Raw genomic sequence first — 144,179 nt, forward strand, 5'->3', positions numbered from 1 at the left:
GCAAACTAAACAGTGTTTTTAATTTCTAATCTCGTCTCACTTTTCTTTCATTCTTGAGGGGATAAAATTTAAGTATAAAGTGGGACCACAAGTTTATATGCATGAATTGTAGGGATAACAATGATTATTTGTTGGTAAGTTGTAAGTGTAATACCTAGTTGGACTCAAAGGAAAATTGAGGTTCGAAAATTTAGTAATTCTTGCCTAAAACTTTGCTTTATATGGAATGGTACTTGTCTTTATTTCCTTTATCTTAGAGATGCTTGCAGTTGATTTAATGACATGTTGTGATAGAAAAGCTGGACGTCTCTCAAATATTCTTAAAATTGTGAGGGTTACTATGTAAATTTTTGTTTTCAATTTGTTTACGTACCGACAATGCTTACAATTTAAAAGCCTAAGTATCAGTTCTATTAATATTATTTATTGTCAGTTACAAGTACTTACTGGAATAAAGCAGAGAAACCAGATAGCAACTGCTGGCGTACTCACTCACCTAACAAAAATTTTGAACTAACTAACTATGCAACCTCTATAAATTCATATTTTTATTGAATTAATCAGGTCTAAAAAAAAGTCAGGACAATTACATTAAAAAAACAAAAGCTTAAGCAAACACTATTTTTCAAATTTATTATACTGAAATAACATAACCCGTTTATATCCTGCAAAGTTAACTATTCATTTGTATATGTGGATTTCACATAACGACAATGTTTTCTAATTATAGATTTGATAAGTTTTAGATATTAAATAGGTCTCAAAAGAACATCCACAGCTTAAGATCATGGCAAACAAGATGAAAGCAAAATTTTGATTGGCAATCCTAGATATCTAGTAGTAGTATTTATCATAATTGTTCTCAATTCTTCAACGTGTATGAAGTTCTCCATTTTTGTTTTTACTTGGCCCGGAATTTGGCTGTTTATTATCCTCAAAGTAAACATATAAAAGTAACAGCAATATTATTAACCACTAAGACAAACAATTAAACATTAATAATAATAAAATACAGATATTTAAACATAATTATATTTGCTCTCTTTAACTGGACCATTCTTTGTTTCCTCTCTTGTCTTCTTCAAATATAATTTAGGCCTTAATTAAGTTAGAACAAAAATTTGTTGATACAAAGAAGTTCAGCTGAATAAAATGCTTGACCATTTTTAGTAGAGGCCAGTCAACAAGTATTAAGAGTGGGGATTGAATATAAAACAATGTATTTGACAAAAATTAAGAAAACAATCTTAATGTAAGTCAAAATTTGTGACTTAAATTTTGCAATGTCTCAAATCCCACAAATCTAGATTATATAAATTTGACTGTACTTGTAAAAAGGCTAGGTTCATTGTATTGCCTATACTTTTGTTATAAGTAAAACCTTATTTTCTACATGTTTCTTTGGTATTAAGTGAAAGTGATAATTTTTGTAAAAACGAGTATTAGTTATACTAGTTATTATTTGTTGTATCTCTCATAAAAGGAGTTGACTTTAGAGAGTGAAAATAAAGTGAATATGAATCATGTAACTTTCTATTTCAATTGGTTTAACACACAAATTCCAGTGTCTTGTGTATTATATAAATATCCACTGGCATGTTAAAAAAAACACCCGAAAACTAATATGGTCACCCTGACAATTAGAAAAATGTTTTTGAGAAAAGCTGCTAAGCTATCCTGACGTTTCATCAAATTAGCTACGAACAGCTATGAGATGAAGGATATAAACACAAACTCTACTCCGTATCTAGTAATGATACAGGCAGGAATTACTCCGATGTTGATCCTCCATTCTACTCCGAGTCCAAGATATAACTCCTCAGCGTAACTCTCCGTCATTCATGAGAAACCACAATTGTGTTAACAATTCATAGTTTATATGTTCTCTCCTCATGAATGAAAGAATGATAAGAACAGTTTTAGGAAAGCATTTATTCAGGTAGAAACAGCAAAAGCCTGGCACTCTTTCATTGTAGTATTATTATTTTCAACTATGATCATGTATATATATATTTTTTATTATAAGCGTAATGTTGACGATGTTGCCCTTATTGTGTCCCACAATCTTCCTTCCTCCAAAAAAGAAAGAAAGAGATGAACCACAAGTAGTTGATCGATAGTCAATTCTTCTAAACTCTAGGATTACTTTTTTAAATAGTAGGGAACTCTTTACAATGATGATTCTAAAAATTTTGTTTATAAAAAACCATCCTAAAAGATATCAGGATCTCCAAATACCCGCAGGGTTACCTTATAAAGTAACTTCTGTATCAAAAAAAACAAAAAAGGCCCAAAATCTGTTGGTAGTAGTTAGCTAATTTTTTTTAATCTATGCAAATTATTATTTAATAATTGTCCACAGCGTTACCAGAACTATTTCAAATTCAACAAATTAACATTCAGAAAACTGATACTGAAGACAAAAAGTAAAAAAAAAATGACAGCAGGCAGCAAAATATTTTGCAAACTTTTGTGCTAATGAGATAACGCAATGCACTATCATTAAAAATTTTAATCTTTGACAAATTTTTGACAACATATTATACAAATTGTTAAAAAATCATTATTATCTTTTTTTTATATTATATTTATTTATTACTACATTTTTGGATCATTTTCTTCAGAAAAAGTTATCCCCTTCTTCTATCTTTATGTCGTAGTTGCACTTAAATAATAAATGTTTAATAGGTCACGATAAAACTAAAAAAACAACATTTATAGCGGTAAGATGGGGAAGAGATCCACAATCTTCGTTAATAAACAACTAGGTATTGCATAATGCTTATTTTGTCTCGCAACCTTTTCTCAGAAAAAAGGGAAAAAAAGGCCGAAATTAGTTGATAGTTAGCCACTTGGTCTCAACTACATAATTTTTGTTTAATAATAGTTGGGAATTGTTCCCATGAAACAATAGTCTAATTTTAGTTCACCAATCAACGTTCCAACCACTGATCAAGGAAAAAAAACTAGAAAATTGAACAGCTGATATAAAAGTATTTTTATGTTCTTGTGAGCTAATAAGCGAATCTTGACAACTAAAATCTTTAATTCAAAATATAAATTAAAATTGATAAATGATAAAGAAAGTTGGAGACGTTCAAGCGAAATATGTTGTTTCATGTATGATAAAAGTGACTAATGTTTTGATAGAACGTTCCTACCTTCATTTTCTATGAAAGATATTATGATTATATTTTTTGATAACTTACTATATGTATATGTACAAAGTGAATATTTATCAGGGAATCTAATCAGACTTTTAATTTTTCTTAAAACTTATTTTTTATATTTTTGCGAGATTACGAAAAATTAAAAATATCTTTTCAGTTTATTCATGAAGTTGACTTTCCCCCAGGTTGATCTATACAACTGAAGGTAAATATACCATTCGGCATAGATTCATGATCCTTTGCAGTACTGCAGCATTAATTGATCAGGCTTTGCTTTAAAAAAAGAAGGCATATGCCTAATGTCATGTATTATTTTTTTCTCTAAAATAATTTTTGTAATGGATGGTGGTGGGGAAGGCATAGAATTTATGTATTTAAAAATAATGTATATTCAGTAACTTACATGAACTAATATTGCTTACTTTTGGTTTGTAATAATTTTATATACTTATGTGGTGAGTTAACACAAAAACAATCTTGAAAAAAATTAAAAACAAGGGAAATGTTCATTTTTTACATAATATATATGAAGGAACTTGATTCGGGAAGGTTGAAAAATAAAATACATTTATTAAGAGTTCTTTAACATCACCAAACTAGAAAATGTTTTGATAGCTCATGCATTAGATCCTACAATACTGCTCTAGGATATAATTGAATGCAATAAAATCACTAAAAATCATATATGAAAATGTAAATGAGTCATCAAAGTATATTATGTCCAAATATTAATATTTCCAAATTTAATAAAGAGTGAGAAAATAATAAAATAAAACTTATAGATTCAGATTCGAACCAAAAAATACATCGTTAGTTGTTCTAAAATTCAGGAGGACTTTCTCAATTCTAAAAGCTATTTTCAAATGATCTACTAAAACTAAGTATGAGCAATGTCCCAAATACAATTTGAAAATCCGACCGTGCTTAGACAAAACTTTGAATTGTTAAAGGTAGGTAGGCTTCATTGGCCGGTTTTTAATAAATACATAAGAAATTTGTATTAGAGTCTTGAATGCAGATTCAACTCTTCTTGAAGACTCAGGGATGGTTAGTGTTGGTTTATGTTTAGTTTTTAAAATAGATGCTTGTCGTTTTGGCTACCTTGAGATGATTCCATCTACAATGAAAACCTTGGAGCCAATCTTAGTACGTGATGCATGGGAGAGAAACACGTTCCCAGGATTACTGGAACTGAAGTTCGAAGACAAAGAAGCACCAAGAGCAAGGTCTCAATGTAAGACTCACCCTCCTTGCGGCAATAAATGTGATAAGAGTTTCGGTGGAAACGTTAGATGATTCCATTCATTTTCTGATAGTACAAAATTGTGAATAAATGGTTAGATCAAAGGATTTTTTCTAAGCATCTGCTCATATACAAGCAGTATTTAAATTTGTGGTATGAGTTAAGATACTCAAAAGTGTTTACTAATTTTTAGAATCTTCATTTGTGTATGAGACTTAGTTTGGCCAACATATCTCTTTAAAATCAAATCTAGACTTAAAGAATTATTTCATTTTCAAGGTGAATTCAAGAGGAAATATCAAACTTTCCAAACAATTAATTTGTTAATAAAAATTAAAATTAATCTTTTGATGAATAGAAACGAAATGGATTTCGTTTGTACTCATTGTTGATCAAACTCATTCTAGCTTGTATTCGTGTTGAAACCCCACATATATGTACACTAACATACAAAAGTAACAAACGTCATATAATAATTTAAAGCTAGTTATTTGTCAAATAACATATGTTGTGTATATGAATGGTACCTTGATTTGATTCTTTTAACATTTTAATGCATACAACCTTTTTTTTAAAAGTAGATAATAGTTTATATACGAGTTTAATTTTGACGGAGCTCGTAAGTCAAAGGAATTGCTTCCAAACGAGATAAATAAAATTATTAAGATTGAAGTAGCTCTTGCGTTCCATTGTCAAATCATGACCATCTCGTATATAAATATAAATTTGTATGTTATGACACTCATATCTCAAGGTATTACTATATCTTTCTTTCTTACCTTTGCCAATGCTGATGTGCATTGCTACAGACTGAAGATTTTATTCTACAGCCATATAAACTAGTCAAACTACCAATCGAAATGCTTTGTTGTATATATTTATTTATTTCTCTATGGATTGACTTCACATAAATAAGTTCATGTTTTTTAGTCTTTAAAGTTCATTTTAGTACTACCCTTACCTAAAAAAAAAAATCAATGAGAACAATTCGTGATTTTGTATCTTGAATAATTGTATGGGAAATGTTTATCCACAAAATTGAAATTAATTTAAATTATTTGTATATACTTTTTTTTTTTTTTTGAATACCAATTTTATTATAATAAGATTGATCAATCAGTTTCAATTCTCACTAAAAATTCACTAGCGTAAAGTATGACGTCATTGGGATCCAAATACAGGAATATAACTATACAGAATAATTGAAAAGCTTAAATATAGCGTGAATAAATAAGGAATCAATTGAAAAACAAAGGGTTCATTGTAAAAGTATGCTAGAATGTCAAACTTTCTCGTTTTATCTTAAAAATGGAAACAGCTACATTGGATTACTTTTCAAGTATTACATTTATCCAAACATATACACCCATTGACGTCACTATCAAGAGAAAAAGAGTTACTTTATAAATCTGCTATATTTGCTCAAAGATTTTTTGTTTCCTAACCTTGTACCAATAACGTTGGATAATACGTCCGACAATGACTCCATCCACTTCTCTCAGAGAGTTTTTGAATATAATTAAAAGAGTAAACAAGGAACTTCATGTTTTAATCATATTTTATCCATGTTTATCTAAGAATAAACCAGTTTATGAAAAGTTAGGTACATTATTAGATATGTTGGGCTTCTTAATGGGTGTATTTTGTACAATTTATGTACGTATAACTAATATTAGATACTTTTTTAAAAGGAGAGACGGAAGTATATCATGTATTAAAAATACTTCACTAAACGAGACTTGCAATCAGCCAAAAACAACAATAACAACATTCTTATAAAAATTGATCTACATACCAAATTAAAAGAATTATCTTAAATGAATTTATTCTATTCCTAAATGAAGGAAATTAAAGATGAAACTATCATTGGAGAATGAACAATTCACATAAATATTATTGATTATTATGACGAAAACAGAGTCATGTTTATTTTATATTGTTTTGCTATTTGATAAACTAAGATACAAAAAATTAGCAAATAAGATTTGTCATTAATTTACTTTTTTAAGTCAAATACATGTATAGTGATAAATATTACATGTATTTTGTGCATGTTAAAAAAAGAAACAACAAAATTAATAATCTAATCCTGACATTTTAAAGAGTGTATAGGAGAAAAAAGGAAAGCAGCTTATACGTCATGACATTTCATTATATCAGCTATCTTAAGGAAGGAAGGTGTAAAGAAAATAAAAATGGACATTGGAAATAATTCCTCGGATGTCAATCTTCAACTATACTCGGAGTGCAACAAGCACCTGCAGTTGAAACTTCGCAACAGATTATCTGTCTTTTACGTACACACACGACTGTTCAATCAGGTTTTGAACATAGTAGAAATGAATCTAACTACTCAGTATTTAAATAATAATGCCAACAGCTTAGGAAAAGAAAAATCATTCTTTTGAGGACTAATTCAAAAAAATAATAATAGTAATACGTGCGAGCCGAAAAATACATCAGATTATAGATGTACTTACTTTTAATTAAAAGGTTATTTTTCTTTTTCTATTTGTAGAAAATATATTAAATGAAAGGTATACTTTAGTTAAAACAATTGTGTAGTGAATACCTTGAGGAATTATAAGAAATTTTTTTATTAATTATTATTCTGATTACATCAAATAAATAAACGATTATCTTATTCCTTCCTTCATTTTATAACTATTCTTCTCAAAGTCGATTTAGTTGGTCAAAATAAAAGGTAAGGAGAATTAGGTATAAAGTATTCTTTGAATTAGCTAAATAATTAATTATGTGTGTTTTATAATTTTTAATAATTGATCCACAGAAAGACTGCACCATATGAAACCTTGAACGGGGAATTTAACATAACGTGTTTGCAGAACAGAAAAAACCAAATTAAACAACTATTTATAGAGCGTCACAACATTTAACATTTTATTTTTAAACAATACTTCAGGTCTACCAATGGGTTCGTGCATTTCTAAAAGCTTAACATATAAATAGTCAAAACAGTCCCACAACCTTAAGTATAATACCAATGGAAAATCCGTACAGTACAGGAAAAAATTGAAAAAAAAAATTTTTTTTTTTTAATAAACAAACAAAACATTTTTAACATTTGTGTAGTTGACAACTGCTACAAATTTAAACATTGATTCGTCAGTTTAAATTTTCAAACAAATAAAAAATTATGTGGAGCAGAAAGCTTTAGTATTTAAACTCTTTTTCCGGGAAAAATAGCCCGAATGTAGCAGGAAAGTATTTCCAGTAAATCTTGGTACAACTTCACCAAATGACTTATCAAAAAAGGCTGAACACTTGTATTAAATACTAATGATAATCAGTGATATAAAAATTATATATAAATAATATATCTTTAAAATAACTTTTAAATGTCGATTAAAAAACTTAATTTTGTTTAGGATCGATTAGGGACGGGAAAAGTAGGATAAGTAAGGAAAATAAAGGTGAATGTAGTCTACACCAGGGATTCTCAACCTTTTTTTAGAGTGATCTATTTACCATTTGTATGATATACTACCACAAAATATTTTAAACTTTTGTGATAAAGCGATTGCAGGATATATTTGGAGGAAGTGTTGGGGGAGCGGTTGTTTGGTTTTAGATTTAAAAAAAAAGAAATCCAAAAATTAAAACTTTTCAAAAATTTCAAAAATTAATCTTTTTCAAAAATTTCAAAATATTACAAATTTATTAAAAAATGTAATATTCCTTAGTTATTGTAAAAAATAAAAAAATTTGACAAAAATTCTGAATTATTGTAAAAATAAAAAAATTTGACAAAAATTTCAAAAATTCTTAGTTATTCAAAAAAATAATTTTTTGGGGGAAAAGTTGTTCAGAAAAAATTTCAATTATTGAAAAATATAACAAAACCATACCTATTCACAAAAAATTTAAAAAAAATTATATTAAAAAATTCAAATATTAAATTTGTTAAAAAAACAAACATTCCTTTTCTATTCCCTTGAAACATATTAGATTGAAAAACAATTTTCATAAAAAATATGTAAGCATCGAGTAAGCGAAAGCGAACACGTAATGGTTAAAATCACTTGGTTAAATTCAAAAATATCATACAACCATGTAACATACATATCTCATTCACCATTTAAAAATTTAATAAATTTAAAGAGAGTTCATAAAAATAATAACAATAAAACCAAAAGACATTTATAATATCATTATTTACTTTTCCTGAATGTATCTATTATTTCTTCAGTTTATGACAATATATAACTTACCAAAAATAAAAATATCGAACCAAATCTGAGGTTAAGTCCCAATTCAAGGAATTTCCCTTAGAAATACGCAAGGAAAAAAAACACACCAGACCTTGCTGCAGATGCTATAATTACCTTCTTAATTTTCTTAAATCGTAGTTTCCTAGTCGAATTGCTGTATTTGATTTTTTTTAAATCAATTTGATTGTTTAGAGGTTTGGTACGGCCTGGGAGGAAATTCTTAATTATTAAAATATATGAATGTGTTCACTGTAATTTTTTTGAAATATATGAGTACTTTATTGTCTACTAGGGACCCAGGGCTTAAGTACTCGTAGAAAAACATGATAGCTATACTTAGATGACACAATTTTCAGTAGGTAGTAGCATATCAGTCTATTTAGTATCTTTTGGCTACAATTGCATTATTAATTTTTCTTTTAGCCTTGCATTCACATCAGTGAAATGGGTTTGTCAAAAACCAAAAAAGTGGAGACAGAGTGTAGGATTTTTCCAGAAATCAAGATGAGCTTGACACCCTTGGTGTAGGACCTCAAGGTGGCCGTCATCAACAATGCTGACATGATGTCAGATTAAAAACTCTATAAATCCATATCAATAACTTCCTTACCTTTTTGGAATGAGGTTATTCAAAATACGGACTATACATTAAAAAAAGAAATCCATGGAGCAAACTTATTGCTTCAAATACGCATCATTATTATTATTATTTAAAAATGACCTTAGAAATTAACTGTATTCTGAATATAATTGAAAGATAGTGACTATCGTTGGTAAATGCACACTACATACATCTGTATATCTACCTATATACTTCTTACGTAAGTATGCACCACTGTTTAACAAAGATTACGCAAATGCAAAAATAGGTACTTGGTAATTTATACCCGTTTTTGTATAATGATAATAATCAAGTCGAGTATCAAATCAATTATAATTTGTTTAATACATAACAATATAAAGATTACGTTCATAATGGGAGTGAAAAAAAACTATAGAAGAGGAGCAATTGTCTAAATCAGTGATTAGGAATTTCCTTATGCTTGGAGGCATACTCATAACCAAAGTTATAGCCCAATCAGGGATGACAAAAAAACACATTAATATAATAATCAGATGGATACAGGTTAGTTGGATTATTTTTTTTCGACTTTCAATTACAATTAGTTCGAAAAATTTGGGATTTGATAAGGAAATAGAAGCTCTCTGCAAAATTTCTTTTTCACAACGATATGTTTTTTATGTGGCACATCTAGTTAAAAGTTGAATGGAGACAAAAGGTCATCACTTCGTCAATTAGAATTAAAATACAGCATTAATCCTTAATTTTTTATGAATTAATAGCGATAGAAATTATTATAATCTATGAGAAACATTTTTAAAGTTTAAAAAAAAAAAAGCTATGTTATCGATTAAAAACAGAAAATAACATTAGAAAAAATTGAATTTCCATTGGAAAAATGTAAAGAGTGATGTGTACTTTACGTAGATTATCAAATTTTCCTAACTTTTTTGCTTTTTATTGTTCCATAGGACAGTTTTGAAAAAAAAAAAATCCTGAATATGTTTCTGAGGTTAGAAACTGACCACCAAAACTATTTTATGCAAAATAGCTAAATATGTATTCCTAGTATACATATTCACTAATTAAAGAGTCTTGCCCTTTTTTCCTACTTTGATCAATATGTGCGTCTTAACGATAACTTGCAATTTAATGATGGCCGTAACTTCGACTCACAATTTCAGATATCCACAAGCTCGATAAGCTTTTTACTATATTGCAAAGACTGTGGACGAATATATAGTATTATGAAACAGGATTATGTTGGATACATCCAGTTCTGACAGTTATAAAATATTTTATAGTATTAATTCCGAATATATTGTAAATTTTGAGCCAAAATATTGGGAAGTGTTTGTGGTATTTGGTATTATGTCTAGCAGGAAGCAGAGTTCATATGATGAAAAAAAAAAGAAATATTGTTAATATCATTTTTGGTAAAGCGTTTATTGCTCAACAGAAGATAAGGTGATTGCCAGAAAAAATCTTAGGACTATTTTGGTACCTGCTGCTGCTAGATCAACTCTTTAACCCATAGCATTCCCCAACCAAAATATTTATCCTTAACTTATCCAGCCGAATGAATTAAATATTTTCCATCAACATCTCTCCGGTATGAAAGAACTCTTAAGTTAATTATTCATTCGCATAACAAGTATCAGAAAGAAACTACAGATTGAGTTGCCTTTTTCTTATATTATTGGATTCATTTGAGTAGTTTAAGTATTTTTATTTTTGTTAAATATGTTAAGTTTTAAAAATATAATATAGTATATTAGATTTGTTCTTAGTATAAGTTTGTATAAGATTTGTAACAAGGATACAGAGGTCATAGAGAGATAAGTTAATTTTAAACTAAAATATTCATTTATGTTTCTTTATAAAACAAATTTCCTACATTTTATCTATTTAATGATTTGTAATTTATAAAAATATTAAATAGAATTCAGACCATACTGAAGATATAGGAAAAAATAACCACTAATACACAATAGTATTGGAAGATGGCACTCCTTTCCTTGAGTAGGTAAACAGACGGCTAATAAGTAAACAACGCTCATGCTCCATTTTCAAAGATGTTTTTTTTTGTAAGAGTGCGAGGAAAAGGCGAGAGCAAAGCATATGGTACAATTTAATTAATACCTTTGGTAATATCAGCCACCTATTTTATGATTTTGGAGGGAAAAAATTAATTACTCCTATAAAAAGGAGAACCTTAATCATTTAGTGAGGGGAAATTATCAAAATTCTTGTTTAAATTAGTATACATATATTTATTTGATAATGCATTTTTAAATCAATTTATTCAAAAATGGACAAAAATTCTTCTTAGGGAGGGAGATGTTAACACACCCAAACTTATTTAATTACGAGTAAAAAATAAGGAAGAGCACGCGCATCAACAGCAAATGACATTTGAATATTATCATATTTATTTTACTGATTATATCAACATATATTTTGCACAAGAATGCAGTAGATTTAGTCCAGTAAATATGAAAATAATTATGGCAAAAGTAAACCTAGTTTCTCATATAGTTAAATAGACTTACCTTTACACTACAGCAAAGAGATTCAATGATTGTGCTTTTTGAGTAATAGTGAACAAATAAATCAAAATCTCTTCTATTCTATGGTCAGGACACCAAGATCACTGAAACTCCAATCTGTTGTAGTGCACTATAAGAATTTGATTTCGGTAAACATATTATATGTTGGTTGGCCCTTGCCAACAAACTAAAAATAAATACATGATTACTTAATTTGATAAGCAGAGGATGGATATAGAGGTGCGGCAAACATATATGTATGGGGAACATAGGCCTCCATAATAGTGTTAATTTCGTATTATTTTGTCTCATTTCGATTGATTAAATTTTCATCCGTCAAATTTAATCTTGTATTTGTTTTGTTAAAAAAGAAAAAAATATTGTATTCAGACAAATCATTAAAAAACAAAAAAATGTTTATTTTCGCCTTCCCTTCGTAATTGTCATAAAAAACCCTCGTTGGTAAGTTTATTTTACGAATCATCGTTAAAAAAATTAACACTGCCCATGAAGAACTTCCACGGCTTATAAAAAAAATAGTAATTCATAAGTGTTTGCATAAAATTCCGTTAAAATTTATAAAATTACTCTCTACTCCCCAAAGTAATAATTCTAGAGGCAAACCGGTGTTGAGGAATATCATTATGTCTATGTAAGTTAAGTTTCTACTTTTCTATGTTCAGATTGGTCATAATAATGTTACTTGAAGATGGATCATGATATTTACCTAGGTGGTACACACTGTGTAAAAAAAGAACCATTGTTCTAGATTATTTTAGTGCATATCCTTTTCTATATAGTAATATACTGGGTGGTCCATTGGAATCAAACACTTACTAATTAATTAATGAAAGTTGAAAGATTGAAATTAGTTCATACTTCCAAATATTAAAGCATAAGCAAATAGTTACAAAAAAAAAAAAAAACTTAAGCTATCTAGCTTACGTACAAGTTGAGAGAATGACAATTGAACGTGATCAGTGAGTTTCAATTCACGCACTCTAAGCATTTGGGCATCTCCAAGACCCCATCTACGCCCCATAACGTTAGAGAGCAAGAAGGGCTCTCTCAAAAAGGGAAACTAGACCTGAGGTAAAGAAAACAACAAAGTCAATCCTCTCAAGTCCATGAGAGATCTCAAGGTGTCATATCAGACTGTCCGAGAGCCATTAAAAAATGGGTGAAAAAAACCTTGTGAGGGGGGAAAGGCCACTTTTGGTACCAGCAATGAAAGATACCATTCTTTTCAATGAATCTTTTGAGTTATTTTGAACATTTTTTGGTTCCATACAGCCCTGATGCCAAACCCCTCGACTGCACATTTTGAGTGCATGTCAAGCAAAAAGGTCTGCAGTGTCCATCAACGTACATTATAGCATTGATTTTGTTGAAATTCTATTGTTAATTAATAAATTATATCTTGTTGAAGTTTAAAATTCTTTAGATTTTAATGGACCGATCGGTATAAATAACAATTATTAATTTACATATTATGTATAATGAATGGATAAGTATTTGTGAGAACTTGTGGTCTGCTTTAAAAATCTTTTTTCTTACAATTTAAATAACCGTGGTGATCATCTTTGATAAATGCTTTTAACCATTATTTAATATTTTTTAAACAGACACAAATAATCCTTATATAATTTTTTTTTAACTTCCTAATCTACATATTTTTTTAGTCCACCCTTATATCTAAGTACATTTAAGGCATTAATATCAATTAAATAGATACTTTACTGATTATTATTATCAATATTTTTTAAAGAATGTATAAAAGAAAAAATCATAGCAGTCAATGTACTAAAGTCCAAATACTGCTTATAAAAACTATAAAATTAGCTATAATATATAGAATAATCAATAATTTATTTAAATCTACATATTACGTAGCAGATGGAACTTGTATAAGAAAATTGTACAAGTTTCAACTTGTGCATCTCATACACCTTTTTTAAATACAACATCAGTGGTTTTAATTACTAACTATTACTAGATTCTATCATTTCATTTGGATCTATCAAAGTTACTTGGTAATAATATATATGAGAGTAATATATTTGTCGACATTTGAACTTATTAATATGCCACAAAATACGTATTGCTTCCTTCTTTTTATTAAAAAAGTTAGAAATTACATCTTTAATAAATATTGACTATCCAAAGAATATTTTATTTGTGCACTATCCTCATCAAAAGGGTTGTAAATTCTTCAACTCATTATACGGTTGCAACTTGTATACGACATATAAGTCAATCATAATTAAGTGACAAAATAATAAATTATTATACTTTAGGCTCTGATTGAATGTGCAAAAACTCCATTTTTAGTACAAATATGAAATATGAAACGACATAGCTTAATTGGAAATGGAATAATTATTCCATTGAAGTAAATGTGCGTTGGTTCACACCCCAGTCGTTTTTAGAGAAGGAAATTTATAGTGATGAAAATTGAGTGTATAATAGGCATATTAAAGAAGAAACTTCTCGTGTGGCTAGACGCCCCCAGTCCCTCTAAGAAGAAACGGCAACACAAAAAAAAAAAAAAAAAATGACGTTAGCTCTATTTATCAGGACAGAGTCTCGTTTGTTATTGGAATTAACCAGACAAATCACTCCACCAACTAAGAACGGTCATGCACCACCACCCACCAAATCGAGAAAGAGCTCTTAATCTGTCAATCCTTTCGGTGTCCGGGCTTGGTGAGATTTCCCGTGTTGGCAGAGGATTTGACGAAAGAGTATTTAAACCAATGTATGATATTGTAACTTTAATTTCTTCAAGATTTATTGGCAATCGGTTCATTTGGCGTTTCCTTATTAGTGATCATTCAATTTATGACGTCAGTGAATCAATCCTCTGCTTTCCTTTTGCTGACGTTGAAAATAACTTATTAATACGAAAATAAATGAAATTTTTTTGTAGTTAGCCAATTTTTTCCAACTAAGAAACTATTATCTAATAATAATTTGTAACAACCTGGTTGGTAACCCTGACAATTTCTCCCGTCATTCACAGAAAAGGAAATATATTAGGTTCGAGAATATTTTGCAGCGTTTATATGTTATGTTTGTATTGCAACAATTTTTTTACTCTTTGAAAAAATCTATGATATAAAATCGATAGAGCTCTTTTTCCTCTACACAGCTGTCTAATCTTTTTTTTTTTTTTAATTCGTTCAAATATTAATTACTTTTTAGTCATAGAAAATGGAGTGTCCAGGAGGCAAAAATCAAAACTTTTTACTCCTGCTTTTCTTCACTTTTCATGGAGGCCAAAAAGCTCTTGAAGTAGTACAAAACATTTGTAGCGTATATGGAGAAGGTGTCATAGGAGCCTACAGCACATTTATGGTTCGTAAAATTTCAAAGTTCCGATTTTGACGTCGAGCCTGAACTCCATCTAAAGAAGACCATGATTTGCGTTTGGTGGGACTGGGAGGCTATGGTATACTTACAAATGTTTGAAATCAATGTCACACTCACCAAGGAGCTCTACATAGCCCAGCTACTCTGTGTCAAAAAAGCTCTTTAGCATCCAACATATTCTCCGGACCTGACACCTACTGATTACCATGTTTTCTACTATCTGTCGAACCATATGAGAGGCGTTGCATTTCACAATGAAGAAGCCCTTGAAAAATATCTTAACAACTTCTTCAATTCCAGACCGGACGATTTTTGGCGGAAAAGCATCGAAAAATTTGTCAATAAGTGGAAAAATGTCGGGAACAACAATGGCGAATACGTACTTCATTAATTAATTGTTATAACTATTTTTTTTCTAAATGATTTTTTTGATAAAAACGCTATCATTCCCATCCTAATACGTTCCTAGGTAAGATGCTCTAAATGTAATATTATAGTTTTTATTTATACTTAATAATTGCAACTCCAACTGACCAATTAAAGGAATACTAAAAAAATCCCATTCCAAAAATATGGATAATGTGAAATCAACTAACAAACGTATTATCTAATCGAATTAAATTATTTTTGACATTAAAGCTCCTATTTAGGTAAACTAAATTTGTATACCTTTGCTCTAACAAACTTGTACTAATATTCAAAATGTTTTTATCTATAATTTCAAAGCTTTGAAAAGTTACCCCTAGATTTTTTTTCTCGGCCATTTTAACCCATGGATAAACGGTGGGTTCAAATCGATCCCTTTAACATTATAACGATTGATTACTCAGAAGTCCATGGGGTTTTATAGATAAGATTGGTTTCGTTATTTTTATTTATTTTTACTTGTGTTGAATATCAATGATGTTGGGACCACAAATTATTCTTCAATAATGTCATATTGGGTTCATATCGGCCCCAATTTAGAATGTTTATGTTCATGTGAAAGTATTTTTTGTATGATATAAAAAAGTATGTACTTCTGATTAGTAGAACAGTTCGATTAAATTCATGTATAAAAAATATTTACCATTTATACAGGATGCAGTGACACAACTTCCTTATTTCAAGAAGTAATAAAACAAGTTTTAGAAATGAAAAGAATATAATTTTTATTTCAAAATTAAGGATAAAAAATCATATTATATATTTGACGTTACCCGCTGTCCATACACTGAATAACCCAGACTTTTGTATTTTAATACCTGATGATTGTCTAATTTTTAATTTACTGACGTCCAGATTGAAGACAAGATGAGCTGATCCGTGAACTCAAACGAGCATTTGCAAATTTTTAAAAACACACCAAGTAACACATGTTTTGATCCTGTTCAGGAGTATTGAAAATGAGGGAGGCTATATTGAGTCAACTTTTTTTCAATAAATGTATCTTTAATGTTCATTAAAAAAAAAAAAAATTGGGTAAAAAGTTCAAAAGTTATGTCTGTTCAAAGAATTTGAAATTCAGTGGCAATTTCAAAATCTGGCCACTGTATATTTGCTTAATGAAATAAATTTAGATTCAAGTTAGCCCAACTCATCAAATCTCGATTATATCCGCGTTAAGTGTTTTTAAAAGTCCTTCTAGAAAAAAAAAAAAATTGAAAATCAAAATTACATTAAATAGTACTGAAAACAACAGCTGCAGAACGTATTAAAAAAATATATAAATAATAAAACCATCAAATCAATAAATTGATAAATATATGCATTTGTTTAATTGTATTCCAAAAGATGTGAAAATCATTTGGAATATATTTTGCATCGATCTTCTTGCATCACTTCCACCAGAGATCAACTGATAGAGAATCAAAGTAAGGATCTTGATGTGCAATTGATTAAAGTATTTCAATACCTTGGATGACAAAACTTCCAATCTTTACTGAAAATGAGCTCTCATTCACTCTAGATGCATATATAATCCCCTGGACGATGAACAGAATAGACACTATATGGAGAGCATGATGATGGAATGATGAAGTGGCAATGAGCCAATCCAAATTACATTCCTGTTTTTACTATTGTTTTAAGTACTAAATGACCCATCTGGCAAAATATTATCAAAAAGTGAAACTCACGAAAAATTAAAAAGATTTTTCAACCTACACAGAACTATACCTCCATTACTCATAATTATTTACCCAAAAACTAATTAACTTTTTGACAGTTAATTTTTAACATCCTTAATTTATCATCTAATGTGACCGATAATGCTGTTTTTTTTTTTGTTATTATAATACAAGTTATGAGGAAATCTAGGATTCAAGTTGTAATTGTAGGAAATTAAATTTTTCAAAATCATTTTTAGAGTAACAAGAAAGGTATTTTGTTTATTTTGAGCCATTAGTTGTGTAATTAAGCCTATCTTACAAAATAGAAAGACTTTGAGTGATTAAGACACGGGCGATACCTTTAATTTATGACAATGGTTTTCAAACTGTGGTACATGTTTTTAGTGTTGGAATGTACTAATTAAGTCCATTAAGAATGATCAGTCTCTATCAGTTATTCTATAAATAAGAACAATTTTGTATATAAATTGTTAATTATATTGTTGGTTTTTCCCGTATATTAAAACAATGACGTCATCTAAATAAATATAGTTTTTTAAATGTGTACTACTCGTATAACTGGATAGAAAGAAAATTGGTACATAGAACGACACAGAAAACCAGTTGTTCCATGGATTGTCGCCAAAAAAATAAGTTCACGATGATCCCAAAATATCAGTCCAAATTGGTGTGGAAAAAATCACTTAGGATCGGATCGAAAAATATCGATCTTGGACCAAGTATCAGCACTATAAAATTTTGTATATACAGGGTGAGGACTCAAAAACTAGAATTCTAGTCAAGGTCGTCTAGCTTTGAATTCAAAAAGTCTAATAATTTTGTATTAGAGGCTATTCGAAAGTGTTTTCAAAAGCTACAATTTATATTTCTTTTGTTTTTGTGCGATCAAAAATGTTTGAGCAACAAACAAAATGGCAGAGGGTGTGCAATTTGCTCCGTGTACAAGTCGATATCCGACAAGAAAATCATCTGAGTGGACACTGGTCTGAACCGAAGAAATGATTATTGCTTCTTGACTGAATCAAAATATCAGGTCGAAGGAACCTTCAGGATCAAACATCCAGCTCAGATCTTGGTCCTCATTTTCGTGTTGTCCGACGGCAGCAAGATGTCTCCCTACTTCTTCAAGACCAACGAGTTGGTCAACACAAACCTCTACTACAATCTACTGACGTTAATCCTCTGGACTTCGCTGTTTGGGCAAGTTGAAGGGCAAGGCAAACAAAATTTCTCAGCAGAATTTCGATAAAATAAAGGCCGTGATCTTAGAGGAGTGGAACAACTGGTTCTCGTACTTCATCAAGGTTAGCTGTGCTTCTATTGAACGGCGTATTGAAGCCATCATTCAGAATGGAGTGAAACATATTGAATAAAAGGTGTAGAAAATGTTTGAATTATAAACTCTGCTACCAAAGTTTGCCATGAAAATGGCGCAAAATAAAAATGTGTATAGGTGAAAACGGCTTTTCATATTGTCAAATTTTTGAGTCCTTACACCGTATTCCGTGTCGTCTTTATAGTTGACTTAAAGATGACTAAGACCAATAAGATTTTTTGTATTTGTTAATCGAACAACTGTTTTTTCCATTTTTAAAAGCTGTTATTATTATTATTTACCTATTAAAGAAGAAACATATAGATATAAAGTAATCACTGCTGAGTGTGCCCATGAATAACAAAGAGTAACAATGAAGAGTTATAACTTTAAGTCCTTTTTGGAACTAGAGCGGAATGAAAGATCGACATCGGAGTAAATTTAGCTTATTTAGTCCAATTATATATGGAGTAGGATTTGTGTTTATCTACTTCTTCCTGCAGATAATTGCTGCTGATATAATAAGACGTTATGACTGCTAAGCTGCTCTCATCTACAACATTATTAAAATTGTCAGGATTACCTTGTTTATTTTGTGTTTCTTTTATTTTTAATTAAAGGCAAGTCATATTTTACAATATATATAGGTACATAAATATAAACCCACTGTATTTATAAAGTTTAACAACCAAAAACGTAATAATGCATTGGAATGTATCTAACTACGTAATGACTATTTTGTTAGGTAAGAAAACTTACAGTTATTTATTCTTTATGGTCATTCTTTAAATATACTCTATACTCATAATAAAATCATAATTTTGGAATTAACTTTCCCCTAAATGATATACATATGTAGATAATAAAGATTGAAAAAGAGACAGAGTTAATGAAAGAAGTTTGAATTCCAAGAATGCATTCGTTGATTAATAGTGTTGGATTCAAGAAAAAAAAAATAGTTTGGTAGATCCCGAGTTTTGAGCTTAATCTGACTATAATTTTTGAAAATTTCCAAATATTAAGTAATAAGGTGGCTCCTTTTTAATACAAGAGCTGCCGCAGTTGCGTAGTTCCTCGTAGAGGATATGATTAGTGATGCATATCCTATAAATTTTTTAACTGACCCATTTTTTTGGATTGGTTTTTGGAGCTAATGGCCCTATAGTTGTTTTTTTCTCAATGAAGCGATTTAAAGAATTAATTTTCTTTAATCTAAGCTGTTATCATTATTAATTAACTCCTGAATAGTGAACTTTTTTTTCTAACAAATTTAATTATATTCAAAAGCTGATTAAATATTCGTGTGTGCACATAAAAGATGGAGCATAACCCAGAGGATTGGTTGGAGAGCTATCATTGTAAGTTCTTGCTGAAATCAGAGTAAAATTGGAGATTAACATTAGAGTAATTCTTGCCAATGTTTTTTTTTTTTTTGGTTTGTTTTCCTTCCCCCACTCTTACCTTGTAAAAACTGATTGTAGCTGATCTTCTCCAAAACATTCATCATACGTAAAGGGTATCTATGATGATTTTCGGTTCTTTTCAAAAAAAATGCCCATTATAGCCAGAACTTTTATTACTGGATATGATGCTCATTTTGAAAAATTCATAAAAAAATCAATAAAATAAGTGATATAAAAGAAACAAGGGATGTCATTTTTATCTCTGGCAGTTCTCAACTCTTTGTTGATGGATCATCTGTATTATATTTTTCATGTTCTTTTAGGTTGTGCTTCTAAAATATTTTTAATATCACTCGAATGTTGTTGCCTTGATTATAATTTGAGTACAAGTAAAGTTGCTTTTGAAAAAAATTAATATTTTGTGCTAGAACGAGTAATTTTCAGAACATTGTCAGCTTGAGTAAAGTCGAACTTTTTTCGAGTTCGAGATTGATATACAAAATATCAATACTTGATAAGTAAATGCAGAAACTTCTCTTTACCCACCCATGCTACAATTTTGCATTGTTAAAGACTGCTTGAAAAGATATACATTTGTTTTGCAAAAGAAATTAAACAATTTACTATATATAATAATAATTAAATTGTTTATTCTTTGTAGGCAATTTACTTTCGACAATTTCTCAACCTATTGCAATGTCTGACTGCAATTTTTTTTTTCATAAAAAATATTTATACAGAGGAGTGGTTATTTGTTCCTGCATTGCATTTCTAAGCCAATGCATATTTGTAGGTACACATCTACCCACATAAATTTAAGAATATTCATGTACTAACTGAATTTATAGAATTGTAATCTGTGATTGAAATGAATAGGGTAGTCTTTATTTAAAAAATCACATTGTTAGTAGATATCAGAAGGCATGGGGAGTCAAATCAAATTGAATTGGACTCAAGTTGCTTTTTATGAAATGTTTACTGACTCAAATTTAACAGTTTTTATTGGACTTGACTTGGTCTTTGAAGATAAAGACATTATTTAAATTTAAAAAATCGCGTAGCAAACTATATCCATCAATGCATTTTTAGTGTAATTGTACATAATTAGGATTTCCTCCATTTTGGGGTGAGATAATCTCACTTGCTCAGTAGTTTTAGGAAATTTTAAAGAATTATCTCCTACTTTCTTTTCTTTTTTTGAATCTGTCCTAAAATTGGCTTATAATTTTAATTATGGTACAAAATGATTAGTTTTTTTTAATATTTACTTTTATCCGTTTTTATGATTTGCCAAGAGACGACACTATTATGAACTATTTTTGTAAAAAATATAAGAAAAACGAAAATCAATAAGTTAATCATGACAATTTGAAGAGTGTTTTGGAGGAGAGGCATAATATTTCATTAGATTAGCAGTGTACATCTAGAATTTGAAGGAAATAAACACAAACCCCACTTTGTATCCTTTTTTAATCCTCCATTCTACTTTGAGTCCAAAAAGGACTTGCATTTCAAACTCCAAAGCAAATTCTGAGTGTTAATCTTCGTCTTTGTTCCAGTAGTGAATGTTTATACTAGATGTTTTCTCGGAAAGAATAAAATAATAATAATAATAGTTTTGGAAAGTAAAAAGAGTATAATGCTCGTCCACATTCTTATTTTTAATGATTCTATTGGGAACATATTGTCACTGGTCCAATGATAAATAAATAACATGACTTAACCATTTGATTAATTTGTTAAATAAGTGTGATTGTTTTACTAAATGGCAATGTGACTTACTTTTCCATCATCCTAATAGCTTACTGACAACATGAAAAGTATAAAGTATTCAACTTTATACTATTTAAGAGCTAGAACACATCATATAATGATGGGATAACACATACAAACATTTATGGATAAAGATGTTTCTTTTGAATTCTTTAAAATAAAATTTTCCCTGAATCAATACATATAATAACAATAATTAGATTAAAACCATGACATTTAATGGTAATGCTATGGGAATGAAGTTTGAGGCAAGGTTAAGACGTACAACACTACCCGGTGGACACTTAAGAGTTTTACTGTTTACATATTCAATACTCTTGTAACAAAGAATATTACTTAATATAAAACTTTCTCGAATAATATCAACTATTTTTCTATTCAATTTTGTCACAATCGGTTCTTACTATGGCAGTAATCCTCTTATGGAAAGTTACTTACAGATCGAAAATTAAAGGCCAAATCGTCTTAACTCTAAAATTATAAATATTAGCAATATTACCTTTATATCATCTTAGAAGTCTAATATTTACTGTTATACGAGGGGGTCTGAAGAGTTTCCGAACTCAACGTGAAGATGGAAGGTCTGGTAAGCAAAAGCTAGTCACATCTATCTAGTGTCTTTTAACGGTTACTCACCAAAGTTTCAACCATTATGAACCTGCAGTTGTTAGGTTACAGTAGTTTGAGTGAGCTGATGTGAGTGTTTTTGTGAAAATAGAGAAAATCAAGTATTGCTCTGTCTGCGCAGTTTAGGGGTAATACATCCGTGTTTGGCGCCTATTAATTACTATAGATGAAACTTGGATACACCATTATACTCCCAAAACAAAAATTTAATTCAAAAAAGTGGACTGCAAAGATTTTCGTCGAATAAAGAGGGAATCACCTTAATGAACGCCGTGTACTATTTGGGCGTGTTACAGAGATGGGAGCATCGCTGGGAAAAGTGTGTAGTTTTATAAGAAGCTTATGTTGACAAGTAAAACATAAAATAAAGAAAAAAATGACTTTTTTCTAAGTGAGGTCAACAAATTTTCAGACCACCTTCGTACTTACGAGCAGTGACATTCAGACATTTGAAATAAATTTCTCAGATCATCCACTGTACAGGTTTGATCTAATCTAGTAGTATAGATTTTATTATTTCAATCTGGAATGGTATTGGTACAAAACTACGGTGGTGGAAGAAAAAAGATATTTTCTTTGAATAGGACAATAGAAACGATGTGAAAGAGTAAAGTAGATACCAAATTTTCAGGCAAATTTTTGCTTTTTTCTGATAAAAAAAATCACCATTGATGCCACTGTAAATAAGTAACGCAGTTGATATATCAGAACCAAACATCCAGACAATATCTCGGCTTCAGTGAGAAATGCCTTCAGAACAAAAAAATCAATGGCCAGCACAAGCGAAGTCTGCCCTCCTATTTTTGTGCTGAGGAAATAATGGCTTAAGACAGATGCTTACATCGAACTTTTGGATAAGAATGTGCTACCTTGAGCCAGGGAAAAATTTGGGGACAACTTTGTTTTCACTCAGGCCGCTAAGTCCTTCCTGAGTGCCGACTTTCTGGACTTATGGGACCTAACATGTAGCCTCCTTCCTTTCCAAGTGCTAACTCTTTCGTTTACTCTATTTAGACATGGCTGGAGGAGAGAGTGTGTTCTATTCCTCAAAGGAGTGTCTACTCTCTCGAGGCTTCCATCAGGAAGGAGTGGACCAAGCTCGAGTCTGACAACTTAGTCAAGGTCTACTAGGGAGTTGAGGGTATTGAGGCAATTATTATAGCCGACGGCTCACATATTTTCCGGATTATTTTGTTACATAAATGTCCTAACATAAACTTCTTCTTTAAACTTTACTCCTTAAAAATTGAAAATAATAAAATATGTACCATGTAATTATTTACTAGACTACTCCAATGACAAACAAATCTTGTTTGTAACATCTTATGTGTTGAAGACATTGGATCTAAACGATTGATTCATTCTTGTTCTACATTAAGTCATGTTCGTTGATTAAATCATTCTCTTTTTTGAACATTTTTTCTCTTTCAAATTAATTTATGGGGGGTTCTTATGATTTTTGTTATGACGGCTCTAATAGTAGTTTGAGCCAATTGTTGAAACATCCTCATAAATAAATATATCAATTATTAATAAATCAACACTTAATCATTGCAGTTTGTGCCAAATAATTAAACATTTTCTTTTTTAAAGTTGCTGAAACATGAATGAGAATTATAACTATAGGGTATTGCAGCATGAATAATAATTAAATATATATAAATATATTTGCATGAAAGTGGTCATTTGGCAAAGTGTCCACGCACGGTAAACAATTAGTATATTAGAGATAAGTATGATATTACTTTTAAAAAATCTACATTATTAATGCTTTTTGCGATTTTTTCAGTCATTTATGTATTTTTTATAAGCCATTATTGACGTTATTATTCATTTCCATTCCCAAAATAGTTTCAAAATATACCAATTGCAATAAAAGTTATATGGTTTATTTACTGTTCGTAACAATGTCGTTTATGACAGCTAATGTGTTCGTTTATTTTTAGCAGTTATATCCCTTGTTAGTGTATCCCATGGTAGAAACGGAATCGGTAAAATTAGTCACTTAAAACCTCATAATTTTCATTTTTAAAGTGCATTAATATAAATCACACTGTATATCCATACATACTACATCGATATAACTTTCATTTTAATAAAATATGTAGGTAATGGAAGGAAGTACAAAAATACTTCCACGACATCATTATCAATCCATGATTAAAATTTAATTCATGGGAGGGATTTTTCGTAGACCACCATTAGGATTCCAATAATAAAAATAATTAGTAATATACAATTTTCTGATCCAAACCATTAGCTTTTTTTTTAATACTGTTGTCTCAATATCATGGGGTATACCTACTTACATACGTAATTAAATATAACGGGTGCGTGTTGAAATTTGGACATTTATAAAGGAGAGGATAAAAAAAAACTTGAGAGAAATTAATAACAATTTTCAAAATTAACACAATCAATCGAAAAATGGCCTCAAAAAGGACAAAAGAATCAAGATTGCTGCTCTATTTTGAGTAGAACAAACACCGTCAAAACATTTGAAACTTGACGTAGGCAAGCAAGCATTATATTTACATTGTGAAGAATGCAATTAATGAAGGTATTGTCATTGATACGAGCTTGAACTAGATGGTGGTTCACCCGCACACACAGCAAAAGTTACAGAGTCGTTTTTGGATACCAACATTCCATTCTGGACAAAAAGTTTTTAAAAAATATGGCCAAAATACACGCCAAATCCCAGTTCTATCGACCTTTTCTTCTAGCTGCATCTATAGGCCAGGGTCTGCTGAACAAGGGCACATAATATAAAAGCTTACAAGGCTTCTGTTCATGAGAAATTGAACTCCATGAGCCCCGATTACATTAATACTATCTTTCAAAGGTTGCAGCGGCGCCTCAAGGCCATTATCAAAACTGATGGAGGTTACATTAGATATTTGATACGTGTCCCAATATCAATATACAATTTTTTGTTAGTGTAGATCCTCTAGTTTCCCAAAATTAAACTTGTTAAAAGTTTCATATTCCAAATGAATTAGTTTCAATTACACACCCGGTATTTTATGGTTATGGTTTGATGGAATAACATAATGGTGTATACTTTAAAATCTTTCCCATAATATATTGTCGAGATATTGTCAGAACCCTTATTAGCTATCATCAAGAGAACAATAAATATCATGTCTATCATCCATTCTAATAGATGAATACCAGAAATTTAGATTGAAAGTTGAGATTTCTTCTCTACTCCATGAAGTTATATTCTATTTGCTTATGACAGCCTCAGTTTTAAAGTGAGTCTCCTTCTATGGTTTTGTTGTCCATATTGAAACCTCAATACCTTTCAATATCGAGGTAGAAAGATGAATTATGACGTAGGGGCAAGATTGTATACTGTTTCTATGAATTGTATGTTATGGAAAGGCTATAAATTTATAAAATTGATCGTGATAACTTGTATTTCAATGTCAATAAATAGATTAAACAGGAAATTTATCCTACAAATATAAACTCAATTCTTTAAATATTTTATGTTTTAATGAATTAAACATATGACATCAGTTAATAATTATGGCTAGTTCTATAACGTCTGTTCGCTTGGTGGTATGACTTTATTGACTTTTTTAATAAGAATCTTTGTTTTTTTGTAATAAGAAAAACGTTTTTTTCATTTTTAGGAATGATTAAAATCAGGGGTTGTTTATTTCAAATTACATTTTGAAGTTCTTGGTTAGAAATTGAGATATGTTTTCAAATCAGCTGAATGAGTATTCCTGCAGATCATAATTTTATCGGGTTTTTTTTCGTTTACTGACAAATTCATTATATATTTGTAATGGCATCCATTAAGTTTTTGAGCCAAAAAATTGTCTAATGGTTCAAATTGAGGATGTGAACTCTCATCTATATTAATAAGGCAAAGATTCTATCTATATGTGTATCTTCTCCGTGATGAACTTTTGGAGTGTGTTTCAGGACTGTGTAGATACTTGATCCAAGAAAGTGCAATACAATCGAGCGTGCGTGTCAAATTAAAAAAGAAAATAATGTTTATGTATAGAGATGTATATAAACAGTATATAAATATGAATAAAATCTTGCAGACGTTTTGTGCAACTCATGTTTTATACAACCATATACCATAAAATATATAGTTAAGGAATCATTTTTAACAACAAGTGTGTGTATCTAAAGCTCATTAAAAACGAAGAGGGTAGCGCATTATATTAAAAATAATGAATGTGTCTTTAGATGAAGTTTAGCAAAAAAATTATCTTGCTGATATTAGTATTCTTTTATTATTGAAGAGAGAACATCTAATTATTAAGTTACACCGTATGCTCATGGAAAACGGTCAATATTACTTCCCCTGAAAACTTTCAGAAATCATGGAGAATATGTAAGTCGATACCAAAAGTTAAAAATTGACTTTGTTTTTTAGAAAGTTAAAATTTTAATTTTTTGGCTTTGAACTTAACAACGAGACAATACTTTTGATGATAAGAGACCAGGACATTTAAAAATTGACCGAATCTGATTTCGAGAATTACATCACTAACATGACAATGATAAATATGGCTCCTTAACACAAATGTAAGCTGGAATTTTTTTCTCAAAATCAAATTTAGGTTACATTTGAATATCGACGAACTATTGTTAATTTCAATCAACAATTTAGTTTGAATAATTCTTTGATGGTAATGCAAATTTCACTTAAAGTGGACAAAATTGTTTGTCACAATAAATGAATTACAAAATTTGGCAGATTTTATTTTAAAGACCATTTCGGAGTCAATATAAGTGCCTTAAATCAAATGACTCTTACCTCATCTCACAAATTTGAATACAAACCCTATAATCGATTTAAATATATTTATGAAATATTAAGCTTCATGTATATTTGAAGTAAAAAAAGTAATTGTGATGAAATCTTTTTCTTAGTTTTTGGTCAAAGATTGTTTTTGTATTGACGCCCACACATGTACTCCACCTCAACATTTTAGGTTTTGTATTTTGTCAGTTTTGTACTTCAAGATATGTATAAATCTTGTCAATAAAGGATCCCATAAGTTTGTAAATCATAGATGGAACGACATAACTCAATGGACACCTCACTCCGGAGAACTTAATCTCTTGAACTCAATATGCGTAGGTTTGTGTCTCGGTTGTTCCTAAAGATGTCTATATACATTATTTATAAAGAAACATTTAAAAAAATCATACAAATATGGAATGCCCAATTTTTGAGTTATTACTTTGTAGTAACTTATATTTTGCACTAAATATCTTTGGATGAAAGATCTTTATCTTTCATCAAAGCAGGCATAAATATGTACATGTTCCTTATAACTCCAATTCCAAAATGAATCCTACAAATTAAGAACAAAAACTTCCAATAAAAGTCACGTTCAATGCATGAATAGCCGTAAATTTGGAGCATCGTCCTTTAATTAAAATGCCATTTATTGGGCTCAACAATCAACATACATAGGTACTACATACTAATAAGAATGCAAGACACTTTGTTGAATAAACAAAAACACTCATTTCCGTACTACATTAAGTTTGTAACAAAAACAACAACGTAATTACCCCCAAGAATAATTACATTTCGTGGTTAGAAATATCCTCCTCTATTAAATATATTTAAGCTTAAGACATACTTTAATTTTTCTTAATTATAAATTATACTCGACTTCACTTTTTCTTACCAATTTTTCATGTCTACTTGAGTCATGGGTGGTCAAAATTGTCTGAGTCCTAGTCAATTTCCAATTCGAATATTTTTGATTTTTTATGCAATTTTTTTTAAAATTAATATGTTTATATTTTTAAAAGCCACTCATTCACTACCGATATTTATAATATAAAAGATAGTTCTTACTAAAGTTGTATCAGTCCATAATGTGGGACTCACAATGGGTGTTGTCTATGCTATCTGTTCTTTAAAAAGTTCCACATTTTATAAATGTCTCTATATGAGATTATTTACACTAATATTACAGTAAAATATCTCAGTATAATATTTGAGTTGATTAAATAAAATTTAAGTATATGTAATGCATAAGAACGGTTTGCTATTGTCACTAATATCCCATTCAGACCGAGCGTTAATTTTTTTTTTCCGAATTTGAACATCTCTTTTTATATAAATGATGATTTTTATAGAATAAAAAAGTTATATATAAGTCTACAAAATTGTACACATATTCTCTGACTATTATCTAACAATTAAATATTTACACAAGAAAAAGGTATGCCTAAAAAATTACAAGAATGAATTGCTCAAACAAGAAAAAAATGATTACATCGAAATAATTTAAGAAAAATTGATTTAATTTGATTTATTATATATTTCCTTGTTATTCTTCTAACAGAAGTATGTCTATTACAAAAGAAGTAAAGAAATATTGTTAAACTTAATTAAAAATGTTAAGCACTCCATTTTTGAAAATGTTCTTATGAATAAAGCTACAAATATTATATTAAAAGTACTTAATATCTATATAAAAAATATTATTTAAATGGATATGACCATCTTTGGCAAAAATAAAAGTGTTCAAATAAATTAAATATTGTTGGAAATATTTTATATTTAAACTGGTTTAAACATAAATTTATATGAAGGATATCTGGTACGATGTCCCCAATAAAGATTGGTACCTGGAGCAGGTAAACTGGTCCTGATCCTTACAGGACACTCCTAGTCTAAATTGTTCGTTTTTTTTGGTTAACATTTTGTTAGACAGTACATAATTCATTTTCCTTAATAACTACCGGTTTAATTAAATTTATGTGCATTAATAGCAGACAATGTTAAATTGGAAGACCTCCCTTCTTAGTGCGTTTAATAAATTAGCATTAAATATACAAAAACCGTGAAGGAAAGCCATTTCTAACTTAGTAAATGTATTTAGTGCCTGGCGGTGTATCTTTCAATCATATCATTTACATATGTATGTACACCTATATACTATAGTTCGTCACTACCACAACTTTTCCTCACGCACAAACAATGCATATCTAAAGAATATCGATAAAAGTTTATTCTTAAAGTCAACTATTTATAACTATAAGGATAGGTAGAAATTTGAATTTAGGAGCATAAATTCATTTGGTCAAGACTTATGAATATGTATGAAGAAACTAATTATTATATTTTTCTACCAAAACAAGACTTTTTTCAAATAACTATGGTATTATATAATAACATGTATGTTGTGATGATGACTACATATGATAAAAAAAAATGATGACAAAGTAACAAGCAAACTGGTTCTATGTACTTTGATGTTTTTCTCTCCCTGGATCCTCGGATTTTATAAGGGTCTTATGAATTTACGATAATATCCTGAATAAATAAAAAATTTATGAGGAAATATTGCATTCATTTATAATATTCATTCAAATAGAGTTTGACTACATATTGAAGATATACTTAATATAAAGTTTTTAATAATTTATGCAACAGTGCAAATAGTGTGTATTGACCCAAAATAATGCCCAACAGATTACCTATGACAAACCTATCAATAAATATTTAATATTTAAAATTTCACTCCATTTCTATCACATTCTGGAATTTCCTGGGATCCCAAAAGCTCAGAAATTCCCTTTGTCAGAATATTATAGTAGAACAATTTCTCAGAAAATGAGAAACTTTAATTTTCATACATATTTTTCAGTTATACATCCTTATAAATATCCATTTTATTTAAAACCTTTAAATTATAAAGTTGCAACACAAAACAGAAACTTAATTATGAATTTATACAAGTTATTTTCAACTATGCGGTGTTATTATGTTACCAAAATACAGCAGAAAAAAAAAGGAACAAGAGTTGTTTTTTTCCTATTTTTCTATTTGTAAAAATGTCGGAACAAAAAAAAAGAAAGAGGCAAAGCATGTACGATCTCCTCTGCGCTAATGTGAGTGACGGTAAGGCTGTTGAAGCTATTGGTATCTACTACATTCGGACTGCCTATAACATCAAAATGTCAATTACAATCCAATAGAGCAGAGAAACACCAAAATTTCTACTGCAGCAATATTGCTTACTTCTGCCCTACCTCCATGTGACCTTCCTCCAGCTCTAACCTCCATACTTTCAACTTTGCAATTTTGGTTGTCTTAGAGAAGAATGTCTTCTGCACCTCTCATCAAAGGTTGGATTCACTCAGAGGTCTTTATTTAAAGCTTGGTACGCCCTTCTATCGTCAAAAGATGGCAATCTGTTCGCCGGCGCGTCAAGGATGTCATTGTTTGTGAACGACGACATCTCGAATAAAAGATATAGCTACAGATAGTATTTGAACATATCATAAATTTGATTTGAGTTGTCTTGTCTTGATTCCGTAAAAATTACGTTTTTGGTTATTTAGTCATGCTCTGTAATTTTTGGGTCCCCATTCTGTAAATATTTTGTAAGAACTACAAAAATGTTTTCTATTTGTTACTATAAGAAATCATGAATATAAACAATAGTTAAATAAATGAATCGTTATTATATTAATTAATTAGTAAAGTAATTAACAAACAAAATATGTTACTTTTGTCAATATAATGTTTATGTCATTCAAAAAAATCAATAAATTTTTAGAAATTAATGTTTGGTGATCGACCACAAAGTGTGATGGATCTATTTTTTAAAAAGTCAAAAAAAATTTTTGTATATATTTTTTTCTCTACTTCTAAATACCTACATATCATAATATATTCGAGATTGAAGGTTTTTTCAAGGTTTAATAATTATAAGGAATATGGAGTAATCAAATTATTAAAATTAATCTTAATCACCTATGATTTATGAATAGCCTATTATCTTAATGGCTATTTAACAAAAAAAGAAACATATATATTTAAACAATATCTTTTAATTTAGACTGTTTTGTTCTCAATGACAACACACTAAAAAAAGTACACAAATCAAAATTACCAGTCTTTCAATAAAAAAGTATACTTAAGAGATGTTGTTACCCTCCTCAGAAATATTGGGGCATGGATTTATGAGCAAAAGTATTGCAGTGTCGGCCCTATTCCAGACTGCAAATGAAGTCAAGTATGGTTCAAATACAATTTTGAGTACTTTTGGCCTCCCACCACACCTAGTGCTAATCTTCTTGTCCTTGAAATACGGGATATGGTTGTGAGGAGTTAATGCAGTTTTCAGAATCATCGACGACTCCCGGTAGCTGCAGGGGCAAAAATTATAAAATAATATTGTGATTATTGACAAAGGGTCTAAGCCAAGTTGTTATAACAAGGCAAGAGAAATGAATTATTTAATGATCAATTGGGGAATGATATTAAGCCTATAAGAAAGTACTAATACATAAACCAATACATCCCAAAATTTATAACTAATTTAACTTTTTTGCACGGACTCCAGTTATGGACTATCTACTGTATCTACTATTTGAAGTTTTAACAACTTTAAATAATTCATTATTTTTATCAAGCTCAATTTTCTAACAATCAATAAAGGTCACCCAGCTGACATATTAAAATACTCGTGCAAATTAATATATATATATGTATATGTATGTATGTATTTAGTAAATTACCTCTATATGGGACTATTTGGCAATGAATATACACAAAAATATGCAATGCATATTGGGCTAGGTCTTGTTTTAATTATTTAGGACTCAGTATCCATGATAATTCATGCAACTTTTAGGTTTGTTACTTTAATATACCCTCTCAGAAACAAAGAAAAATATATAAATATACGTTTTTTTTTCAAAAGCTGATGATTCATAGCTTAAAAATATACTTTAGACAGTGAGATATAATTGGGCAGCTGCGTTCAAATGGGCTCATTAGAAGCTATAATTAGTTGATTTTAGTAGGTGGTGGAAGTTTGTTTTATAAGCCTGCACCTGCTTTAAACTGGGGAGGTCAAATGGGAAACTATGTAATGATGTGGGCATTTCATTAGTAGAGTTGTTTATTTCATGATATTAACACGTGTGATATTGTTTTCTAGTAGGTAATCACTAGAGGTTTTTTTTCAATGCTGCTATTTATATTCTTTAATTCTTTAAAAGAGAACATCCAAATGAATAAAAGGTAATCACCAGTGTATGTGTCCATGAATGACGGAACGTAACATTGATTATTTGCAAAGGAGTGATGAGCCCTTGTTGGATCCAGAGTAGAATTGAAAATATTTGAAAGGATCCAATAGAGGATTTACTTTTGTGGTAAATTTGATATAATGCTACTTTTGTTTGCAATTTGATTAGAACTGTTCATTATTCATAAATAGTATAAAATTTGACGGCTTTTGTTTTCCTATGTTTCAAAAATATATGTTATTGTAATATTTATTTGTATTTGCTCCATTGATGTACTAAAAGTTGACTATATTGTATACATCAATTATTTTCTTATATAAACCTGACCTTATTGAAGTATACGTTCACTTTTAGTTTATTAGCTACATAGTTAATATTTCGTTAAAAAGGCAATATAGTTTTTAATGAGAAAAATATACTTTTGTAAATTCAATTTTAACTTTAAAATGTATATAAAGAACAATATAGGTATGGTTATACCGAAATTGCACTCAAAAGTACATCGAAGGATAATTACTTTCAAAAATTATTACAAACATAACAAAGGAACAAAATCTATTTTTGGTTGTAAAATTCAGCACCAAAGCCTTAATTGCTTTTTCAAGTATACAAAACAAACGATACCAAAAATAGATGTATGCACAATTTGTGCTTATTCAATATCAAACAATTATTTTTTTTAATAGGTCAAAAAGGCTATAATTGTAATCGTACAAGTATTTTTAATAATATTTCATGCTTGATGAAGAGGTAGTTTAAGTTACTTTAGAAATTCATTTTTCTCATTTTTTTCTCCAGCGTGGTTGTTGCACATGATTGTTCGATAATAAACCCTGAGATTTAATTAATATATATTGGAATTCATCTGTCACACATTTATGATTTAACATATAAATGTATTTTGTATTTTTATATTAGGTAGAAATTTGTCAAAAAATGATAAATAATATTTTGTATTAGATAGTCCCAAAAAGTAGATTAGTTGATGCCACTTTTTTGCACAGAAAAAAATGAATGAATAAAATATTTATACTTAATATTATAATTTACTTTGTTTTTTGCTAAAAAAATGGAATCCCACAATAATTAATTAAGTATGAAAATAAAGTGAAACTTTTTTTTTTTTGCAAAGGAATGTGTACTCGTATTTGAGCCGACTAGTCAGAATTTACTGCATGATTTTATGAGATACATAGATGTAAAAGGGAACTATGTCATCTATTTTTTACCTTGTTTGTGCTTAGATGTAAATGAAAGTGATGAATTGAATTTGAAAATACTAGTGACATAATTTTTTTTAGAAATTTTGGTGAAAATGATGGATATCACAACTACTTTATATATATGATGTAATAACAAACAGTCAAATTTATCAGTCAAAGGGAATCCCGACACTTCTAAAAGAAAAATATTTCCTATGGTTTGATATGATGCAATCCCTTAGATAGCATGATAAGTGCCGAAAGAGGGAGATACTTTTTTTTGAAAACAATAACAATAGAGCTGCCTAACAATTCCAATTAAAGAAATGAAACTCCAACTTTATTTGACCCTGATCGGGTACTAAAAAGTTAACCAGTCAAGTGTTTATCTCTAGCTGATGTTGAAAATATTATACTGCAGAAACACTAGTTTAATTCGTTTCTTGACAGAGCTCGTTAGTCAAAGTAATTGATCCCAGATAAAATAACTACGAAAAGTAAAACTTTATCTGGATGTAGTGCGCTCTGTCGCCAAGTCTTGACCAGATCATATCTTAATAAAAATTTGTATGCTGTGGCACTCAAGGTATTACTACATTTTTGGTTCTATCCTTTGTCAAAATTGATGTTCATTGTAGTAGACTGAATATTTTTATCTACGAAAGGCTTACTATGTCTAACAATCAATCGAATTCCCTTTGTTGTCTCTATGTATTTCTTCTGTAATCAAAACAATTGAATCTACGTACTATGAGCTCTAAAAAGGTACAACATATAATTTTTATTTATATAAATCATGGACTTCAATTCAATGTACATTTTATGTATTATCCAAAGAAATAAATACTTGTTCTCCCTATGATTAAATATTAAAATAATAAATCCACCTATGATAATCAACAGTTTGACCATTAGAAAAATGGAGGAGTCTGGCTACTATATCCTTTTCTTTATTTTTTTCCCCCATGTATCAATCGACTTTGATAGTAGATAAAAATGCATGGCTGGCATCCTCACTTTATGATTGGGTTCAGGAGACCCTGAACTATAAACAAATGAATCCTTTGATCCTAGAGATTTTGTATGATTTTGATCACTGTTTATTGGGTGAAAATATAATTATCTGTACTCAATGTGAACCCTAAACTTGCAGTAGTATTTAATTTATATTATATCCCTCTTATTTTTAATAGGAATATTTCATTAATTATACAAAAAGAAAAACCCAATTTTTTTTTTCTCATGTCTCTATGTTCAAAAATGTCGGATGTATAACAAAAAAGGCAACATGTGTGATTTGCTCCTTGGGGTGTCAAGGCAAATACTACTAAGACCTTTGGCATCTCCATTAGGACTGCTTAAAGCATTCAGGAGTCCTTTAAGGATGGGATATCAATTGCAGAATGGCCAATACAACCATCAAGAACCAAAAATTATGCAGCAACAATATAGCTAAATTCTTGTCTGCCTAGATGTGCCCCTCCTCCAGCCCTGACTTCAACCCACATGACTTTGCAGTTGAAGCCTCTTAGATAAGAATGCCTGCTGAAAAATCTTATCCAAATTTGAATTCGCCACGAGCTGTCATCATGACAGCGGGGTACGCCATGGGTAAGGCCTTCATCGTTAAGAGCTGCTATTCTGTTTGCTACTGTGTCAAGGGGGTTATTGCTTGTGAATGAGGACTTATTGGATAAAAAATATAGTATTTAACATATTATAAATTGGTTTTGAGCTGTCTTTCTTGATTCCATAAAAACACATTTTTTTAATGACCCACTCTTTATAAATATTATTTGCCTTATCGATGGGGAAAAACGTCTAAAAATATTTCCGATATTAAAATTGTTGTTAGTATTAAATTATAATAATCTATATTATAAAAATTGTTCCAAAATTGGCATATTGTTTTGAGCTTTGCAAAATAAACTCAACTCACTTCTACAAGTTGAGTAATCTACCAAGATGTGAAAATTTCTTCGACTAGACGCACTCTCCCATTACATCAACCAACAAATGCCCCACACTGGAAACTAGATGAGTCTCATATGATGAATAAAACAATTGTTAAACCGTATAGATGTGTCAAGTTTTATCTGTTTTTTAACGGATATTCCCATTAATAAAAGATAAAATATATTTTAATTTTGGATTATAATTATAGATTCAACATTGAACGTTCTATTCAAACATGAACGGTACTAAAAGTATGACTTCAATAAAAAGAAGAAATGATCATTTAATTATGTTTAAAAATTACTTTCAACCCCTTGATAATGATTAATGAAGTCTGTTTTTTGAATATGACTAATGATTATATGTGAAGGTTGGTTTCATTACTGAAAGAATGCTCCAGCTTTAAAAACATGGTTTTGATTTTGTAAGGACAATCTTATCCATTGTAGTAACCATAGAGAATACTGACAGTAATTCAGCAAAGTAAAAGAGGGAGTAAAAAATCTATATTGTACCAGCTGTGGATGCCATAATACTCTATTAGAGACAATTCATAAAATATTTGGTTCTTTTTGCACATAATTCTACTCCTCCGCCCATGTGGAATAACGTAGTTCTTTTATTCAATCATTCCCAAGGACCACCTTTTGTTATTTTTATTTTTTTTGTTACCCAGCTCTAAAAATGTTTTTAAGTGTTTTTTTTTACTAAAATTTTCCAATATTTGATTTAATGTTGTTTTACTATTTATTTTTAAAGGACTTTTTTTTTTATAAGACCAAGCCTTAACATATACCCTTTTAAAAGTTGTTCCATCGTTTTCTATATTTTCTGTTACGTCATTTACGCCATTGCCTTCTTATTAAACCTACAGAGTTTTAAGTTGATCCCTTTTGTCTCCAACGAGGATAGATGTAGTTATAGGCCGGATCATTATCTCCCTCTCAGTGGTTACGTAATTTGTGAATTCCTTCTTATTATTATTTATAGACTAGGAAATTGAGAGATTAGGGGACAAAGTTAAGACCTTTAATGTGAATACTCCAATAAATTTCATTTAAACTACATCATATGTTAACGAAATTTTCAAAATAACTTTTCTATTATACTTTTCATAATACCAATTGTTTTTTATGTAATATGTATACCTCGAGTAGAGTTAATAAGTTGACTATGGTCCACTTTTTATAATCCATTTAAATTGAGCTCATGAATCAGTCAAAATAAAATATACAAGTATCTTGAAGTAACTTTATGTTTGTATGCCTTCAAAAATGGGTTTATATCCTTTGTGTACGTAAATGCTGTCACAGTTTTATTAGAGGTGAAGGTTAGGAATGAGGTTGCTTATATTTTTGAGATAAAGTTTATTTAATTGTCATAAATTATATCTTACATGATTTGGAACAAAAAAAAACACAATATTTTTCTTTTTACAATATATACAATGTATATTTGAATTTACAGATTGTACACCATATTGAATAAATAATAAGGGTTGAGTAGGTATTCTAAAAAAGAAGTACAATTCATCATTCCAAATATATTTGTACAAAAAAAACAAAAACATTACGTATTTTTTAGGAGTACATTTTGGGTTTCTAATGCTACAAAATAGTATTTTACTATTTAAAAAATAAATTTACACAATGAAAATATTTAATATTCTTTAGTGACTTATGTATTTCTTTTAATATATGCTATAAAATAATATATGATACAAAACTATCTTTAATATTGTCAACTATTTCTCCATTTTAGTCAGTCACGATTGGATGTAACTATGTCAGTAATTCTCTTACGCCAAATTGATGCAACATTTATAAATGTATAGCTGGGATTTGAGGATTTGCATTTGATCTTTAGACATCTTTGACACCTCCCAGGAAATGATTGTATAATTTTGGCCGTATGTACAGGAACTCCGTCCTGCTGGAAGACTACATTACATCAGGGGTTTCACTAACTTTCATCATTTGGTGGAGCTTAGCTTCAAAAGTTACCGTAAGATAATTACTTATATAATTTGTTTATTTTATATGTACAGTCTAATCCAGTAATAAGAAATCTGGCTATTATAACATTGGTTTATATTCAACATTTTCTCCAATTTACAATTTTTTGTATAGAAAAAACATTAAGTAAAATCTTGATATAGTCCAAAGTTTTTTTTTTTTGTATTAACTTCATAGAAATTTATGAGAATGAAGAATTCCCATGACGATTTTTCCTATTTGACTGCTACAAATCGTAAGCTGGTGCCATCATTTTTTAATTATTAAAAAAATAATTATCAGTGTTTAATTATTTTTGTAGAGCAATAAATATACAATAGACGAAACCTGCTAATGCTGCTAGGTATATGCCATAATAATTACTCGACAAGAAAATGAATTGGTGTATGTACATATGTATGTGTTTAAGTCATTATTGTTCACATGATGATGAAGCAGAACAATTCCAATGTTCGATCCTTTACGCAAACTATTTATAATTTATCAAATGCATTTTTTAAAGTTAGTGTTGGTAGTGCATACATGGTCTGAAAGGAATCCCTCAAGCATTGCGTTATAATATATATACATATTATATATTATATAAATATCCTGTCCTTATAATGTACATAAAAAGACGTAATTAATTGCATAGTTAATGTTCTTTATTTCATTCTATGAAGGACTTAATTCATTCTATGTACAACGTTCTTCACTTTACGGACAGTAAATAATTTTGTTGATGTTTGAAAACATGAAACGAAGGTCAGGTATACGTAATTGTTAGTTTGTTTATTCTAATTAGCAAAATAATTTTATGAAACTTTTGTATAATATGTATATGTGATAACGTATCCATTCATTTAAACAGTTTTATTTTGAAAGATTATCATCTTTGCAAAATTCATATGATCAATTTTTTGTTAAAGATAACTTTTTTCAGTGTCGTGCGTTTCAGCTACATTTTCGTACATTAAACAATACAAGATGAATGGCATCATCAATGGCGTAGATAGTCCCTTTTTTTGGTGGTGGGAGGGGGTAAATTTTTCTAAGCTCCCTTAAAATTTTTATCATATCTTATATATATTTATAAGTCTATTTTTGAATCTACCACATATGAAATCCAAAATAGTTGAGCAAATCAGTCTGAAATTGACCAAGTAGATGAATAAATTAGCTCAGCATGATCCTATAATTTTCATTAAGTCCCTGTTTGAATGAAATAAAACCTATCCTTCATTTTCTCTTTCTATATCTCCCTCATTCACTCCCCTCTCCTCTTCTCTCTCTGTCTCTTTCAACATCCCTCTTTCCGTCTCTTTTTCTTCTACCGTCATTCTTTGTTTCTATTTCACTCTATTCAGCACAGCAACACAGGTACCCCCTGCAAGTAGGTATATATATAATCTTATTTATATAAGTAATTATATAACAATGTTGGTTGATGTAAGCTAGAAACGCCCCTGGACGACATTATTAACGTCATCACTCACCAGAGCGGTGTTTAAGATTAAATTGCAGAAACAACTGAAGCTCTTATCCGATTTCGTCTTATCTTTGCAAGATTCTGTGGAGGGATATATATATATATATATACTTTTTGAGTGGGATGGGATTCAAACACTTAAATTGAAAGGTACTTGTAGAGTAGAATCGTTAAAAAAGATGTGTATTCTCCGATCATTTTTGTTGTCAAATGTTATGATAGTAAACCTTTGATTAATGTACCATTTTTGACTTTGTTCAAAACTATATGTATTTTTTCCTTGGGACGGATACTTTTGTGCGCTCCTTTATCACTCTGTTTGCATCATTGAATGAAGAAATATCCTAAACGACCAAATAAATTATATTCTTTATAGTCTATAACTACTCTTGGTTTCAATATGAAAATGTCGCTGAAATGAACGATGCTGAAAAGAAGCTCGACCAAACAAATACTTGCTTGCATAAATGTTACTAATATGACACTCACTGATATCAATGTTGCTCAAATGAATCCACATCATGTGATAGATATACTCATTCTCTTTCTTAACCCCTCCTGTCAAGAATCAAAAATAAATAAGACCCAAAATCATATTATTAATTACGTCATCCTTACTAACTCTTTTTGTATTATCTATTCATATATTAGTAGTGTTGGTCATACACTAACAAGAAATAGTATATGTTCAACGAATCAACATTTAAATACTTATTTTTAATGTTAAAGTAGCACCAGCCTTTGATAAAATTATTGACTCGTCTTTAGTGCCAGCCAATTTAATTACAAGGGACCAGAACCCAGCCATTTAATGCCTCAAACAGATATAATTTCTTCCGTAGAACAATTTGAGATATTCAAACCTTTTTCCAGATGTCAGACGCAAATTGGGAGAATTGCAGTCTTTGATTTATTAATTTTTAATCCTCACTTTTTTTCAAAAATTGTAAAATAAGATAAGACAAATTCTATTCTTCCATTTAATTGAGCTACCTAGTTCTCTTCTATCATCACGGTCAAATCATCGGCATAATGATCTTTGAGATGTGTAATTTTTCCAAAACTGACACCAAATTCTAGATATTTTTTTTGTCATGGCAGTTCTTAGCTCTTCTATTGCAGCTACAAAAACCAAGGGAGCCGAAGGATAACCCTGCAGACATCTTTTACTCAGGTCAATCGGTCTGATCTTTTATTTCTAACCGTTACTGCCGATGATCCCGGAGCTAACAATGCCCTGAGAGGGTTAAAAAACAGTTTGAAATGTGAAAATGAGAAAGGGAATCGAATTGTTTTGAAAATCTATCGAAATAATAGGTCAAAAACGCTTGTTCCTATTCATTGTCTGAATATTCTGGGAAATGTCAGATATTTTGCTTCGTTTTTAGACAGCATACTTTGTTTTTTCCTTGCAGGCAGACCGATAATGCCTGGACATGAAACAATTTCCATATTAAAACGTCTGTTTGAGGAATTCTAAATGTTCAATCTCCACCCTTAAAGGATTCAAAGAAGGGAGGTTCCTTGGATTTCCATTTACAAATATTTTTAAATCCGAACTTTTAGAATTATAATCTTAAATCATTAACAATTTAGAATTTTTACAAATATAGTTCTTCTGTAGTGTATGAATTTCTAATGCAAAAAGAGTTGACCTTACAAAATTTTTATTTGAAGATAATTTTGTGTCAGAATTCCTCGTTATCCTAAAAGTAACTCATAACTTTTCTCCAAAAAGAAACAAAGAAGGCCCAAAAACATTTGAAGTTAAGCCAATTCTTCCCAACAAAGATATCATTATTCAACAATTATTGACAGCTATTCAGGGCTGAACAAAGGCCAATTTTATTAGAACCAATCAATGCTAAGAAAACTGATACGAAAATAAGAAGCATAGAAAACCAAATCTTACCACAAAATACAATGTTAATTTTTCTGTTAGTGAGGTAAGATCGTGACAGAAAAAAATAGAGTCTTAATCCCTAAATATTTATATCATACCAGTTCTCATTTCTACTCAATAGCGATAAATATTGTTTTTTCTTTTTTTGTATAAAATAGCTCTCGATTCATAGTCGAGTCCGGAGTCTTACCTATTGAGTTCAAGTTAAGTATTGAGTCTTTTATTGTAAGATCAAATCGAGATCCTAGTCTCTATTCCTTACTCTAAAAAGACGTATAGAGAAATTTAAATCGTAAAGGATAGCCATCAGAAAATTAAAACGTAACTTAAATATTTACTAACTAATAGGATATAAATTAGGTTGGGTGTTTGTGCCTTTTTTTAGCCTCTTTAATGTTTTTTTAGTTCAATCATGTCCTATTATATTAGGGTATGAGTGAGTAGAGTCTTTGAATAAATTTATATGGTTGTTTGTTTACTAAGACTTCAAATCTCTACAACATTTAATGACTATCAACGCTTTCTTAGTTTCTTTATATCCATTGAACTTCAATTATTAAATATACAAAACTACAATAGTTATTCAATGTATCCTTTAATAACGTAGTTGTTAATATCCATAATTATGTTGGACATAGAATGCTCTTGAAAATCAAGGGTATTGCTACTTTTTCTTCGATTTTTCATATTAAATGGCTTATTTTTTCATATTTTACAATGTCAAAATATTTTAAATTTCTTACATGATACAATATATATTCAGATTGCATGTCATATTTCTTTGTAATGCATAATATATTTATTTTCTATAAAATTAGCCTTATGACATTTTCTCATGTTTTTTTAGTAATAAAGGATGAATAATTTTTTTTACAACTATAATAAATTTTTCTAAAAATATTCGTTTAGGTAGTTCAATATCTTTTATGACGTAGTTACTACTATTTTTTTACCTTTTATTGTGCCTTAGTAACGTAGGTCAAAGTGCTCAAATGTTTCAAAATGTATAAATGTGGCCTAATCATGCTAAAATCATAACAAATTATATCTTCACCAGTATTGACAAATAATCAATTTTTGTAAGGTTCTTGCGAATCAATATTTTCAATAATACAATTTTTTTTATTTCAGAGGCTTCTCAAGAAAAAATATATATTGGTAAATTTCAGTTTTTAACTTTAAATTTCTTACCAGCATGATCAACGCATGAACACTTTAGTCTTCTAATTAATGGCAAGCTTAGTAAAAAAAAATCGTGATTTGAAAAAATTTCCTCTTACCTTTTTCAGATATGAATATTTAATACATATCGAATGGCATTATACGTATAACTGTTGATTTAATTAATCAAAACAACACGAAAATGTGTTTAGATATTAAGGAGTCTTTATAAGCAATCAAAATTTACGATTCCATTATACTTTTTATAGCTACACTCATTTCTTATTGGAGCACGTTTACGACTTGTTCCTTGTTCCATTATTACAAGCCCATTATACTCCAAACTTGATCCATAAGTAGTTGAATGTTATATCATATAAACAGTCTGTCCCAAAAACATAGATGGGGGTGTCTTAAATTCAATGTATTTATGTAACTATATCAAATTGGTGCATTTTGTCTCTAAGTCCATATTTTTTGCAGATTTACTTGAAAGTTAGCTTGAATTGTAAATATGAATGTTGAAAAAAAGCTCAATTTATGTATCTGCATCAATTCACGACCAGGCCAAGAAGGAAGATCAGGTGTTGACAAGGTAGTTTCTTGTCATTATGATCATTGTCTCCTTGATGAAGTCAATAAGAGTCCTTGACGACATGTGATGCTTGATTTGTTTTAAATTCAACATAGCCACAGACAAAAAAATCTATCTTATTAAGATCCAGACTGGTTGAGGGCCACATTTCCTTCCTAATTAAGTCATAGTAGTGCTCACTTAGCAACTTGAGCGACCTATATCACACATGAAAGGTACTGAGTCTTGTCTCTAGACCCAAGGAGGATCTCCAGGGATTCGCTGGATGCAAGGCAATTTGAAATATCCATGTTGATAGTGACAAAAATTATAGTAACAGCGCAACGTCCTCCTCCTCTGTATATTCAATCTTCTTTATATCTGGAGCAGCTGTCGTCATGATGTCCAAAACTTCAATAAAGTTTGTCTATACAATAACGTTTAAAATATTTCAAATAACTTTTTTTTCATTTTTTTGGATACATTTGTTACGTAAATATATATTGCACCTTTTAGTCTTTCCTTCTTTAAAAACCAAAAAGGACTCGAAACTAGCCATTAACGTTCGGATGACCAACTAAATTATTTATGTACATTAAGTTAATATTCGTATAATATGAAAATACATATTGTCACCCCAATTTACGTCACTATTTTAAACCATAACACAATTATATATTTTAATAGAAGTGATATTCATAGTTAAGAAAAAACAAACATTTGAACTCAGTGGCCCTAATAAGAGATAATATGTAAAATTCTAACAACTAAGAAAATTAATCATTTTTTTTTTTTTTTTTTTTTTGGGGGATTAATCTAATTGTTGCCTTAGCATTGGAAAATAACAAAATGTGATACAAAAACACAACTTTTAAATGTTATGAAGGTATTTGATATGATATTTGATTCTACATAAATAATGACGTCGTCGTAATATCTTAATTTCCCATATAATTACATTTGAGTAAATGAATTCGAATAACATTTTTTAGTCTTGATTGAAAATAATAACACAAGTTGAACATTTTTGCCCCAGGATTGAGTTCATGTGTTTTTGACTCTTTTTTACCAGAAAAAATGTATTAACAGTTTTATTCATTACCTGTATAACTTGAAATTTTTAATTTGTGGTATAAAATGCACAACGTTTTATATAATTCTATCAAACTCCATAACTTTTTTTTTCTAAGTCACAAATCTTAGATAGCTTTTAAATATTAATTTTTTAAAGCTCTTCTTTTTGTAATAATGAAAAATTAAGCCTGTAAATTGCAACATAATAATTGATTAAAAATTATACATTTATTAGACTTCTGATTTGTCATTTTTTTTGGTACTTTCAAGACATTTTCTACAATTCAGAATTATATACATAATTATTTTTTTTCTTAAATTTAATTTCTAATTAGTGGATACAAAAAAATAATTTTCAAAAAAACACCTTGTAGGCTACAAAAGCATCATGGTATATAATGGTCATATTCAGGTCTTTTTTAGGGGAAACCAAAAATTGGCACACCATTTCAAACCAAAGACAATAATAAAATTTGAGATTTTGTGATTATATTTATTATAGTTAAATGCACATTTAAATAATAGTTTACTCATTTTGATATTTACAGAGCCATTAACTCTCAGTAAAATTAAAACGGAAACTTTAAATAATTCTCAAAAAGTTAGCTATAATAAAAAATAATCATATAATTGGGTGGAAAAACTATTTAAAAAATATAGTAGAACATCGAATTTATAGCTCACACTATGAAAAGGATATTTATGGCTTTTAAAATTCCTATTCAATAGAGTACTTTCGATTTATGATTTATATTTAAATATTATGTACATCTATATATGGAAAGAAAAATCTTATTTAATTTACACCATGTAATTTTCCTGTTGAATTAATAATGTAAAAAAATAATAAACAAAAAATTATCCTCGAAACCTTGACAATATGAAGAACGTTTTCGGGGAGAGTAGTTTAGTTGTCCTGAAAGTTTAGCTGAAAGCAGGTATGAGAGAATGGAAATAAAAATGGACCTAGGAGAAATTACTTAGTTGTCGATCTTCAATTCTACTCCGATTCATTTACGCACTAACATTTATAACTAGGGATATGAATACATTTTACATCCTTGTAAGTGTAAATCAAAAGTAAACATATATGTTGTTAAGTTTTACATACAAAATATCTACTCACAGCGATGACCATAGAAACTATAGTGTTCCTTGCACAATAATACGTTTGAATTTTTAAAATAGGGAGATATAATTAGAAAGAACATTAATATTTTACAGATATACTGACGTTGATTTCGACATTTTTCACATCCCTATTTTTAGCTCCCCAATACACCTTTTACCAATACTTCCTGTTATTTATAGCCACCCTCACACGTGGTTACACTTTATACTTAAATATTCCGCCTGAATAATGAATGAAAATTGATAACAGTTTTTGAAAGTATGGGTTCTCAACAACTAAACTATTTTTTTACTAAATAATGATTAGGATTGTTAAAGAATAAAAGGATAAGCCAATAGGGATTCTTATGGTACCAATAAACTAAAATCCGTGTTTATTGAGATCATGTAGAAACTATGAACAGAAACTCTTACAATTTTTTAAATTAGTAATTTGATTAATGTTTCATTTGATTTCAATAGGTATTATCATTAGTTATAATTCTTGAACAGACATGTTAAAGACATAAAATGAGACTGAGAATCGGTTGGAGAAGTTATAAGGATAACTCAAAGTTGGAATTGGAGTAAAATTGAGATCAACATTGGAGCAATTCTTACCTTTATCATGTCTATATAGAGGAGGATATTTGAATTTATTTCTTTCTTCACATAACTTACTTGTAGATAATCTAATACAGCATCGTGATAGCGGAGCTGTTTTTCACTTGAACAAGATTATTCCAATTTTTTTTTATTTTATTTTTTTCAATACCGTCAAGAATTATTTTTACAGCTCTACTAGTTATAATCAGCTACTGTTTCAGGATTATAAAGACAGAAAAGTAATATATAAAATAAACATATATTGAAAAAAAAATCCATTAAAAGTAATGTATTTTTTTACTACATCTATTAAAGTTCAGGAATTATTAATTTATTGAAACTGCATATCAAAATTGTAACGATCTTATATTTAATATATTTATATTGGACAAGTGTTCCTCAAAATGATTTACAAAGATGTTTGAATAGAGGGAGGGGGTCAGTTTAAAAACGATGTCTTTTATAAATTTTTAGTAAATACATATTGAAGTATAATCAAGAAAAGGCTTATTTTTGGTTCATTATGCTTAAATTTGGAACTTTTAATTTTTTTTGCTACTTTTCATACAGAGTTATTCACTAAAAAATTTAAATATAAAGTAAAATTACGGAAGTTGTATGGATAATTTTTGTAAAGTATTTCTATTTTTTACATATTTGGGAACGGATGCTCAATTTGCATATTGAATTCCAACCAATTCCTCAATAAAATCAGATAATTGTTACTACAAAAACATGTCCAGAAAAATTCAGCTATCAGTACGTTATTCTAGTATATATAAATACTTATGTGATTCAATTATTTCATAAAATGCCGATTATCCAGTTTAATTTTTTTTTATGATTCAATTTTGAATCTAATAATCGGTCAAACCCGTAATTAAAGTATTTGGCTAATTTGAAATACGACTACATGAAAAGTAATACCAGTCAATGTTCCTATTTTAAGCATAATGAGCCAGTGGATGATTTCCTATCATGATTATTTTACTTAAACTATTTGTGATTCAATTTAATGTACATATTTTGGTCAAATAAGGATTTGCTAATTAAATTTCTATGATGGTTTTGATACTCAAGAACGTTGAATATGGTTTGAAGACTTTATTTGATGTATGTGACTTTATGTGGCCCTGATGTGGCCTTATAAATATCATATAAAATATTTGTTGAATTTATGGTTGAAATTTATTTGGGGACCTTGAAGTGTGAATTGTGAGATATTTGATGGATAAATTTGAATAATATTGTAACAAACGTGATAGATAATAATTAAGTAAAAAATACAAACGTAATCCAGGAGAAAAATATTATATGAATACTTTCCGGATTGAGCGAGGACCATATCTATAATCCTTTACCATATTTTGTTTATGAAATAACACCTTTTGATATAAAAATATTTAAAAGTAATATTAAATTCAGAGATACGTCAGAATAATTAGCACTCTCACATGTTAAAATGAGACTATGAGATTCCTTATTATTAAAGAACACAAAATATGTATGTGGATGAAATTAGAGAGACCACGTAGAGTCTCTTTAAATAAAAGTAGGTTTTAAAATGTGTTTCCTAATCCTTGATCTTCAAGCTACTCGTTATCTATTTTTATGTCAATGTAAATATTTGGGTTAAGTATATACACAGGGTGAGTCATTGAAATGCTTCACTTTCCATTTTGTAAGAAAAGTCAAACTAACTTGGTTTTAATAAAGAAGATGAAGAACTTTTACATAAAACCTAGTAATATCCATCTAGCATCTATTGACAGATACTCACCAATGCTTCAGCCATTTTTGACGCTGTTATGTCACACTCGTTTGAGTGAGTTGATGTGAGAGCTTTTATGAAAATGGAGTAATCGAATATTACTCTGTTAGCTCAGTTTAGCACAATAAATCCGAGCTTTACCGCTGATTAATTACTGTAGATGAAACTTGGTTAAACCATTATACGTCCGAAATAAAAATTCAGTCTAAACAGTATACTGCAATTATTTTTGTCAAAGGAAGAAGTAATCACCTTTGTGGCAATTATTTTGCAGAGAAAACGCCGAGTACTATTTGGGCGGGATTTCAGAGATGGGAACATTGCAGGGAGAAGTGTTTAGGGATATAAAATGCATTAATCTTTGTTATGACGGAAACTTTTTAGACCCCCCTCGTATGTATTTATCAATGAAGACAAATAATTATGGGTGACCAACTGTCCTCTTTTGCCTGGACTGGACATGTCCTCTTTCAAAAACCTTCCCATGGACTTTTTTACAAACTCATAAAATTTCGGATTTTATGGTATATATATATTAAAAAGAAAAAAAAAACCAATTATCAGGAACCATCCTCTCTGTATGTCAAACTACAAAGTTGTGACCAAGGAAGTTTAATTTTTATGGAAGAAGTAGTCATTTTTATGGTTATATTTAAGTCTTTTGTTATGAATTTTTATTGGTTATGGTTTTTTTTTGTCAAGTTGCCATTTTGTTTTTAAGGTTCCTTTTCAAAATAATATCAAGTAATGCCATTTTTAATTATTGTTTGCACGGGGAAAATTTTATAGGGTAGCAAAAATTGTATCCAAGTCAATTATAAAAATAGTTCACATATATACAAAATATTTGTTCCTGACCCTTTTTTGTGCAGGATTTAGTACGCTTAAGAACGCTATTCCCTAATAAAATTGTTATCAAGGGTGTATTTGATATTTTTATATGTATTGAAGTACAGAAGTGGGTACTTAAACTCTCGAGACTTGAGACTCGACTTGCACCTGGACTATTAATACTTTTTCCCATTGCTGTTTTACAACTTGTTTTTATAAACGCTTGTAAATATTAGATCGTCTGAAAAGTTTGTAGTCTGACAAATGATGGTTAGCTAATTTGAAACAAGTTAAAATGAGCGTTGAGGACAATGCACTCAGGGGATGTCCTTAAGAGGCAGTTACCAATAAAAACATCAAAAAAGTACATAACATAATTTTAAATGAATGTAAAGGGAAATTGATCGACATAGCTAAGACTACAGATATCAAAGGAATGTGTTGGACATATTGTGCATGAGTTTGTAAAACTTTGTGCAAGGTGGGTGCCACATGAGCTCCCAATTCGTTGAAAAAAAACGTATTCATGATTTGAAACATTTTTTGCAATGCATGGAAAGACAAAACAGTCGACTGTCAAGGTCATGCCATGAGTATGGTATAAGTTTAATTGATTTCCTAGAAAAGAGTTATATCATCAACAACGATTATTACATGGCCTCTGTTGGTGCTTTTGAAGGATAAAATCACAAAAAATAGCCCCATCTGAAGAAAAAAAAGTTTTTTTCATCAAGACAATGCACAATGTCACAATTCACTGAAAACGATGGCAAAATTGCATGGATTAGGCTATAAATTACTTCCCTTTCCATCGTATTCTCGAGTTCTTGATCAGTGATTTTTGCACGCTAGCAGAACTCAAACGATTAGTACTGGAAAAGATTAAAAGGTAATCGCCGATAGCCCTATTTTAAGACAAAAGAGAAATTGTACATAATAATAGCATGAAAAAATTATTTGACAACTGTAATTGTTTTATTGCCCTTGAGGATAACTACATTGAATAAATATATTAAATTCTACAAAATAAATGTGTTTTAATCAGTATGACTACAAACTTTTTATCAAAATCTGTTATGTATTAATTATAACTGAATATAAATATGTCAACTAAATCGAAGTATTATGTAAGTTTGTGTGTCATTGACAAATGATGCTTGTTTCATTCATATTTATCTCTATACATATATTTTTTATCCTATTAAGTTTATAAAATAACATTAAAACTTTTACAAAAATTATTTAATAGTTAATACAAATAAATAGATTTATTCCCGAGTGACATTATTTAGTAAGTTCTATTATAATTTTCAATGTAATATATAAAACAAGATATTGCACAACTTATTGATATGTTTCTAACATTACTTTAAATCCTTAAATGTCTATGATATCTTTGAAATAAATTAAACATTATTGTGTTTGTTTGAGAGGAATATACTTAGTATTCTTGTAGAGTGTACACATTAAGTCTTGTTATTTTGACTAGCAAGTCATTTGCTCATTTAGTCAAAAGCTAAACACGGATTTTAATATGAAAAATTGAGGTCCATAAGGTAGAGTCACTATGTCAAATCATGTCAACCATAGACTTACTGATTTCCTCCTAATTCATAGTAATAGTCAATTCAACCAAATCTTGGTGAATTGACTACCCAGTCCTTAGAGGCATGTTCAACAGTTGAATCATTTCAATTTTTGATGTCATTTTACTACTCAATTAATGTCAAAACATGAAAAAATTTGTATAGTTTTTGTAGCTTGATTAGCCAAACTAATCAAGAATGGGACACTTTAAACAGAGTTTGTCTTTTTACAGGCTATATATAATAGATAGGGTTCTGTAAACCATAATGTATTTAGCCAAACCCTGTCTTGTCTTTTATTAACAATGTCAATAATGAAGAAATATCAGACGTTTATAAATAATATTGGATATATCTTGAAAATATAATCTTATTTTCATTATAATGCCAAATAAAACGGACATCTTTTATGATTACTTAAATATATTACATATAAGTGAATAATGAATTAGAAAAACACCATCAATAATGCCACAAGGGTTCGTTTTTACTTTTTCTTTCAGACCAAAAAGTGAAAGTGAACGGTGATACTCCATGTTAAATATGGACTGACATTTAATATTTTGCTTGTATTATAGGCAATATTTATAGGTTATTTTTGAGGAAATTAAAAAAAATATATTTGAGAACAATTTAGTTTGTATCGAACGCTCAATTACAAAACTATATTATAAAGCAGTTCAAAATGTTATCAATTTTGCTGCTAATTTTCGATGAATGTAGTGGGCAAAAATAGCATAATCGTATTATTTCAAAATGTTGTTAATTAAAAAAGTTACTATTCCCAATAAAATAAGGTTTTTTTTTATTAAATGTTGATTAGCCTACGCTTTGCATATTTGTCAGTGTTCTGAATAATCATTCATTGAAATCGTATTTCATTTTGTTATAGCTGTAGACTTATTTCTATTATAAAATAAGTAGTACTTAATGAGATGAGGAGAACTAATTATTTGGCTAACCACGAGTTATTTTTGGCCCCCTTATTTTTTTAAATATAAAAGAAAGGTTGGTAGATGAACATGGCTATGCGCTAGCTTGTTAATTTCCAAAGGGCTCTGTGGAATACAAAAAATTCAATTCCCTCTTCACTTTATAAAAACTTATACATATTAATAATTAATTAAACTTCTCCAAACAGATTTTTAAGGTGTATCTGTTTTTTTTTCTTCTTTTTCAATAAGTTACCATCTCATTAAAACATTTGCTCTAAAGAGTATCAATTAAAAATTTATACTTACAATGGGATATATATTTTTAAATACTTGTTTTTTAGATTGTAAATTACAAGTTGGCTTTAAAAGATACAGACATACATCTGTACATATTTTAATCTTCATAAGAAATATTTTTTATGATGTTCGTTATTTGAATAATAAAGAGAATAAAGTACAGCTAATTTTTTATTTTGTGTTTGTGAAACATGAGGATGCCAATAGAATATAAGGAGGGATAAACTTAATTATTTAATTACTTTTTTGGAAGGATAGAGAACCTCCCTAAAAATGTGCTTTGTTACGAAGGTAAAACACTATTGTGAAGAACTTGGTTTGTAGAGGCTTGGGACACTCATTACTCATTTTGCAGTGTATATATATATATTTCTTCCTTGTTTATTGAGGATGTCTGAATGGGAAACTTTATTACTTTTCCACTAATTTTGAAGTACAATAACAAAAAAAATTAGTTTGATTTTTGTGTCATCAGAATATAACATAATTTTCATATAACTTCCTACAACTTTCACAGTCAACTAGACTATATTTAAAGGACTACTTTTACAAATTACTCCTTTTTCAATTGAAAATAATGAATTTTATCTGCTAATTACTCAAATAGACCATATACCAATGATGTCAGAATTGAAATCTGAAGAATTTTTTTGTACTCTTCACTCCACTTCCCTTATGGAAAAATAACCAAACAAAGTTGTGTTATTACTATGTTAAATAATTGATTTCATACGAGGACCGTTGATTACATTGAGACTATTATTCACTTTGTCCGTGAAATGTGATATATTTATTATTCAGAAGCAATCTAAGAATTATCTTTGATGTACAATATTAGTGGGTCTCATTTTTGATCCAAAATAGCCGATATGCCCCAATCCAGACCCAAAAAATAGTATAAACAACATTAAAAAAAACGTATCTAGTCTTGATTCATGAGTAAGTTTAAAGTTTTCACTCATAAAAGAAAATCTCAAGTAGACTCCTAGTCATTTGTTAATGATTGACATGTTTCAATTTAAAAAGAGAACTTAATAATAAAAATGAGGTATTATTTTTCCCAGTTCTACTACCTGGAACTGAAAAATTTACAATTTTAGGTTCTGGCACAGAGTACCCAAAAATTATGCAAGTGACGCATAATTTTTGAAGCACAATTACATGGATCTAAAATTGAAACCCTAAATTCATTGCAAGCACTACTCTAACATGAACCTAGGAATGTTTTTCAACATCTATTAATAATTCATAAAAGTGTCCTTCTGTACTATGCATATAAAATTAACAACTATAACTTTTAAATCTCAAAGCAAGATTAAATGTTATACGCAGTACTAAATAAATTTAGCCAATGTTTCTTTTTCCTCTGTTTTTTAACCTCCTTTTATTTCATTATATACCTACTTGTCAAATTATAAGACTATAATTTCACTTCGAAAGATGTTTTATAATTTGGTAACAAAGCTCATAATATTTTTACAGATGCATTGATCACATAAAATTTGATATATTTCCCCCATTAAATAGAAACGTACTGATTCAATAATAGAGAATGTTTAATTAAGAATATAATATGTCTTTGTTCGGTCGATAATACCTAGTATGATAAAATGGATCATAAAATATATTTAATATATTCTAACAATCCAAATCGTCGATCAGTCCAATCATACATTCTAAAGCATTTCACTTAAGTAATTATTTGTATCAATAAAGACACAATATACAGATATAATCACTTCTTTAGAAAATGTATTCAACTTTTGAATGATCCTCTTGCCAAATAATGAGATTCTAAAGCTGTAATTTTTAATTTTATATACTGTAGGAAACATTTGTACTCCTTTTTAAAAACAAGCTAAAAAAGGCCTACCCATGAAACAGTTTTTAATGAACAAAAACGTAAAACATATTTTTTAAATTAATTATACGCATTTAAATATCAATTAAACCCCCAACATATTTGATAATTTTGAAATGGCAAGGTTTTGATCTTCTAATTTATTTTATTATATTATGGCTTAACACTTTGAGACACTTAATAAACTAATAGTATATAAAAAAATACGAAGACATCTGAAAAAGTAATAACATTAATAGATTGGCAATCTGTTTGTTTCTGGTATAATAAAAAAATATTAATATAATATATAAATATTATAAACTGTTATAAATATATTAAATATGTTACAGGTAACTTAATAAATCCTATTTTCTAGGGATGTATCGATGATAAAATCTTGCACAAATCGGAATTATCATGAAACAATTTTTGAAAATGATATATAGCAGTTACGTCATCATAAATCAATCTTCTACAAATTGGGATAAAAAAACTTGCTGTAGCATGATTAAATTACGATAAAATTGATTATTATCGAATCAAGAAAAGACAAAACAAATTTGTGATATGTTAAAATGCTATATTCAGCTATATTTTTTCTTCATTATATTCTACTTCACAAGCAAAAATAGCCTTTACACGCCAGCGAACAGATTAACAGCTCTAGAAGATGAAGGGAAAGTCCATGGCGTGTCACACTGTCATGATAGAAACTCGGATCGTATCAAAATTTGAATAAGAGGTGCGGCAGGAATTATTATCCAATAGGCTTCAAACCAAAAAGTACAGTGGGATGAGGTGAAGGCCTGGAGGAGGACTACATGTACGAAAGCATCTGGTTCATCTGGTCTGTATCAACCATTCAACACCATATTCCCATCCATAATAGATTTATTCATGTTGTAAGCAACCCAATGGTTTCTCCAGCCTTTTTGTCCTGACATCCCAACGGAAGAGATCACACACGTGTTGCATTTTTAGAAGTAGTTCCCACATTTTGACACATAGAAACATGAGATAAAAACAAGACTTGAATTTTGGTTTGCTTTAAATCCTCATAATTAAAAATATGGGGAATTTTGGGGTCAGAGATAGGGGCAAACACAAGGAGCCAGGGCAGAAGTCAGCTATACTGTTACTGTAGAAGTTTTGGTACTTATAGACTATATGGACCAATAATGGACTTCTCGAAATTGTAGGCAGTCTGTATGGAGAAAGCCAACTGTCTTTTTAAATAATTCCAATATTTCTTTGCAGTGTTTAATATTATCCAAGAAGGATGTTGCTTCTTTGCCAACCCTCACTGTTTATATTTCATATAATTGTTTACTTAAATTTATGAAAACCATATAATGAGGATTAACACATACATACTATATCATATTTATAATTCTTGTCATCATGGACGAAGTAAGCATCGTTTGTCGGGTCCGTATCCAGTTTTATTTTCTATGTATTATGTCGTTACTATGAGGAAAATAGTTATTATTTTTAGTAGATGTTGCACAACTTTTCTTGTTCTCTCGGATATAGTTTTTGCTCATAATCCAAAACCACACTATACGCAATAAATTAAAAGATCAATGAAAATAATGGATATTAAAATTGGTTATTGCAATGGTTTAGTATATCCTTCGTAATAAGTATAGAAATAGATTCTTAAACGCACATGTCCATAAAATTAGTTATTAAATTATCAAATTTAATAGAAGATTACAATTTTTCGAACGAATGCGCTTAGAAAACATAATTCATATCATTCCAAGATATCATTTCTTGATATAACACAATTATTTTTTATCCTGGTGTCACTTACGTATTTGCATGTATACTTCAATTACATTGAATGTTTTTGAAATGGGTTTTTAGTTCATATCAACTGTAGTTAAAATCAATTTGGTCATACATATTTTGTTCGATTTGTATTTGATTGTGATTCAATTTATTTTCTGATTATTATAACGAAACATAAAAAAGATAAAAACATATTAAAATATTTTAATAATCCAAGAAAATGTGGTTCTTTTAATCCTATAAAAGCCACCAGATTAATGCGTGGTTATAGTTTCTTGATTTTTTTGCAATTAAAATCCTTGTCGTGAACTAAAATGTTTTTGTTTATTTAAATTGATGGCTTTTGAGTTTCTGATTAGAAATTGAAAAATGTTTACTAATAGCTACCATACAGAATGCCGTAAGTTATTCGTGCCGCAAAAATAATTTTTTTAAGATGCTTTTTTCTCTCCAACTAGTTATCAGATTAGATAAAAAAAATATTTTGAAGGCTTAATAGATTCTAATTCTATATTCATAAAATGTCATCCAGCCTCAATTACAGTCTCTATACGAGGCTGAAAGCGCGAGCAAGCCTTCGCTACTTGGTCCATTATAAATCTTAGAATTCCTTCAGTTCCGACTAACAAGTTCATTTTTAGTATTGGAATTGCTTTGGTGGATTTGTCTTTGGATCGTGCACTACTCAAAAATATATATCAGATTCAGATCCAGCAAGCTCGGAGGCCAAAAGTTTGATAACATGAAGTCGTCAAATTGTTTTTGAGGCTTTTGAGCTGGAAGTGATTTTCCTTGGCCTTCTTGGGACAAGATCTAGCCCTTTTTCATCTTCTATGAGTAGTAACGAAGGTTTTTGCGAATGCAAAGTCGGAACATCGACCCTTACTGGCCAACTTCTCAGGCAATTGTCCTCATAGACTTTCATTGGTCCTCATTTTGATTTTTGGATTCTGGCCATGATTTCCAACTTCCTGAAACAAGCACTTCGACCTTTGATCTCACCTACCTTAAAACTACTCAAAATCACCTTTGAGGCTTCAAATTCCAACCTAATCTTGTTTTGTTGTCCTTCCCTACGTATATTCCAAGGAAGCCCCATTCCAATTGTTTGGGACAATAAATCCTTTAATGATTACATTTTTTTATAACTTGTGCAAGTTTGAACAAACTATCTACAAAACAAAGTTATCTACCTAAGCACGTGTGTTTATCCAAAAGAGCGTGCCAAAGTGGCGGAATGATAGATTGTACACCCTATAGGTGCCCCGAAGCCTGCCAGGGATTCAAAAATACTTTTTTTTTTAAATCATATTACTTCCTCTTTGCAAAAATTTATCCGTTATATCATCCCTTCCTTTTCAATTTAAATTAATAAATCGAATAATCAAGATTGGAGTACAAAGTGTTCATTCTTTAGCAAAAAACTAAAAACGTCAGTAAAGATTCTCTACGAATGTAATAAGATTTATCCTTTGGTACGAATGTGTGAACAAAAAATAAAACACAATCTATAAGTACAATTTTTGGGAAAATATAAAAACAGGACAAATCTAATTTTTAAAGTCTGAACTGCTTAAAAAAACAATCTGGCAAGCCAGTTAGAGTCTCAGAAAATAGGAGATGACGTCCAATATTTTTCAATGTTTGTAGGTATTATGGGCGTTGTACACGTTTTAATGTAATTGCGACAATTTTGTTAAAAAATGCTACTTGAAGTGAAAATAAGTTGTGGCTGCGATGCAGGCCGCGATCCACTGGTTGGACATAGCGATAATTTTTTTTTTTTTGAGAGTGATATGTGAACACCACGAAGATAGCATTACAACACTGTCTTTACTTCTATAATCTGTACACTGATTTTTAGATAGAAATACACTAGATTATCATTGTGTCATAATCTACTCCTTAATGGTCACATTGCTTTTAATGAATTGTTTAATAATGAAATGCCCCACAATCGTTTTACCTGATATTGTAAATTAACCTAAATTGACAACTCTATTAGATATTTCATAGATTGCCAGGGAATTTTGCCCACTCTTACAAGCATTTTACACAATGCCCGTAACATATATATATATATATATACAGGGAGCGGGGATCACATTGTCTCCTACTTTAAACCTTAATAACTTGAAGACGACATTATCAAATAAAAAACCGGTTACCAAATAGGAAAGCTATTCTCGTCAGCTGACAATACGTAGTTCAGTTAGCATCATGCCGTCATCATATGAGGAGATAAAGAGCTATAAGTGGAACGAGGAGCTTTCGAGGTCCGCCGTAGTCATGGCATTGGTTAATAATGGAGGTGAAATCTCCAATTCAACGATTGCTTCAACTTTAGGAGTGAATTTACGGACTGTTCAGCGTATCCGTAACACCTGGGATGTTGATGTTACCATAAAGAGGGCACCCAAGGAGAAGGGCGCCGACAGGAAGGTCAGGACACCGACTTTGTCGACAAGGTGAAGAAGACGGTTGAGGATGACCCTATTAGGTCCATGAAGGCCATGGCGAGGGATCTGGGCTGCCATAAGAAAACAATAAGGGACTGTGTATCTGAGGATTTAAGGTGCAGGAGCTACAAGATGCAGGTGGGCCAGATCTTGACCCAGAAGGCAAAGGACAACAGGGTGATGAAGTCAACAAAATTGCTGAATTTATGTCAAGATCAGAAGGTCAACAAGCAGAACAACAGGTGGATAGCCACCTGCACCAGCCATGTGAGGAAGGTAATGAAGACCAAGTTCCCTGCAATGGTCATGGTGTTCGGGGTGGTCAGCAGTGAAGGTCATGTTATGCCTCCCAGATGTTTGAAACGGGTCTAAAGGTCAATGCAGAGGTCTACCTGGATGTTATGGAGAAGATGGTTCTGCCCTGGATCTAAGGGGTGGCCGGAGACAGGCCCTGGGTGTGGCAACAGGACTCAGCACCCTGCCATGTGCCCCAAATCTCCATGCAGTGGTTAGCCGAGAACTGTTATGACGTCGTAACCAAGGATTTGTGGCCTCCTAACTCTCCCGACCTTAATCCTTTGGACTATTTTGTCTGGGGCTATGTCAAGAGACATACCAACAGACATCCCCATAGCACCAAGGCCAGCCTGATGGACTCCATTGAGGAGGTATTCGGCAACATGGACAATAAGATGGTCAGAAGAGCCTGCGGCCGGTTCTGAGGCCGTATTGAGGCCGTTATTGATGCCAACGGTTATTATATCGAATGAATGGCTACTCTATACCTATATGCTCGTCATAGTTTTGATTTTCAATAAAAAATTTATATTTTGTGTTGTTTTTTGTAGAAAAATATTTTGGCGACAATTTGATCCCTGCTCCCTGTATATATATATAAATGATACTTTTAGGAGAGCAACTCTTGTGTAGATATCATTTATATATATATATAAGTATAAATACGGTTATACGTGTACTTAAACACGATAGATGCGGTAACTTGCCTTAAGTTATAAAATGTATTCTATTATATAACGGAATAAAAAAAGGAAAAACATTTTTTAAAATGACATCAGAAGAGATCAATTTTACCTTCTTTAACAACCTACAAGTGGGACTGAATGGGACCGGATTGGACTAAACCACGGTCCTCGTTCTTTAATAAGGACTGACACAACACTAATTCTCTGTGATAGCTGCTGTAATTTTTAAAAAACAAATAATTGTACCATTTAAGTTTGCTACACATTGGAAGGTCATAAGTAAGCAATTTGCATTTTGTACAATTTAATGATCCACTGATTTTATAATTGCAATTGTATCTTTAAAGTTTTTGATGTAAAAATAATGTCAAACTGGTCAAATCGAAGATTCTAAAACAAATTTATCAAATATAATTATAAGGCATTGTAGAGTTAATTATAAGCATGTATGAAGGTTTTTTGAATTGATTATGTTCTAAGTCAAATCTCTTTCTCTATAATGAAGAATAGGACAAAATAATACCGTTTTGAAATTACTTTCTAAGCAAAACAGCACAAATACTTTGAAAAGCTTCACCCTCCCAGCTGTTAATAAATGCTAAGCATTGAATAATTTTATTTTATATATGACTTACTATAATCATTTATCTACCCACATATTTATTAATTAGTCCACAAAACAATTTATGGATGAGAGAATAAATATAATTAGATGATATCTATTGGGTTATTGTTATAAACTTAAGTCATTTTTTTATAAATATATAAATAACTAGATGGTTATAATTGAATTGTAAAAGGATCATGATATATTTTTTGTGAAAGGTTTTTAATCTATTATGTAATTAATATTAACTACTTTGTAACGAATAATACATAAAACATATTGGCAACCCTTCGTTAGCAATTTTTTTTTTACATTACTTGATAAACAGTTGGCAACTAACTTTTTCATCTCCTTTCAACCTCGACTGACAAAAGTTACAGGAAAAAATTGGGGAAAAAATATATGGTATTCACCGTTCTGGATTTTTTTTTGTTAACAACTGTTAATTATTATTGAGAGAATACTTATTAATACATTGAAATATCATTTGATCAAAATAAAGCTGTAAATTGATATAAATTCATATAAAATCCAAATCCTATATATTACATTTTTTAAGTTAATAATAGATGGATTCAGCTGCTTTAAATGATGAAAGAGTCAACTTAAAAAAAAAATTAGTGAAATCAACTGAAAGGAAAAAACACTATATCTTTTTTTTAATGAGCCGTGTCATTCTTCAAATTGAAGAAAAGAAGAATCCAAGAAATCGAAGGGAAAAACAAAGGAACAACTTTGAAGAAAAATATTTAAATAAATTCACTAAAACTCGATCACAAATTATGAATAAATCCTAGACTAGTCATTATCAAGATAAATAAAGAACTTCATATAAAATGATCGAAAGTTTTAGGAGCGTACTCTAAAGTATTACAGATAAAAGGTAAATTCAAAAAATCAACCAATTCATCTAAAAATAAATTAGAAACATTTTGTACCTCTATGTATGAGTTTGCAATACCTACAGTTCGTGTTGGAGTAGCAGTAGTATCCGCTATTTCCAGAGTTACTAGGTGCTGACAAACATACACATTTTCCTTTAATAATATAGAATATCACTCTCAAGCAATAATTGTTGTTGCCATCTGTTTTTGATAAGCAGATTCATACGTTGCTACTCGCCCAATACGTATAAGTTTTCTCCTCATTAATAAAAAAATAACAATATCTGATAGAAAAAAAATAATTAAAAAGATTTTTTGAGCAATTTCTTTAGCTCGTTCTTAATTCTTATCTAAAGTCAAATTCAAAAAAGTACATGTTTTTTTAATATTTTAATAGGAGTTGAACAAAACACCAAGGAGATTTCATTCATTTTATAGAGTGATCCATCTATATAATACTCACTTTTTTTCTTTAAACTGCACCAGGCCAATTGTTATTATTTACTCATCTCTATTATACAAATTTTGAGAGGCTAGAAGTTATTATTTTACAATTTTTCAATGAGCAATGCTGTAGAAGACATAATTAGCTGTTAATTGCTAACAAAACATAGTCCTAGTTGCCATCATGTGTACATAGTACGAGAAGAGGATTGCCCAAGAAGGCCCAGGGAGCAGACTTGGGCCTCAAGGAAGATAATTTAGAATGTCTCCTATGCAGGTAGACATTGTAAATTGTTTTCTTCGATCAGTCTGTTCCCCAATGACCTTCTGGAACAATCCCAAATCTCCTTTTTCACACATCAAATCTTCTTTTAATATTTAGTTTTTTACAGTAGTTTTGAGTAATAATAGATTACTCTAATATTTCAAGCTTTGATTAATCGAACACAATTTAAATGAAATTTGATTTATTTTTACAAAATTGTTGACTAAGTTACTACGAGCTTTTTGGGCTAATACTAGAATCCAATATTACATATATTTATAAATAAATATCTGTCTAAAATTATGATTTAATGACCGTTGAACTATACGCCCTTAACAGAATCAAAAGATAAGGACACAAAGAATATACGGTACTATATATGGAGTCGTGATTTATGAAGCATTATGTCCTGTTATTTTGAAGTCTATCCGGTAAAAATTCCTTTACGTGTCAAGCCTTTCAACATACCAAGAATAACAAAAATAGTAATCTTAGGGATTCTTTGGGTAGTACAAAAAATTTAAATTATTATTCAGGGTGCAGCTTTAAAAACGATTATACTTTGATTTGAAGTTTCTATAAGGTGAAAATAAACTAACAGTATTTTTTTTTGGATACTCGAAATATCTACACATTAAATGCCATAAAACAATTGATGATATCATGTGAAAAAAAATATTTTTCTTTATACAATTTGGAGTGATTGAAAAACTATTACAGCATACCAATATCAAAGCGTGGGACATATGTAAGAACTGACAATTATTGCTCTTAATGTTCATACCTTGAAGATAAAATGTGTATAATATTTATTGACATTATTTATTGTATGTATGATACACTAACACGTGGAGTAACGGAGGAATCACATCATATATTTTGTTGGTTATATATTGTAGGTAACATACATAGGGATTATATTTAGTTTCGACAAAAAAATATGAAGTACATACAAAAATAAAATGTATGGAGCAAATGACATTAGATGTTCCGTTTCAAAATGTCTTACCTGTTGAATAACAATTTTTTAACAAAACATTAAAATAACTTTAAATAAAGATTGAATACTTTTTTATTTTGTATAGAAGAAAAAAGTGTCATTGTTGTAATTTAATGAGTAATGCCCCTTATACAATTATACTTGCATATGCATCAATTTATTAGAATATACGTTTATATATTAGTGTTGAGATCAATTTTTTTGGTTTGGTCTGACGAGGTTGGACTGAAAAGTTTCCGACCTAAGAAAAATTTGACACATTTTTCCAGAATTTTTATTTTTTTAACATAATCTGGTGTAACCTGTACAAATAGTAGTCTGTGTTTTTTCTCCAAAATACTTGCTCACAAGACACTTTCTGTTTTTTGGCTTAATTATTCCGTGTCAGATTTACTTAGACTTGTCAAATTTTAACGTAGCATGTTTTTATATGTCTACTATTTTTTATATTTATTTAAAGGTTGAACTGGGAAAGAATCTATTTAATGACAGATCGATACTAGAGTTTGTCTATCTTTACAGCAACACTCACATCAACGTAACTACTGCACGGTTCAAAATTACATAAACTTTGGTGAGTAACTGTCAATAGATGCCTTTCTGATGTGACTAGCTTTTATTTTCCAGTGCTACCATTTTCAAGTTAAGGTTTGAATTTTTTCAGATACCCCTCGTATGAAGACAATTTGTAGACGAGGGTATTCAATGTGTTGGAGGGCCACCTTTCTATAGGTATTAAAACAGGTCCTCATTATTTTTGAAAAATAATAAAAAGAAAAGTTTGTGATTTACTTACTACTTTTTAGTCAATGTACTATGATAAAGTTATGAATTTGTACCTACTCCGCTTTTCCAATTGCTTACCCCCCTGACTCCCCTTCTTGCCGTCTTTTGATTAATGGTGTTAACATTTACAACTAAAATGGGCCCTTGGTATAGCGCGAACCTCCGCCTATGATCATCTTTCTCTATGTTAAAGTCAAATATGGGTGATGTTAAACATATTAAATATAATGAAATCTAATATCCATTGAATTCATGCTTTGAAATATGTATTATTTGCCACAAAGAGATTTATGTATCTTTCAATTTGTTTTAAAGGAATGATCGATTATGCATTTTTGAAGAATGTTCAAATGAGAGTAACACGGAAAACCATGTTTAAAGGGAGATGTGTTAACTGATCATTGAACGATCATTCACCTCGGCCATATTTTTGAAAAACCATTATTGGAAATGAATTACCCATTCATCATAAATTATAATTTATAACATATTTATTTATTTCTGTACATTTTACAATATTATAATTAAATGTAATAAACATCATATCGGTCCGAGCTAAATTTATCCCTTGGTATATCTTTATTTGTAAAAACAACTAACTACTTTTGGCGGATTAAATTGTTTGATCATTCCCTTGTATTTAGTAGTTGTAAACAAACCATTATTTATACTTTCCATCAAATTCCAAGGCCAATAGTCCGTAGGGTTACCTCTCACCATATCAAAAATTGCAATTTCTGCTTCTATATCATATGCTGTCCTTAAGTCTGTACTTTTCCCACCTGTACAGGCCCATGCATTATGTTTACATATTAAATGTTTAGTTAATATTGATTTCCCTTTATTCCCCTCCTCATCAACTACAAATAATATTTTTCGATTGTCTTGGCCAAATATTTTACTAATCACCAGATTTTGACAATCCCTTAATTCTGTAATTGGGCTTTCAAATATTTTATAGTTAGTATTAATAATTTGTTGCAGTTGAAAATTATATTTTAAAGCAATTTCTGGATTATTCTCGAGACAATGTTTCATCTTCCACCTTCATGAGGAATTCCATTAACAATTTCAGTAAATTTATCAGCCACAATCATTTGTGGTTCTTGTGGACTATCCCAATCTCTATATGTCCCGTCTTTCTCACAGTACTCTTTATTAGCGTAGTCCGATCCTCTCCAATCTTCTATTTGTGTGTCTTTAACCATTGATTCTTTGCATTATGAAGCATCTTTATTCAACCTATGTATATAATGCCACCAATTTCAGCTCTGTATGTTCCAAAGTTATTGATACTATGTATTTTTAAAGTTTTGTACTGCAATATCTTTGACACCTCAAAACTTAATGGCCTCTTAGTGTGACTATATATTATATCCGTACCAAGTTAGATCAAAATTAATCTGTAACTTTTACCATAATCCTAGTGGCCAGTAGACTAACAAAAAAAAAACTTTGTTGGTCGATGTAATTACTTTTCTGAATTCTGACGTTCTTGAATCGATCTACATAGGATTTCTAGACTGAATCGGAACAAAAGTTTGAGTAAATAAAAAAATAAAAGTAAGTCCTGAAATTGTTTTCTTTACATATATAGCGTTTTCAAAACTCTTGATTCTACATACAAAAAGGTGTATTATTTTTAACTGTTTATTTTCCTAAATGTTCTTTGATTTAAATAATATTTTTTCAAAATACTAACCTACGTAAAAGTCAATTTTTAACGGTGAAATGTTCTACAGGTGATTGAATACTTGGAAAACTGATTTTTTAAATATTTGGATGTGATCTATTATATATAGCACATAGCGTTAGAAATTATATGAATATGATAAAGTACTCAAAATAAAGCTATGAGACGGACACTCATATAAATAGTATAGAATTATATATAAATAATGATAGTTTTATATTTGGATATTGTTTTATATTTTATGAGTAATAATTATTTGAAAATATTTTTTTTCCTTGTACAACACAATTTCTAATCAAAACAAAATAAAAAAACACAACACTATTTCTATAGAGTTATACATGCATAAATAACATAAATAAACCCACACACATCCATAGGACACAATATTATTGTCTATGTTTGTTTTTAAAGCATTTTTTTTGTTTTGTTTGATACCTTTTACACTATATTTCATATTTTACAATGATTAATCAAAAGTGAGTTTTAAATGTTTTTAAGCTACTGAATATCATCATTTTTTCATATTTGAAAATATCTTTAAATATTTATATTTTATTTTCATTTTTAAAGACAATCTGTAAACTAAGCATATGTTTGTAAATATATCGAGACATTTATGTTTACAATATTATTTATTTCTGATAAATATAGAAGAACTAATTGATGATTGAATTAATAGAACACGATTGTCCCTCTGGATGTGAAAGGAAGTATTTGTTTTTTTGTTAGTCACTAGAATTAAGTCAAACAAACTCATTGATTTTAATGATTAACACTGTCTCCCATACAGTGAAATATTGTGAATTGTCTTCCTCGATAAGTTTGTTCCCCAATGGCCTTCCGGGACAATCCCAAATCTCCTTTTTAATATATCGACACTTCTTTTAATGTCTTGGTTTTTCCCCTGTATTTTTGAGTAATAATAGATTACTCAAATGTTAAAGCTTAGATTGTTCGAACTCAGATTGTGAGCCAGAGAATATTGACGATTTTATAAATGATTCAGTTACGGAATTTATTGCTGATGAAGATTTTCTCAAAATAACAAAAATACTGATTTGCTTTTAACCCTTGAGCCAAATTTTCACATCATTTTGAAAGATAAAAAAACAAGTTGCATAGACAAACATACTTTGAACTGCAGAAATGAACCTACAACAGTATTGTTCAGATGATTCAACTATACTAGGCGATATCAGTGAAATACAAACTCTTTTGATGTCTTCGAAATATGCATTTACTAGAATGGAAAAATTGATTAGCATAATGATGGAACAAACTAAGATTTATGCCCAACAGAAAAACCGATAATGTGTGTATTATACAAATGAGATAAAAAAAATTGTTTTTGTTAAATGTAAGACTTGTGATTCAGGTTTATGTATATTATAATATCAAAAATTGCTTACAAAAATATCATCTGTAGAATTTTTCAAAAATTTATTATACCAAATGCCTGATTTTTTGTTGTTCAAGCTGTAGTACTACTAAATTTTATGCATTAGTTTATCTATAATATTTTGACAAGAAAATTATAAAAATAAGTAGTACAAGATACGAATAAATGAGTAATTAAATTTAGATTTTTAAGGATAAACAACTCAATGCACATACTCAGGGACAAACACGTCTAATAATTATCTCGGTAAATGGGATGAGTGAGATTTTTTTTAATAAATTGATTAATTTTTGTACGATACTAGATACCTAAAAAATATAGAATATAAAATACTTTTGGAAACTTTATGGGTTTAACAGTGTTAAAGCAAATGTACCTTCAATTAAAGTAAATCCTTGTTTTTAAGAATATTAGAATTAAATATTTTATAATTATTTGAAATGAAATTGATTAATTATGGGTCATCCCACATCAACTGTCACAAAACATTTCACCCCTTCTCTCTCAGATGTTGAGTAATTTTTAATCTGCATACTAAAAATCTTCATAAAAATTGCAATGTTTGCAAAAAACTTGGGATAGCAGCAAAAATCCAGACATTTGTTTTTTTCTATAGCAGGGATTTCACTTTTGCAAAGTGGAACGATATTCCATATATTTTTCAATTTATATATTGATACATATTTTTTTTATATTAATAATTTATTTTTTTAGCTTTAAACATGGTTTTGACTCCAAATGTTGAAAATTGCCATGCTAAAAATAAGGTTTATTTTTAGAACTGTATGCACAAATGTTTTTAGGTTTATGACAATTAGGAGAAAATACAAAACAAAAATATTTCTTTAACATTTTTTCATATTCTTATATTACAATAAAATTATGAGTTAGGAAATAAACCAAATTGGCTAATGATTAATTTTGTTGAATATATGTAGTCGAAAAGGCTTTGGCTCAAAAAAAGGTTTTTTACTTGGGACAATATACTATATTTAAACACTTTCTTAATATATAGTTTTTGTTCAAATATGGTTAGTAACTCACAAAATTGACAAAATATCTTAGGCAATAATTTCCTAGTAGCATTAAAAAAACTTATATCCATACTAAATTTAATCAAAATATGATTTGTAATATGTATCAAAGTAATTTTTTTAGGCGATAAGATTTGGATTTAGTGGTGGCTTTGCTAGATTTTTAAAGGTGCCCATGTGTAAATATTACTGGTCTTAGAAAAAGTTTGAGAATTTGGTAGTAGAAACAATTACCTATCATCTTTTTTTACAGACAAATTTTGATATTCTTTTATTTTTAAATTATTAATTTTACAATTTCTTGAATGATTCCCAACAGAAAAAAAAAACAACATTAGATTTGTAAATTCTGAACAAGTTTGGTCTTTAAAAAGATAATTTGATATGTTAAAACTGACAACTTGAATAATTTTTTTATAAAACAGCTCATCTGTCGTGCCATTTTATTTAAATGGCTACAATCAGCAATTAGAGAAAAGAAAGATATACAAATCCCACTCCATATTTAGTAAGAAAATGGATAAAAATACTCCGTTTTCAATCCTCAATTCTACTTCGAGTCTAACAATGACTTACACTTATAACTCCCTAACAGGTTATCAATATTACTTTTCAACATTCATGAGCACACGTGTATGTGATTACTATATACTTACATTTTATATACTAGAAAAGGCTAGATAAATAAAATACACCTTTCAGTTCGTCAACAATCCAAAATCTTACATGTTAGAAAATGCTGAAAATTTATTACTCTAATCATCATAAACAAAAGCTAATTGAAAAGTAAGATTTTTAATTAATTTTGAGGCTAAAAAGGTGTACATATTTCAAGGGTAATCTTTATGTGCTTTTGTAATAGACCCATGCTAAAAAGCATCATAAAAAAACAAAATTAAATTTTAAATACACAATTCGTCTCAAAAAATAAATTAGAGGATTCGTAACATCAACTTGCAATCGTAAGCAGCCCTCTAAGAAGCACAATAAATCAGTATTTCTCACTGTACACAATTTATCATTTATCAACGTCAGTAATTAAAGCTGTGCTCTTTTAATTATCAAAACAATGCATACACATTCCTTATAATAGATCATATTATTAATCCAGAACGTTATAAATACTACAAAATAATCAATCAATTAGTCATCATGATTGCAAATAGTGTAATCACTATTTATACGCAGACCATTCATAGATATATTTTTTTAAGATCATCATTTATATTTCTTTGAAAATATCATAATCTAACCTTCATAAATTAATTAATTATTTTCAAATTTGTGTATACCCATACAAGTGATGCAACCAGTCACGTTTTGAATTTTTACTTTCATTATAAATTACACCTAATTATTTATTATTAATCATACCTATCGATTCAGATGTATTTAATTATTAATTTAGTAATCTATTTACAAAATTGTCCATTAAACTATTTATTCACATTTTTACTTGTCTTTTTAGCGTGAAATAACGTTTTTAAATATGACTTCTTTCCTCCCTCATTACAATTAATAAAACAATTTGTCACAGAAAAAGAAGAACCGTCCACCCTCAACCCTGACTTTTAAAGTAAGTTTCCAAAAAATTCATCTCATTTCAATTCAAATATATTTTTAATGTTTAAAAAATGTATGTAGAAAAGCGTAGATCTGCGTGAATTTATTGTCATTTGCGTAGTACTTGAGAGCCCTGGAATAGGGACACCTTTGTTTAGCAGAAAACATGTATATAAAAGGGCATAAAAACTCAATTACTATAAACAAACTGTTGTTTGTTTAAAATGTGCGTTGTAAATATAAAGGCCAATCAAACCCACAGATAAACCACGGTATAAAAGTCCTATACACCTTTCCAACCACTTTTGTAATTAATAAAATATTTTCTTCTTCATTGATTACAATATAGATAGTTAATTAAAAATTTATTTGTTAAATACAATTACATTGGGTTCAATCATCTTTGTTAAAAATTTGACATATAAATATTTTGATAAGTACATCGATAATTTTGATAAAACTTAACAAGACCCATGAATTATTTATCGGATACCCTTACTAACTTATAAAGCTTTTTTTAATCTATATCATGGAATGATTCAGTATAATCTCTGGAGAAAAAAATCAATTATTCTTGGTTTAAATATTAATGATCTTATTAATTTTACATCATTAAAGGAAAAACAATTTGCAAAAAACAGCAAGTCATTGATTAAATCTCTAATGAGAAATTGCGTAAGGGAGTGATTTTAAACTTATCACATTGGGTACCACATAAAAAAAAAATACTACGTGCAAACATTATTTAATATTTGTCAATTTTTGATAATATGTTATCGAACAGATTTTGCAAAAAAAAAAAATATAGTTTCATTTATTTTCAAACATAACTACACAAAAAAGCACCATTGAGTCTTCGCAAATTTATTTCAAATTATAATTTGGATCATTATGGTAATAGTTAGATAGGTTATTATCCAAAAAATAAATAAGTTAAAACATTACATTGTTTATGTTGTAGAGCAGTGCTTTAAACAGTTTTACAAAGTGTACCATTCTAGAAAATATCGAGATCTCAATTTGAAATTTTTGTGAAGTTGTTATACGCAAATTTTGGATGACCTCTTTGACATTAAGGGCATATTTTTTGAGTGATTTTTATCATTACTACCCAGTAGTACCTTCAAGTGTGAACCAACAAATATGTTTAGATATTTGTCATAGATAATATTAAGCAAATTTATAATGTGTTATTATTCTTCATGAAGTTTGAACAAAATACAGGCAATTTTCCTTCTACAAGGTAGTTATCAGCGAAAAATGTGGTGTGTCAACATAAAAACAATCTTGATCAAAAATCAAGAACAGGAGTACAATATTTCATAGACATATTTGAGCCAATGAAAGGTCTTGTATTTAAATTTGTGATATGATTTAAGATTCTCAAGCTTTTTAGTTATGCTTATCCTTTATTTATTTTAAGAAACATATATTGCATCTTTTAAACAAAATCTAACAATTTATTATACTCTTATGGATACAGTTAATTTTGGCTACTTTTAATAAAATTTGTGTCGCCTCTAAAGGGTTAATAAGACTAATTTGTTAATAGAAATGGACAATCATTCATGAAAGATTACAATTGTAACTTACACTCAATTTTAAGAAAATTCATTCTAGCTTGTTTTTGTGTAAACGGCCATATGTTTACATTTATTCAATTTATTTGTTCCTTTTTAGAATTAATTGAGCTTAAAGATTTAATTTTCAAACATTGATGGTTTTTTTAGTATATTTCTTAATTTAAAGTATATTCCTTATTTACAAAATTTAAAAATCATTTATATAATGGATTTTACATTATAGTTAATATTTCTAAGTGTAGGAGGTAATGATGTGACTTTTAAGATGACTCTTTGTCTCGAAACTAGGATCTTTATTTCGTGGGAAATAGTCTTGTCGTAAAATCTCTTTTAAACATTTTTTTTTAATTGGGATCTGAGGGTATTTCTGAATAAGATAGTAAATAATTAAAACAGTAAAATTTAAGTAATTTATTAGATATTATAAGAAAAAAAAATCAAATTGTAAAATATTCCAAATTAATCCATATTAACTACATTATAGAATGAACTATAATTATACAATCATTTTTAGTTTTGTTATAGGTATAGGTTTGTTATATCGTGAAAAACTTTATCTTAAATATGTACTCAACTTTTTATTAAATGAATCACATACAGGAAACTTATATCTAGAGTCAAATTCGGATTGAAGAGATTCAGATACAATAAAAAAACGTTTCTTGTCAACGTTTTCTCAAATGCCCATTTTGTAGAATATAAAATGGTTTAGATTGAGAAAATATGAAATTTCTTCCCTTTTTTGATATGAGCTGGATATGGATTCATTAAAATGAAGTGTTGTATGAGGATTTTTCCTTTTTAAAGATATAAAATATCAACTGGCTCCAACATTTTTGATTCGCATATTTCTTTTTACATTCAATTTCATAATATTTTTTTATTCAGTACTAATACATATCGTGAATGTCTCCCAAATAACACTTTCGCTAAAAGATAAGCTAAAAATACTAAATTAACTGTCAAAAACAAAAATCTAATCAAACACTGGTTACTCTTAATAGCTGATATGCATAAGTATCCAATAATTGTGGTTTTTTATATACATCGGATATAAGAAAACCCGGTATTATCAACATATCAACTAAAAATTGCAGCTACCTATATTGCGATTAATTCATTATTAAAATCAAAGTTTGCCCACAAATTTTGTTTTTATGGGTAATTTATCGTAGGGGTTAAACCTTGAGAAATGTCAAGAGACAAGGCCTATTTAATACCAATTGTAGAAGTAACGATGTCTTTGTATCGATCGCTCAAAGTTGTGTTCTTCTCTAGGTGTCGAGAACAACTGACTAACCCACAACTATTGCAGCATGAAAACCTTTTTTCACCTATATGAATATAAAAACAATGGTTTATCTCAGGGAAAACAAAATTTCATGGAATTTTCTTTAAATTTTTTTTTCATACGTATCGATACAATCGATGAGTTTTCATCTATAGCCCAGTTCCATTAATTCCCACGATTATCCGAATCATTTTTGACTTACTAATATTTGATCGGAAATGCTCAGTGAGATACTTTTCCTGCATGTATCTCACCTTCTACAGAATGACTCATCATTTTCAAATCGCAAAAACGTGAACCTTGGCTCATAATAAAGGTATATACAAATTTTATTTTTATATGTAAGTAATGATTTGTTATTTTTTAGAAATTGGATTTAATGGGTTTCAATAATTTTACATATGTAGGAGAAATGATATGCAGATTTTGCAAACATGGTTTTTGTCAGGATCAACTAAAACAATATATGCAATTATCATTCGTCAAAAATTTAATAATTAATTTACTTTATTGAGATAAATTACCTCCCTTTCCATTTTTTGACCTTATTCTGCGATTTCTAGACATTTTAAAGTTTTTTTTAAAAGAGTTCATGTCTCACTTTCCCCTCTTCAGTAGAATTTAGTAATTATAAGTACACTTTATAATCAGACTCCATCCCATATGGGGTGGAGAATCCTCAAACGGCAAATAGTCCAACCCTTTTTTTGTTCATGAAAGGGTTTAAGGGGAGATATTCATTTGCAAGTGGAGGTAAAAGGGAAAAATTGTAGAATGCTGACGTCATAGTCACGCACCCTTACGATGTAATTAATAAATTAGTCTGAAAAAGTCGGAGCCACTGAGTTAAGGTCAATATGGACAACTACTTGGACTTAAAGAAGACTAAGGTTCTCCAATGAATCCAGGAAACCAAGATCGGTTTTAAAATCTATAAAACACTCTTATACAACGACAAAATTGTTTTGTTGTGGTTTGTGTCGAAATTTTGGGGATTTTTGGCCTAAAGATTGTTTGGCTTCCTCCTTTTCCTAATTGCAAGTTGTTGGATTTTGCTATGTAAGATATTGTGGAAACCGATACTTCTGTTTGAGCCTTTAAGGAAAACTTTTATGGGAGTTGCAGAAACTACTTGCAATAATATTCTACCAGAAACTGTGCGTGCCAGCCGCATTAGTTCTTTTAAACGGCTTAAGGCTGTAATCCATACCAAATGAGGTCAATTTACAATAAAACCTAACCCAAAGCTTCATTTATCTCTTATTTCAAACGGTGTATTAACCAAATTTTGCTTACAAAAACAATATAACAATAATTGTTTTTAACAATATTTGAATGCAATGTATTTATAACTATGTATTTGGTCCTTATAAATATCAAAATATCAAGGTCATTGATTAAGGCCTATATGTGAATATAAGTCACTCTCTTTTTGATTTTCTTGAGGCAATTATTTTTTTCGTATACAATCACAAAAATATTTACGCATATCAATATTTTAGACATTTACAAATATTTTCAAAAGATGTCATTCATCTTTGTATTACTCTAATATTATAATTATTTTTAAATAGATCAATGTATATCTTGAAGCTATAATTAGATACATTTAGAAAATGATAGTAATAAATGGATATGAGTTTGCAAATATGTACGTACTTACACGAACCGAAAAGATTTTCCAATATCCCTTTTCAACCATTGATTGTTTAATGTTTATATTGTTATGTTGTTAATGTACATAACTTTTTTTGGTATTTGAATTATTGCTTATTTCGAATATTCACGACACATTATAAATGGGTGATAAGGATACCTAAAAATGATGTTGAAATGTTAAGGCACTCAATCATATGTTTAAAAAAATCACATGTAAATATTTTTTGAAACCATTTTAGGATAAAAATACAATATATCCCCCTCATAATGGAGTTCTTATTTTACCTAATAATTCCAAATAGTCTAAGACATTTAGAAAAAAAAACCAGTCATACCAAGATAGTGTGTGTACTATAGGTACAATGTAATTCAAGGTGTGTACTATTAAAACTAACATTCCTGATAAATACTTAGTTGGAAATGATATTGTGATCGATAACTATGTTTTTTTATGTTAATGGCTTTTATTTTATGTATTTAAAATAATATTAGAATTTAAGCGTTCTTCTGAGAAGAGTTTTAGATAGTTGAAATTCATTTGTCTAAGACATACCGATTAAATGTATTTGATTATGGTTCCTGAAATTTTTCTAAGCGGTATTTTTTGTTTTCATTTATACCAAACATATACATTTATATAAAAAAATCGATTTCTTTAGTAAGACTACCACGAGCATGATCACAGAAGTTCAATCGCTAAACCAAATTTACCATTTAATTAATTTACTAATAATCCTTCCAGCATGAAGTCCACACCAAACAGTATATTTTTGGGATGCAATGATGCCTCATGAAGTACTTGTGGATTGCTTCCTGAACTATAAGGCATATTTTGCATATTAACAAAGCCATTAACCCAAAAATGAGCTTAATCTCTAAAGATGATTTTGCGATGAAAATCAGCATTGAATGGTTATTTTGATAAAAATCAATTTGGAAGATTTGTATACGCCGATCAATTGTATATCCCTCCATGATTAAATTTATACTAATGAAGTTTCTAAATGTCAAAGGAAGAAAATAAATATGGTGTCATTATGATAATTTCATATTTATTCAAGTCTGCTTATGGTATCACATATAAGCTGTAGACTATATAACCTAAAAAGAGTCTAATAAAAATGTCATGAGTTCTGAGGTGCTTGTCAGAGATACCGTCTCACTTTTCGGTTTCTTTTTTTTAACATACTGGCAAGTCATACTTTCTGCAACATTATCCCATGCTACAACAAATAAGGACCAATGAAGTTGTATATTATTAAAATATCCATTTTAATACTTGCGTATCTAAATATTCTTGTGAAGTACTCGCTTTAAAATTGGACTTGAATTAACAGAGGGTTAGTTATGACCAAACCATTGACCAACAAAAGTATTAGAAACACCATTTTTGATGATTATTAATATTACATTTCATAAGCTAAAGTCATAGTAATTTTTAAAAACACTGCGCTTGAAGAAATTGCAAAAATCAAATTCGGAAAATATACATTTTACCGTTGAATATGGATATAATTAAATGCTATCTCCTAGTGTTGTCATGATACCAATATTTTTGTAGAAGTTTTGGGACAGAAATTTGATTACGCTATGTTTTTGTTTTTGCCGTTTTATATAGGACGATTTTCTACAACAAAGATTTGGTTGGTTATGTCAAAAATTTGGACAATTTTTTAATGACATTATGGAATTACAAGAATCGGTTTCGATATCAATGGTGTATAGTACCGTTCTAAATACATCAGTATCCCGGTGGTACTATAGTACCGGAATACTAAACATCATTACAATCTATACTTAGTTATGATTTTGAATTGTAGTGGCTTCTATTACGGTGGTTTATGTTGTTCATGAATCCATAGTCATTCCTTCCATTTTATTAAATCATCCTTCCAATCCTAACATGAATAATATTTGGGGTTTTATCAACATACCATAACAAAATTATCACTATCACCATTTTATGAGGATTGGATTCAGTCTAAGATTCTAATATTGAGCAAATATGAAAATCACATTTTCAATAATTTTGGGTTTTTAAATTTTTTGAGTCTTTTTGATTAAACACATAGATATTTAAAAACAAAGCAAAAGTTTGAAAAAACAAATTAATACTCTGTAAATTAAAAAAATCTTCATAATTTAAAATCAGGTTTTGTGGTCATTTTTTTTTCTTTTTTTGGTTAAAATAATTTATTTATATTCTACAAAACAAACAGTGTAAATAATAAATACAGATAGAGATAAAAAGTAGTTCATATAAATTAAAAGGCAGAGGACAATTACTTTTAAAAAAAACATAAATGAACATTATAGTTCATATTTAATGTCTTGAAGTAAAATAACCTTATATAATATTGAAAAAAAGTCTATGCATCAGCTAAAGTTAATAAAAATGAGGATGTCTTCTTATCACTGACTTGATGAGATTAAAATATTGCACGGACATCGATGGAACAAATTTGTTGATATTTCCGGCCCATGCCCATGACGAAGATTAAGATTTTGATAGAAAGTACTGAATATCGATCAGCTGCGCTTATCATTATAGTTCTTAATTATTCCACATGTAATGGAGGGTTAATAGTTAATTTTTTAGCAATCAATGATTTAATATTTCATAAAGCAAACTGCACGGCTTTGTGACCAGGAGAAGTATTTTTATTTCTCTTATAAGCTCCAAATAATATATTTGCCTATATTAAGTTAGAAGAAATATCTTCTGTCACACGAACGTTGTATTGGATAAAATATTTGACTACTCTCAAAACTCGGAAATCAGTAAAATCCTGCAGGGTAGAGTAGAATATAAAACTGCAGTCTTTGCACGGTTAATAAAATTTGATATTGTCTGTGGAAATTTGAAATTATGCCTTAAATTTTGTCCCGTCTGAAATTTCATAAATTGATCGGTGAATTCTTTGTTCCCATGACGGAAGAAGATCGAGTAGTACCATAAATTCATCTAACACAGACTTCACTTCCAGCGACAAATTTTGGTTAAAACTCATTTTTAAAAACCATGGATCCGAAGGGGTAAAATATTTAAGAGACCTCTCAAGAGGAAGACAAAATCTCCTTCCCTAAAATTTCGGTCTTAAGTCATGAAAACTTAAAATTTTAAAATGAAGAACAGTTTTCTCTAATAAAAACGGATTCCCAAACTTATTCACAAAAGGCATTTTATTACCATTTTTGTGAATTATATCAATTGTTGAATCTGAAATATAATTAGGTCTTCCTTTCCATAAAATTATTTGAATAGACGCTAGAAGTGGTGAACAAAAATCCAAATCCCGATTAGTTAAGGGAGTTCCCATTTGGATCTATTCATAATATTTAGAGGACGTGAAATTCACCCTCCAGTCTCTCAACGAATATACACTTAATTCCTCAAAAACCTTTTTATAAAATTTTTGGATCATACAAGATAAAAGGCAGAGCCCAACGCCTAACTTATTCTTTGGACGCTTTAAAGCAGGAATATAATTTTTATGAAAGATACTCAAAAACCATGCATCTTCTTGCATCATTGCAAATTCTGCTAGAGTAGGAATAGAGGTAGTTCTGTATAATACAAAAGGAACAATTTGCATATTAAATAAATCAATGCGTTTTTGTAGAGATAATTGATGCCATTTTTGGATCTGTTTGTTGACCATCATATTTAATCGGACACAATTAGCTCTTGAGACACCATTGGTTGTCCATTCGATACCTAATATCTTAACATTCTGTACAACTCAACAAGCTTCGATTATTATAAAACTGTCCGGCTTCCAAGATCCAAGAGGAAGGATGGCAGTTTTCAATTTATTAATTTATAATCCTGACTTGACCTTAAATTTGTTAAAAAAAGTCAAAAGAACTTTGATCCTATACCGAAGTTGAATTTCCGAATTGGCTTCAATCATTAACGTTACATCATCAGCATATAGGTCAATTAAATGCAGAGTCCCACAAAAAGAGACTCCAAATCCAAAATACTTTTTCGAAATGGTCTTTGTTAGTTCATTGATTGTAGATATAAACGGCAAGTGGGTGACTGGACATACTTGTCTACTGTTCTTTCATAATTGAATGGATTCCCTCATTATATGGTCATTAGGTTCTTTGTGTACCTCTTTAATTCTTTTTTTATATTTTCTACGTTAATTTTTTATTTCAACATCCACATTCAATAACGATGCAATAATCTCTCTTTTTTCCCACAAAACCTCAATCAAAAAGTGTGAAAAAATCCAATAAATTATGAAGAAAAAGCATGAAAAAACTGGATTTAATATTATAAAGATAAAACAGGGATTGATATTGGGGGAGGAGCAAAGTTAATCCTGTGATTACAAAAATATTTGTAACTTTTGTCATCTTTTCAAAAAACTCACAAAAGTTACAATGGGTTCAATTTAAAACTTTAGTATAATACTTTTTTAATTATTATAATTTTCTTAACTCTTTGGTGAACATCCCTTTTATAAGGCAGTTAGTCAAGTGGGTAAAAAAGAACCCCAAATCATAACCTATTGATTGCATGATAATCAGTTGAATACACCATTTAAATTTTGTATCAATTTTTTAACTATTTCATCCATTTTAAATTTATAAATATCAAATAAAGTACTAAAAATACACATATATGACATCGAAAAAAGGGTAGTTAAATTTTAGTTTTTCAACAATATATAATTTGTTATTCTTATATTGATGATAAAACTTTCTATGAAATATTCATTACTTTATTTGAATTTTAGGAATCAAATTAGATCCCTTCATTTTTGGAGAGATTGCGTGTATCAAATAATAGATACATTTTTGTAGATACCATTGTTAAGCATAGTCCAAACATCAAACACAAAATCATTCAAGACATAAAAAAGAAAAATAAAGTAACTTCATTTTAACAAAACAGTTCATTAAATTAAACAAACCTCGATTGAAAATTGCCTATATGTACGAATTAATCATAAAAAATAATGGTTCAGATAAATACGTATATAAAAATTATTTAATTTGATTTAATGTTTCAGGACCATGCTGAAATTTATTGGCCATGAAATGAAGATTCAAAGCAATTAGAGACATTTTTATCAATCTTCCATTGTATAATATCCCAGTACGAAAAAGGATAAGATTTCATACAAAATATTCTTTGAAACTTTGATCATTAATTCCGAAATGTATTAACAACTCCAAAACTAATAAAATACCATCGCAAAAAAGTGGGATGCAGGAAGTAAAAAAATAACTTATATTGATGTTGGAGCAAAAATAAAATACAAAAGGATATTTCAATTCTTATGGTTGGACATGCACCTAAAAGAATTCACAAAGGTTCAAAAATATCTTTATTTGAAAGAAAATGTAAAACCTTTTAATTCTATCAAAAACAATCCGTCTTCTTTCATCAATAAATATAGGATCCTGTTTGAAAATCATATATATGAATTATGATCATTCATTTCGTTGCTATTGCCAAGCCTGTTGTATAATTTTAAAAGCTTTTTTTTTTTGTGGTCCACCTCTTAAGTGTGCAAATCGATGCAGGACCGAGTCACGTGACTAGGCTTTTATTATTGGTTCTTTTTTTTTAACCAACCGAGTGAGTCGATTTCATTATCTCTTCAGACCGATAATGGAACGACCCCACACTACAAATAGTTAATACACTTACTGAAAAGTTGTAACACAACCTCTTGAATTTTATTGTGAAAATATAATGTACACTCCACTCAACTTCTAACACTCAATTTATATAGAAAAATTATCTGTCATTACTTAATGTAACTCAAACCTAGTCAGAATTGACCTCTTTTACCGCAATCAATGTAGAGGTTAAGGATGATGATTGTATAAAAAGTTACTTGAAGGTATTCATTACTAATTAATCTTTCATTAACTTTTTGACATGTTAATTATCCCTTTGGGAATTCACACAAATTTAAAAAAATCATTATTCTTACTCTATTCATGAAGGTTTTTAATTCTATTTTTTTGCAAAATGTTTGTTCATGACATTATAGCAGTTTGATATTTGTTTGGCTCATTCTCCCAAAAACTAAGTTATATACAAACTTTTTACTGCAAAGAACTTTTTATAGGAGCATGAGTTTTATATATGTACGACAAACGAACATAACATTTAAAAAAAAGACCCACTTATTTTAACTTGATTTCCTTATGAAAATGAGAAAAGTTTTAATTATTACAATAAAGTTGTATAAAATAAACAACAGATTTCATATACAATGGCGTTTTTTTTTTGTCTTATATTTGTCTTGAGATAATTTAAATAAAGGAAATCCTACCATAATAATATTTAATTGCATTTCCTGCAAAAAAAAAAAAATGAAAAAGAAAAATACCCATGTAACTTAACCCTTCTTGCAAAATATATTTTTTTTTAATATTTCTTAAATCAACCATGAAAAAATGTTCTTGATATGATTAAAAGATTATATTGTATTTAATTACAAGATTCACGTTCTTATAGCTGAACTATTTCTTAATTTACTTCCAGAAGAGACCGAGGACAGTTAATACATTTTTTGCTTTTTAGCTTAATTGACTTTTTAATAAGATAAAGTTAGCTTTAGTCACGCCAAAGCTTAACATAAAATCACTAAATTTGTTTTTTATTTATTAAACCTAATTCGAGAATATATATTGGTGGTTAGTTTTTTTGCCAAATTGTATTTGAATATAACCTATTACATGTTGCAACAATTATTTTTTGTTTTAGTTTTCAATGTACTTAATTGTTAGTTTGATTATATAATAACATATTAAGATACAAAAACATCTTAATTTTGAAATATTACGATTTAAATATTGCATCCAAATAATAACTTAACTTGAATTTACTACACACATCCCCTCACATTAGCCACGGCTCTGTTCTGGTTATTATACATCCATGCAGAATAAACTATATAGGGACAATTGCAATACTTTTGCAAAGGACCTCATTGTTCGAAGCGTTACAATCTTTCAAATTTCTCCTCACTGAGTGAGTTTTGATATTTTTTAAATTTATATCAATTGATAGTAACATAATCGATGGTTCAAACTACAAAAAAAACTAAGATTATGACTGTTATTATGTTTTCACAAGTAAATGGTTACATTCAAAATAAAATCATGATCTCCACTCGGTGATGTGTTACTCATTCGTCCTTGTAAATACTATCATCATGTTATAGAATTGCAAATTTTGTGACTAAAGCTTTTTTATTGTTATATAAAAGGAGTCTCTTACAACTGTTCCAAGTCTCCCCTTAATATATATTTGGTGTTTTTTATTTAATCACCCCATGACGTTATTTCAATTAATACTTATAAAATAATTACATAACCTACTTTCATAAATATACAGGATGAGGACTCAAAAAATTAGAATGCAGCAAAAAACTTTTGCTTGAAATGTTTGTCATAGAAATGACACAAAATAAAAATATATGGAAGCAAAAACAGCTTATAAAATTTGCAAATTTTTGAGTCCTTACTCTCTTTTCTGTGGTTCCCAAAATCAAAAGAGAAATGTTTTTTCTTGATTAGATCATACCCTTCTTTAATATCTTCAACATAGTATACGTTTTTTTTTGCATCGTTGTTTTCAGTATTTGTATATGAATAATAATTTCAAATAAGATTAAGTGTGTGTTATTGTAAGTAAATCTTTTAAAATAACAGTTGATAATAGATCATGTATGGCCATTTAGTATGGCATAATATTTTAAGTTTTTTAATGTATTCATGTTTCATTGTTATAAGAGTAATGTACGAGTATAAAATTTAAATGTTCTGGGTGGATGTCAGTTGGGGCTGGTTGTAATAAATATATTAGTATTATCAATCAATAAATAAAAATCCATATTCCTCTAAAATCAACTCTCGGAAGGGCGACTCAAGAAATGTATATGAATAGCTTCATAGATGTAATATATCTGGAAAGGGAGAAAGTACATACTACAATTTACAGTAGAATAAATGCATCATGCATTAAAACTTCAATTAATTCCAAACAAGTTAACGTATTTCAATGAAACATACATTGCTTGAAAGAGCTGTCAAGAGAATTTCTTTTTTGCTAGACGGTAAAGATTGTGGAAGAGAACAAGTGCACTGTTTTGATGATCAGGAAGACGCTTGAGGCTCATGGCACCAATGAATGGAAGCCTGGGAATAGGGATCTGAACAAAAAGCGATCGGAGGAGTTCATGAGTGTCTTTGTATTTAGGCAAATCCTCAAATCTCGATGTGCAAGCTAGGAAAGAAGCACAACATTAGTGTAAGGGCGATCAGGAATGTCGTCAAAAACATGGACCTCAAGAGATACGTCTGCCAAAAAATTCAGCTTTTAAAAGTAACAATAAAGGTCTTCAGATTGACCAAGGCGAAAAACTAATAAATTAAATGAAGGGCAATTGATGAGTTGGACATTATGGCCTCCTTCCTCACCATATTTGAACCCACTTGACTATTGGATTTGAGGAACTATTGAGGCCAAGGTCTGTGCTGTTCCCTAAAGAAATAAATACTATAGAGCAGAATGCCTCTATTGAGGATGGCTATGTCTGATGAGTATGTCATCAGAGTGTGAAAGGTTTTTGGACCTCGTATAGAGGCTGCAATTTTAAGAAATGAAGAAATGTTTTCCCAGTAAATAAATTTGAAGGTACTAACCTGAATCACATTTGAACTCTCACTGATTTAGTTTATGTTGTCTGCTATGATACATTTTTCTTACGTACAAAAAACAATAGATCATATTGTGATCTTTATTGTACCTTCCAATTTTTCCCCCAAAAAAGCAACAGAAAAAAGGCTTATAATAAGTTTGTAGCAGGTAGCCAATTCTGAGCAACTATGAAATTATCATGTAATAGATAATGTGAATTGATCTCAGTAGCTTAGCAAGAACTAATTCGAATGCAACATACCAAGGTTTTGGAAGTGGTTAACCGTATTATATCTCCCAACATTTCCTTCTAAAGAAACCGGACCAAAAACCCGAGATCAGCTTGTAGTTAGCCAATTTATACAAACTATCGGATCATTCCTTATTGGATAATTGTTGGGAATTGTTTACTGCACCTTCGCAAGAGGTAAATTTAACTTCAGCCGATCAACGTTCAGAACAATTATAAGAAACAGAAAAATCTACAACTCACATCAAAATACAGTGTACATTTTATTGTTAATAGGTTAATGCCGTGAATTGTTCATTTGAGGCACAAAGATATGTGTCAGTATGTTATTACAATGTTTAATCGATGAAGAAAATATTTTTTTAAAGATGAATGATGGTATTTCCTAAATAAATTATATATATATATATGTATTGTATATATTTATGTAAGCACATAGCCTTCACGTGTTATACACTTGAGGCTATAATATTTGATTAGGTATACAGCATGTAATTGTAGATATATGTATAAAAGTGGAATAGTTGTGCGCTAATGATTCCGTTTTCTTAATTAACATTAAAGATAAAACCATGGTATGAATACAAATCGTTGGATAAGCACAATGTAATGGAACAAATATATTTATTCCTCAGTTATTTTGGTATATTGTATATGTCTTTTGCAATCTGTCACTTGTTGAAGTAGATTTTACAATTTGGTAGGAGACAAAAAAGTAGAAACTCCATAGTCCTATTTTTCAATTATTAACTCAACTCTTTGGTTCAACAACACATCCTTTTTTTTACCTCCTTAGGTTTACCAAAGCACTAGTGAGGCATATTCCCAAAGAGAGATCAAATAGGACGAGTTGTATGGCGCGATATGAAACTGAAGCTAATGGGCCAGAAAATCCGCATATCTGATTTTTTAGAAGCAGAGTGAATCCAATCCATTTCAGAGCTAAAAAGTCATATTGATGGAATGTCTTTACCATTGACCTAAAAAATACTCCCAAATCACGCTTGGTAAATATTGTTGCTAATTTAATGTATTAATTTGAAGTAATGCTTTTAATTTTTAGCAAAGGGCATCGTCATCTTTTTATAAATTTATATTGAGCGAACGTATACTGAAATTATCATCTATTCAGTGGTTCACAAGGTTTTCAAGCTGTTTTACAGTCGATTCAGAATTTAGTCCTTAAGCAATAAAATATTTAAAGCAAAGAATATAGAATCTCAACTATAGAGAAATAATTGTAACCATCATTATGGATGAACTATATTGGTAAGTTGCAGGAAATGAGGAAGTAAAGCGTACAATGACAGCTGCAAGATAATATTCTTGTTGATATTATACTATAAAATATTTACTACCTCATCAAGAAACTGATGGGTACTAATATTTTTCCAAAATTTGCATAAAGTTATGAAAATTTCATAGAAAAACTTTTACTATAAGAATAACAAATTATCCTCTGTTGAAACCCCTAAACTGATGCTCTAAGATTGTTTTAAATTAAAGATATATTGTTGATCAATGTCTTGTATTAATACAAGTATTTTTTAAATTTTAATTGATATTTAAAAGTTAAAAATGGATGGAACAGTTCAAAAAATAATACAAAATTTAAATAACGTAATTATTATAATGGTCCAACTGTTTATCATGTAATTAAATACGTTTTATTATTGGGGATTATTTTATACACAGTTCACTAAAGCCACCATGATATAAAATAAATGTTAACTATGAAAGTATACAGAAAATTAGACCAAAAATATTTTTTGAGAAAAAAATAAAAAGGTTTTTTAGTTAATCGAATTATAACATAATTCATTATGTTATAATAGAAAGACATTTCTTATCAGATATTATAATTTTTAGCTTATAGATCTGTATTTTAATGTTATTTCATTTTTGTACAAATGCACTTCATAATACCCAGAATCTATTTCTGGTTATTCTACATCCCTGCAGAATAGATAATACAGGGACATTTGCAACACGTTTTAGAACTAACTTCTATGTACCAAACCTTATTATATCTCAAATTAGTTAGTTTGAAACTTTGATAAAAAATATGGAATGATACTAGATACTAATCATTAATTTAAAATAAAGTGGCAGCAAAAACAATTAATTACTAAATACAATAAAATTGTAATATTGGTCATTTATGGCAAAATATCAGAAGTTGGAGAGTATGGCATTGATTGTTAAAAAGCAATTGCAGTAGACTGGGGCTCTTAGTTTCTAATGGGGTTTTTAAAACAGTATTGAGGAACCTTTTTAATTTTTATGGACAAAGCTGGTTCCAATCTTAAATGGCTACATCCTCATTCAATACTAACAAGTCAGCTGTGAAATATAAATACATCACTTTTTGTGCCTTGGCAATTGAAAATTCAGAGAACTTCTTTTTGCTATGTCCGTCCTTACGAAAGTTACTTAAAAGAATAGAGGAGATTGAATAGCAATACTAAGACTCAATATCATAAAAGTTGATTAGTTTGGAACAACGGCGTCAAGTCATAATATAACATAGGAACAGTTATACACGTGAAATAAACGGATAAAAAGACAATAACTCAAGGGATGGAGACAATGATCAAGAAATTAAAATCATCGATGGAGAGTTTTAATGAAAATGGAGTACTGAATTGTTAACAAACACTTTTTAACTTATTTTTTATTTCAAAAGATTTGTTTTTATTAAATATTTTGATTAATTTTATTGTCTATTTTTTATTTTTACACGTGAGTTCTTTCTTCTTCATTAACAGGGTTATAAGCTGTCTTTATCATGGAATAAATTGTTTATCATAAATTTTGAGTTTATTAAATATGTAAAAAAGTTTGGTAAATAAAGCAAAAATGTTACTCCTTCGAAAATGTACATTCATTCCTCAAAATATCTCCAAGAAAAGCTGAAAAAAATAATTGATTTTCTCCCAATAATTTACATTATCATATTATACAATTTTAAAGCAATTTGTAGCTGAAGCTTATTTTAATATTTTTAAGCAAATAAAGCTTTGTCTCCGCTTTCCTTGAAGTATCATATAGTGTTTTGTTTTTTTCTTCTTTTTTTTGACACCAACCAATGTATTTACCAACTATTAATTGACAAAATAATTCATAATGCAATAACTCAATTATCAAGTTTTTATAAATAATGGAACAGTAGAGTGTAACTAGTAACATAATTACCTACTGTGTTATAAAGTGCTTATCAATTTGTATTTTTCATCAATATTTCAAGTCGTTTTGACTTATTTATCCATTTCAAACCCTAAGACTTTTTTTGAGATCCAATTCACTACATATACAACAAATATTTATTATTAGTAAAGTCCTTAATTAACAAGCCAGATGCATTTTTTTTTGTTAAGAAGTGGATCACATTCATTTAAAAAACAAAACATATACGGCTTCCTATACATATTCTTCATCCTTAGCATAAAAATTATTTTAAACTGTAAAGGGATCCCAATTCTAATGCAGGAAGAACTCCATATTAAGTATAGACATATGTATATTGTGTTAAGTACCTATATCTATTCTAAATCCTAGATATACGAGGGCGTGAAATAAATATTTTAATGAGATCATGCTTTGAAGAGGGGGAAAAAGGTTTCGGTATCGATTTTATCCTTTAGACGAATAGTTTGAAGAAATAACAATCTGTTATTTAAAAGAGACAATAAGACAACATTAAAATCATAATCTAATTACTAAATCTTAAAATCATTTAATAACTTGTCAATAAAACGTTTTTATGTGACGTTAGGATTGTTGATGATGGTCATATTGGGGAGCTAAATAGCTAATTTAAAAAAACAAAAAACTTTTACTCTTATTAAGGCATTAGTGATTTTCTGTAGTGTATTTTGATATCAAAATGGGATTTATAAATAAAAGGACTTGAATCTTTTCTGTCTATCAATATTTCTAACGTCATACTCTAATATTTATTAAAATATGCTATTATTAGGGATGTAACGTTACCAAATTTTCAGCCCATTCCAGTTTTAATATCATCTGTATGAATGATTTCGATACCTTATTATGTATAAAGGAATTTCGTACCTTTTAAGAAAATTATTTGGCTTCTTAATATGTAACTTTTTATTAGTTATGGAAAGGATAAAAATATATAAACTTATCAATCATAATAAGTTGTTAATAAATTTTAATTTTAAAAAGTTAATTACTCTCCGTGCTCAATAGTCAATTAATTAATGGTTGGCTCGTATTAGGGAATTTGACGCCACTCCTTTTTTAAATATTTAAAATGAACCTCTGCACCCCTTTGGCCTCTGATCTAATTTCAACTGTCTCACTAGTTAAAAAAATACTTGCAACACAAACAAAAGACTATTTTGCATTATTTTACTGGTTTGGCCCACATAAGATCAAATGGTCTTAAACTGCCTCCAGTTCCTAACTGAGTTGTATATGCTTGTTTGCCCTAAAATTGAAATATGTATAAGCTAGTGCTCGAGTCTGGTCTTGTGTTTTTTTAATGATCCAAGGGGGATACTGATGACTCAAACTTGACTCATAAAATATGGACTCGACTTCAATTCTATTATAAACAATATTACTCAACAAGCATACAAAAAAGAAAGTTTTATTGAAAAAATTACTTAATGGTTTCAGAGTAAACCGTTCAATGGATATTTTAACAATATAAAACTTTATTTTACATAATAATTGTTACATATCTATATTAGTAATGCAAAGTTTACCTGTCTGTCAGCTGTCTGTATAAAAACAGACATTGTGTGTGGTGTATATAGTGTACTTGATGTGGATCATAAACATACATCGGCAAGAAAAAGTTTGGCAAAAAATATTTTTTTGCCATTTTAATCAATGGTTATGACTTCATCAATATTTTTTATTTTAACCCGATGAAAATTATTATGCAAAAAATAGATCCATTAAATATTTTTTTATTATTTGTCTGTAAAAATCCAGCTGTTTTGGTCAGGCTTAATTTCATATGTAATGTTTCTTTCTGTCATGTATAAGAGATTTGTAGTTAATTCCTTCAGAATGGTTATCATTCTATCCTAAACACATAACCCATTCCTTCTGGGAAGAGATTAATTCGAAGGAAGTTTGTTTTTCAACAAGACAAGGGCCCCAAACATACATCCAAGCTCTTCAAAGACTTATTGGAAAAGAAAGAAGTCTATAATATCTTATAAATTACGCAATAACCAGTTCAATCTTCTTATTATTATATTAACTGCTTAACAGACTTTTGACATTCTTACTGTTAGTTTTTCATGCATGGAAGGATGTCTTTCGTACCTATCATGAAAAACTAACAGTAAAAATGGCAAAAGTCTGTTAAGCAGTTAGAGCAGCAAAGGAAGGACTTTTTGATAATGCTATTATTTAAGCAAAAAAAATTGTTCTTTTTACAAATAAATGTTTATACCATATTTAACCTTAATTTTTCTTCATTTTAATAGTTTAATTACTGTGTTACCTGATGATAAAGTCATAGGTAGTAAAAAAAAGAAATGAAATTCCATTGTTTTCCACACTTTTTTTTTTTGCTTGTATGTTTGATCCAATAAATAACAATGTAGTTGAATTAATAAATTAGTTGCAAGTGTGTGCATATACCATTGAATATATACTGTTAATAGTGCTCCCCTATTTAAGCCTTATAAATAATTTTTATAAAAAAATAATAATGTAGTTATATTAATGAAATATTGCAGGAGTGTACATGTCTACAAGGATAACTGTTTCTGTTTATTTTTTTATTGCTCTTTTGTGTATATCTTAATTCATATGCATTTACAGTAAATGTTAAGATTTAAATTAAATATAAATCCAGGTATATTAATATGATTTTTTTTTTGTTTTCATTACTGAGAGCGTACTGGCTTTATTGATATTATAAAATTGAGAACCAGAGGTAATGTAGTCAAGTTTTTTTTTTTTTTTTTTTCAAATAAATATGTCTACAGTTTGTGCGCTTATTATAAGTAATGAAAATTGGGAATATTTTTTACCTCCCCTTGATTTTTATTTTTTTTGAGTTCTTAAACTGAAGAATGAATTTTCTTTTCCTAAGCCGTTTTCTTTATTATTTAATTCCTGAGGCGTGACACTTCATTTTATACTACATTTAATTATATTAAAAACCTGATTTAATATTTATGAGTCTCATAAAAGACAGAGAGTAGTAACCTTGAAGATTTTTTATAACTATAAGTCCTTGTTGGACTCAAAGTAGAATTGAAGATCGACTTCTAAATTATTATTGCCTAAGTTATAGTTTATTTCCTTCTCCCCCTCGTTTGAGCTGCTTGTAGCTGATCTAATGTCATATCATTGACAGTTAAGTTACTCTTCTTCAAAACATTTTTCATATTGTTAGGGTTACCATGTTGATTAAATGTGGTTGTTATTTTTCATTTTGTTGAAATGTCCGGATTGCTGGGTCAAAATCCGTTTCTATTGATAAAAAATACACTAAGCCAAGTTTCAGCGAAATCGAAAAATATTTAAAGGTACCTCAACAGCCTCAAATTTTTGAAAATTGATCTTTTTTTTTCCAAAAAAGTGAGTTCTTCAAAGTCAAATTATTATAAAATATTCATATTAATAAATGATTATTCTTTTTTATTATTATTAATAATAATAATATGTCTAAAGTACTAAGGTATACTAGATACAATTTTTTTTTTCGGAGTCTGGATATATCTTTTGATGATCTTCAACGACTTTCAATAAGATTTGAAGCTGCAGATCGTCAGTTAAAGTCATATTCGTACAATAAATATACAAACATCCCGGAATTCTTGTTCCTGTTTAGAAGTTAATTTAAATTGTGACTTAAATAACCAAATTTTTAAACAATACAATACTTAAGACAACAAATGTTACAAATGGTGTATTGGATCGGGAGACATAAATATTATTCCACGTTTTGGAGTTCCACCAAGAAATATTATTGTGATTTCTAAAAATTATTTATTATAGTCTCTTAGAAGACTCTACTGAAAATGATCGTTGGCAAAATTGATCATTTCTTATCGTATATCTTCAGTATAACCTGCTATTTCACTATTTACAGTTCCAGGATCGTAAATAGTTTTATCTCTCATTTGCCACATTTTTTGTAGTGTAAAACCTCGGGAAAAATAGTATCTCCTATGCATGCATAAAAACCTGAGGTAATTATTAATTCCATAATGTGATGCATACATGCAAACTGTAATAACTTTTTATCAAACATTTTCTCTAATAAAACACAAGTTCCAGCTTTTCTACCTGTGTTTTAGCTAGTTGTATCAACCACTTAGCTTTGATATTGTCTGCTACTCCCCATTAGAATGGACATTATTTACCATCCCAATAGATTACCAGAAGAATGTTACATTGGAAATATTTCTTAACATTAATTTAATACATAATTAGAAAAAAACATAATTCATATTCCATTCTCTTGCTACAAATAGTACTTGGGTTAAGAGCAAACTCATTAATATTCTCACCCATACTCTTGACTGATTCTAATAATATAGAAGTAGCTTTTCGATTCGATTTGTGTGATCAAGAGCAAATGCAAATTATTGATTAATTATGGGTTTATTTCCTATTTTAAAATTTGATTGAGTAGATCCTATCTCTTCTCACTCCTTACAATTGTTGTTGTCTTCTGAATCAGAAGAAATTATAATAATTGTGGAAAAAAAGTATATTATCTTGCTTCTTTCTTTGATGAACTTGTTCTATTCTTTTGATTTTTCAGTTTTCCTTAACAAAAAGTTTTTTATTATTTGCAGTGTAAATTGCTACTAAATATTCCTCAACTATTATTATTAACAATTATAATATGAGTATAGCTCCATGCCAAATGTGTTTAAATTGTAAACAAAAGTACTCCAGATGTGCATATCAGAAATGATGCTTCATAGAGGGCGCTTAGATATTGAGGACATCTTTGAAGGACTGATTAATGGGACTAGTTTAACCCAATAAAATCAAAACAAAAATCATGTTTTGAAGAATGAAAATGGTGAAAATGTAAAAACATTGCACGCTACCCGTTATATATGTATTAGTTTTCTCTTCAAATGTTTTGCATGGTAATTCAAATCATATTTATTTTTTTCACAGAATTGCAAACAATATCTAAAAGTAAATTACGTCATCTTTAAAAAATATTTATTTTTTAAAAAGCTATATTGTGAGCTGTTTTTATGATAATCAAGGAAAAAGTCATTTTTTTGGAAAAAAATTGCAATTTTTAAAACTTTGAGGTCTTTGAGCTACCTCTTAATATTTTTCAATTTCAATGAAACTTTGCCAAATATATTTTTTTATCAATAAAAAAGCTCTATATTAATATTAACTAAATATCCCATTTTGGACATCAAGTTACTTTGCTCTCGGTCCACAGTGTAATTTTTCAAAAAGTGACAAGTAAATTATATTATTCATTTAAGTTATTAGTGCATTTATCTGCTGATTTCTTCAACTGATTAAACAATGATTTATTTCAAAAAATGAATTATGACCAGATATCCAAGTTTCATATCAACAACAATTTGTTTTCAAAAGAACCAAGCATTTAAATTATTAATTAACATGTTAATAAAGTAAATATGAAACACATTTTTCATAAAAGCATGATTGAAAATTCTATCTAAAAAAATACTGATATAGGAAAAAAAAATAATTTTGGGGCTGCCATCCAAATTAATCAATATGTTTTATTATGTTTTCCTTTGATCGTATAGATAAATATTTATTAGAAATAGGGGATTACATATAGGTATATATACATTTATATATTATTTATCAATTTAATACACATATTCCATGTTATAGATAATTTCATCAGAATGACTATTAATAGATACAGATATTCCGACAAGGCTATTCCTTATTTGAAAAACAAAAACAACAACAAAAAAAACCATTAAAGATAAGTCAAAGAATCAATAGGATATGAATGTATATATTCCAAGTTGAAACATAACCCCATGTGATCTAACAAGTTGGCTTAAATCGATGCAGAAATATTACGCCCCTGAGTGTTAATAAATATATTAATAGATATGACTTACTCATTACACAAAAATATATATTTGATGTTTTGTGACGTCATGCTTTTATCTCTATTTTTTTTGTTTTGTTGTGATGTGACAAGGCAGTGTGACAAAAGATAATTGGAAATCAAATCAGAGCAATAGAGAGGGAAGGACAGGCATAAAGGAGACTTCATGTAGTGTTGAAAATCGTGTGTATTATGGGCATGTTAAAAAAAAACAAAAAAACAAAAATTAATATGGTAAAACTGTCAAATTAAAGAATTATTTAATAGAGATCAGCTCTTACAAGGGAGGAGGGGAAGAAAAAAATAAACAAAAGTGTGGGCAAGAATTACTCCGCTGTCGATCTTTAATTCTACTCTGAGTCCAACAAGGACTCAGAGTTATAACTCTGCATTAATCAATTAGGTTTTGAATATAATTGAATATATTTAGGAAAGGAAGTTCACTACTTAGGTACGAAATAATGATGAAAACTGCTAATGAAAAGAAAATTCATTTTTCAGATTCCCAATTCTAAAACAACGGGCCACCTAAAAAATTGACACGATTTTCATCACTACGTATATGTATAAATATTTATTTAGATAGGCATAATACCCGACAGTAACACTCCTGCCTGGATATTTACATTTGACAATATTAAACAGTTTACTCTTTATCATACATATATAATCAGGCTTAAAAAAACTGAGGGGATGGAGAGGGAGGGGCACAACTTAGTCACAATACACCCCAATTTTCATGCCAGCGACGTCCTTTTTTATGTTAAAAAATTCACGACGATATGTCAATAACATAAAAATGTACTATATATTTGGTTGTCAACTGTCGATTTGTCTGTTTCTTTATCTCTTAGCAGTGTTCCTAACGTTGAATGGGTGAATTTGAATTAGCTGTTGTTTAGCTGAGAAAAATTGCCAACAATCGCAGTATAAAATTTCCAGAGTTGGAGAAGAATAGGCTAACTAAAAACTGATTTTTAATCTTTTATCCTCTTTCTTTTAAAGAAAGCTACTAGATGCAATATACCAAGTGGTCCATTGAAATCTAAACACTTACGTATTCAATAATTAATGAAAGTTGAGTGATAAAATTAATTCATATTTTGATCATTAAAACATAAAAAATTATTTACAAAAAAAAAAAAAAAAACCCCAAGTTCTCCAGAATGTACAAGTCGAGAAAAATTACATCTGAACGTAATAGACAAATTTCCATTCGTGCATTTTAAGCAATTAGGCGTCTCCACGACCACCGTTTACACCGTCAGCCAGTCTGAAACGTTGGAAACAGGCCCTATCAAAAGGCCAAAATGACTCGGAGGAGTTGAGGAAAATAGTTCAGGCCAATGTCCTCAGGTCCATGTGGACCCATGCGAGAGATCTCGGGGTTTCACACCAGATCATCCAGAGAACTATAAAAAAGTGATTGGAAAGAGCCTTGTGATGGCGGAGATGCCACTTTTGACACCAAATCCATCTCCTTCGTTCCATGTCCCTTTTGAATGAGTTTTGAATTGGTCTTTTGAGTTATTTCGAACTCTTTTGTCCCCCCTCCCCCGCTATTATGCTAGGGGAAGGCCTGCAGTGTTCGTCATCCAAACACCGAGGCCCTCAAAGCTACTGTGAACCAGTTCTGGGACACCAGGACAGGTGAATACATCCACAGTGGGTGACAGACCTTTTGCTGCCTCCTGGAAGCCATCAGTGCCGATAAGGGTGTCAGCTTTAATGATTAAGAGAGCTCAAATACAAATATATTTATAGTATTAATTTTGTTGAATTTATATTGTTAAACATTAAATTTTATCTTTTTGAAGTTTAAAATTCAAAGTGTACAGATTTAAATGGATCACTTGGTAAGTAGCGATATGATTTGTATACTTCATCCACTCTATTAGATAAATTTCGTCATCTAAATACCTGTATGATATTTTCCAACTTTTCTACCAAAAAGAGAAAGAAAAAAGGCTCAAAATCCTATGGAATTAGAATAATCTTAACGACTGTTTTTTATCTTTTAAGTACTGCGAAGCTATAAAGAGGCATTTTTAATGATATAGACTATTTACTCTAAGGACACAGTTCAAAGGATATTTAAACGTAAAAATGAGTTCTAAGTGCGTGTTATTAAGAACAATAGCCAAAAAACGAAATAATAAGGTTACAAGTACATATGCATACATATATGACAAAGGATCCAACAGAAATCGTATTCTTGTCATTTTAATAACAAAGCATCAATAGAATATAAATTATCACATCCTCAACATTTGACAACAAAATATATTTTAATTTTTTATGTTTAATACCGTGATTATTAATGAATTATAATGTGACCATATTTGGATTGCCAAAAAAGAGGACATTTGACGGAGAAGAAATTTTATTTTGATATTGATAAAATTAAGAACAAAGAATATCGGATTTTTTTTTCTGTGTGTGTTTTTAGAAAGATATTTTGGATTTTGCTACTGTACAAAACCTAACCTTAAATTTTGGCTAAATACTTTTCATTTTTGTCTTTCTTTGAATTAAATTATCTTATAAATTTTATAACGAATGTATGTATTTAAAATACATACATTCGTTATAAGACATATTTAGAATCAATTAAATCAGTATTAGTATGTTAATTATTAATAACCATGTTTGTATTCATACAAGCTTCATTTGTAAAACCTCTGAAGTGTCTTTAATTAGATTATTTTCTTTAATCTCTTTTTTTCATTAATTGTTTTAACATCAATGGAAACCCTTACGTATAAGCCGATTAATATAACTATAGGACTTGATATATTACGGACTAACAAATAGGGTAACATTTTATGTTGTGTTGCTTCTAATTTATTTGGTCCAGTCCAGTCTTACGACCGGTAATATCAGTCTTTTGGACCGAGCCTTAACCGTCGGTCGTTTTAATTTTTCCTAAAATTGTCTATGATTTTTTAAGCCAAATATGTATTACAAGCATTGCACATATCTTGCAAAAAATACTTACTTTTCCATATAACGTAATATAATACCAGCAGTTCATAATTCTACTTAGTTTGGTAATTTATTTTATTATATAATAGAATATTTAAAAAAGGTAAAACGCTCTCAATGATGACTCAAGGGTTCAATTTTACTTTCTTTAAGAAACAAAAAAGTAGGATTGGACTTGACTGTGGTCTTCAGAAGAAAGTGGATACGTGGATATTTAGTGTTAATTTTTTATTTAAAACATTTTATGTGTAGACAATTCCTGAACCGGTAGGTAATTGCCAGAAATCCAGAGAATGTGACCCTAAGTGTCATATGTATAGAAGTTCAAAGTATCATCAATCAGTCATGATGTTGGGAGTAATTGGAATTGATGGAAAATACTTTTTCATTTCTGAATAAATACGAAAATAGTTATTTTTAAATAAAAAAGTATTTTCATATCCAATGTTTCTCCCCTTTTCACTCATTTCTATTAAAAAATAAAATTAGGACAATGGGATTTTCTTTTAATAAACTTTGGCGTCTGTCATCACCAAACCTGAATTATTTGACCACTATGTGTGAGCGCAATTAAAAAATACCCTCTGCACTCCTACAACCAAGATATGACTAGTTTGAAGATGTCTATGGAAGATTACTAGGCCAAAATTTCAGCATCAACCGTAAAGTTATTTTTCTATAGGTTTAGGAAAAATGTGGAGATATGTATTGCTAGAGAGAGCGATATATTTGAAAAGTAATACTTCTAAATATGTAGATCAACTCATTTTAACAAATCTATGTCTAATTTTTATTAAAAAAGTTAAAAACGTATTTATATATATATAACATGTGTTTGGAATATCGAGTCTTTCTTAATAAATAATTAACAGCCTTCATACAATTACATGTAATAGAAACATTTTTGAAAATAAATTATTTCAATTATTACAGAACCTTCTACATAAATAACATTAGTCAAATAAAATGGGTACTCAGTTAAGTGCAAACCTCTATCTAAATTATTTTTTACTAACATTCATTTTAGGTAATGTATAATAATTTGTTCATATTTTAGAGTCAATTTGGTACTTTTAACGTTTTGTGGGACTTGGACCTCCTCAAAATTTAATGGCCTCTTACAGTTAACAATACTTTCTACAGAGTTTTACTAAAATCGGTTTGTATCTTTTTTCTGTAATCCTACTTATAAACCAACAAACCGAGGCGATATTATCTCTGTTCAACTTTGTTGGCAGAGTTAATTAGATTATCTGAACTTCAACTCCCCTTTTTTATCGAGGAAAGACTTACGTAGTAATCCAATTTATTAATTCTAATTTTTTATAGTGTAATGCATATGAATATTCATCATAAAAGGTCTAAAAGACTTAAGCTTGACATATGTAATTGTAATTAATAACTCGCTCTTTGACTTGAAATTATATCAGAAGAGTATGAAAGAGGGAATAGGGAGCATTTGCCTTAGGCTTCTTTCTTGATTTCAAGAAAAAGGGGCCCTACACATAGTAAATGTATATAATTTAATCATATTAGTTTATAAATATAAATATTTTATTTGAAATTCGTGATTCAGAAGTGTATGTTGTTTTTTAAAAGAAGTCATTAAAAAAATCTCCAACTTACAATTTATAAAAAAAAGTCATTTTAAATTTATCAAAATGAATAATTAGTAAAGTTATTCAAAATATAAAGAATAATAAAAATTAAAAGCAACAAAGAAAAAGAGGTTTGCATTTTTTAGTTTATAAAAAATATATACCTAGTTACTACACTTATCAATAAAATAAAAGTAATGATATTTTTAAGCTCATATTTTTACAAAGAGCCTTTCTGCCTTAAGCATCGCTCACGGTAAAACCGGCCAATGGTTACCTCTCAAAACTCAACTTGGAGTCAAATTCAAAGACTCAAAATTTGACTCTCAAAATGTCTCTAAGTAAATAAAGATTATATTAAAAATATTTAAATAAATGAATGTAGGTGTATAATATATTGCCAGGTTTTTTTAATATTACTAGTAAAAAATCAGATACAATAACAAGATTATGTGGTTTCTCTATGGTATAACCATGTAAATATAAATTTATTTTTTTCCCTATAAAATATTTATTCCATAGTGTAAGATAGTATTATTAAGATCTCTCTATCTAATAATTTAGTATTGATAAGTAAAACTCCATTTGTGTCAAGTTAACACAATACATTATTGAAGAAGAAAATCAAGAAAAAGTAAACTGTCTAATATAGTTTTTTACATCATATGTATGTACAGCCCAATGTTTCATGACACTATTTCAAGAAACTATGGACTGGGTATTCAAATTTATGGGATAAGTTGAGACATTCTAGAATTGTATCTATAGTTTAGACCCTTCATTTGATTTATGAGGCTAAACTTTATGGTATTTCAAATAAACTCTCTAAATAATTATTTTTCAACGTTCCTTTAATTGGTCAGATGGAGCTGCACTGATTAAGTATCAGTAAAAAGTATGGTATTACATTTACTCCATCTGACCTAGGAACTGTCTTTAAAGTCCATATGCGTATTGTATATCTCCTTCTCTAGGAACGACTGGGGCACAAACCTACGTACTTTAGATTAATTTCTATCGAGTTCCTTGTCCATTGAGCTACGTTGTTCCATCGGTCTAAAAATATTTAATGTATAACAAAATGTTCAAATGGAGGATTTTTTTCATTATGACAATGAATTTTGGCTAGTTGAAGAGCAATATGCAACGTCTATAAAGGATTCATCAGAGTATTTTGTTGATAGTAATAGACATTTATAATTCGTTAAAGCATACGAATATAATCCTAAGTCAATTTGAAAAAAAGTCATCCTAACAAGTGTTTGTATTGACGGTCACATTTTGGAAACCTAAACTTCATTTTCTATAAAACTATATTTTTTAACAGATAATCTGATTTTAATCTAATGCAGACAAATGTTCAAGTCTAAATATTTTATTTTCCCCAGAAATGCATTAAGTTTGCTTCAATCTTGAGACTTCCTTATTTTGTTAAATATATGGATACATATTCGAGATTCTGTGAATACTATCACGTACATCCCTTGGGAACGTTTACAAGATAGATATAAAGATGGGCAAATATAAATGGCGGTATTACTCCATTCGAATGGTAATTACACGATATAGACACTTAGTAACTTGTTTGAACATTAATGAAGAATGTACAGTGATTCAAATGATACTTATTAGTGTTGAGTTTTTGTTTAAATATTTAGATATACTTTTCTGATCAAAAAAAGGTCTAGACTAATGTCGTAATATGGTATAGGTACATATATATATATATATATAATATGGTACCAGGGTATTTACGTATTTAAAACGGTACTATTACAAACTAGTATTGAAACCGATACTACGTCATTCTAAGATAGACCATATTTCTAAAAAAAAAATCAAAAAAGTGTGTGTAAAATTGGGCAAACGCCTTCTTAGGTGTATTTTAGCTTCTCATAATTGCATTTTGTTTTAATTTATTGTCAAAAAGGTATCGAAAAGTACCAAATTTCCAATTCTTATCTTGCCTTGAAATTCTGATCTATGAAATGAAATATACCTCCATTTCTTGATTATAGTATATGCACTGATTACTGCATTAAATTAAAATTTATCTTACCTTTGTGTTGTTGTGTCGTCGTATATGCTCCGGAGGTATGAGTAGAAAAAAATGGTTGGTATCAACAGCTAAAAATCGGCTTCATCTAAAATTTGGTCTACAACCCATTTTTATGGGTGAACTGTTGATGGCGTCATGTGTGTATGAACAGCGACACAATGTATAAAAAGTTATAAGTATTACAAGTCGACTAATTGGTATGAGGGGGAAATTGGTCCAAAATAAGAACAAAAAAAATTATCAACAATTTGAAACCGATTAAGCTTTGATCCACCGTCTAAAACCGCAGTTTTGATCAAAATATCGTTCCACATTACTATAGAAAAAAATAACAACAATCCAAACCTAAAAAAGAATCTCTCCCAGGCCAAGTCTCAACTCTTGAGCTTAGTCGGGGTCAAAGTATAATATTTTTACGCCTTTAAGCCATAAGTGTCATAAGTGGAAATAATATAATACAGGACATATGAAATTGGAAAAAAAAATATCAAACTCTTTTCTTCCTTACCGTTCCTCTCTTTTTTCTTCTTAATCCATGATTTAAAGTCAGATTTTGACAGTTTTTTTTATGAATACTTTTTTCTCTCCCTCTGTTCTTTTTTTTCTCGAAATAATGACATTTTGTTTTGTTTTTATGTCTTTCAAAAATAAAAACAAGTTTTGAATCTCATTACAAAAGCATCATTAATCTGTAAAAACGTAAGATAAGCAATGAAGAGCTATTAAACTAAAGTCAACATATGGCTTCTATCTATTACCCCAGACAATACAATACCTATGAGATTATAATGTTATTCTTAAAATCTTATAAGTATAGTTGTACTTACATATTAGGTACGTAAATAAGTTATAAGGAGTTGGTGTGAACGATATTTAAATACAACGTGATTTATTAATGAACAGGTGAGTGAATACATTTAGTTATCGAAGTTGAACAATATTATATGCATAAATTAATAGTTTTTTTTTGTCTCTTATTGCATTATATATAATATAATGCAGAATTTTTTATTTTATTTATGATAACGAAAATATTTTTCATTGACTAAGACATCTCACATATTTCATGCTCGGATAATATGACACCAACCCCAAATAAAAATTATTACTTTGACCATTTTTTATACATTACACATCCTCTCAATCTTCAAAATTTAAATTCTATTAAGTCTAACCCTCGAAAATGATGGAAAGATATCATTTTTCTAGTACTATTCAATGTTAAACTCCTTCCCGTCCTCTCACATCTTGAATACAAAGTTACCAGGATCAAGACAATTTTTCTTTTTTACATAATCTTTATTCAAAGTATAAGTTCAATGAAAATGCTGCAATTTTTAAATAATTCAAGTACAGATTACTTGCTTGAAATTTGATTAAGAGACTTTGAAAATACACAGATATTATGGTTCCAAAGTTTTAGTAGCTTTAGCATTATTATAGTATCGCAGCATTTACTGAGAATGGGTACATAGTAACCGTAATAACGCTTAAAAGTTCAGTTGAACATGAAAATCTTAGTGATGGAGTCATCCGTTTACAGAAACTCTGTCCCAATCGTGCCAAAATATTCAAATTATAATCTAATAAAATAACCATTATTACATGGCATTCCTTAAAAGCAACACACATACATAAACTACTCGTAAGTTTTACGAAAAATTGTACCCACTCCATGTAAAATCACTTATATGAATACTCTACATGTTCATAATTAGTAAAATATTTTTTCTTATTTGTATATTCCTCGATTTTTTTAAATATAAATGGTATATAGTGTCTTCTAGCAAAACGTGGACTGTTAAATAATATTAATTATCTCAATACTAAAGGAAGGTTTAGTGATTATTTTTTGACATTCTGGTTCAACCATCTTTTGTGTCTAAACTAACAAAAATAAACATTTCGTCATCATGAGTGAGCAAGAAGCCCAAAAGGCAGCGTATCTCAGATCTCCTAGATGCTGTAGTTGAGGTGTCGAGGATTTGTGACATTATTAGGGGTCTGATTTTTAAGATGGCCAAGTTGAAGAATGATGAAGAAGACCTCTCCAGGAAAGCAGGAAGTGGAAGGCTACAATTTAAAAAGGAATACAGATTTCCTGTCTAGCTTGGAGAAGAAGATCAAGGAGGACCTCACCAAATCGATGAACCGCCTCTCCAACGACTTCTCTGTGGCTGCAAAAACCAACAGGAGAACTGTGTATGGCGATTTGAGATTTTCTTCATACATGAGTACCACCAGGTTACCTTTTGATATAGGTAGTGAAGGCCAGGAGGCTGGAGAGTCCATGTTTTGCTCATAGGGTAACATCTTTCAATTACAAAGACTTTTGCATTAATATGGAAATTGTTTGATAATTATCAGGACACAGTAAACATTTGTTGGCCAATAGCAAACTTTATGTTAGTAGAGAGTAGCAAAATGTAGGCTAAGAGCTTGAATTTTCAACAGTGTTTTTACAGATATATTTTTATATTTAATTCTTATTTCTAACTCGTTTTTTTTATGTTCCACATTCAATTGTAAGGATATCCCTAGTTAGTTGTTTTTTGATCAATATTTGAACGCTATAATATAGTTAGTAGTTTTTTATTCATATTTTATAAACTTGAAAGTAAAAATCAATGAACTGTCGTTCAAAAGCTTGGCATACTTTAGCCAGCTATATGGTAGCGTGTAACATCGAAGTATTTAAGTAGATAATATTTTAATTTACAATGCAAACAACATCTTAAACAAACAATATAGCAACTAATAGAAAAGTAATTTTGTAGCTGTACTGGATTAAACAAGGTAAAAAAACAGTATGTTTATTTAAAAATACAATATGTTATACAAGGGTAAGGCCAAAAAGTTGTACTAAAAACATTTGTGATTGAGTGACTCAATTTAAAGCAGTAATTGATTTTCCACCCATTACTCAACTAGTTTTATGTAAAGTGTACCAGGGCCAAAACCACAGGGGATCTGGAGGACCATTTCCTTATTATCTTCCTATGATTTTTCTTGCTTATGTATAGGTTTTATATTAGAAAACTTTTAAAGTTTAAGCTACCATTCTTACTATGTTTAAATCACAAGCCATATCCCATGATATAATAACATTTTTATGCAACATAATCTTTATCAAAAATCGATTTCATATTATTTTCTTTGATTAATTTGACGTTTAAAAAGTTAATTGAGATAAGGAAATGATCTAATTGATTTTACACTTATCTTGAACATGAACTGTAATCAAATAGAAAGTATATTTTTAAAAGTCTTGGTATTTGGATGTAACAGTCATTGATAAACGATAAACAGGAAGATAAACATATTCATTATATTCATCAGTATTATTTTTGAAGAATAACTCAGTGTAACAATAAGAGGGAGGGGGAATTTTGTACAAGTAAATGGAAGACAATAACAAATATATCTATGAGTGGAGAATCCAAAATTGATGTCTTTTTCTCTCTCAGTCATCTAAATTCTGAAATATATTGGACTATAGTAATTTGGACTATTATCATTCAGAGTCATTTTTACCCTTAGAAAATCCTCAAACTAAAAGTAAGATTAATAAAACTTATGTAAATGTGTTTTTATTTATTCTGTATCTTATTTTGAACTCGATATATATACATATGAGATGCATATTTCATAAACAAATATTTTTTTAAATTATACATTGAATATATTTGTATAATATAAGCTATAATATTTCTCATCACTATGTATTATGAATAAGTTATAAGGGTATAAAGAAGAGTGCCGTTTTTTATCATTTTCCAGGCTAAAAATGGAAATTTATTGAGTTCAGAGTAAGATAAAAAATAATTAAAAACACTATATGTATTCTTAATAAACCTTTTTCCATAATTCTTATAAATCCTATTTTTAATTTGGGTATTGTTTTAAGGGCGTGTTTTACTATTACACCCCCAAAAAAATAGGATCGCCGAAAAATACAAAATCGAACACATCTCTTGAGATATAAATATTTCTTAAATCGTTTTTTTATATATTTTTTTCAATAAAACATGGAATATTTTTTTTAATATAGGTTATGATATTCCTTATCGATATGAATCGGGAATAAGTTATAAAAGTATGTAGGAAAGTGTCATTTTTTATCATTTTTCAGCCCAAAAATTGAAATATGTCAACTTAAGAACAAGATACAGAATCAATAAAAACACTTTAATAACCATAAACAACCTTTGACACCAATTTTATTCATTGTACTTCAATTTGGTGATGTTCTTAATGGTAAAAAAAAGGACTTTCAACAATAATAGTCCCAAATTACTATAACCTCAGACTTTTCTGTAACCCGATGATCCAAATAAAAACTAAAAATCCGTTTTAGATTTTCCGTTAAGGATAAATTATATTTTGGCCTTATTTCAATTGTATAAATTTATGTAAATTATTTATATAAAAATCTGCATTGAAATCCAACCAGTTGTGTACTTATTCAAAGTTAAAAAAAACGAAAGACAAGTTATTTTTTTATTTATTCACTTTTCATAATAATCATATATTGATCATTGAGGCAATGCCCTTTCTGAAGTAATATTGAGATCAGTGAGGAAAATTCAGAGAAGGGAGCAGAATATTTCACTCGAGGCAATGAGCCTTTGGATATTATAACTAAATTTATCGGCACTTTCATTAATATGGGAGAAAAGTTATAAAGTGTACAGAGGTGGGCCATTAGATCATTTATTCCTTTAGATTTTCTTTATACCAGGTGGTCCATTGAAATAAAAACAACTTCACTAATTTAATAATTAGTGAAGTGTGAATGATTGAAATTAACTCATATTTCAATATATTAAAGCATAAAAAATTAGTAATAAAATAAAACCCTGAGTTAATGATGAGAGAGCTCCAACACAAATCTATGTTTTGTATTAATTTTGTTGAAATTCTATTGTTAATTAATAGATTATATCCTGTTGAAGTTTCAAATTCAAAGGGTTTAGATTTTAAAGGAACACTCGGTATATGTACAGGGAGCAGGGATCAAATTGTTGCCTACTTTAAGCCTTGATAACTTGAAGACGACATTATCAAATAAAAAACTGGTTACCAAATAGGAAAGCTATTCTCGTCAGCTGAAGATACGTAGTTCAGTTAGCATCATGTCGTCATCATATGAGGAGATAAAGAGCTATAAGTGGAACGAGGAGCTCTCGAGGTCCGCCGTAGTCATGGCATTGGTTAATAATGGAGGTGAAATCTCCAATTCAACGATTGCTTCAACCTTAGGAGTGAATTTACGGACTGTTCAGCGTATCTGTAAGAAGCTAGAGGACACCTGGGATGTTGATGCCACCATAAAGAGGGCACCCAAGGAGGAGGGCGCCGACAGGAAGGTCAGGGACACCGACTTTGTCGACAAAGTGAAGAAGATGGTTGAGGATGCCCCTACCAGGTCCATGAAGGTCAAGGATTTGTGGCCTCCTAACTCTCCCGACCTTAATCCTTTGGACTATTTTGTCTGGGACTATGTCGAAAGACATACCAACAGACATCCCCATAGCACCAAGGCCAGCCTGATGGACTCCATCAAGGAGGTATTCGGCAACATAGACAATGAGATGGTCAGAAGAGCCTGCGGTCGGTTCAGAGGCAGTATTGAGACCGTTATTGATGCCAACGGTGTTTATATCAAATGAATGGCTACTCTATACCTATATACTCGTCATAGTTTTGATTTTCAATAAAAAAGTTAAAAAATGTATATTTTGTGTTGTTTTTTGTAGAAAAATATTTTGGCGATAATTTGATCCTGTACATATTTTTATAAAACTATCAAATATCGATCGTAAAAACACTTCAATCAAATTGCAAAGAGACTCATTATGAAAGTAAAATAAATATTTACAGATTATCTTTTTATTTTAATTAACTTTAAAATAATCTCTATCAAAAATCATTTCATTGATTGCATCATAATCTACCATTCTTAATTAAACTCTCATGAAATCCTGTATATATAGACATTGCAGATTTTTCGTGAGTATGAAAAGTAAAAAAAAAGATGAGTTCGTTCTTGTAATCGATTATGATAAGGAACTCTTATATCTGCAAGGACTACTTACATTTATGCATAAATATCTAGTTAAAAAATGGGAACTACTAAAAATATAATAATAAACATAATAATTTTCAAATGATTTCCAAGCATAAATCAAAATAAGTATGTATAAAATTGCGTACTGTATGCACAATTTGATTGTGAAATTGTACGTAAATAACTATGGCCTTTACTTCATAGGATGATCATATAGGTATGTGCACATATATAATGATATCTATAGACCACTAACTGCGAGTAAAATGATTTCATCCATTCCAAAGTTGATAAATATATATTTAATATATATGTATTAGTAAATGATTTTTTTTTTATAAAAAATGGTGCATCTACTAAGTAAATAAAAAAAAAAAAATAAGATATCAAAATGCATTCTGTCAAAATGTGATGGAAATTACATTTTATTAATTGGAATTACATTTTTTATGTATATACGTATGTAAGAATAATAAAGGAAAGTTCATTAGTCTTATTAAAGTATGTTATGCCATAAATATATATTTTGGGATGTAGAAATTGTCGAAATCCTCTTAGTTATATATTATCCAACAAAAGTATAGAAAAGTAACTTGCAAGACATCAGTTCTTTTATTAATTATTTTTCCCTATTTTTATGCGTAAATATATTGCCGAGCAGGGATTTTTATAATGACTTCAATCAACAGATATGTCCTCTATCAAAGTTGCCAACTTATATTTTTCTTTTGAATTCTACTCAGGAAGATTTACACTATTTTCATATCGCTAAAATCAAATATTAGTAAATTGTTATTTCTCTCTATTTTTAACTCAATGGCTAGAGTTGATTTTTGACATGTAGCCCCTTGGAACACTTTGCAGAACATAGACTATTTCTTATTTTTTGTCTTAAACAGCAATGACGCAAAAAAAGGTTATTATAATCAAAAGAAGTATTTTTGGAGATGATATTTGAGTCACATGACTTTTCCAAAGAATTGACTTATTCCATTTGATCAGCATTAATTAAATGGCTTAGAAAAGGTATTAATGAAAAATATTTTATTGTAAATTTTTGTTCTATGACAATTTTATTAATCTTGTAAAAGTTATGCAACTCTCAGAAAAATTTAATTAAAAAAACTCGTAATTTGAAATATTTATTTATTATTTTTACATACTTTATTTCCCTTTGGACCAATCAACTTTTATGTTGTACTAAGATTCATTGGTCATCTCTATTAATGCCAAAATTTGAAGCCTATGAATGTCACTATCTTTGAATTTATTTCAACATCATCATTCACGATAGCTCCATTTTCTTATTGATTTTGAGAGAGATGTAAGCCATTGAGTTATCTACATACCACATTGTAGTCAAATTTTGAATAACGAGACTATTTCCTATTGATTTCAAATTATCATATAACAGATTAACTAGTCCTAGCATAACATTTTGTGTTTTTGCAGGATTTTTTTTTTCCAAATGAGTATACCATCGCTTTTAAAAATACAAATGGGATGGTAAATACACCTTATAAATTTTTGAGTATGATTCTACTCTTTTTAGTTAATGTTAACTTCTATTAGAATTTACTTACAAATTTACAATCGAACCTATAATTCTGGGATTACCACCTTTGAAAATGAACTCAGGTACTCCAAACTAGAAATTATGCTAATCACTATTGACACATGTACAATTGTACTCACTCCAGAGTAGACATTTTCTACCTTCATATCATCTGCATAGTAAACTTAATGTCGTTCTGATTTTAGTTATTTCTTATACTTTTCATGACCCAATACATCAAAGATTACTTTTATGTTGTACTAAGATTAATTGGTCATCTCTATTAATGCCAAAATTTGAAGCCTATGAATGTCACTATCTTTGAATTTATTTCAACATCATCATTCACGATAGCTCCATTTTCTTATTGATTTTGAGAGAGATGTAAGCCATTGAGTTATTTACATAACAAACTTCATTCGGAAAATACTAATCATAAGGAATATATCAAAATGATTTTGTTCATATTTAATTATTAATAAGTCAGATTTTTTTGTTGTGTATATTATGATTATGGGATACAATCCCATGATGAAAACTCACTGGATATTACTTCAAAAATTGAATTTAATCTATCTAATATCTTCTAATTTTTTAGCATTCACTTTTGCCTACAAAATTAAAATATTTTGAGAAGTTTATATTCAATATTTTTTTTAGATATGAGGAAACTTTTTAAATACATTCTTAAATTCAAATTTGGTACATTTATATTTAAAAAAAAAAAAAATAATACTTTTTGTTGAGGACTCATTTTTTATACATTTGCTAAATATCTTAATTTTTACTTACGCCAACACCCTATTTTACAGATAGCCAATGAAAAATTAAAAGATTTGATTAATATTTAGTTTGTTTATGTTAAAATTCTAAACTAAAATGATGTACTATGAATATATAAAAGGTAAATTTGTATTCTAAAAGATCATTGTAGACAATTTTTATTTTTTTTCTGTCCATTTGATGTAAATATAATCAAACCTGCTCCCCTTTTGTATTTTCTTGAAAATACAACTTATAAGTGGCCATGTGAAAATATATGTGAAAATGCTGTATATAAACTACAGAGTGGTTTCACTGAGATGATATGAGGTAAAAATATTGTAGGTAACACTATTGTAAGGGCTTATACTTGATATTTTAACTACACAAAATGAAAGACTTTAAAAGTAATTTTGACGAGAAACTTCATTAAATCACTTGTTTGAATAATCGGTGAAGTAAAAAATTCTGAGCTTTTTTGCGCTTTATATTGACAATGGAATTCATATAGTTTGAATTATGCAATTAAAATGTTTTGCAAGGGTTTTTGGGCTAATCATCAGTTACTGGGCAATGAACGTAGTGCTCACATACAGCTTCAACTCGACAATTTCTATTATTTTATCTACATTTTTGCCGTCCATACTACAAGAAGGGAATCGTTAGAGACACCGTTTTGCTGTGTCGATAATGTATTGGGTTCATGAGTTTTACAATTTTTTTTGTATTAATTGTGAGATACAACTCGAATTACTACATAATTGAATGTACATGCCGAGGCCCGCGACTGCGAAAGAAAGGTATGGGGGAAATTACACCCCTTGACTAAAATACTGTTGTCAAATTTGTAAAAAGAAACACAGTTTGTTTTTTTTCAAAAATGTAAGTATGTTGTCAAAATTTGGATATTTTTTGTCTCAATTTATAATTTATATTATTACCACTAGCAAAATATATATATTTTTCTTTAAGAAAAGCAGGTCCTTCAAAAAAAAAAGTAGCATTCTGTCAAAATTATCTAACAATACAAAAAATTATTTGTTTGCAAAATTATAAGTACATATATGCAATTATCGTTGTCTTGATGTGCAATGGTTTCATAGGAGTAGAATTCATAGCATAAAAGGAATATAGAAAAAGATTGAATTATTATTATTCCAGAAAAAGATTATATCTTATTCAAAACAGTAGAAAAAACAATAAGGAAGTATTAAGAAAAGATTGATATTTTGGTGTTATTGTTTCATTCTCCCCCCCCATAATAGTAAAAAAAAATTGCCTTCCTACTCTAAAGGTGTACTCCTACTGAGGTGATGAAGATCCTTAATTATTTAAAGAAATAAAAATATATTCTTACATGTGTTTACATTCTAAAGATTTGCTTCCTTTAATGTAATGAACTGATTAGAATCATGAACATTTTATATACATAATAATACAATCATCAAGGAAGGAATTGGAAAGATATCAGAAATATTCATTTTATTTACATAATAATGAGTGCTGCTCAATATATTAGGCGTCAATAACATTCAGATTGACAAACTTTGTTTTACAAATAAAGATAATAGTTTTGAGGTTCGGTCTGAAAATCCTAAAAGGCTCCAAGATTGTTGTGATTTTTAGTTAATCAAACTTTTTGGGTGCTTTAAATAAGTTCAAAGAAAAAATTGGTCAGGATCAGTCACATTTAAAATTAGCTCGTTACCTATTCTTTAGATGAAACTACATTAAATTACTTGTTTCAATAATCGGTGAAGTAAAATGTTTTGAGCGTTTTTGCGCTTCATTTTGACAATGAAATTCATATATTTTGAATTATGCAATTTATGACGTCATATGTGTTTCAAAATTGTGGCTCTTGGCTCAGTATTGTCCTATAAAATTAAATGTGTTACATAAACCAAATTTGAACAACTCACAAATCCGGATAGGAGAGAAAATTGAGACCAAAACAAATTGGTCTACTATTACATACTATTAAATTTTGGTCTAAGGTCTTTTATCAAGGTCTCGGCCGAAATATAGGTCCATATTAGTCGAGAAAAAATCATTAAGTCCAAACCGAAGAAAAAAGATGTTCGTCCGCCCTGATTGGAAAAACAATGACAAAGCTTAAAAACGGAGACCAAAAGAGACTATCGACATAAAATAAAAGTTTTTCATAATTCTGAGTTACGTATATAGGGCTATGATTCTAATCCGACCAGATTCCTCAGCTTACAAGCTACTTGATATTTTTCATAAAACAAAAACAAGATCAATTGATCGTGTCTTAAAGTTTTATTTATGGTATGGGGTGGCAATTGGAAAAAGCACCCAAAAAATTAAAAATCCAAAAAACATAATATTGTACAAACAGAAAAGGATAGAACTTATATTGTATACGAATTAAAAAAAGGAATAGGGTAAATTTAGGAAGAAAAGGATTGGTCTGTTAAACTTAGTATATATCTTTTTAATGGTTGAAGAATGAACAATGAATATGGCAAGTTAGCAATGGCAATGACAATAAATAAATGAAAAGATCAAATTCTAAAAAAAAAGGTTATGTATAAAATTCAGAGTGTTTTCACATCTATGGCAAGTGGTAATAATAATATTATTGTAGGTAAGACCATTGTAAGGGCTTATAGTTGATATTTTAACAACATAAAATTTGAATCTGTACGAAAATTAATGTTATCTATAAGTAAAAAAGATCAAACAAGATAATTAATTGTGCACCCAGTGTTTTTTTCATGAATAAAGCCTAGAATAACAAATAAAAAATTTAGAAGTACTTTTCAAGACCGACTCAATACTATGCATTCTTACATTTAAAACTGTTGAACAAAATAAATACATGCAGACCAATTTTTACCATGATATGTTATTGTGCATTATATAAGAAAAACCGCCTCATTTCAGAAAAGGAATAATTAGCTTTTTTTTTTCAGGTATCTGTTGTTCCATTCTTGAACCCTATAACCCACACTAAGTTAATTCCTGAGTAAAATTAAAATAAAGTTAATATTTCAGTATCAATGTTTTATTTGAAAGTTTGACCATTTTTTTGCTCAAAAGCTTGAAGAACTCAATGACAATTATTTAATGAATGGATCTTAAAACATAAAAAACCTGCAAATTTCTTCTTTCAGTATTGCAAACATTTAGTTTTTTGGTAAGAAATTGAGAATTTCTTCTAATTCAAAGTCAACCAATAGAATTTTTTGCTCATTTTTGGGAAAAAATAAATGATGTTCTTTACATTGTTCATATGGAGTTGCAATGATTAAGTATAAATAAATATTATAGTACATATAAAAGAAATCACAAATACTCAATTTGAACGAGGAAATGTCTTTGTTGTTCATTAACATAATTGGAAAAATTAGATTGAGTTCAAAATAATAATGTGTATCAAGCGCATTGTCCACTGAACTACGTTACTAATTATTTTTTAACAGATAAAACTTCTATAATTAAACTTATATTTTTCATAAAAATTCATGTTTTTAGATCTTTTTCAAATAATCAATACCTTTGGAACACTGAGAGGTCGTACGTGAGAAATTTGCAGCTTTTTCTGTTGAATGATTCATTCATCTTATATTTGCAATTTCATTCATCCAGTTTTTGATCCTAAAAATTGTCAACTTTTCCAATAGAGGATTCAAAAGCTCATTTATGATATTATAGAGTTAAGAAAAAAAATCATATAGTTTATATACATGTATATTCAAGAACAAACACAGATTACAAAATCCATTGATAACGTTCAAACAATTTTGAAAGTATGTGCCTATATTTAAATATTTCCCATTTACAGTTATGAACATTTTTTAATTACATATATAAATAAACTGTGTGAAAGAAAAAAAAACATGCATTGTTTGATCTCAAAAAACATAATTAAACTGAGTATAAAATATGAAGTCAACTGCATCGTTATTATAATCAGACACCTTTTTAAGATGTTGTATGAAATCATATGAGACTACTAAATAGACCTTTATTTTATGATCTGAATCAAATTGCATTTAATATTTTTCCGTATGTGGGTAATTTTATTCGTTGTTTTTTTCGTCTGCCAATTAGGCCAGTCATTGAAGGTATCATAACTAAGTAGACAGATAACTTTATTGTATAGATTTAATATAAATAGTTTTTTTCTTTTATTACGAGCAGATAAAGTGACTTGTAGTCGAGTATATATTTTGATAACTTGAGAATTGAAGAACACTCAAAAGCAAAGACTTGAGTCATAGCTTGGAATCAAAGCTGAGACTTTATCGGACTTAAGACCATTTTTACCTGCGAATTTTCTCAAAATCATTCCAATTTCTGAAGGGTCATTCATAAACAATGTGGTTCTTTTTTACAAAATTTTACTCCCTCCCCCCCCAATGTGTGTTTTTTTTTTTTTTTTTGGGGGGAGGAACAGTAAATGTACTGTTAATGAACCTCTGTTCAATTACCCATTCCTTAATTTAACCCCCCCCCTCAAATTAGTACTTCGTGTCCGTTTACCCCGTAGCATTTCACGTTAAAGGTATATGAGTATTAGGGTTGATTGGAGCGGTTGTAGGGGAATGCAACTTTCAAATTCGAATCCAAAAGTAATTATGAGTTCTATAAAGCATCAAAATTTTAATAGAAAAAATCAAGAAAAAAATCAATGAAAATAAATACTTAGCCTAGTTGTTTCACCATAGGCATGCCATATAAGTTCCAATAAATATTTCATTCCATAGTAAAACATTGAATGTCCGTAGGTTATTTTATACTATGAATCTAGGGATCTTTTTTTGAAAGAGTATTTACATGATAACCTATTTTTACTATATGTATTTTGCAGCATTACAAAAGTCAAATAAAATCATTCCAAATCCTCTAAAGTAATTTTAACGGCATATTCAGCATGGAAATTTTCAAAATACGAATATAAATGCATATCATTCATACCTAATATTTGATGATATATATTAGAACCTCATATTTCTAGTATTGAAAGAGACGGATCAAAAAGAAAATCCAACTCTCTGCCTTCAATGTATAGAACCATTGAAGTTCCAAAGTATAAATTGACAAATGTATTATCAATATTAATAAATTACGGTACCAAGTAATGACGTCAAGAGAACACCAACATATCACTAATACCTACGTCATTAAGTCAATTGAATAAATATGATTGTATGGCCGTTAAAGATTCAATGTGTGTTTGCTATTTAATATAATAGTTGTAGATGGCTCGGGGACTTGAATACTAGGAATCAAATGACAGGAATAATAGTCCAGGGGATAGGAGTCCTAGAACCGTTTATTTACCTTACCCCCTAAAAATAAAAATTACACAAAAATAATTTTCACTACAAAGCAGGGCCCAAAAACTTACAGTTGTATTACATTAGGATTTCCCCTATTATTTTTAATCACAAGGTTTCATTACGTAGCCAAGCGACAGCTGAGACAAAATAAGAAAGTTTTGTTTTTACTTCATGTCTCCAAGTGCAAAAATATCTGAGCAACAACACAAAAGACAATAGGTGTGCAATCTCCTCCACAACAAAGTCAATACTGAAAAGGCTACAGAGACTTTGCAATCTACATCCAGACTGCCTTCAACATCGAGAAGTTCATTAAAGCCTAATTAAGTAAAAAAGAACCAAGCAACAATATTACGGATTTGTGGTCTGCCTCCATATGAACCTCCTCAAGTTTCTACATCAACCCCTTGCACTTTTCAGCTTACAGCTTCTTGGAAAAGAATGGTTGCCGTACTTACCTCTCATCAAAATTTGGATTCACTCCCAGCTATCTTCAGGACTGTGTGGTACGCTATGAGCACAGGCTACATCGTCGAGAGGTGCCAATATGTTCGCCAACGTTATTGTTTGTGAAGGACGACATATTGAATAACAAATATTGCTGTTTGAGTTGTCTTTTTTTATACGTTATAAAAAAATGGATAGCTGCCAAAACACACATTATAAATCATATTAATGGAGTACAGAGATGTGTAGTACATTTTTTTTCAGTTGATCTCTTCAATCGTTAAGGAAACTTTTGCTAACTTTTTCCATAGGGAATGTCAAATATCCATCGTACGATAATTCAATAATATTTTTAGTCACTAAGACTATAATAGGTAGAAAACATTTGTAATTAACATCAAAAATAGTTTTCCATTACTTTAGAAAAAATTGAAAACTCATGCTTCAAACTTGACGTTTATAGAACCTTGATATTCAATTCACTCACACGAATCAAGGGAAGGAATCAAATACACTTCATCATTAATTAAATAAAAAATCCAAGGTTTATGACTAGGTAAATATAATGTGACCCACCAAATGGTGCGGCTCTGATTTTGTTGCACGATATTGTGAAATATCACTTTTCGGTATTAAAATTTAGACTTTTTTAAATTATTTAATAAAGTCCTACGTGTCATATTTGATACATGAATTTTGGAATCCTTGATTTTAACAGTTGATTTTTTTTTTTTTGCAAATATATTCCAATGAACCAATTTCTTAACTACGACATTATAGAGTTTCAAACGTTTTGCTCCATCAAAAAATTACTAAAATCACGTGTATTTATAAAAATTACAAATCATTTTTTATAGGTGATATAAGGGTAAACACTTTTGTTTTTTTATCAAAATGAGCAAGAAAAGTTGAGTCCATTACTTTGAATGTAAGCAATAATTAATTTCTAACAAATTATAAAATCAAAAAACCTTTTGATTCTTACAAATGAACATTGGATAAAGATTAAAAAATAAGAAAATTCAGATTAGATAGGAACTTATTGGGTGTAATAGAATTAAAGCATTAACTCCCAAACAGTGTTCCGCGAAACACTATATCACTTTAGTGCATCGTCGACAGATTTTTGAGATTATCAAGATAATTAATAAATTTATAATTTAAAAAAAAACATCATCAAAAAAAATATGCTTAAAAAATCCTAGACACAAATATTCGCCCAAAATTAGTTGTTGTATTTTCAAAACGTTTATAAAATTTGAAAACATGTTACAATATATCTAAAAATTAACTCTTTTTTTTCACGATGTAGATACCAGGAGGGCACAAAATACAAATCTATTAGGTTCTCAACATATTGGATTTGCTAAGGACTTTTTTATTTGATAAAGTGGAGCTGAATATATTTTGTTAACGACAATGTCATTTGTATTTTCTTACCTGGTCCGGCACATGCCTAAATTTGTCCTTGTAAATTACTGCAAGTTATTAAATAAGTTGTTGTATATATGTGTCGTATATAGATTAATTCATCTTATAAGCACAAAATTACTTTTTGGGAATTAATATGTATTAGTTAAGTTACACAAATAATTTTGATCATAATTGAAATTAAATGCGGAAATGATTTATGTTGAAGTGAGAATCTAATTAAACTTCAGTGAGGGTTTTTCAAGAAAAATATATTTGATTAGCTAATTTTAGAGCATCCTATATTTTGTACCTTTGTAGTCTTTACATCATTTTTTAAAAACTGGTTATCTCTTCTAGTTGTTTTAGTGTGGAATGACTCTACTCCCTTTAAAAAATTCCTTAGGGTCCCTGCAGTGATGAAAAGGTTGCGATTTACTTGCTTAAGGACTAGCTTGATATTTTGTAATGGAATTATTGCCCTTTTGAGTACACATTATTTTCTAATAAAAATGAAATTCATAATCAAGGTTTGTCCCTAAGGAAGCTAGATAGCATTATTACCAACTCCAATTATGAAATTTCAAAACATATACTCACCCTTGTTGAGAGAATAAAATGATGGAATCAAGTGGTAATTCCAAGAGTAAACCACATCCTGAAATGTACACCATATAATGAGACATCGTGCCATACTATACTTGAAGGAAGAAAAGAATTGATTTGTTTTGGCTCCCAAAAATGGTTGGGACGAGCCGTTTGCTCACTCTCAAGAAACGTGGAGGCTTGGGAATGCTTGACTTAAAATTATAGTGGAATCTCCTTTTATTATCTTGGAGGAGGAGGGCGCCACATGTAGGGTTCCCGAGGAAGAGGGCGATACTAGAAGCTGAAGGTAAAAAGTATCCAGGTCGTTTATAGTGGTCGCCAATGAGATAAATGAATAGCGTTTCGATCAAATCATGAAGAGCATACTGGCTAACTATAGGCTTAGGGGACCCAATCGAAGGAAATGAGCTGATTATCATATATCTACCTGAAAAAGGGAACAATAATTAGGGTTAGTGTCATTTGACGATGTGTTAAATGCAAGAGGGGTTCATCCTCTAATGTTGATGCTGAAAAATCAAATCCAGCAATACTCATTTAATCCAAAAGGAAAAAGACGGGGACCCCTACAACGTGGCCACATCTACTATTTGGGACATAATTTCTTGGCAAGACCACACAGACAAGTTTAAAGAGACTGTGAGTGAAACAAAAAGAGTACAAGACTTCATCAAGGGTGTTTGGGATCCTATCCTTAAACCAAAACAGATGTACTTGAAAGAGATCTTGTATGGGTCTTTTTCACTGAAGGGCTCTTCTATGACGACCAGACACTCTGCCAGTAATGTAGTTAAAAAAAAAGACAATAACACTCAATTTCAGGGATTATAGTGCCCTGAAGTATATAAAACCAGAAATTAGCCAGGGTGTGTACTCCAAATTGGGTAGGAAGGCATCTAACAACGAAGTTTTGTATGGTTTTAGGGGAGCCAGTGATCTTGAGCAAGTGGCCTCGAAGATTGCAATCAAATTATAGTGTTTGAGGGTTCTTGTCTGTAGCACAGTACCATCATGTTTTCCCACGAGTTGTTTAGCTTGGGATGCACTAAACGAGTTCAGATGGACAAGGTTAGCCGAGAGGAGAGAAGATTCATAGAGAGGGAGAAGAGAAATATTAGAACCTCTTTATATTATATGTGTATTAGGGTGTCCCATAAAATCAAAAGTAATTTTTTTTAAATGTATACCACCTCCAATTATTATGATCTCAGCTACTCAAATGTTAAAAAAAAAATTATAACAGCTCCCGACGAAAGCGTAAAATCAATTCGATGACTTAATTGTGGAGTGGACATTGAAATTTACGTTCAAATGAAGATGACACAAAAAGTACTTATCATAAATGTATTCTACTCGTTTGACTATTTGTAAATAAATGTATGTTTCTGCTTTTTATTTGAGGACCAATTTATAAACAATAAAATCAGATATACTACTGATTGTAATGCGATTACTTAAGTAAAAAATTATTCTCCAAATGTTGAATATTTCTGCTATAATTTGTAAAGTTTTATTTTATAGCTATATTAATTACCTACCTGTATGTCAAGTCACTAAATGACACTACAGCGTTTTAAACTTCACACACAAACATTTGCCTAGACATCTTAGACGAAATCATTCAAAAGGCAACGGAAATATGAATATTAGAGGGAATCATATGAGTAAAAAAGTCAAATACGACATACCTCTTTTCTCAACTCTTTAAAAAATGATCGGACTAAAATTTTATTAAATCAAGAACTTTAAATTGTCTCTGTGGGTCATATGTCATTTTTTCAGTTAAAACATAATCGAATGCATATTTCCTAACTTTTGAATCGCTATCAGCCAAATCAGTTATAAATATATCTTCATGATGTGCAAAAAAAAACTATTTCTTCTAAGAACTTTTTTGACATTCAGAGCAAGATCCTTGTCTATATCTTTCCATAAGTTTATTGCATATTGAAAATGCCTAGCACCTTCATTACATGGTTGATGTAATTTTATCTGAAACCACATCGGAACATGGAAGTTTATAATAAATCTTACAATTTTCAAAAGTTTATTAGTCGGACATGATTCAGATATGTAAAATTTTAAAATTCTATTGTCTTAGTAATCCGTCTTGCTTCATGTAATTTTCCAGATGACTTGTGCGGTAAAAAAGGATTTTATGAAATCTTTGGACAGCGACACTTTTCCCTATGGACATTTTTCTCAAAGAATTGGCAAGAACAAATATCAAATAGCTTATCACATTGTTCAGAGGAACTTTTCACTCTTGGCATTTTCTCTGGAAGGACCATCCTTTGAGAATCGACTGACAGTAGAATCTAGATATTTTATTTTTCTAGTCACTCTACATCTGTTCATTGTCGGGAGACAAACAGAAATGACCTCTGTTTGACTGTATGCATCGGATCGCATCCATTTTTCTGAATGACTCACATTAAGGTATTAATTCACTTTTAACAAACACTTAAATACATTTTTGGAATATAAAAGAATAGCCGAAGGCAGCAGAACAAAAATAAAAAGATCTGTCAAATTTATTGTTAACATTATTGAATAAAAAATAACGGAGCACTTCAATCAACACTAAGGGGGCTAAGGGTTAAGAAAATTTTATTTGTTTGCAAGAATTCCTTTTATCAACTATCTAGAAAAGGAACATGACTTATACCCCGTAATGTAGATATTCATTTTTTTATAGCACCAATCAAAATCATGAAGAGGAACAAATTCAAAAGTCACTTAAATTGAGTTTTTTATATTTGATTGGGAGAAAAGTTGATTTACATAGAACCGGTCATGTTGCATAAGAGTCATTGGTTGAAACCTATGTAGAAATTTGTAATCTCTGATATGGTATTTAATTTAAGAAAAAATATGTTTTTTCTTCCATTATACGAAGAGATTTTATATATTTATGATATTATCCAATATTGAAGTATTCATTTTATTTCTCAACCTTTCCATCTGGTCCTCGATCCACATGATCGATGATTTTCTCCATTCCATTTATCATACCAAAAAAAAAATACTGGCAATTATATGATAATCAACTAATGCGTCATTCTTCTGAATTGTTACCCTATTATTTATTTAATTATAGAGATTACAAATAAATTCACAACCAAAGCCCAACCGACCTGAAAACTGGATCGGTTAATGAACAATTTTCTTCATTTTATTATTTGGAATAGGCTTATTATTGTCGAATCAAATCAGATTTTATATTGTTCGGAAAACAATTCTTGGATCTGATCAAACCTATACTATTTTTTTACTCAAACTTATATTTCTATTAATATAGAAACGTTGGACTGTCGATCGATGCATTATTTTTGAGTTTGTACCTAATATTTGCATGACTACTTGACTACTAATGACTACTTGAATAAAAAATATCAATTTAAGCAACAAGAGTGTGTAGTCAAAGCATAGCAGGTCATATAAAAGCATCTGAATATTATTTGAACTTAGTTTTTCGTTCTGTTTCTCAAGACCTAGTATATCAGGGCAATGCCAGGTACTCCCTTTAGTAATCAATTTACCGGAATAAGTCAGGCTTAAATAGGTGTGGCTTGGATGGGAAACAGAGGCAGCATTTTATTGGTCAAGCGGACGAACAAATATTAAAAGGTACGGTAGAAAACGATTATATATATTTTCGCATAATTTTGAGTTTCAACTATAGTAGCAACATCCCTAAGTCCTTTTTGACGCCATTACTCGTCACAAGCTATTTGGCTGGTTCGATTAAAAAATGCTTCAGCACAAAACGAAACATGGTTTTTTGACCCAATCTAACTAGTTGCGATATGTTCACTATTTAAATCTCATCACACTAATCAAACTAACTGCTGAATCATTAATCTAATTTCATGTTGTCATCATGTTATTCTTTAAAACTGATGAGTTGTTCCCCATTTATTAGTTGAGATATCCATATCTCCTTGGTCAGATATAGGTATGAGTACATAATTCGAGTTCAGCAATCAAATGCTCAAATAAGACACTATGTGAATTATGTGTTGATTTTTAAGTACAGTCATGTAGTGGAATCAAGACTGTGACAAATCAAGTCTAATAAATATCAATTATAAAAATTTATAACAAACTAAATATCAATTGGGAATTTCTTTAAAGTGACATTTTCATTGATTAGATTCAATTTGTAGGTATATGATTATTACAGCACATGCATGTAGTATCTTATTATCAATTGCTTATATCCCAAAGATACGAATAAATGTACCAAGAATTATTATATTTTTCTTGTTATCTTCTATATTCTTCTCGATATTTTAATCAACAAAAGGGTATTTTTGTTCTTAAAGAGAATGGTTGATCCAATTACGTAATATTATATAAGGCCATAAGAAAGTGGGGGCTTAAATGAGGGAAGACAATGAAGATCCTACAAATAAATTACATATTTTGTGTGATTTTTGACAGAGCAAGGACTTTTACTATTGTTACAATTCCCTCCTCAGGTCCCCCCCCAAAAAAAAAGAAATATGTAATTTCTTTTTTTTTTACGATCTAGAAAATAAAAACCCATTTTCTTTTCTTTCAAGGTTATTGCAATAACTAAGGTACATGGAAGAGAGCATGTATAATTGTAAAATCATATTGTAATTTGCATTTCAAACGAGAAAAGATCTTCTTGAAGATATTTACGTTCATCTTACCTATAACATTTGAGATTCTACCTACCTTTATTGAAATATGTAGATTGTACAGCATACATAAATATCAATACGAATGTACAATTATAATTCATTGGATCCCTTGCGGTAGGTAATCATTATTTTTTTGTTGTTGTGTTATCAAAAAATATTTATTAAATCGACTCATACATCACAGATGTCAGTCAAATGTTTATATGGGTACATATTAATCGATGGAAGTTTGAGTTAAAATATATCATCTTTGGATGCCTTAGTAGAGTGTTATTTAATTTATATTCTTCACATCCATGCATATGTATTTTATCTAATTGTAGAGGTTGTTGTAAATTATCGTCCAATTAAAATTAGGCTCATATCTACTATTGGAATAAGAGTTACAAAAAAGTGTACAAAATCAGATGTAGTGTCTATAAGATAAATATTAAAAACTATTAAAGATTTATTCAATGTGTTCTTATTTGGCACAGAGTATTCCTTAAAGTCTTTCAAAAGTACTAGAGCATCTGTCACAGCTTCTTGTGGAATATAATCCGTAGTAGACTTTGAAGCTGCTAGCTGACTATCCTTGATAAATTTTGTACGTTTACCCTTATTCTATACCATAGTATACATGGCCAAGTCCAAGGGTTGCAATGATGAGAATGACGAGGCCAAAGAGGATCAAAATTGGACACACCACACCAGGAAATATTTTAACAATGTGGGTCATCCTGCTGAAAGCAGATTAGAGTTCTTCAAAACTTATCCTGGATCCAAAACAGTAATATGGTATTTCGAAAGTCGAAGTTGGTATCTTCGTTCATATTGATCCCATCAGAAATACAGGAAAATGTGATTTTTAGAACTTTTTTTAACACTACTATATCGCATAAAATGAGGGAACAAAGTTTGTTTATTATTTCTATCAAGCAGAAGGGTGGGGAATTTTGAATTTCTACACTATTATTTAAAAATATATAGAATTCGAAAGAAAAGGCCGAAAAATTGAAGGGATGATAATTAATAACAATCCTGTAATGTGTCTTTCTACAAGGTAATGGATTTGTTTCAAGGTACTTTTTGAAATTTAAGGTCAAGGTTTGTCTTTTAATTACATGAAAAATAACCTTATTGTATTCATATGTTCTCATTTTGAGGTGTTAAAATGATTTAGATTGTCTAAAAGGAAATTTCAAATCAATTCATTTTTAATATGTTGGATAAAATAAAAATATCCCAACATAATCTAAATAGTTGTAGAAAATACCCAAAATTGCTACGTATAGTATAATTTTGAACATATTTTTGCTTTTTTTTAAGAAAGGGAGTTTTATGACATAAGTTTTTACAACTCTATGTTATATCAGGACACTATATATAATATATAATTACATATATACCTATATATTATTTTAAAACATAAGAACGTTTGTAAATACAAAATGTGATAGCTACTTATTGCAGAGTAATTATTAGAAGGAAGAGAATCCTAAAGGCACTTCTGTCAGTAATATATTCGTAAAATTCCCTTTTTCTTCTTGTATTTTTTCACAATTATTTATTTTTATCCACATAAACACTCCAACTTATAGAAGCAGTACATGTTTAATTTTGTAGAGCCCGACTTTTAAAAATAGTTGCACAAATTAAGTTCCTAATATACCTCAAATAATTACAGAAAGACGCTAAAAAGAAAAAAAAACTACCCTTTAACCAAACATTTACCCCAAATCCTATAAAATCACAAATAAATACAAAACTGTCAAAAAGTCTCAGAATTTATTTTTACGACATATATACTTTAAGGATTTATTTCTCATTAAATCCCTTCTCCTGTATGTAATCTAAAAGCTTGATGAAAAAAAACATATTTGAAAGTTGTAATGTATCAAATAGCTAAATTGAAATATCTCAACGCTGAAAATTTCGTAGCTTAACATAGTAAAGCACATTTATTCGGCAAAGCTCGATATATTTTTTCAATGTAGTTACCTTTGGGGGAGATACAACGATTATCACACAATTTCTCCAACCATTTCAATAGTACTATTTCTCTTTTGTCTCAAAATAGGCATTGCATTTGACAAGTACCTCTGAATTTGCTTTTCAACATGCATTCTTTTGAGGTCTGCAAACAGAAAAACGTCAATGGGGAAGATCTAAAATATACTCGGGCTGAAGAAGCAATTATTACCATAATAAAGGAATTTTCCAATAAATTTCAGTGATTTGTTACACTGTTGTATTGTCTTGATGAAACGGGACATGTTTCTCCTTCAACACTACAACTATCCATCTAATAATCGTTGTTGTTGGTTTGGTCCTTTTCGAAGTAAAAATGAATTTTATACCATGTACAACGTGTATCGCAGAATATTGATTTTATAGCTTTGATAGCCGACTGTTACGTTAGATTTGGTTCATCTCGTGTAGTTCACTCGTGTTGGTTGGACTCTGGAGTGTACTGATGGAGGTGTAGTGATGACCTCTTTCGGAGGTCTACTTCATTCATGGTCTTCAACGCTCATTTTGCCTCTCATAATTGATTATTCAACGATTGATTTTGCTGCTACTGAGTCCAATTAGTGTTAATTAAGCAAAGCATTGTGTTCTACAGTACAATTTTTTTGCCTAAGCAAATGTTTCTTCAATCCCATTTATCCATCTCACGAAGCATTGTTCGACAGCTAAAGTACTTCTACACGTATCGTTTGAAGGTTGATACTAACTAAAAGTGAAATTGAATTCAAGTAGTGCTATTTATGTCTCAACCTACGAACTTTTTACCAGACAGTTGTGGAACCAATTAAATTCATAAGTAGATGTGCAACTGTAAATTGAACTTCATTAAAAAGATATACATTATCATGGTTATATCTATTTGTTAAAATCACTACAGTTAAGTATTTAAAATTTACAACACACTGAAGTACAAAAACTATTGCAAAACAAAGAAACACAATTGGCGCGAAATTTAATCTTCATTTTTTAAAGAATAATTATTTAAAAGCGAGTTCCATCTATAACTTAAACTTAAACTCCCTACCTCTATAAATATTACTGCAGGTTGAAATATTATATTTTTACTAGAACTCTGTTTAATAACTCAAATATTATCAGGGATTATTTAGTTATACATTTTTCAAGGGATATGTATACTAGGGTTGGTATGGTACGCTAACCGCACGGTTCGGTACAAACCACGGGGCACCCTTCACTGTACGCGGTTGGTACGGTACTTTTTAAACTGTTTTTGTAATAAAATTAATGTAATTGTTTAAGTTTTTTTGTTCTTCAATACTTTATTTTCTGTACAAATAAACTTAACTTCTCTAACAAAACAAAGGTTGACATAAAATATACAGGGATTATATAATTATTATAAATGGATTTATAATAATTATTATTATATTTTTTGCAAAAAGATGAACATTTTCCAGCAATAAACAAGACCAATTAGCAGTCACAATATCACCAGCTATCAAAAAAATGATTTTCCTTCATAATGACGTACCTAAAGTTGTCAGGTATCGACAAGCTAACTTGAAAGAATTGAAAAACTTATTAGTTTTAGTATTAGTTAAAATCTTAATCTAGGATTATTTTGAGAGAATATATTGAACCTCACCATTACTGCCTTTCTCATACAACTAAGGCTTCTTCAGTACAATAAAAGATGGCTAAAATTTAAATGAACCCTGTAAAGATGCAGGATTGAGAAGGCAATAGAAGATGAAGTAAAGTATTTTGATTAAGTGGTTATTGCGGGACATAAGTAGCTGTCTATTATTGTTTTTAGTATAAATCTTTACTATTTATTCAATTTTTGTGATATAGTTCCTTTACATAAAGTTATTTTACTCCAATTTCATCACCGGATCACTTTATATGGATTTGAAGGAGGTATACAAATGTTTTTCATTAACTTCCCCCCCCCCCTAAAAAAAAGGTTCTTCTTTGACCATCTAAGCGTTGTATATTTCAAAATTAGAGCTAATTATTTATAAATATTATGTAGTCACCTGAAATTACATTTTCAAAGTTTGAATGTTTCTCTATAATCAAACAACGATATAACAATGTGTGGGTTGCTTTGGCGAATTGAATATTTATTTATGAGTAATTACTTGTCGTAAATCATTTATTTTCTGTTTGTTGTTGCATTTTTAAAAGAAATACTACAACAATCTATAATTTATTTTATACCTATATATCAAAAGAAATAATTTAGTTCACTGTAAAAATAATGAATTTGTTCAATGAATTATTTTCTCTCTTTGCTCATCGTTTGATAATTATCAATTTTATTTCAGGTTAATGAATAAATTTAATCTATTTTATTACATGGTTCGAATTGATTAAATTTATTTGTTGATGAAGTTATTAGATTGCCAGCCTACAAACATAAAAATTTACTTTGCATTAGTGACGTTAGTTTGTCTACTAATTCAAATCCTAACAAGATTATATATTTAATGTGTTTTGCCACTCAAACATTAAAATGAATATTTATACAACTTTATTTGCCCTTAATACTTGTTACCTTTGATACTATACAGTGTGATTATTTTAAATCCGGAATTGAAGGACAATGTATTTTACAATTGATTTCCTAAAAATTAATGCAGCAATTCATAAATATTTTGTTCTTACATTTAGGAGTCCATTTTAATGCCAATCACACAAACCAACCACTTCCAGCTCCAGCCAACATCCTCCAACCTGGCTCTGAACGAGGCACATATATTGATAAGGAACTTGTTGTCACTGTTGGCCACTGCTTCGAAGATGGAAACTTGCAAGGAGTCAGCAGTGATATATGCCCATTTATTAGACACCGTCGTCATGACCCCTTGCACACAGTAGTCCAAGGGATTCAGATCTGGTTAGCTATGAGGCCACTTTTCCCAAAAAATAAAAGTCTTAAGACGGGTTATTTTTACGGAATAAATCTGGTTCTAAATACCCGATTAGGACTAACCATACCAATTGAAAACTCTAGCATGACGCCGGATCTGTTAACATCAATTAAAGATCTCTTGTATTATTATCTATGGAGTTAGTTCCTTCCTTGAGCGTGGGCATGGCACGGAGGCACAAAATATTGTCCCGAGTGATTGTATTCGTAGGACATCTCAAGGAGTTTGTATTATTTTTAATACATTTTTTTCAGCTGAATTTGATGAGCACACTTTCATAAATACAAATCTTAGGGTTGATTGATCAAGATCAAATGGTCACCTTTAATTAACTATACCTTCTTCTAAAAATAAAGTTCACTATTGTTCACCCATCAAAATATGAAATTAAAAATGCGTCCATTTTCACATATATAGTCAATAATTTATTCTTACATCTAAGGTTACATAATTTATTTTTTCCAAAAGACAATCAAATAAGTTTTCTAATTCAAAAAGGTATCATTTATGTTTGATAACGATAGAACACATTAAAAGTTTTGGTTTAAGACAATTTTGCAAATCATATTTGATAGGTGACGTCCCCAATTGTTAAAAAAAGTTAAGTTTGGTATTTTAAAACCCATTCATATTTTCATTTCATTGTTAATCTTCATATAACTTTTCATGTAGATATTTATAAAGGGATACACTTCACGTACAAAAAAAATGAAAAATTTAATAGACAACATATTATATTTTGGATAATTTTTTGATTAGGTAATTAGTTATTTGAAATTATTAAAAGGTTTTTAAAATGTTTTTAAATCCATTTTTAATTATTTGATTCGAGTAAAAATCTTTTTGCATAGTTTTATATCTAATGGCACCAAATTTTAGCTCTCTAGAATGATTATCCGAGGATTATTTGCGTTCATCGAACTTTATAAATTATAAAAGAAAAGTAACAATGAACTACTTATCATAAATTGCCCCATTAAAACTCAAGAGATAAATTGTAATTACTTCAATTGAATAAAATACACTGTTCAACCATTTTTTGGCAATAAATAATTTCAACGGCAAACGCATGTTCCTCACTACTCTAACGTATGATAGAGACAGGTTGTGTTTCCTAAAAAACTTTAGAATATGCCCTCTAGAATACAACCACGGCCACTCCGCTCCTACTTCTACAATCTGATTGTTACACAATATGGAAAAAAATGATGTTCGGCATGCAGTTGTCGGAGAAAATTTAATATTCATAAAATTTTATTTAATAAATTTATTATTTGAAATTTAACTTAGTTTTTCAAAAAAAAAAGTTCTAAAATTTTAAAATTTAATTTATTTTTGTAAATTTTTTTCCAAGAAAGTTAATTTTATAACAATACCTATGAATTTTGATTTTTTTTTAAATTTATAATTGAAATTTGAATTCTGAACAAAAAAAAATTATAACTGGAGAAAAACTATAGATTTTTGAAGTTTTAGTGAAAAATTTAAATTTTTGAGAATAACTAAGGTTTTTTGTTATCTTAATTTCAAAAAATTTAAATTCTGGAGAATAACTAAGGTTTTTTTGTTATCTTAGTTTCAAAAAATGTAAATTTAAAATTTAAATGTTTGAATTTTTTTGTGAAGAGTTGTAGATTTATGAATTTTTTGTTCCAAAACATTCTAAATTTTGAGAAAAGTTAGTCACATTTAAATTAAATTTTTTATGACTAGCTGAAATTTCTAAAATATAATTTTTCAATTTTTTTGTTTAAGTAATTCCAAAAAATAATAAGGAATATCACTCAAAATGTAAGATTTACTACTTATAAACTGGGAATAGACAATTTGTATGAGGACAACTCACTAATTTAGAATTTCCAGACATATAATTACATATTTAGGACAACATTTAATACGGACGTCAAGTTCCGTTGGACCATGATTTTAAAATCAAATTTATGAAGTAATATGAAATAATGGTACAACTTGTTTGTGTGAGCAATATTTTAGCGTGTACTTTTGGCATACTGTAAAGATATGTGACTATTTGACATGTAAGTGCATTATGTTTTTATTTATGTTTCTTATCGGAGTTTTTGATTGATTAATTTAGATTTAATGTTCAATTTTTAAAAATTCATTGATAACGGCCCAAGCTGTTTGAAACTCCTAATTTCCTTCTTGTTCTTCAATTTAATGTTCAAAGTTTTAAATCAATGTCATGTTCGCGTTTTAGCTAAGCATTTGATAATTTTTTGAGGATATTTGACTCCAAATTTGAGATTTTAAGCATTGATTAGTCTCTCTAACACTCTAGGGTTTTGTCAATTTTTCCTTGTGCATGTCACAAAATACCTCTTGAAACTTAACGAAATCTCCAAGGAATACATCTGAGAGAGCAATTAAGCCACTTCTGGAAAGATAAAGAATCCAAGGTGTTTGTATTGACCATTTATAATTGTTGTACTATGTGTAAGCCCCTAGATGAGTATGGGTCATTTTGAACTTCCAAGCAATAACCAGGGCAATATAAACCATTCACTGGTAGTCGCTATCCCCTTTGTCTAAGGATTAATGGGATTAATTTGAATTATCCGACAGTTCTGTAACTAGAATATGAAGTTTTTCTTCTGATAAATATTATATGAATGAACCATTTTAAGGGTGAATATAAATATTTTATCTTAAATATATATATATATGTAGAAAATTATTAGAAACATTCAAAAACTCAATAATGTTTTTATGGATTTTTGTCTCTTTTTTGAAAAAGTTAATCTATGTTCAAGATAATTATTTATATACAGGGTGCGACAATAACTTCCTTTTTTATCATGCGTAGCAATCAAGCTGTAGATGTAGTAGTATAGCAGGAGGGAATTCATTCTAGAGGAAAAATTGTAAAGTTTTTTTGAAAGTACAACTAGCAACTCTCATGCGTTGGAGTAGTGCATGCGTTTCCCATATCAAGTAAAAATTTCCCAAAAATGGTTTAACATAATATTTTAAAAGATTAAACTCATTGCAAATTAGCTTACAAATATTAATTGGTATAATTTTCGATAATCAGGTATTTGCTTCCATCTTTAATATAAAAAACCGTTTTTTCAATTCATTTTCATAATTTGAAATTTGTAAAATTCTTTGAACGCAAATAACTCCACGGATAATTTCGTTAGAGAATTCCAATTTGTTTATCAAATCTTGTGTTATACAAAAATTTCAAATTTGTACAATATGTCCAAATCAAGTAATTGAAACCGGATGTATTCCGAAAAAAAAAAAATAATATGCAATAGCCAGTAGCCAATTACTTATTTTTTTAGCAGCTAATTATCTAAAACGAAATAAGATATGATGTTAAATAAATTTTGCATCTTTCTCTATAAAATATTTGTTCCTCTAAAACCTGTCAAAGAAAAATGATTTGAAGAGAAATGAAAAAATCACGGTGTTTTAAAAAACTGAAGTTCGATTTATTCAACAATGGAGGAGGTCCCCCATCGATATGAATTTCAAAATTGCTTAGAATTTTCTCCAAATGTGTACTATTATAATTAAATTAAATAAAAATATGAATTTATAAAGTTTGTTTAATTACCTTTTGTAAAAAAGAAGCTATTTCTATTAAATGGGACTGATGTGTTCGTTAGGCCTGTACCAAAAAAAGGCTTAAGCTTGTTTGGACAAATTTAAAAAATCAGCCTCACCTTAACATAATTATTATACGCTTATGTGCGTCATTCAGGGTATTTGTTATGTAATGTATCCTTGGGGCCAAATTGATTTCAATACATTTCTTCCTACGATTATTTTTTTCCTTTCTTTTCAAGCAATTGAAATGTTACATTGTTACTCTTCTAATAATTGGTTCTATGTATGTAAAATAAAACACCTCAAGTCATATAAATTTATTTTAAGTATAATCAAATTAAATAAAATTATGTACCTCGCCTCCTCCCTTTTACGAAACGGAGACATTGATCCCTTTTCTCCTTCAACTCAATGATCCTTCATGACAATGTTTTTCTCTTGTACGGCAAAGTACATATTATTATTATTTTATGTGTAAAGAATGGATCCTCGAATTCACAAAGCACCTGAAAGAATAGGAAGAAATAAAAAAATACAAAAACTAACATGTCATTAATTGTTATTGCTTTGGTGCATGATATTTGACAATTTATGGTGGGAGGGGGGTGTACAACTTTTCACAAAGCCATGTCGAATGTATCTTTACTTTTTAAAGGAAAGGTTCGCCGACGTTTTGGTCGAAGGATAAATGCAGAAAGATGATAATTAGTCAAAATTAAAATAAAAGAGGTAAACACATCAGCTTTAAAACAAAGAAAATGCATAATGGCTTGACAAGTAAAGACATTATAGGCGGAAGTACATAAATAAGTCGCATGTATTAGACACATTATGTAAAGTCGGTAAAGTGGTATATCCTAATATAGATTATATGGAAGGATTTGCTTTACGAAATCATTTATAGGTATATATTTATCGATACATAAAGTGTTTTTTAATATCTAAATTGATTAAATATCATTAATATTAACAAATATGTTAGATAAAAAGAAAATTCCTCACAGGGCAGCCCTTTCTCTAATAATACCCTCTAGGACCAGAGTTAACTCCTTCATTAAGTTGTCTCGTTTGGTCAATTTCGTAGTATCTTCGTGTAGTCTTTGTTTCTTTGGATTTCGTCAAGTCACGTTTCGACAAATTTTGACTTGTCATGATGGTTGGTCTGAGTAAATCCATATTTGGATGCTAGGTGCTGAATACATTCTTCTCCAAGACACCCTAAACTACAAAGTCTATCTGGGTTGAGATCAGGGCTAGATTAGTGTCAAATAGAGGCAGGACACATAAGTTATTTATTTTGTTTTTGTAGAACTTTTTTTCTCAGTAATGGATTTCTTGATGTTTATGTTGCATTTATACAGCAGAATATACAAAATTACTCCTCTTTCGTTAATGAAAATCTTGAATACTTTTCTATGAATGACTGACAAAATTGATCATAAAATGTGTTGTTCAATGAACCTTTTTGAGCTTACTTATTCAATTATTTATCTTTGTATAATTAAATTTGAGGTAATTAGTAAATGTTTGAATGCCTTTAGGAAATATATAATTCAAACCACAATAATAATACGATCCTATATCCATGGGTAAAACTTCCGGACTAATGAGATTGAGTAGGTTTATATGACTAAACCCAATTTTTATTTGTTGGAACAATGATTTGGGGTAATTGTTCAATCAGGCAGGTAGTATAATAAAGAGCTGTGTAATATAAAGATACACTGGATGGGGGGATGTGTCTTGTGCTACCAACTCAATTTAATTCTAATCCGAGCTTAAGTATACAACCACATAAATGTATTTACGTTATAAGTTCCATGTTTAAATTAAAGTTGAGTTGGTCGAATGGGGCAATGCTTTTCCATCTTTCAAACTACGTCCGTCTCTTAAATAACTGGAAGTGTTGTTTTTTTTGTTTTTTTTTTCCATGAGATAGACGAAAAAAGCATTATTCCTGTAGCTAGTGTTTCACTTGTGACTGGGAAATGACATGTGAACGTTGCAAGGAGGGTTTTTTTCCTAGGCTTTTTGTTGGGAGGAGGTGGGGTATTTTTCCATTGACAATTATTAATATAAAATTTATACTTGCTACATATGAAAGCGGGTTGTTAAATAAAAAATAACGCATTGAATGTCAAATAGCCCAAAAGGATATTTATTGGATCTCTCAACATTTCCTTCCGGAAAATATGTCCCCTTTTCGAACTATTTTTTATATTAGGGATGTTCTCAATCTTGAAAAATTAAATTCAAGTTTAACAAATTAACGTTCTAATTAATTATGTGAGACACAAATGGAAATAAAATAAAAAAAATTATATTTGAATTTAGTAATTATAGACTTGCGAATAGATTTTATTTTATTATTATATTTTACACACAATAATCAAATTTGAGATAAGCCATATTTTCAAGTGCATTAAAGATGTCGTTCTTTTTGTAAAATAGCTTTTTTGATGGAATTATATTAAATATAATTAAACATCTAAGTAGAGGTTTCCTTAAATATAAAAGAATATTAATAAATTTTAATCCATATCATTTAAAAAAAAACAACTTAATTTTCAATGTTTAAAAACTAAGAATATTGTATAAGTATAAGGCGGCTGAAATATTTTTTTAAAGAAAAAATGAAATTGAGGCTAGGATCTGTCCACACTTTTTTTGATTATCCGTTCATTTCTTAAACGTTTTTGTTGATGTGCTTATTCGTAGATGTACTTAGGATCTGTTTTTATAAAAGAACCATGTTATCAATTTTTGTACCAATGAAGTTGGCAATGAAAAAACTTTTCCTTCACAATATGTTCATCTTAAAATAGCACAAAGGACATCAAATAATCATTTTCCTTGTGATAAATCCCGTTTTTATCTCAGAATTCCCATATAAATTCATGGGGATTGCGTAGTTAGTAATAAAGTCATTTATGATATTCACAGAGTCCCCTAGCGGGGTGCAAAAGTATTATTGGTTTTCATTGAATGTGGACAAAAATTGACATTTTGTCATTGTTTCGCAACTCAGCAATAAAAAATATGCCAAAGAAATGAACAGCTTAATAAATGCCGTTCAAAGATTTTTTCTCTTCATTGTTCATTTTATTCTATTGAAGTGCTCAGCCTGAACAGTGCTCATTTTCTGCTCAATATCTATGCCTGAGGAAAAAAATATTATATCGTTAGGCTTATAACATTGATAGTTTGGAGATTTAGATAAATAGATTTTTACAATTTACCGGCAAAAATATATAGTTTTACTTCTCTTGAATATTCAATTATCATCTAATAGTTTCTTAATTTATTTGTCGTTTTTACTTTTTATTAATATTGAAAAGTGACCATTTTCTAACTGTACCATGATCCATAATTATTATAAGTTAATTTTCGACATATACTTTATATATTTGCTATAATTTGATCTATATTTCATGAATTTATTTGCTTGGATTCTTTTTACATCATATGAAACACTCCTTTTTCCATATTGCAGCAATACAAATTCTTGAAAAAAGAAAAGCTTCGCATATAATAATTTATGCCTTACAATTAAAGCTGAAATATAATAGAAATTTTTTTGATTTACTCAATTTCTATACTATAAGTTTATGTATTTTAGGGGTCCTTGGCATAATTTGATTTGGATAACGTACATATAGTATTTTATATGCATATATATTATAACTGGACATTGTCAAATAATTCTATAGTGCCCTGCATCATAATTTATAATAAAAAATAAGATTTCAAACTTTTTTACTAAATACAAACAAAAAATCCGAAATTAAATTCAATTTTTCATATGAAAATAAAGAAAGGGGTCGCACAGAGGTATCTTTGTCTCGAGCTCAGCTCAGGCAAAAAACAAGTCCTCATGTTAGGATGGTATCGCTTTTAAAACCTGCATTGTTCCATCTTTGGTTCTTATTATCAGTCCTAAAATGAAGCATCCTCTACAAGGCATCAATTTTACCAAGCTATAGTTACGTACTTAATTTTAACATTAGTGTATGAATGTTGTTTTTTAAATCAACTTGGTTTCTTTGCATCATCTTAAAACTATAAATAATTTATTAGTTTGTGTATGCCCTATTGTCTTGTTAAGTACAACTTTAAATATCTATGCGCGAGAAGAGTGTGCTAATATTTTTAATGTTGACTCATTTAAAGTATTGAATTTATCCTATATGTAGATATCGGATGTTGAAACCTACAATAAATCCATGATAGTTTGGTGATACCTATGATAATGTAGTTTAGCTTATATATATTTATATGGTACGACTTTTGCGATGGATTTGGTAAAATTCTTAAAATTTAGTATGGGAAGTTGGAATTTTGATAGAAATAAATTCCAAGTAATATGGAGATGACGATAATTCTGAATACAAAAACCCGTGATTATGGTGTTGTTGGGGGAGGAGTATACTTATATTTGTAAATTCTAAGCATTTTCTCCCGCTCGAGTTTCCAACTTGAATAGCGTTTTTTATGTTATAAAGCTGTTATCCTCATTATTTAATTTTAATGTTTGAACATCTAAAGTAATATCGTGTGAGTGGGTTCATTGTAGACAGACAGTAATGCTGATAATTTGTAAGGTGGACTTAGATCCTTGTTCGAATCAAAGTAGACTAGAGAATTGACAGCAAAGTAATTCTTTCAAAATCCTTTTCCTTATTTATTAACGATTTTAATTAATAGTATGTATTTTTTTTGCAGTCCCCGTTTTTTATAATTGGTTATTCGAAGAATGAATTTTCTTTTCCTGAGATGTTGTCATTATTATTTAATTCCTGAGTAGTGAACTTCCTTTTCTACTATAGTCAATTACATTCACAACCTGATTGAACTCATAAAGATAAAGAGTAACCCTGTGAATTTGTTGCGGAGTTATGTATAGTCTTTGTTGGACTCAGAGTAGACTTTAGGATCAATATTGGAGTATTTCTTGGCAATATTCTTGTTTATTTCCTTCTCCCCCTCCTTTCTTGCCACAGCAGATTATAGTTAATATAATGACAGCTAAGCTGCTCTCCTCCAAAACATTCTTCAAATTGTCAGGGTTACCATGTTGATTTTCAGTTTCTTTTTTTTAACATGCCCAAAGTACCAATCATTTTTATCACTATTTATAGCTGGTTACAACTAGTCAAATAAAATGTCATAAGGTTCCTCTACTCCAAAAAAAATTTAAATTGTCAAGGTTACCAATTTGTCAATTTAGGTTTCCTTTTTTATATACAGAAAGTGCTTAGAATTTATAACTCATATATGGTCATCGTGACAACAAAAAAAATCACATTATAACAAATTTTATGTGAAAGACATTCGATTTTGTCAATAATGGAATACATTTGTCAAAAAACGTTAAATGTTTTTTGTCAAAAAAAACTCAAGCTTCTTGTCAAACTTTAATTTTTTGTCAAAAAATCTCCAATTTTAAAATATTAAATGAACCTTGATCGATAATATTTATAACTATAAAGTCAACCCCAAATAAAAATCAAAGTTACAGCCTAGAAATAGGTAGAAGGATTGGGCCTCTTTGCTGATTCATATCGTGTGGGTACTTGAAATGATGAACATAACTATTGTTCTTCTCCCTATATATAGATATAAGACATTGTACTCATTTTTTTTGTATGTAAAGGTATTTAAATAAATATGGATCATTGTTCTAAAACATGAGAGTGGGGAATGATTTGCATAATGAGGAATGATTACTTATTGAAAAGAATTTGGATGATGGATAAATTGTTAGTTTGAATTTGTACGTAAGATTTTATTTATATAGATAAAAGATGTATATTTGAAATGATTTTTTCCTTTTTTTTTCAAGGAGTAATTGAATACAGCAAAATTGTATTTGTATTTTACATCTATTTTTTGGGAGGCTTCTTAAACCAAATGTATTTTTCATAAGATAAGCATCTCATCATTAGAGATATAAGTAAGTATATGGAGAAAATGAAACATAGAAAAGTATCCTCAGATTAAAACTCGTGCATCAGTAGGATCAAAAAGGATGTTAACCATTGGAGCATTGTTTCTAATTTATGAGTATGTATATTTAAATTTAGGCCTAAAGCATGTAGGAGAGAGTGGGATGAAGGGTATTTATAGCCTTGAAATGTTAGTAAAAAGAGAAAATTGCAATATGAGTTTCTACATTAGAATCTCTACAAAATACATTTTATAATTTTTCCATTGATTTAAATGAAAAAATATATTCTAGGTTGCTTATTTTTTTAGTGGAAAAATCCTATGACTTTACTTATACTAACACTCAATAAGAAATAAAGTCACATGGTTTTTACAAGTTACAATTGCTACATATTGTAACCAAAAATGAAAATAAAGTATTTTGAATGAATAACTCTCAATGCATGTAAAAAGTACAAAAGTACCCGCAACACAAAAATAAGCTAGCAATCATTTTTTCATAATTCAGTGTGGACTACACATTTGCATAAACAAATTATTCTTAAAAACACTTTGTAGGCGCCACAAATGGCACTTAAATTTGCCAAAATGGATAAATTTTACAATAAAATCATGAGAAATTTGATATAATTTATTTGAAAGGGCCTTATCCGGGTCAAATTAAGTCTTTTAAATAAAATAGAGGTTCGAAGCTTCCGCCAAAACTCTCAATTATCTTAAAATATCCCAGAAATTGGTAAATAATACGTATAACTGACTCAAATATATTCATGAAATACTGTTTGTTACGTATATATGATGTAAATAAATTATTTGCGATTTTCTCCTTTTCATGATTTATGTTGAAGATTGTTTTATGTTGGCGGGCCACATATAATGCAATGACGAAAATTCTAAAGAGATTCCCCACTTATTATACAATAAATTTTTAACTCTACTGATAATTAGAGTTCTCTACTAAATTATAAATCTCAAGGACCAACAATTTTATTCCTGGTAAATACATAATCAATTAATAATTTTCATAGATCAAAAGGGAATGGTAAAAATTGAAATGACGGGTGTTGTAGCTAAATACAAAATTATGAATTATGATTAGGTCCACACGAGCCCCTAAATTATAACAACAGCTTATATAGTAATGAAGAACTCTACAAATCTGATCAACTCTCCTCATTAAGTAGGAAGCACTTTTTGACTTCCACAACTTCATGGTGAGAGGTCATGCAATGAAGCAACGACGTGAGACATATTGGGACTACCTGATATTAGGACTCTACACTCCAGGTATTATTTTTCTACTCACATTCACAATTAGCAGAGTTATAAGATCCGTTATTATAAGTGTCCTTTAGAATACCATGAAATATTTAATAAAAAAACGTTTTGATCAGTCCACCCATCCCCTATTTTAAACAATCTGGAATGTATTCTTTAAAATCCCTTCACAAAACCAACCCCAAAGGGGTATCACTATAAATTAGTGACAAGCTCCTTATTTACATATAATAAGGTCTCGAACCCGCTGGAGAAATATTGTACTTTTGTAAAATCCAAGTTGAGTCTTCTTGCCATCTATTCTATAGTTTTCCAAGGGTGATACCCTCCATAAGGGAGCTATAAGATTAATTTTCCCAATTTTGTAGTGATGATCTCAGAGAGCGACTTGCTCATAATTATGGACTCTGCTATGGTTAAAATATGAAGTTGGATTGCATATATTTCCTATTATCATTTAATCTGCATAAACAGAGCACACACATGCCTTCTTCAGTAAACATGAGAAAATCATATTAAAATCCTTTTCTTTTTTTTCTTTTTTGGAATTAGTTATCGAAAGAATGCATTTTCTTTTCCTTAACAGTGATTATTATAATTTAATTCCTGATTAGTGAACATTTTTTCATAAATATATTTAACTATATTTGCTGCGGATAATAATCGATTGGAGATTAATATCGGAGTAATTTTTCCCAATGTCCTTCTTTAATTGATTCTCCCTCTCCTCCCTTGTCACAGCGGATTGTAACTGTTCTCCTCCAATGCATTCCTCAAATTGTCTGGGTTGCCATGTTGATTTTTTTATCATCCCCATTTTACACAAAATTTTCATCGGTGATGACGGCCCTTCTCGGATGCAATTCGTATGTCTTGTTTTATTGTTTGATTAGTTTTACATTATTAATTTTACACGCACTGCCTTTGAAAAATCAAAGTACTACATCTTGTTTTTTTTCTTATTTATTTTCGACCATTTTACCCATGAGTATTTGAAATTTAAAATTTTTCAATGATGTATTCAATTATTATAGTTCCGTCAAAATTAAATATTAAAACATTTTAAACTGAAAAAAAAGTCCTTAATTATATAATTAATTTGGTTACAAAATAAAATTAATATTTGTATAATTTAATTTTGAAAGTTGTTGCAAATATAAATGAGTTATTACATTTAAAAAAAATGAATTTTTCAAATTGTAAAAAGTCATAATAGCATTTATAAAATACATAAATAAGTACAGTCTAATACTTTTTTTTCCTTCTAACACATACATACCAAAGCGATTATATAAAAAAAAAATATACATAAATAAACATTTTTATTTAAAGATTACATCGCTATGTTACTAAAAATTACAATAAAATAAATATGTTAAACTGATGATAAAATCAATAATATATGAGGAAAAAAACAAAAAAAGATGAACAATGAAAATCAAATAATTGACAAAAATACTAAAAACAAGCTTCAAATGAATTTTAAAGATTATTTTAAAATCCTTGGTCAAGCTACTGAATGACACTTTGAAATTTACGAAAGTTACTCTATATCTTTTCTTGTAAAAGCTTACGAAAAACGGTATGTTGAAGGAGAGTTCTACCTATATATTTTGCTAATGCAAGAGTATCAATTGCTCACAGCTCCTGAGAATTTAAGACATAATTTATGTTATTATGCTTATTGTTAAGACTTTAGCATAGAGTAAAGTAAAATATACAGCCCTGGTTTTTCATGAGACTCCTGACTTCCTTTTGTAAATCCTGAACAAAACGTTATCTTTGGGAATACTAATATTAACATTTTCTAATCCTATTATTTTGAAATTTACATAGCATTTTAAAATGGCCATGGATGGAGAGTCAACAAAGGCATTCACAAAAACTTTACTTCAATACTTGAAAGGTATTAAAAACCTTAATAACTTATTGTTTTTTCATCTAAATTGCAAATAGTTCTTTTTGCAGAGGTCTAGTATTGGATATTTTTGGTAGCCTTTTATGTGCTCGGGCATGACTCAAACTTGCTAACATATGGTATACTCATTTGGGTTCTTAGTTGTTTTTTGGTTAGTGGCCATTGATTTGGACACAAATATGTATTCACTGTTATGTTCTTCACTTAAGAAGGGCCTACACAATGACAAAAATAGCTTAAATTTTACGTATATACCTCTATGATTTTACTAAAATAAAATTGAGAAAAGGTTATCAACGTAGAATTTTACGTGAGTTTGTCCTTATTTAGCATTATAGATATGTGATTTTCACCATTCCCAAAAGAAAATATTCTTCAAGATTATTTAAAATCAAGCACATAAGAGTGCAGTTGAATATAATTACTTATTGATAATTTGTGCTGCTTGAGTGAAAGATTTTAATATTTGTAGAGAATACGCTGTAAAAATGAACAAATCATTTTATCAAATATATATTTTTATCTTTTCTGAGCTAAAGTACTTGAGTCTGGACTTTTGATAAGATGAACTTGGACTTGACATGGACTCGAAGCACCGACAGTGGAATGCACTTTCATGCGGGGGTCAAATTATATAGTAAGGACGTCACCAAAGGTGTTTTTTTGGGGAGGGGGAGGCCTTACTGTTTGACGTTTTTTTTTACAATCTTGACAGAAAGTTTATAAAATGTATTTAGAAGAGAAAAAAAATCTTGGGATGACATTTTTGGAAGGAATAATATTTGAACAAATGACGTTTTTCTAAAGTATATATTTTAGAAAGTCATAATTACATTTATGTGTTTATTTTAGCTCTATCTATGTTGATTCATAATTTCATTTACATTTTTTGTTTTTTCTATTTTATACATTTAAAGGAACACAAATGGGATGATGAGCCGTGGGCTATAATTGAGGCGTAGAGTTTTAAGATATAATGTTTATTTATGATATAAAAATTTGCATTCCCTCTTATTTATTTTTTTACTCTTTCATAATATTATGAATACTTGGTATTATTTGTGATTAATAAAGACCCATCAGGGATTTACATCAACACTTGTCCGAGCATTTGGGACAGACTAATTGTTCAGTTGGACTGATTAATACAGTGTATAGTGCTTTCTGAATGGGCATGTGGTCCTAATTAATTCAAATTAAGTTTAATTTGACATGTATCATAGTCGTAGTATCTTATAATCATTGGTATCAGCTATATTTTAACAATTTTTAACTAAGTCATTATTTCCTGCTTATAGCTCTTGCACATGAAAAAAATAGCAATTTATAAAAAGTCATTAAATGTGGAAATTTTAATTTTTTTAAATAAGACAACTTTTTTTTTCGATGACTTTAAGAGGGGAAGAGTTTTAAGATAGAATATTTATTTTCAAATTACTTCTTAACTTTTTTACTATTTCAAGATATTATGAATATTCGGTGTATATTTTTATGAATAATAATGACCCATGCAGGTCTTTAGATTAACAACTTTCCCTCCGTCTATGACATGCAAACTATTTTTTCGGATATTATTGTGTATTTTTTCGGTTAATATTGTGTATATGTTGTCCAAACAGACAAGCGGTCCCAATTTATGTAAACTTTCAATGTTGTCCGAAGGGACAAGCGGTCCCAATTCATTCAAACTAAGTTCGTTTTGACAGTTGTAACATCGTATAATATAATTGGTATCTGCTTAATTTTAACAAATTGAAATTGACAGATCTTATTTTCTTCATATAGCTCTCGCACATGCGTAAAGTACAACTTTTCAAACTGTAGTACAGGTAATTTTTTTTAAATCTGTCTTATAGGAAAGGTTGCCTTATCATGAAAAAATAACTTTATTGTAAAAAAATGACAACTTGAAAAAAAATCCTGAAATTTTGACATTTTCAGTTTTTTTGCCAAGATATTTTTATTCTATTTCGATCACTATAAGCATTCAACAAAAGTGGGGGGGTAATTACTCCTTTGCTCTATGGTTCTGGTGGCATTGTCTCGTAACATCAGGACTCTAACTTTACTCTAATTTGGAAAACTAGACTTGAATACAGCTTTTATGTTTGTAACAATTTAATATATGTACAATATACATAATATGCATATATTGGTAATGCTTTTGACAAGAGGCAACGAAATTATCGAAACCAAAAAAAAACTTAAACAAAATTGTTTGCTCATTTTATATTTAAATTTGATTAACTTTTTTATATGAGGATTCATTTGTTATTTGTTATGATGCAATGTTTAATATCATTTTATATATTTTATTCAAAGAAAAAAATGAGTCCTTTAATTAAAAGTATATATATACCTATTACATAAAAAGTGATTTATGACAGAGATAAAAATGTTTTCAAAACTATGGTTAACAGAATCGACAATAAATCATCTAATTGAGTCAATTACTTTTATATTTCGCAGGGATGCAGAAGTTTTATCGTAGAGCGAGTTCTTTACATTTTATTCAGTTGTAGTACGAGTCATTTTCATTACTATCTAGTATACGTAAATTGATATTACTATTTTATTTTGACCTATTAATATCCTTAATTTATAATTAGCGATGTAAACAAGCCGGTTTTTACATATTTTTTATTTTTTAAGCTAAAGCTTGAAAAACTCAATTCCAAGCCAATCATAATGCACAATCAATATTATTTTCCTCCTCCAAAATGTTGAAAAAGCTTGAACGTTCGAAGATCGGAATTTTTACCGATATTACTTATTCCATCTTCTAAAGAGGATGAGTTAGAAGAATTACAGACAATGATTAGATGTACTACATATAATGTCATACCTTTTTTTTTATTAACTGTTATTATAAGCCCTAGGAAACTATTATTACCCGCCGTTTGGTCACATCGGATCCAAAATACTTAGAACAAAACTAGCTAAGAGCAATAAACGTTATTCATAAGAATTTTTAAAGAATGACGTCTTGATTGACCTAAGGGATTGATCAATAAGACTGTCAATGCCACTGAAAGTTGGAATATTTCCTTGGAAAAACCTTTAAAAATATCTTATCACAAAGAAAACAGATGATTGTTATTTACGTCTTGTCACACTACTATTAAATACTATTGTTCAAAGTACATTTCATAAGCCCAAACTTTTACAAAGCTTTTCAACTTATTTGACGGACCAAGACAAGATGTTTAATATCCCTTTCATAAGCCAAGCCATGTTCAAGTATAGACTTTTTTATTACTCTAAGTATATTGTAGATTTATAAATGATCCAAGAGCTGTATCTGACTCTGGTTTAAAAAAAAAAATGGTGTCAATTCTTAGCCCTCATGGTCCGAGACAAATTAAAAGTCCGATCACATACCTTTTGGTCGTAGTCGTATCTGAATTAACATAAATGTTTTTTGGTATACTCATATTGTATTAATACTGGGGTACTGGTGTATTTAAAACGGCACTATGTATACAAAAAAAAATTTGGAGCCAACCCCTGAAGTGTCATTATATTATCAAAATACGTAATATTCATCAAATTTTTAAGTAGTCCAAAAAAGAAAATTAAAATTGGTTCTATATTTCTAAGCTACCCCCCTACCCCTTTCCTCCGAGCAAAAATCATGCTGGTACCCCTGGAAGTGCATATCCTAACTGGCATTTATGTTTCACATTTAAGTCAAAGAATATCAAAAATTATCGAAATATGTGTACGTAAATTAAAGTATCATGACAACAGTAGCTCAGACTCTATTTCTACAGTTCTGAGAAGGTGAATTATTAAGTAAAAACATAAATTCAATACTTATTTTTGATTGCAACAAACACGAACTGTTCTATAATGAGTCTCTGGCCCACTCGAACAAGAAGTATAAATGGTTGATGAACGAACACCATACTTGTATATTTATTTTCTTTGAATAGCTAAGTTGGATCTGATATTTACAAATATTTATTTTGGTTTTTTTCGTCACATTTAGTTCCATCTTTATTTCTTCAAAGAAAAAATTCACAAAAAATGTTTAGTTTCGTTTCCTATCCCTCATGTAAAAACACTTCTTGATAAAAACATTTTTTTCTAATCATATCTGACGAAATTAACAAGTGAACATACGTTGGTTAAAAGTACTAGAATCCAAGTAAATTTTTGACAGTATTAGAATTAATATTAGAGCACTTGAAAACAACTCTGATCCCAAAGGCCAAACTACTGCAATTATGCATTCATATAGTTCTTAGTACAAGTCAATAGTGGACGGGCAAACTAAAATATTATCCACAATGTGGTGTTACAGTCTGTAACTTCTTTTTCTTAAAAATGGCGTATCTTAAAAAGAAATTTTAATACCGCCCTTTATGTGAGTAACAAACGCCTATGTTTTATTATTATAAATAATATTATCATTGAGGGACTGGAATTTTGTTGCCACAAAATGGCATCATTTTCTTTCGCTTTGTATACAAAAAAATATAAGTAAACAACGTCCATGGCCCATTTTGAGTACAAGTCATGTACGAGACTCATAGTACCGAGTCCGTATGGTTGTGAGTCTAAAATGTATCCGAATCTTGGGAAAACAAACTCGATTCTATGTAACTTCGAGCTCGAATTCTTTACTAAAGGAGTTTGCAGTATATGCATAATGTTCTTATTTACATTTTTTTTTCAATTTTCAAGAAAAGAGTTCAAGATTAGAACGTTCAATTATGAAATATATAGGAGAGTTTCAATTATCTCAGTTATTGTAAATTCTTTCTTTATACAACTATCTATTTATTTAAAGTTCACCAGTATATTTTTTGATCACAGCTAAAAAAGTAATCGGTGAAAAGTCTCAACTTTTACACAATGGCCCACATCGGTTCATTCGAATCAAAGGACTTCAAGTAGAGTAGTTCAGAATTATAATGAATACTATTAAATTTATTTACGATATTGGATAGTTCAGTTCAAATAACATTATAAATTACTTCTAACAGTATAAATTGTTAGCTAGTATGTATGTTAAAGGTATATATATACATATAAATATTGTTTATTTATGACTTAATAGTTAAAAGGGTTAATACAAAATCATTGGAAATGCACTTTTGGTGGGTTCTTGCACCATCGATGCTTAACCCATGATTATTTTTTTAGCCACAAAAACTCACTTTCAGTCCATATGAGTATCCATGAAAAGACTTAAAAAAGGTACGGAGTGAAAAATAATATATATCTCAATATGCAATTATCAAATTAACTCATAATTGCTTAAAAATAAATACCAACATGAGTTTATAAATATTGTACTACGTAAATGTATTATTAATAAGTAATTTGTTAAGTAATTCTAGTAGATCCATTCCGTTCATTATGAAATAAATGAATTATATCAGATATTCATACTAAAAACATGGAATTATTGATCTTATTTACTGCTATTGCGGTAGAATTGGTATTTTATGGCAACTAAAACAGCTGCAATGACGTAGTTAATAACTACCTCATTTTGACTGACGATATTTAAATTATTATACGTTCCACCTAAAGGACTATAAGGAAAGAGAGGTTAAGGAAAAAAAAAAACCAATTCAATCAAAAGTCTATGTTCCTAACACCGATTTCTAATATTGTGTTATTGTTGTAACGCATTCTTCTATTTTCACTAGAGGGGGAGACGGCCTGTTCAAACTGGCTGTTTGGCTGGAGGAACATGTAGTAGCTTCTAATTTTAAGCTAATCAGAATTGAGAACTACTAAATACTACCTTCCTTGCCATGAGGGTCCACTCTTTTCCTAGAGTCCTTTAGTTCTAGCTGTCATTCGTAATTTTTCCTCTTTCTATATTATAAATTTTGCTAGGAATGAAAAGAAATAAAAAAATAGCTTACAATTGAAGCATCGTTGAATGGTAAAAAGGATAGAACAAATAAAAACGTTATTAGTTATTTTGCCATATATATTAATAGCTAGCAGATTATAAAAAGGGACAATAATAATGAAATGATAAATATGGAATAATCAATCAGATCTAATACTATTTGGAGGAGCACAAGCTCCAACCACACAACCTGTTGGGGTGAAAAACATAATTTCTGAAGAAAAATTTTTGTTGATCAACTCATATTTACTTTGTACAATTATGTAGCTATAATATTAATCAATGGCTGATAAATTATAAGTGAATCATATTGATATTATTTCCCTTCTTTTTTCTTCACCTAGCTTTATAATAAATCTGATCCTGATACAACTATTAAGTTCAAACCGATAGTATAAAAACATAAAAAAGGCAGAAAACATATCTTTGGTAAAACTTGCTTGAGGGAAAATGGGCAATGGAAAAAAGTAGGCTGTAAAAATGTTAGCAGCAAAACTAAAAACTACCTAGAACATGATAATAAATAAAGACAGATAAGGAGGGGGAGGGGGGATTAGGAAATCAGTCTGAAGATTGATCCAATATGACTTACAGTCAATGATATAAAGTGATAATTTAATTAAGTAATATAAATGTTACTAAACATTCTAATGAAATGACTGGATTTGGTGAATTAGTTTTGTTTTAATCTATTAGGGACAAGATAAGTAGATTCATTTGAGAAGAATCTCTTATCCTTGCAAATGTAATAGCTCAATTATTTTAGTATGTTGTAAATCAAAATGTATAATGATGTAATGTCATATTTTTATACATAATTAGAGTCATTTACATTATAATAAAGTTAGACGTTGGCATGGGAAATATATCTTTGATAATAAGTTATATTTTAAGCCTTTTTATTTGTAGGTCTCATTATGACTTCCAAATACAAGGCAGTAGTTCATCATTTTCCTAAATATTAATCAAAACAAGGTGGGTTTTTTTTGTAAAACGTGATTGTTTATGCCTGCAAGATGGCTAATACGAACAATCTCAACGTTACATGAAAAAGCTCCATTAAATATTGGTAAAAATTATGAAGTAAAAACAACAAAGTTTAAACTAAAAATGAACTATCATAACGAATAATGTCATTAGGATTCCAAAAATATAAATATGTAGATACGCGGAGAAAACAAATTCAAATGATTACATTTTTACTTTGTATGTATTACATTCACATAAACACAAGTGCCCAATGACGTCACCAGAAAAAGAGAAAGTTACTTAGTAAATCTGTTTTGTTTGCCCTACGATTTTCTTTTTGTACAGACTGTTTCCAATAACATTAAGAAATTAGAGCCATATTTTGCTCATCAAATCATTTTTTTAAATTTAAATTACTTCAACAAATTAGTAAAGTGTTTCTTAGCTATCAAATTATTTAATAAACATTTTTTTTTGTTCTACATTGTAATTACAAAGTGTGACTTGAGGCAGCTGGATGCAACAAACACTCCAATTACTATGATAATTAAAATTATACCGATGCCATATGGAGAACAATTTGTGAGTGTTTGTTAACGGGTTTGTTTTTTAATTAAAGGGGTTTTGACTAATTTTAAATTCATATTTATATAACTAATTAAGACATATTTTTGGTAAAAGTTTTCTCCTTTTTATTAGCTTCAGTTAGAGTATATTCAGTTCATTATTTATAGGTGGTCATATTTAAATAAAAGTATAATTTATGTAATATTGTGAAATAAAAGGCGAAAATTCAGAAAAGTTGAGGGAACATTGCATAATTGGTTTATATCTTTCAATGAAATGATCTATGTAATAAAATCTTTTTGTGACTACAATAGAATGTAAAAGGATATTCTCATAGCCTTAACTGTTAATTAATTTTAACATATTAGTTTAGATAAATATTGTAATAGATAATAACTATATTGATATATATTCAAATATTTTTTGAATTATGTAACAAGCAATTTTAAAAGATGATTGAAAGGATTGAAATCGAAATAAAGACAACATATTGCTAACAAAGATAACTAAAAACTATTGTAATCAATGCAACTTTATCCTAACATTACAAGAAGGAAATGAAAACTTTGTTTGCACATTGCTCCAAGAATATAACACTATTTTAACAACAAAAACTGTCCGTAACGCTGAATCAATGGGAGCCATGAGCTTCTTTCTTTGCAGCTAGGCATTGCCATCGGGGGACCTATATCATACTCATGTTGCTAGCTGAGTTAAATTTTGGCGCACAAGTTAGAAGAATACGATCATTTCAAAATAAAAGGCCACTCAACCTATACAGTCACAATAATAGAAGAGTGACTTACTACTGAATCTAAAATTGGTAGGAGAAAATATTAAGTATGAATGTAAATAACAATAAAACATAGGGAATATTTAGTAATGACTGAAATTTTTTGCCCTTGAAATCCAATGAGCTAATTAAAAAGGATCAACCCAAAAATAAAAAACAACTATCTCGCACAATTAATTCTCTTTTGTAATTTGCATTTATACTTTATATTGTCTTCTTCTCCTACCAACTGTAAATGAAGCAGTAAGACTCCCTTTCTAAAAGTCCCAGACTTAGATAATCTAATCTGCAAATCGGGGCTTGGGAAACACGTTCTTTGATGAAAAAATACGAATGGACGAATTCTTGGAGATTGCATATTTATTTCTATGGCACCATTAGCAACATCATTATCGAATAATAAAAAATGAATATCCAACTTCATCTTTAAAAATTAATTATATTGTTTTATTTTTCGAAACATGAATTGAAGAATTGGTTTTAATTTAATTGTCTAAAATATCCTTTATACAACGTTAATTATGAGTTTTTTATCACAAAATCTACTCAAGGTAATTAACTACAAAAGTACAATACATATAATAAAAATTACAGCAAGAATATTAATTTGAAGTAAATGCGCTTAGGGGAGACCGAAGACATTTCCAAGCTACAGCGACAAACTTTATACAAAAAAATAATACA

At 29.2% G+C, this 144,179-nt stretch overlaps 1 long non-coding RNA gene across 1 annotated transcript; it reads left to right on the forward strand.

Annotated features, from left to right (window-relative positions):
• The first annotated feature begins 14,960 nt into the window (after positions 1-14,960).
• LOC139905841 (uncharacterized) lies at positions 14,961-83,970 on the forward strand. Its single transcript, XR_011780921.1, has 4 exons — positions 14,961-15,597; positions 37,321-37,563; positions 81,904-82,114; positions 82,171-83,970. It is a non-coding gene; the product is annotated as an uncharacterized lncRNA (long non-coding RNA).
• The last annotated feature ends 60,209 nt before the right edge of the window (positions 83,971-144,179 follow it).

This window comes from Lepeophtheirus salmonis, chromosome 6 (assembly GCF_016086655.4).
Source record: "Lepeophtheirus salmonis chromosome 6, UVic_Lsal_1.4, whole genome shotgun sequence".
NCBI classification, from domain to species: Eukaryota; Metazoa; Arthropoda; class Copepoda; order Siphonostomatoida; family Caligidae; genus Lepeophtheirus; species Lepeophtheirus salmonis.